The 140,141-nt window shown below is 51.9% G+C and overlaps 2 protein-coding genes across 18 annotated transcripts; one reads left to right on the top strand and one right to left on the bottom strand.

The window, feature by feature from the left end:
- Window positions 1–5,889: 5,889 nt before the first annotated feature.
- On the top strand, window positions 5,890–97,278 carry MYO18A (myosin XVIIIA). 15 transcript variants are annotated; one of them, XM_057501094.1, is made up of 46 exons: window positions 42,736–42,868; window positions 45,173–45,234; window positions 47,584–48,273; window positions 50,138–50,215; window positions 51,403–51,438; window positions 53,267–53,354; window positions 53,557–53,663; window positions 53,776–53,952; window positions 54,300–54,513; window positions 54,774–54,916; window positions 55,533–55,633; window positions 56,455–56,518; window positions 56,842–56,986; window positions 57,291–57,311; window positions 59,116–59,292; window positions 59,499–59,589; window positions 59,823–60,015; window positions 60,846–60,932; window positions 62,914–63,055; window positions 63,208–63,367; window positions 64,139–64,325; window positions 64,651–64,891; window positions 67,238–67,347; window positions 70,121–70,186; window positions 73,028–73,156; window positions 73,878–74,021; window positions 74,405–74,494; window positions 74,616–74,735; window positions 74,952–75,063; window positions 75,455–75,582; window positions 75,882–76,036; window positions 77,810–77,933; window positions 78,013–78,213; window positions 78,767–78,877; window positions 79,393–79,497; window positions 79,929–80,075; window positions 80,465–80,578; window positions 81,913–82,029; window positions 82,211–82,294; window positions 82,735–82,872; window positions 84,848–85,033; window positions 85,404–85,543; window positions 86,366–86,410; window positions 89,625–89,747; window positions 91,048–92,327; window positions 96,776–96,915. In XM_057501094.1, the coding sequence occupies exons 1-45, from the start codon at window positions 42,832–42,834 to the stop codon at window positions 92,321–92,323; spliced, it is 7,206 nt and encodes a 2,401-aa protein (XP_057357077.1). In that variant the 5' UTR covers window positions 42,736–42,831; the 3' UTR covers window positions 92,324–92,327; window positions 96,776–96,915. The 15 variants fall into 15 exon arrangements, with proteins under 15 accessions (XP_057357076.1, XP_057357083.1, XP_057357084.1 ...); XM_057501095.1 differs by lacking the exon at window positions 42,736–42,868 and adding an exon at window positions 43,445–43,584 and having other exon boundaries at window positions 45,175–45,234; XM_057501096.1 differs by lacking the exon at window positions 42,736–42,868 and adding an exon at window positions 43,475–43,568 and having other exon boundaries at window positions 45,175–45,234.
- A 12,204-nt stretch (window positions 97,279–109,482) lies between these two features.
- PIPOX (pipecolic acid and sarcosine oxidase) lies at window positions 109,483–121,049 on the bottom strand. Of its 3 annotated transcripts, none has more exons than XM_036889841.2 (8): window positions 120,859–121,048; window positions 119,511–119,659; window positions 113,349–113,562; window positions 112,896–113,078; window positions 112,238–112,390; window positions 111,677–111,835; window positions 111,013–111,088; window positions 109,483–110,727 (listed from the first exon to the last, which is right to left on the bottom strand). In XM_036889841.2, exons 1-8 carry the CDS (start codon window positions 120,970–120,972, stop codon window positions 110,597–110,599), a joined length of 1,179 nt encoding a protein of 392 aa, XP_036745736.2. In that variant the 5' UTR covers window positions 120,973–121,048; the 3' UTR covers window positions 109,483–110,596. The 3 variants fall into 3 exon arrangements, 2 of the variants coding, with proteins under 2 accessions (XP_036745736.2, XP_036745740.2); XR_008997224.1 differs by having other exon boundaries at window positions 110,714–110,727; window positions 111,013–111,117; window positions 120,859–121,049; XM_036889845.2 differs by lacking the exon at window positions 113,349–113,562 and having other exon boundaries at window positions 119,531–119,659; window positions 120,859–121,049.
- Window positions 121,050–140,141: the final 19,092 nt, after the last annotated feature.

Here is a 140,141-nt window from a genome sequence, read left to right on the forward strand (position 1 = left end):
GTGGATCCCCTTCTTATTGTGCAGCCAAAGGCCATGAAATTCTTGGAAGCACGGAAGGAGCCCCATTGCTAAATGTCGATCAGTACAAGAGGAGTAAGGCTGCAGGTTTGGACAGAGGCCAACACAAAAGCTGAGGCCATCCAGGGTTTGTTAAGAAGGGCCAGATTCTACACAATATCTAGCTCTTAAAATTTTTTGTTTGTGGTAAAATATGCATAACATAAAATGTACCATTTTAACCATTTTTAAGTGTACAATTCAGTGGCATTAAGTACATGAGCAATGTTGTACAACCATCACTACTACCCATTTCCAGAACTTTTAAAAAATCATCTCCAACAGAAGCTCTGTACCCATTAAACAATAACTCCCCATTTCTTCCTTCTCCTAGCCTCTGGTAACCTCCATTCTACTGTGTGTCTCTATGAATCTGCACACTCTAGGTACCTCATGTAAGTGGAATCATACAATATTTGTCCTTCTCAGTGACCGGTGTATGTGATGGGGAGTTGATAATGGGGGGAATCTAGTAACCACAATGTTGCTCATGTATTTGTATATTAATGATACCAAAATAAAAAATATATATATATTTGTCCTTCTGTGTCCGGCTTCTTTCATTTATCATCATGTCCTTGAGGTTCAATCATGTAGCGTGTGTCAGAATTTCCTTCCTTTCTATGGCTAAATATATTTCCTTGTCTAGAAATGCCACATTTTGTTCATCTATTCATCTGTCTATGGATGGATTCTTTTTATATTCTCACACTTGAAGTAAAGACAATCGTATATTTCTGATGACTTAAAATGTCATTTCAGAGACAACAGGACACTTTGTGCCTCCTGAAGAGAGAATACACCACCTATGAAGTGTTTCTGCCAAAATAAACGGACAAACAAACCACAACTCTGTTCCAGCTTCTAGATCTATCTACCAATTGATAGGGTGTACAGAGACCAGAGCATCATATTAAACTCCACCATGAGGATGCAATCAACAAAATATAGAGTGCGAAAAATCTATAAGATAAATGACCTAGTTTCTTCACAACTAAGTTGCAGGGGGAAAAAGGAAAGAGATGGAAGAAAAACCTATAGATTAAAAGATACTTAAAAGTTATGTCAACTGACTATGATGTGTAGATCTTGACTCAACCAAACAAGCAGTTTTTAAAAAAAGACACTTTATGGAGATAATTGGAAATTTGAACATCATTTGGTGATATTATGAAATTATTGTTAAAAAATTCTAGGCGTGACAATGGTATTGTAGTTTTTTTTTAAATAACCCTCATCTTTTAGATACACACTGAAATATTTTCAGAGGAAATGATATATCTGGGATTTGCTTCAATATTATACTGATAGGAGGGAGTATAGTTGAAATAAGATTTCCATGAATTGATAACTATTGAAATTATATAGTGAATATGTAGGGTTTGTTATATTATATATGCTGTTATATTTGTTTACTCTTGGATGTGTTTGAACTTTCTGAACATGAAGCTTTTTTATGTCATTTCATTGACATGCTCCTTTATTTTGGACTGGTCTTTGGCAGGTTCTCTCTTCTGAGAATTTAGCTTTTAAGTTTCCTAGAAAGCATTCTCCATCCAAGCTTCTATGCAAAGGAATAAAAGATCTTAATCTAATTAGTGCATTTTGAGGAACAATATTCAGGTGTGCTTTTGTTACCTGAATAGCACTTGCTATCAGGCAGGTTTACAATTCAGTGGGCTTTTTAAAAAGCTGGTTCGCTAATTTGCTCCCTTTTTTGGAGGGTCATATTGCGGTAGCTTACTAGGTGACAGGTATCATCTTACACATTTTACATTTGCCATTTCTTCTAAGCCTCCCAATAACTCTATGACTTACATATCACATCAGCCCCCATTTTACAGATAAGGAAGTAGAGGTTTGGAGAAATTAATAAAGGCTAATATTTGTTAACCACTTACTATGTATCAAGTACAGGCCTAATTGCTTTAGGTGAATTTGATTGTTTTATCCTCTCACACCCTCATGAGTCAGGCCCTTTATTATCCCCATTTTATGGATGAGGAAATCGAAGCTTAGAGAGGCTATGGAACTTGCTAGCAGCTGCTAGTGTCCTCTCAGGACAAGGGTCCTCTTGGGCTGTGTGGCCCCACAGCCCATGCACTTTGTACTCCACCCAGGGGAGAGTAGTTCACAACAAGTGTTCTCTGCTATTTATGAGCTATGTGGCCTTGGGCAAAGTATTTCATCTTCCTAGGCTTGGTGTCTAATCTGCAAACTGGGGAATAATAACAGCACCCCCCTAATAGGGTGATTGATTTGACTACATGAGACAATGCCTATCAAGGGGTTAGCATAGTGCCTGCCCAAAAGGTTCCATTGATTAAAGAGATTTTTATTATTACCAGGTTTCTCTCTGAGGAGACTTCTCCATTAGAGTCAGATTGTTAGGAGCTTAGGAATCCTCTGGAAAAACTGGCCTTTCCATAGTCATCTGGGCTATTTTATGTGGACGCTGCTCTGATGTTTTTCTGAGGGCTGAGAGAAGGTTTGCTTTAACTTTTACTTAGAGTCAGGCAAGGATTATTCTGACCTTTGGGAAGGAAGTAAAAGAGACTAAAAACCAACCTACCAGAGTCACTGTGGATGTTTCCCTGATATTTTAATCTCGCCTGGTCTCTGAAATTGGTTTCTGGTTCAGGCTAGAGATGTTCTTAAGAATACTCTGTGCCATCCCAAGAGTGCCCTAGATGTGGGCACACATAAATAAAACAGAGATTAATATGCCTATTCACTCACTGACATGCTGTAGGGAAGAGAACATGGGATTTGAGCCTTGGGGACTCAGTTTGAATCATGACTCTGCCATGTGCAGGCTGTGTGCAAGTCACAAACCTGTCTGTGCCTTAGTTTCCATGCTGCGAGTTGGTGAAGACATGATAATAAATCTTAACAATTGCAGAATGCTAACTCTGTGCCAAGCACTATTCTTTTTACATATTAACTCACTAAATTAAAAAAATATTAATAAACTTTATTTTTAAAGCAATTTTAGCTTCAGAGCAAAATTGAGCTTAAAGTACAGAGTTTCCATAAACCCTCGGCCCCCACATTTGCACAGCCTCCCCACCATCAACATCCCACAATCATACATTTGTTTAAATTAATGAACCTGCATTGACACATCAACAACACCCAAGGTCTATTGTTTACATTAGGGTTCATTCTCGGTGTTGTACATTCTACATGTTTGGACAAATGTGTGATGACATCATTGTAGTATCATACAGAGTAGTTTCAGGGGTGTAAAAATCCTCTGTGCTCTACCTACTCATCCCTCCCTTTCCCAGTCCTTAACAACCACTGATCTTTTTATTGTGTCCATATTTCTGCCTTTTCCAGAATGTCACAGAATTGGAATCATATAGCCTTTTCAGGTTGACTTCTTTCACAGTACTATGCATTTAAGTTTCCTTCATGTCTTTTCATTTCTTTTTATATTCCATTGTAGTTTATCCATTCAGCTGCTGAAGGGTATCTCATAAGTTTCAATAATTATGGGTAAAGCTGTTATAAACATCCACGTGCAGGTTTTATGTGGATATGTTTTCAATTTGTTTAGGTAAATAAGAGTGCAATCACTTTATCATATGGTAAGAGTATGTTTAGTTTTCTAAAAAGCTGCCAAACTGCCTTCCAAAGTGGCTGAACCATTTTGCATTCCTGCCAGCAATGAATGAGAGGGTTCCTGTTGCTCCACATCCCTGTCAGCATTTTGTGTTGTCAGTGTTCATTTTGGCCATTTTAATAGGTGGATAGTGGTATCTCATTGGTGTTTTAATATGCATTTCCCTATCACCTATGTTGTGGAGCAACTCTCCAAATGATTATTTGCCATCTGCATATCATCTGTGGTGAAGTGTCTGTTCACGTCTTTGGCCCATTTTTAAATTAGATTGTTGTTTTATTATTGTTGAGCTTTTAGAGTTCTTTATATTTTTGATAATGGTCCTTCATCAAATATGTCTTTTAGAAGTATTTCCTCCCAGTCTGTCGCTTGTCTTCTCATTCTCTTGACATTGTTTTCTGTAGAACAGAAGTTCTTCATTTTAATGAAGTCCAGTTTATCAACTCTCTTTCATGAATCTTGCCTTTGGTGTTATATGAAAAAATTATCATTATACCCAAGGTCATCTAGGTTTCTCCTATGTAATTTAGCAGTTTTATAGTGTTGTGTTTTACATTTAAGTCTATGATCCATTTTAACTTTTATGAAGGGTGTGACAGGTCTTTGTCTAGATTCATCTTCTTGCCTGCGATGTCCAGTTGTTTCAGCATCATGTTTTGAAAAGACTAAACTCATTTAATTTTCAAAATGAACTTTGAGGCAGGCGCTGTTATTATCCCATATTTCAGATAAAGAAATGAGGTATAGAGAGGTTTTGTAAATAACCCAGGCTAACTCGGCTAGTACTTGAAAGAACTGGGATTTGAACCCAGGCAACCTGACTCCAGAGTCCATGCACTCAATCCCTATCTATAAGAACAATTTCTCCCTCATAGGTTTGTTGTGAGGAATAGAGATGGTGTCTAGCACATCGTAGGTGATCAGGAAGCAGTAGTGATAGTTATTCTACTTAGCCTCCAAGGTTCCACTCAAATATCATGTCCTCAGGGCAGCTTTCTTTCACTGCTCCATCACAGCCCTATCTCGTCATCCAAGGGATGTCAGCGTAGTGAGCCCTACTGCAGTCACAGCTCGCTTTCACCTGCCCCAAGTGGGTTCTCCAGAGAGGCTCCATATCTGATTTCTCTGCATCCGGCAGAGCATCTACTGCTGCACTTGGCACTTAGCAAGCTCTCAGTAAACATTTGTTTAATTGAGTTTGGGTTGCATGCAATTCATTTATGTCCCAAAGGTACATTCTGGGTGTGGTCCATTTCTCAGGATCTCCCAGCTCTTACTCAACTCTCTGCTCCTGAGCCCCCTCGTTCGAGCCTTCCCTGGTCTATCAGGTTGGGCCACCTGTGCCTGGAGAAGTTCCTGGGTAGGCTGTCTTTGGAGACAGCTGCCCTCGTGTGCTACATCCTGTTTCCTGCACCACCCCACTGTTTCTTCCACACTCTGAACACTGCCTGTTGAAGTGCCCACTTCTTCCTCTCTCTCTCCAAACTCAGTACCTAGTGCCTATCTTGGAGGCCTGGTCTGTAAATGCCTGTGGCCTCTGCTGAGGAAGTCTAAAATCTCTCTTGCTGGGTAGAACAGCTCACTTGATACATTCAGGACATGGCAGACCCAGAGGCAGATTTCATTCTGAAGGGCTTCTGGAACGTGTTCATCTTGGCTGTTGGAATCCTTTAGGGAGCAAGTGCCACTGATGACTGTGCCCTGGTCCCTGGTACATGCATCGGGTAGCTCCACCTGAGACAGGGCTTTCTCAGACTAATTCTTGAGAAGTCTGTGTCCACCGTCGGGAGTACATTCTGCCAGTGCCACCTGGGACATAACAGGTAGTGCCTGCTTTGGATTGCGCCATCTAGTACCATCCAGAAGCGCCCTATGTCTGCTTCTGAGAGCCCCCTTGGGAAGACGTGGCCAGCAAGACTCAATGGCTTCCTCTGGACAGCACTGCCCTGGGCAGCACCCTCTTGGCACAGCCAGCAGAATCCAGTGCCCGCCTTGGGAAGAACCTGTTCTATACGTTCAGCATGCCCCTGGTGCCTGCCCTGGGCACGTCCAGCAGTCTCCGGCGCCCAGGGCAGACTGGACCTCCAGGCAGAGCCTCCGGACGCCGACAGAGGCGTCCCATCGCAGAGCCCAGCGCCCGCTTGGTCGGCGCTGGAGGCGCGTCCAGGCGCAGCCAGCAAGACAGGGCGTTTATCCCCGGAGCCTCCAGCAGGGAGCTCCCTTTCTGCTCGGCTCGCTCGGCTGCTGGGGGCGGCGCTGCGCTGCCCTGCGCCGCGCGGACTCCAGCCCGGAGCGGGCCGGGGCCGTTGGATGCCGCGTCTCTGTTTCTGCTGCCTGCCGGCCGGGCTCCGGCGGCCGGTGAGTGCGGGGCGGCGGTGGCGGCCTCTCGGTGACGAGCAGGACCCGGTGGGACAGCGGAGCGGGCTGGGACCGGGAAGGCGGGCGGGCGGCGGGGCCCGCCGGCTCCTCCTCCCCACCCCCGTCCCCTGGAAGCAGCGGCCCGGACCCCCGGCCCCGGTCCCTGGCTGCGCCGCCAAGCTGGGCGCCCGGGACTCGGGGCCGACCGGGAGGGGTGAGAAGGAGGGCCCCGGCCCATTTTGCCAGCTCCAGGGACGCGGGGAGGCAGGTCAGGATGGCCTTCAGTTTGGGGGGAATTTGGGGCTTGGGGGAGCCCAGGTGGCCCCGAGCTGCGGGGTGGAGGCTGCAGCCTCGGGTATAGGGGCTTCTCGGGGCCAGGCCCAGGCCCCCCGCGACAGACCGAGGCTCTGGGGAAGGCAACGGGGAAAGCGAGCACCTTTATCCCTCCCAGCGGCCTTCACCCTTTCATTGCCAGGCCCACAGCGGGCTCCTCTCGAAGGAGCAGCTGCTAGACAGCTGGCAAAACAATGGAAACCCCGCTTCCCCAGGCCCCCTCCCCTTAGGACAGAAGATGAGGGGCGGGTGAATGGTAGGCTTTGGGGATTAGGGCGTGCAGGCTGTCTCCTGTGTGGCTGGCTGCTCAACCTCACCTTTGCCTGCAAAGGGGTGGAGTGTGTGTGGGAAGGTCGGACAGACTACCCCAGGCCTCTGGGAGAGACTGCCCTGACGTCCCGCCCTGCTAACCTGTCATTCCAGTAGTCTCTCTAATGAGGAGAGGTGGTAAGGTTAGCTACCCCCACCCCATGTTGAGGGTGCTGCTCGGTACCCAGCCTGGTGGGGAGTGGGTCACATTCCTGGCTGAGATAAGGCCTTGGCAGACACACCACACACTGGGACTTTGTTGAGGGTGGGTGTGGGGGTGTCACCCCGTTGCAAGGCACATGTGTCTTGCTGATTAGTTGGAAAGGCTGCTGGCCAGAATGAGCTGAGGGAGGAGGGGGGAGGCAGCCAGTTTGTTTTTAGGCAGTACTCTTCTTGCCTGGTCACTTGGCCAGTGGGGCATGTGTTCAGCAATGTCCTCATGGTTTGTGTCTATGTAGGAAGGCCTGAGACCATGGTTTCTGGAAGGAGCTCTCCTGCCTAGGGCCTTCCTGCCCTCAGATGGCCCCCCAAATTCTGGAAGTGGATTCCCTCCCCCCCTCACCTTCCCAACAACTGGGGCTGGTTTGCGTGGGTTTGTCTGTCTTTTGGAGTGCCTGGCATGTCTGTGGCTGGAGGCCTTGTAAATCCCCCATGGAGAGTGAACTGTGTGAAGTGCATACCCACAGGAGAAATGCTGGATGGGAGGGAACATGGTCCTGGAGATTAAGAGCAAGGTCGCCTTAGCAAGAAGACATTGACTCTAGGGGTGCCAGCTTCCCTTCCATGCACTTCCCAGGTCTGGAGCCCTTTTCTCGTGCAGGTTGGTTTGCTGTTGGCAGTGGGCAGGACCTTGCCTAGTGTTCCCCACCCTTTTGGTTCAGGGGCTACTTTCTATTGGGGGATATTGAAAGTTGCTCTCCTGAGGTCTGTGGCTTCCTGACAGACCTTGCTGGCTCTTTGTCAATGGCTTGCCACCTCCTCAGCTTCCCCTCTGTACTTTTGTAATGAGGACTTTCCAGGAAACATCCTCCTGGTTGCTGGACATGACTGGTTATATATAGCTTCGGGTGGAGGTGTGCTTGCCCATTTAGAGTCGGGGACATTGGATTGGGGCCTCAATTTCCAGGAAGACAATGGGGGAAGCTATTGTGTTGTGTTAGGGGTTAGGGGAATGACAAGGGTCACTGGTGGGGGTGGAGGGTGAGGGTAGGATGGGTAGAATACCAGTGGTCACTTCCTTTGGGAGCTTTAACTTCAAACAGTTGATGACCTGGTGCCTGGCATCTTGGAATATCTAGTTTGTTTACTCCCTCTTGGCCTGGCTCAGGTGCCCGGGTGTGTGCCTGAGGGCTTCCTGTCATGCTCTGGGCTCTCCTCAAAAGCTCTCAAGTGGAGTGTACCCTTCCCGACTCCTTGACCTCAACTCCCAGGCAGTCTGGGCAACCAGCCTGCTGCCTGGAGCCCCTGTCACTGGTCCAGCTTGAGGCTGTTCTTTGAGGGGTGCATGTGCCTTTGGAAGTTGGGCCTGGAAACTCCAATGTCCCCCAAAAACAGGTACGTGAAGGTGGATTGGGTGGGGCAGAACTGGGGCTTGTGTGAAAGGGAGAATCCACCCTACTGGGGTGGAGCAGGGAGTTGTTGGAACTCAGGAAGCCTTGATCCGGACTTGGTGTGTCACAGGTCTCCAGGGTGGTGTGGCTGTTCTTGCTCCTTCCAACCTGAGGCCTGTCCCCAGACAGACCTCCCTCACTTGGCGTGGACACCCCAGACTGGAACCAGATCAGCCCTGTGAGCGGGGTCCTGGTGGCAGCCCTGGGCTCCAGGCCTTGTGCCAGGCCTATTCCTACGTGTGGTGGGTGAACATGAGGGGTCTGGCCTAATGTAATTTAAAGGTTTGGGGGAATGGGAGGGCACAGCCCACCCTGTGCTGTGGTTAACAGGTTCTCCCAGGGGTTGGAGCTTGATGGAGCTTTTAAGTTCTGCTGTGGGTCAGGCCCTGGGGAGCTTTAAGAATTGCTGACTGCACCATACCCCCCATCACCATTTTCTGGGTTAGCCTGAGTTAGAGTGTGGTGCAGTGGCAGGAGCTTGGATTGGGAGGGGTGAGAGTGGACCCAGAAAGCCTCCAGTCCTCCCCCACCTCAGTTTCCTGCTTTTTTTCTTGAGGTAGGAATTGTGTGGCTTGTAAATTATCCACATTCCCTTGACATTTTAAATAGCTTACAGTCAGGCAGCAGTTTAAATCGTGGACTGATGATTTTACAGGACCCAGGCCTCTTTTCTCTGCCAGGTACTTTATCGTGCTTTACAAGGGATTATTTTTATTATTTTCTGATAGTCAGAGAAGTTGGTTGATGGACTCAAGGTCACACAGCGAGTCAGAGGCAGAGCAGGATTAGAACCTGTAGTCTGAGCAGAATACCTCTCCTGCAAAGGCAGGGGCTTGGGGCCAAGTCTGAAATGTCAAGCCCATGAGATTTTATAGTTGAAACAGCTGAGGCCTAGAGAGGGGACAGGACCTGCTCAAGGTCACACAGAGGGTTGGGGGGGGCCCTCTGGGGGCGGTCAGTATTAGCTGAGCTTAGCGCGCAGCCGGCTGCCGCAGGCCCCGCGTGGGACCGCTGAGGTGCACTTGGAAGAGCAGCAGGGGACCTGTGCGGCTGCCGGCTCCTCTAGCGCTCTCCTTTCTCCCGGGGCCTGCGGGATTGCTGCGTTCCAGGGGAGACGGTATCGCAGCGCGAGGCGCCGCGGGGCTGCGGCTGCGCCGGGCCCACTGCCTGCAAGCGCTGAGGGCCGCCGTCCCCGCAGCGGCGGGCAGAGAGGGGAGCCGGGCGCCGGCGGGCGGCCGCCTGATGTCATGTGAGAAGCGTGCAGTCGGAGTGAGTGAGCACACCTGGAGCCAGATAAGCCCCGTGTGACCTGCAGTGAGTCACGGGGCGCTGCGGAGCTTAGCAGGACCTGCCGGAAGGAGGCTCGGCGGCAACGAGCGTCACCCCGCGCCGCCCGGCCTGCGGCGTCGGGCCGGGCCAGGTGCTGTGCGCGCCCCACCGGCCGCCCGAGCCATCCTCGGTGCGGCCCAGCGCCGGGGCAGAGGCCCCGGGGCTGTAGGAAACGGCCGCTCAGGGAGGTCACAGGCCAAGGGAGAGAGGCCGTCTCTCTTGGAAAAGTATTTCCTTTGTATTTATTTATGAGTGTGGCCTTGAGGCGGGGGTTGGGGGGGTGGTGGGGGTGAGGCTGACCGCTGACCCCTTTTAACTATCCACCCACAGCAGCCAAGTCCAGCGCCCTTGTCTTGGGATTCTAACGTTATAGTTTCCATTTCCTAGGGTTTTAACTTTGCCAGCTGCAGGGTGACCCATTTAAATCTGTCCCCGCTTAAAGCCACAAGACACCCGTGAGATCTGTTTTAACCAAGTCCCCACGTCACTGAAACTTTTTCAAGGCATGAGATGCAAACCCCATATGCAGCTTTAACACTAAGTGGATTGTTCACTACTTTGTCAAGCCTTTTCACTTTTTCTTTCTTTTTAATCTTTAAAATCACAAAAGTAGCATATGCCGGAAAAAGGTTTAATCCGTAGGAAGTCTGCTAGGTAGAAAGCTAAAGTGTTATCCTCTTTGTCCCTACTCCATGGAGAAAGCCACTGAAAATTTTGTGATGGATCTTGCCAGACTGCTTTTTAAAAGCTTATTATATAATATATATGTATAATATATATGTAATATATGTATTTATAGTTTAATACGTCACATAAATATAATTTTATATAAATGTAAAAAAAATGTTTTCTGTAGGAAATAAAAAACATGCAGAAAAATTACACATGATCCCACTATCTAAAACCTTTGGTCTTAAACACACACACACACACCAGATGAATATTCTCACTGTAAAAAATTAATATAGATAAAACCCAAGTCTGCTTTGACTCTTCTAAAATCCCTGTGTCTGCCCCATAGCATACATTTTTCTATGCATATGCACATATTGTACATAATGTGCATATGTATGTATACATATACACCAACACATATACATGGTTTTTAGAATTCTCAGAAAAACGATATACTATCTGGTAGCTTGCTTTTTTCACTTAACAGTATAGTATAGAATCTTTCCAGTTCAGTATATACAGATCTACCTCATTCTTTTTAATAACTGCCCAATTCTATAATTTAGCTATTCCCCTAGTGATGGACATTTATATTGACAGAATTTTACTAAGACAAATAATGCTGCAAAGATTAGCCATATTTATTGTGATATACCTATTCATGTCCTACACGTGGAATTGCCCCAAGAATATGTACTTGTGAAGATTTTCATAGATGCCACACATGCCCTCCTTATACCAAATTATACTCCCACCAAACGATGAGATGGTGAAATGCCCTGCTTCCCATTCTCTAACTGATGTTACTTATCTTGGTAGTTTTTGATGTTCATTTCTCCTAAATGAACATCAGTGTATCTCTGTTGTATTTCATATTCCTGTGAATATTACTGAGGCCGAATACCTGTTCATGTTTATTGGCCGTTTGTATTTCTGCATCTATGAATTGCCTTTCTTTGTCCTTGGCAGCAGCTGTATAGGGTCTCTGGATTCTAGCCAGTGTGATTCAGCCTGGCCATGTGCTTACTGGATTGCCTTCACTTCTGAGGGCTTTACTTTCCATGTACAAAGGTCCAGTCCAGCATTAAGATTTTAAATCTAGACTTATATTAGTCACACGTGCTGATAGTAAATTGTGTATTTTATTATTCTCTCTACTCCCATTTAGATGGCAAGAATGTGTCCTGCTACTTATTGGGTACCACTCTTGAGGGCTTACTCTGGACTAGGTGTTATTGGAAGAGCTGATATACATATTTCATTTAATTCTCATCCTTATGTAGTAGGTACTATTATTATTTCTATTTTACAAATGGAAAAACAGAGGCACAGAGACCTTAAGTGACTTGCCCAAGATTGCACAGCTGTTAACTCAGATTTGTCCACAGGCCTGTGAGCCTGTGACCTGTAATCTGAAGCCTAAGCGCTTTTGTCAGTTTTATGTATCTTTATATCCCTTGCATTTAGTAGATATGTATTTTTCTCAACATTTATTGTATCACAAAGCTCTGCAAACATTTAGAAAAGTTAGAATTTTACAGTGAACATCCCCTGCCTCCTAGATTTTACAATTAACATTTTAGTACCCTTGCTTTATCAGATACTTGTCCCTTCATCTATCCACTAAGCTGTACTATATTTTTGATGCGTCTAAATTGCAGACATCAGTATATTTTGCCCCAAATACTTTAGCATACATATCATTAACTAGAGTTCAGTATTTGTTCGCAGTTATTTTTTTCTTGTATTTCACACATGAAATGCACAAATCCTAGGTGCATTATTTGATGACTGTTGACAAACTGTATATCTGTCAACAAATGTATATACCCAAAACCCTATTAAGATATGTGAACAGAAAGTTCCTTCATGCCCTTTCTCAGGCAATCCCCACCTCCCAGAGGTAACCACTATTGTAATTTTTTTTCACCTTTGGTTAGTTTTGCCTGTACAGATCTTTTTCAATTTATGATGGGGTTATATCCTGATAAACCCACTGTAAATTGAAAGCATCTTAAGTCAAAATGCATTTAATACACCTGACCTACCAAACATCATAGCTTAACCTAGCCTACCTTCAGGGTCCTCAGAACACTCCCTGTACCCTACTGATGGGCAAAATCATCTAACACAAAGCCTATTTTATAATAAAGTGTTGAATATTTTGTGGAATTTATTGAATACTGTACTGAAAGTGAAAAACAGTGGCTGTATGGGTGTGGAATGATTGTTAAATGGGTCGGTTGTTGACCTTCATGATTGTATGAATGGGAGCTGCTGCTCCCGCCATTGCTCAGCATCACAAGAGAGTGTCATAGGCATGTTGCTGGACTGGAAACAGATCACAATGCATACATAGAAATACAGTTTCTACTGAGTGTGTATCTCTCACACCATCATAAAGTTGAAAAATCGTAAGTTAAAAAACCATCACAAGTTGGGGACCATCTTACTAGAACTTCACATAAATAGTAACATACCAATAGGTAGCCTTGTCAAAACCTTCTTTTACTGTTGCTTGGCATGATGTTTTTGAGATTCATCCCTGTTGTGCCTACCAGTAGTTCCTTCCTTTTTATTGCTGAGTAGCACCCCATTGTAGGAATATGTACATTATTTCTCCTGTTGATGAACTGATAGAGGCATATTTAAGTTGAATGGTTCTTGGCTTTATGTCTTAACATGATAAAGCAGCCAAGTGGACCTAGTCCATTGCACTTTGCTTTGATTTGGGGGATGGTAAGGTCACAATGATTTAGGTACATATCCTAATTAACATACACACCTTTCCTCCACTTCAAATTTGGCAAGGCCTCCTGGAGTAGGTGAGGAGAGAAAGGCAGAGAAGGAGGTCAGGAAAACTGTAGGCTTACCTTCACTGGAGAGGGTAAGAGGCCAAGGGGAGGCTGGGAGACCCTGCAGCCTGGAGTGGAGAGTGGAGAGTTGGTGATGTCATTGCTGCTGGAGACTTTAGACTTGAAGACAGGAGATGCTGGGAAGTCCAAGGTCTATAAGGAGGTAACAACAGCCAGGTCTCTGGCAAATTGGGCACCTTGGAGCAGCTGGACCTTCAGCTGCACTGCAGGTCTGACCCTGGGAGTGGGGGAGGCTGAGGTAGCTCCAGACATGTGGTGCAGGGAAGAACCACGGGCTGCAGCTGGCCTGACCATTGTGGGGATGACAGTAGGGAGGGGGTACTTTGTGAGCTCTGTGGATAACAGTGGCAGGACAGGGCTGATGTGGAAAGAGAGCTGAAATGGACTCAGTCTCCCAAGGCCCTGGGGTGGGAATGAGAGGGGTGACTTTGGCAGAAAGTTAACAACTAACCTGTGTCCACAGGAACTTAGATATTTGACATTTTAGAGCTAGAAGAGACCTAGATTGTCCAGTCCAACCTTGAGCAGTGACAGACTCAAGGTCCCCCAGCGATCTGTTGGCAGATCCAGGCCCAGATGGCAGGTTTCCAGCCAGTGCTGTCCCCTGGGCTGCTCCTGGAGCTGCAGTTCCTGCCTGTCACAATGACAGTGAGGGCCAAGCTTTTGTCAAGATAGGGACTTATAGAAATTACTTCTCAGAGGCCTTCCCAACCCAGAAATTCTAGAATTCTGCGGCCTGTTTCTGTTGATACTGCTCAGATTTCTAGCTCCCTGCAAAGAGCCAGGATTGGGTAAGGATTGCAGAGTGAAAATTGGAGACCAAAAAAGGTGTCTGAAGAGAGGATGCCTGCATCCGGCACTCCCTACCCCAAATGAGTCCTGGTTCAGCTGTCCACAGCTGCCCCTGGCTTTGCGCCTTATGGGCCCTAGATTTCCTGTCTTCCTACTCTTAGGTACTGTGCATGGAGCATTCAGAACCAAAAAGTTCAGAGGGAGCTTTGTTTTGCCAGCTAAAAACTGAGGTCAGAGCGGGAGAAGGGGTCCTTGCTAGGTTCACGGGGAACTAGTAACTGGGTCAGATTTCCCACTCTGAATTTGCTCTACAACTAAAGATTTAATAAGAACTGCACTGCCCTATAGGGTAGCCACCAACCACACAGGGCATTTGAATACTTGAAATGTGGTTAGTCTGAACTGAGATGTATTCTGAGTGTAACACACACACTGGATGTCAAAGACTTAATATGAAGGAGAGAAGGTAAAATATCTCAATATTTTTTATATAGAGTACATGTTGAGATGACAGTATTTTGGATACTTCTACATTAGACAAATTATATCATTAAAGTTCATTTCACCTGTTTTTACCTTTTTTAATGTGGTTGCTGGGAATTTTAAAATTACATATATGACTTGAATTACATTTGTTGTGGTTGGTGCTACTCTAGAAAGGATATGCTGATCTGTGAAGAACCATATGTGTCAGGGTGCTTGGTAAGGGTAAAGCAATTAGCCAGTACCCCGGGGTCTTTGGGAGTTCCTGGCTTTGTTGCCTTCCTAGACATTGCACCTGGGTTGGAGGTCTCTCTTGGTAGAATGGGGAGCCTAGAGACCCTGCTTGGTGGGGGGGGGGGTGAGGTGCACAGAGAGGAGAGGCCTCTCGAAGACCTTGCACGAGGTCAATGCTAGAAGGAGTAAGCTTGTACATCTGTGTCTGGAACTCTGAGGGGAAGTCTTCATAGAGAGAGAAAATATATTTAATTTCTAATTAGGTGATATGGCCTACTTCTACTTCTTGTTCCCTGCTGGTTAGAATAAGAAAGGCTCTGTCAACTCCACCCCCACCAGGTTTTTTCTCAGTTCTGCCCCCAGTCAGGTCTGCTCAGAGGTGGGAGTGGGCTGGCACCATCGGCACACATGCCCAGGAACTGAGATTTTTCTCTCAGGCTGCCACAACTCTCCTCCTAGTCCCAGGCTATATTTAGGTGCTGGTCTGAGGAAAAGGATATGAGTTTTTCAGGATCCTGTTTATCCAGCAGACCCCACCCCCACCTCACAGCTGTCTGTCCTCTGTTCAGGCTGGACCTTCCCCGTCCCTCCCTGTTCTCTTTAGACGCCAAGGCCCTAGAAAGAAAACAATATTTGCCATTGAATTTTGGCATTGCCACTTTTTCATTGTGAGACAACTAACATAATTTTCTGAGCCCTGTTTCCTCAATTTAAAGTAGAGATAATGATAGCTACCTTAGGTTCAAATGAGACAGTGTGTGTAAAGTGCCTGGCATGTGCCTGGCAAGTGGTAAACACAAAGTGTTGGTCCTTTGAGGTTTTCTGTCAGGCAGAGGCTGGGTTGCTGCTGTAGGGATAACAGGTTTAGGGAAGAACCCAGAGCATGTGATGTCTGTTGCATTAATGGGTATTGGCCCTGGGAAGGTGATGGTACACAGAATCCCTTAACTTATGTGTGTTTGAATCTTAAGTCAGCCCCAGGCTGGCTTGATGGCATCCTCTGGCCAAGAGGTCCAATCTCCAGGATGCCACCTCCAAGCTCCCCCTATCAGGGATTAAAGGAAACGACAGACTCTGAAGTCTGGGCTTTTACAGCTTTATTGAAACCTCAAGTTTCCTTAGTTGTAAAATGGGGGTGGTAATAGACCTACCCACAGCAGGTGCTGAGGATTAAGGCGAGTGGAGCAGCACCAGGTAAAGCGGAGCACCTGGTACATGGTGTGCTAGGCCTCAGAGCCGGTGGCTGTGCTGCTCAGTTGGCCTTGTCTGTACTGGAGACAGGAAGAGGTTCTGCTCAAATAACTCTCTCTCTCACTGTTTCTGTTTGCAGCAGCAAGGTGGGGTACCAAGGCCCTGTGCTAAGCAACCATAATCCTCTGGGGGTGCCACCCCTAAAAAGAGCACCCCCACCATGTTTAACCTAATGAAGAAAGACAAAGACAAAGATGGTGGGCGAAAGGAGAAAAAAGAGAAAAAGGAGAAGAAGGAGAGGATGTCAGCGGCGGAGCTGCGGAGCCTGGAGGAGATGGGCCTGCGCCGAGGCTTCTTCAACCTGAACCGCTCCTCCAAACGTGAATCCAAGACTCGCCTGGAAATCTCCAACCCCATCCCCATCAAGGTGGCCAGCGGCTCCGACCTGCACCTGACTGACATTGACTCCGACAGCAACAGGGGCAGTGTCATCCTGGACTCGGGCCACCTGAGCACAGCCAGCTCCAGCGATGACCTCAAGGGTGAGGAAGGCAGCTTCCGGGGCTCTGTGCTGCAGCGGGCGGCCAAGTTCGGCTCCCTGGCCAAGCAGAACTCACAGATGATTGTCAAACGCTTCTCCTTCTCCCAGCGCAGCCGTGATGAGAGCGCCTCAGAAACCTCCACGCCCTCAGAGCACTCCGCTGCCCCGTCCCCCCAGGTGGAGGTGAGGACGCTGGAGGGACAGCTGATACAGCATCCTGGCCCAGGCATCCCGCGACCAGGGCCCCTGGGCCGAGTCCCTGAGCTGGTGACCAAAAGGTTCCCGGCTGACCTGCGCTTGCCCCCTGTGGCACCCCCGCCCACCCCTGCCCTCCGGGAGCTGGAGCTGCAACGGCGGCCCACTGGAGACTTCGGCTTCTCCCTGCGGCGCACGACCATGCTGGATCAGGGCCCTGAGGGCCAGGGCTACCGGAGGGTGGTTCACTTCGCTGAACCCGGCGCGGGCACCAAGGACCTGGCCCTGGGGCTAGTGCCGGGCGATCGTCTGGTGGAGATTAATGGGCACAACGTGGAGAGCAAGTCCAGGGATGAGATTGTGGAGATGATCCGGCAGTCCGGGGACAGCGTGCGGCTCAAGGTGCAGCCCATCCCAGAGCTCAGTGAGCTGAGCCGGAGCTGGCTGCGGAGTGGTGAGGGACCCCGCAGGGAGCCAGCTGATGTGAGTATATCCCCGGCAGCTGGGGGTGAGCAGGGACAGGGAATGCCGGCTTCTCCTGCAAGTTGTACTTGGGTGGATAACTGGGTATCTGAGAGCTGCAGTCAGAGCCTAGTGACTGTGTCAGTGGAGAAGCCATCCTGGGTTCAGGGAAGCCTGCCTGGGAGGGGGTGATACATGGTGATACAAGCTTCATTTAGGGGTTTGGGCACCACGTTTTCTGAGCCCTAAATCAGGGCACGAAGGCTAACACATCCAATTCCAGATGTGAGAAACAGTCTGGACTACTTGTCCAGCCTGGTGTCTGGAGTAAAATAAAGGATTTCCATGCTATGTAGATGTTAGAGGTAAAAAAGAGACAAATTATTTCAAATCAGGGCTATGTTGTGGGGATGTGCAGCAGCTTTGGAAGCTCCTGGGTAGATGACCACAGGCCTCCTCTTGCCTCTGAGTGAGTAAGGAGTTGAATACCGGGTCAGGTTGCAGAGATAAGCAGGGGCCACCTCATGGAGGACCTTGTAAATCATAATAGGAGTTTAGGTTCTATCCCAGTGAAATGGGACCACTGTAAGGTTTAAAGCAGGGTAGTGACTGACTGGATCTGATTTATAGAGATCACTGGGCTTCAAGAGTCTTTATTATCTCTCCTGGAAGAAGAACAAGTCCTGGGAAAGCCACGGGGATCAAGCCTGCAGAGATAGTATGGCCTGACTGTCCCTGAGACCCCACTGTGGAAGGGGGTGACACAGGAGCAGAAGAGATTTAGATTAGATATATGAGCAGGTCTCTAGGGGGATGATGATCTCTAACCCCAGGGGTCTCTTGATAGGGTGGCCACATATCAGTTTGGAATGTTCTACCTGGAGATAGCACAGACGGACATTTGGCCCCTGGCCATCTTGCTCCCCCAGCTGTGAGTTTTTTACAACTGTCCAGATCTGGTACCTGCAGCTTGACTAGTGCACAGCCTAGTGAGGATCTTTCAGCAATTAATAACCTGCCAGATGCATCGAAGTCAGAAGTGGGAGGAAGTGCTAAGAAGCAGACAGAATGCCGGTCCTAGCTTTCTCCCCGGGGAGGGGAAGTGGATGCTCAGATGGCTGCTCAGCCTAGCCGCCTATCAGGCATGGAGGGCCTGGGAGCAGTAGGGGTCAAAGTCTGGCAGGAAGCAGTGGAGTTGGGTTCCAGACCTTCCTTTACCCTGGTGCTGGTAGGGGTCAGGCAGCTTTGCTAGTCAGGAAGGGGCAGTGAGTGGGAGGGAGCCTGTTGTGGAATCCAGGAAAGGAACTGGTCTCATTTATTCAAGAAACACATTGAGCACCTATATGTGTTAGCCAGCGGGCTAGACTGAGCTCAGGGAACCACAACTTAGAGGAGTGGTCTTTGTCTCAGAACCAAAGTCTGTACCATGTTGCTATGTCTGTCTGCTTTCTCCCAGGCTGACGCTGCTTTTAACAGATGGAATTTTCTTCTTAAAGAATGAATCCCCAGGGGGATTGTTGCCAGCTCCCTGCTGAACCACAGCACATGCCTCTCTGGGGCCTCGGGCCTGGCATCCCAGATGCTGCTTAGTTTTCTCTTTATAGCTTAGGGATCATCCTGGCATCTTATATTTCTCAGCCGCTCTACCTTCCCAAATAGCTGCCCCAGCCCTGGGGAAGTGGATGCTTTAGGTTTGGAGGCCTGGTGGAGTCCATGTTACAGCTGGAGTCCCTGAGATGCTGGCTTGCTCTAGCCCCCATGGGGCCAGTCCAGCTGGGGCCCAGAGGACTTCCTTCTCAGGCTGATGCCTGGGGGATCAGCAGGGGACAGTAGAAAGCCACACCCTCGGGAGTCTTCTAGAGCCATCTGATAGAACAATGAGAAGCGTAGGGCTGAGAGAAGCCCTGTATCTTTTCCCACCTGGGTAGGCAGGTGGTGGGGCTCATACCACAGCAGAGAGGGGCAGAGGGGGCCCAGCATTAGTTTCCTGGGACAGACACTGGAGCTGGCATGGGAGGGCTATAGCCTCCTCTGAGGCTCTCATCCTTCTGCTCCTCCTCTCCCCCCACTCCTCCTGCTCCTCCTCTTGGCAGCAGTTCTAATCCAGTTCCATGCCAAGAAGAGTCTTCCCTCCTCCAGGCTCCTGGGCGGGGGCCCTGACAACTCTAGCCCCACAGGGACAGCTCCTGGTGGCCACCCTGCCCATCAGGCCATCCGTCAACTGTGTCCACACGTTGCCTGTCCCCAGGGAGCTCCAAGTGAGCTGGCTAGCCATCTGTTTTCTCTCTGCACACAGATGGGGGCCAGGCCCTGTGGCTCCTCTCCATGGCCTGTTCAGAAGGCCCCAGGGAGGGACGGCCCCTTGGGGTTCCTTCTCACGTGGTGTGTGTCCAGAATGCTTGGCTCACACCTGCTTCACATGTCCCTGTGCCATTAGACAAGATTCCACTGGGAGTAGGAGTAAGACACGGTAGGACAGATGTGGGGCCTGATAGAAATCACTCGCAACCTGAGAGAAGCAGCTCTCCTTCCGCTCTCTGTTCTTGCACTTGCGCATCTGTTACACAGCATTTGTTGGGCACTTACTGTGTGCTAGACCCCAGGATCCAGCAGTGAGTGGCACATAAGCCCAGCCCCAGTGACCTCCTAGTCTAGTGGAAGGATAATCAGGTAGCAGACAGTGACAGTGACAGTCGAGAAGCTCAATGACGGGCATGTACTGGATCCTGGAGAGCACAGAAGTGGGGCAGGTCTGGGAGAGCTGACATGTGGATAGGAGATGAGTGTAGGGGAGGCAGAAAGAAGGGGTGACTGTAATAGACACATGCCAAGACCTAGAGATTGGAGAGAGAATGACACATTTGGGAAATGACTAGGGGACAGTGTGTGGGGAATGAGTATTGAGAAGCAGCAGGAGAGACAAGCTGGGGACAGGTCACAAAGGGCCCTGTGAGCCATGCTAGGGATGTGAACTTTAACCTGAGGACAATGAAGTGGTTTAATCAGGGAGTGACAGAAACATATTTTATAAAATCTCCTAGGCTGCTTGTGGGGAATGCTCTCAGATGGTAGCAAGGTAGCTATCCTAGTGAAATGAATGGAGGCCCGACCTTGGGCAGAAGCAGTGGATGTGCACGCAAGTATCGAATATGAGCAGCTGAGGTGGGCTTTATACTCTTGGTGGCCAACTGGTGAGGAGGGTGGGAGAGAAGAGGGGATGATCAAGTGTGACTGCCAGGTTTGGAGGAACATGCTAAGTTCTTTCCTTTGCTCTTCAAGGCAAGTGTTTGGGGACATTTGTTTTTGGACCAATTATTCTTAAATTTTCTAAAGGCAAAGAATTCCCTGAGTCTGGTTATGTGGGGATGTTGGTAAAGATGAGGATCTTAAAACCCCAGTTGGGTCAAAGTTCTCCAGTTCCATGAGTCTGGGTGGGAACGCCAATGCCCACTGGAAAGGGATAGAGGCCAGGTGGGAACTCGGGCCTGGGAGAAGAGGAGAGCCAGTCCCTTCTGTTTGTGTCTTCAGTGGGCCTCAGTGTATCGTAGGGGCCCAGTGGATTGTCTGGGAATGTAGGGTGTTTCTGCTGAGCTCAGAAAAGCCTACATGGCTAAATCCTGGCCAGTGTGGTTGTCCTCCTGCCACCAAGAGCCAGAGGAACTGGCCGGCCTAGGAACTCTACCCAGAAAACACTGCTTCCCTGAGGTTTGAGGATGGAGTGGGAGGGGAGCAGTGGGGATTTCAAGGAAGGCCTACCACCCACTCCCAGGCAAGTTCTAGGTTCCTGAGCCCTGTGGAGCTGTCAGGGATTTGCTGGCGATCTGTGCAGTTTCTTCTCCTGTTGGGTCTTGGGGTTTGTACTCAAAGACTGTGGGGCTGTGAGGTTCCTTAAGAGGTCATCATGTCCATCTGAAGTACCACCACACTCAGGAGAGTCTGGGAGGGGTCATGATGTAATGGAAAGAGCGTGGACTTTGGAGCCCAAAAGACCTGTGTTTGAGTTTTACTAAAGTTGCCAAACTTTTCTGAGCCTCAGTTTACTAATTTCCTTAAACATTTAGTGAAGTCCACTTAAGGATCAGGCACAGTCCAGTGAGAACTGGAGGATTAAGTAAATAAAATATAATCCTTCCTTAGGGAAGCATAGATCTAAAAGAAAGGCAGCCAAGCACTGTAACTACCTCACAGGAGTCTGTACAGGTGTACAGCGGGGCAGGAAGGAGGAAGGGGCCAGTTCCACTCTCGGAGAAGGGGTGGCCATTAGGAGAGCCCTCTTAGAGGAAGTGACCTTTGATCTTCACAAATGGGCCTTATTCTGCCTTCCCAGAATTTGAGAAGATTACATCAGAGAAGGTTGCACACCTAACTTACTCCATTTTCTCTGAGGAGAATAAGATTGGATCCAAAGGGAGACTTGTTTTTTTATTTGGTGTACTTTATGGGTCTTTAGTTGAGATAAACATGTTTATGTATTAGGTGAAATCACTTATGTAAACTTTGGCAGGTGGTGATTGCTTAGGAAGATCCGTCTTACTCTGCTCAGTCTCTAAGGCAATCCAGGGAAGGAAATTTTGCAGCCTCGTTAATGAATCCATCCCATGCTTGTTCTTGGTAAGGTTTTCCTTCCAGTGGGGACTCCTTGTTTTTGTCCAAACTCTTTTTCTCTTGCTCTGTCCTTAAAGACCGCTGAAGGGAGAGATGGGATGCTGGGTGCTCCCTAGCTTTTTCCAGTTTCACAGAGCCCAGCATGTCAGTCCTACCCATGTGGGTGTCAGTGGCCTTGCAGGAGGCTGGCCAGGCAGGGTTGCCTGCATCTGGGGGGAGGGCAGAGGCCCCCTCTGCTGCAGTGGAAGCCCTAGACCCCTGGGCCGGGACTGTATGGGCCTCATCAGCCTTGTCTCCAGGACCCCTGGGTGCTGTCAGGATTCCAAGGAGAGACTGGAAATCATACTGCTTGCAGGCTTGCCAGGCCAGCTGAGCAATGGGCTTTCCCAGGGGCTCAGGCAGTGGTGGACAGCTGGGTGCTGTCCAGGCTCAGGGTTCTAGAATGCTTCTGTTCCTAATACCACTCCTAGTGATCCTTGAAGGGTTTTTGTTGTTGTTGTTATTTTTGGGGTTTCGTTTTTTAGACAGGAAATTTTTACTTCATTTTGGGCCAAAGCTTCAGGCACTTCTGGCATCAGAGAGTCTCACCATGTAAGAGCCATGGCTGGGGGGCTCAGAGGAGAATCCAAACTGAGTTGTTTTGGTAATGAGGGACCAGAGGGTAGGTGTCAAGGGCATGGGACCTGGTAGGTAAAAGGTCTTTGGGAGCAGTTTGGGGGCTTACCTATCCTGGATCAGAGGGGCACTTGGGACCAGCAGCATGGAGTGGGGGACTAGGTCATTTCTGTTCTGGTAGCTCTCCCTTCCCTGTCCTCAGAGGAACCATTCTTCCCTCTTCCCCATGCAGTGCTGGTGACCTGCAGCCCCAGAGTGCCCTGGCCACCCAGCCTGTGGGTGGTGGGCACAGTGCCCAGGCCTCATTGAACTGGGTGTGGGTACATGTCATGGTCATTGGCTGGTTTTACAGGCGCAGCTTGGCGCCCTGGTGCATGGGCAGGGCCTTGACCGAGGTAGCCTGCCCTGGCCCACCCTGATACCCCTAGCCACCCTGCGCTTTGCTCCCTTCTAATCTCTCTTATTTACATTGAAATGGTTCTGGAAAATACCAAATATGCAAACACCCAGACTTGGGGTGGGTGAGGAGTGGGGTAAAGGGTGGGTGGGTGTGTGTGGCGGGTGGGAACACAAGTATTTTAAAAATGCTGCAAATCTCTACAGCGTTTCCCAGAAACCACAAGCATGCGTTCCTCCTGCCAGCAGGGCTCCCGCCACCCCACTACACTAAGCTGCTGGATTCTCCTCGCAGTAGCCCAGGGTGGAGAGCAGCGTCTCTGTGGGTGGGGGCCGGTGACCCAGTTGCAGAGGGGGCTCCCTTGCTGCCTGGCGCCTCCATTGTCGGTCCTGGGCAGTGGGTACGGCTGTGCCCCAGGCATCTAGTGGCACTCTGGGTGCTCACCATGCCAGGCAGGCTCTGTGAAGGAGCAGAGTCTTCATGGCCCCCACCTCCTGCTGTGCAGTTTGAAGGGGGCCCCAGGCAGCCCTAGAGCTCTGCATGTATTTGGCAGGGGCTTCTGTTCTGTTAAGTACAGGGGACAGTGTCAGCAAAGTATTTTTTCAGTTGTTGGCTCTAATTTGGCTGGGAAACTATTTCCTTAGACCTGGGTCACCACTCTGGCCCCTCCATCTCCCACCGTATGTTCCTTAGAATCAGAGCATAGCACCCTGCCCTGGCACGGCCCAGGCCAGCCAGGTAGGGAAGAAGGTAGGGTGTTTGTGCAGTATTCTGTATGGCATTTCCTATGTGGTACTTAATTGATCTGGTAAAGATTCAACTGAGCAGAAATGCCTGGAGGGGAGGGCATGAAAAATAACAGCAAGGATGAGGATCCTGCTAGCATTCAGTGTTCGTTAGGCTCTGTTCTAGATGTTTTACATATATTAACTCTTCTAATTTTCCCAACAACCCTTCGAGGTATGGATTATAATAATTTTCATTTCACAGATGAGGAAACCTGATTACAGAGAGTTTAAGGTGAAATAAGTTGCCTAAGGTTTCAAGGCTATTAAGTGACACGTCAGAATTTGAACTCGGGGCATCAGCTCCTCACTGGCAGCACGGTGGTGTGCTGTAAAGGTAGGGGAATGCGGTACCTGGATATCCTTATCAATCCATTGCCGGCCCAGGCCCAGGCCCAGGCCCTGCTCATTCCTGCTGCCCCTAGAAGCCTCGTCTCCAGAAGGGCAGGAAGCCAGGAGTGACTGGCCACTCCTGCTTTTGCTCCATGACAGTGAGGGACAGAGGCTGTGACCTTTGCTCTCAGTCTGTCCTGGGGTTGAGCCAGAGGAAGTGAGCCACACGGTAGCAGGTGGGATTCTGTCCTGTGGGAGCTGGGAGAGGAACTGGAGAGAGCAGCCAAGGGAAGCTTTGGGAAGAGAAGTGGCATCTGTCTTGGTGGTGTTGGGGTGTGATCCCTTTTTGCCCCTCACACATGTCCCCTGCTAGATCCCCTGTGGTGCCCCCTCACCTTCTTGGCCTTTACTGACCCCTGCAGCACTAGGTTGGCAGGATTCCCAGTGTCACCTCTGACCAAGAACAGGTCCTCTGTTGGGCAGAGGCTGAGCACTGTTGTTTTCTGGGGTGTACTGTAGGCAAAGAGGCGAGGCGCACAGCCTGGCAGAGGGCTTAGCAGGTAGTGGGTGTGCAATGCAGGGCTCTCACTGGCTCCCACTGTTGAGTCCCTGCTGTTCTTCTTGTCTGGAATCCTTTTCTCTGCCCACCCTCACGCACTCATACGTACTGTCCCCAGTTCGAGTGTCACTTCCTCAGGGAAGCCTTCCATGATTCTCTCCGACTGTGTCATGTCTGCACCCTGGCAGCACCCATTCTTCTCCTTCAGAGCATTCACTGAAGTTGTAACTAATTAGTTATCCTCTTAATATAATTCTCCAGTGCTAGAGCATTTCATAAGAGCAGTGGATATTTGTTGAAGAAGAGAAGATGGTTCTCTGGTCAGAACTGGTTTCCCATTCTCTCTATCTGGTTTTCCTTGTTTAGCTCGGTTTTGGTTCCAAGAACCCTCCCCCATAACTGGCCCTGGTGACTTGTCTTCAGGACGTTGCCACGTCCCGCCTCCACCCTCCGACTCTGTTTCTTGTGTGCCCAGCCACTTGGCATCTCCCACAGGAGTGGAGGAAAGGGGAGATGGGCTTTAGGCCTGCGGGCGCCTGGGGAAGGGGCTCTGAAAGGAGGCTCCTGGGGATGGCCTGCTTCCTGCCGTGCACTGGAACCTCAGGAGGGCACAAGACTTGGGTGGGAAGCAGATTCGGTGTCACATGGTTCACACAGTGTCCAGCCCAGGGTACCGTAGAGGAATGTGCCTGTCTTACTGGCTGCAGGTCTCTGAGGGGGTGGAATGTGGCCCGGCAGGGCTCACAGCTTCCCCTTCCCTTCTGCTGCGTTCCCTGGACTGCCTGTGTGCTGGAATGTCAGCAGGCTGGGAATTGTCACAGCAAGGATTTTCCCCAGTCAGGGCAACAGATTCCAGCTGGAGCCTGGGGACAGCTCCCACATGGGCAGGGGCTACCAGAGAGGGCGAGGGGAAATGCTAGGGCAGCCCCAGGGGCCCAGGCTCAGTCCCCATCCTCTCTAGGAGATGCAAGCCTGTCTCCCCTTTGGGCCGGGCCAGGGGGAATCTGGGCTTCTGGAGCTGTGAGGCCCAGGAGAGACAGTGGGAGGCCTTGGGAACCAGAGACTGCCTCAGTGAGGAGGGAACATGGCTGGCCGTATCCCACAGGCCTCACTTCCTCCAATGCTTACGTGAGTCAGGAAGGGGAGCCACCTCGGAATCCAACCTCAGGTGGGGCTCTGCCCGCCTGGCCTCAGTGCTCTGGCCTATGGGGGCCACCCAGCCTCAGCAGGAGGTAGCCCTGCTGAGCTTGTCACCCACATCTGCCCTCCACTCTGGGCCCCCAGTGCCTCCAGGGCCAGTTCCCTCTCAGTGACCTTTTCAACCCCTGTGCCCTTTGCCCCCTGATCTCAGTTCCGCCAACTCCTCCCTCGGTTCCCAGTTCTGTAGGGAGCTGACTCACTTCCTCCTTCCCTGCCCAGCTTCTCTCACTGGCGGGCCTGTGGCAGCAGGGTACCCACAGCGGGAGACTCCTCCCAGAGCACTTCCTGGGCTCTTTTCTCTGGCATGGGACTGAAGGTGCCCTGGCCTCTGGGGTTGGGTAGGGAGGGCACATGGCTCTGGGCTGAAGGGAAGGCCAGGTGTGAATGGCCTCCAGAGCATTGGGACAGTCAAGATGTCTTGTTGGACATCAGGAAGTTTTAAAGAGCCCCTGCTCCAAGTCACACTGTGGGTTTGGTTCCACGGAGGGAAAAGGCTGGAGATGCCGTCCCTGTGATCAGGGAGCCTGTGCTTTCCTGCAGCAGAAGACATCTGCCAAAAGGAGGTCTCAGCCAGGAGTGGCAGGGTGAGAGGCCCAGCAGTAACAGCACGGTCAGGGCTGTGACACCCAGTTTCCTGCGCAGCCCCATGTCATCATGGGAAAGCATCTGCAGATCCCTGTGAGGCCTTCCAGGGACATGGTAAAGAGAAGGGTCTGGGCTTCCCTCTGGGGGCCTGCATCCTGCCCCTGCCCCACCTCCCTCCTCTGTGGATTGGCTTGGTTGTGTGGTTGATTGCAGAAGCACTGGCTCCAGAACAGTGAAAGTTTTCCTCCCCAGGTGGGCTGGCATCTTCCATCTTGCCCTCCCTGGAACTGTCTAGGCTGTAGGAGCCTGTATGCCTGGCACTCCAGGCACTGAGGGCTCAGCCTGTGCTGGGCCTGGCACAGCCTTGCATCCTCGTGCACAGGCAGCCTAGGTTACCTAAAGGACATAGGCACAGGGTGATGTCTAGTCCCCACTCACTTGGTCATGTGTCAAGATCAAGCAGTGAGAAGGAAACTGGGCCTGCCGCCTAAGAAGCCTGGGGAACTGCTGTGAGCTATTTTCCTGGAATCAAGTGACCAGCAAACATCCTGATTCCCCTTAGCATATGGCTTTGCCCAGCAGAGCCTCCATTGCAGCCTGCACTGATCCTGACCAACTCTGGCCTCGGGACTTCTGGACAATGACAGGAGTTTCTTTAGGTGAGGTTGGGGGTGACAGGCAAGGATGGGGCCTAGGCTTAGAGAAGGTGAGAGGTTCTAGCCTGTCCATCCTGCCAAATGCCCTCACCCTACTGGGTGGGCGAGGAACCACCCACACAGGCGCATGGATGCCTGTCTGCATTCCTCTCCCAGGGCTTCTTTATCATTCCTTCTCCCACCTATCTTTTCTTGGCCCTGACCTGCAGCAGAACCCGGTGCTGTGACTGGACACTCTACTTGGAAATGGCTTGAGACACATGCATACACACACACACACACAGCAGAATCTAGATTGTCTGGGTCCTTTTCTCTCAGTCTCTTCCAAAGCGTTTCTGCCATCAGCTTCCAGGCCTGACCAGCCTCACCTTCTCTGTCCAGAGGAAGGCTCCAGGGGAGGGGAAGGGAGTTTTCTAGCTTTTATCAGGGCGCTGGATTCCCCACCCAGCCTCTGTGTCTCCCTTGGTCCACTGGTTTGGAGGCCTCCCTTCTGTGCCTCTGAAAGAGGGATCCAAGCTATAATGGGTACTGTAACCTGTCTCCCCACTTATTCTCTTCAAAGTCCCCAAACTGCAGCTCTTTTATTACTATAGAAACAGATGCTTGACAAATACAAAGTTGGATGGAAGGGATGGTTTTGGCCATAGGAACCGCTTCCAGCTCATTTTGGAGAGGAGGAGGAAGACAGCGTAGGCAGAAAGACTCCCAAATCGAGAGGTGCATGTGGTGTATCATTGTGCATATTGGGTATAGCGAGGACTCGGGGGCTGGACTGCTGGGTTTGAATCCTGACCCTGCTGCTTACTAGCTGGGCGACCTTGGGCAAGTTATTTAATTTCTCTGTGTCTCACTTTCCTCATTTGTAAAGTAAGAATAATAATGGCTCTTCCCTAGTTTTGAGGGTTAAATATATCAATACCTATAAATGACTCAGAATAGTGTTATCACTGTCATCATCAACCTGTCTCTGATGTGTTGGGAAGCACTAGGTGCCTGGGAGTGTGGTGGGCCAGCTGCCCACAGGAACGCCTCGGGCCTGTTAATGACTCGGCTCTGCCCTTCATGGGGAGGGCTTTACTTTTGCCCACAGGATGGTGCTTTTGCCCAGAAAGGCCTTCCATGTGGAGATAGGGAAATGAGGCCCAGACTGGCCCCAAGCTGACTCAGGGCCACACAGTGGCCTCAGTGTTCGCCCTAGAGTTTTGCCCTGGGTTTCCAATCTAGCCTGTAGTTGATGCCAGTTTTTGAAATGGTGCTGCTTTTCCTTGACTTCTTCCAGTCGAATTCTTGGCTGATGCCAACACCTTTGGAATACCAGGTATCTTTCTACTTATTTGTTTTTTGGTTGAACAAACTCTGCTTTTTTGTGGACTCTCCACAACTTATTTTGTTCCTGCACATCTGTCTTTCCTCTGATAGTGCATCTGCATTAGGGCTAAGCAGGAACTGAAGACGGAATAGAGGCACAGGACAGAGGCAGCTCTGACCTGCCAGTCCCCAGGCCTATTTTCTGCTCCTTCCATCACACCCACGAGCTGTCCCAGATGCTCCCATTTGGGTTTTCTAACTACTGTAGCAAAACCTTTCAAATTCAGTGCCTGTGAGGGAATGTGGTAGCGGTCAGATCCTTGCCCTATTCCCTAGTTTCCCTGCAGGCCCATGGCTAAGGGAGCTTGTTTGAGCCTCTCACATGGCGAGCCTGCCCTAGAGTCTTTTCTTCATCGTGCTACTCCTCCTCTTCCTGACCAGGTTCCTCCAGTTGGCAATGCAGGGAGGTGCCCAGTTGTGATCCCCACTGCCCCATGGCAGAACTCTTGGCATGCTGCTCAGGGTGAGGCTTCATTGGCCTTATTTGCCCTTGAAAGTTCAGGGTTCTGCTGGGACTTCTCTCCTGGGGAGCAGTGACGTCAGATAAGTCCAGCAGCGGGTGATGTAGGGAAGCCCTCAGGCCACTACATTCCAGATGTCTTAGTCATGCATGGTCCGAAGACTCTGCAGAAACAAGGAACGATTGTGTGGCACTGAGGGGCTTTTTCCCAGGCCTGGGATGCCCTGGGGTGGCGGATGGCTTCCATTCAGCCTTGCCTTTTCAGCCTCTCTGCATCTGGCTTCTGCTCCCAGGCTGGGTGTTAAATCATGGCTGCAGTCTCCTCCCCGACTTCTTTCTGAGGCCCAAGGGTCCAGGTAAGGCACGTGGGAACTGGAGTTTAAGCAGACTCTGGGGAAAGAGTAGTCAGGGCAACACCTGGGGGAGTTCTTGGCAAGGATGACCAGGACAAGTTGAAAGGGAGATCCTCAGACCAGACCTGTCCAGCAAGACATTCTGCAAAGATGGAAATGTTTTATAGTCTGTGCTTTCCAACTCGGTAGCCATCAGCCACATGTAGCTATTGAGCAATTGAAATGTGTCCAGTGTGACTGAGGAAGCAAATTCTAAATTTTATTTGATTTTAATTTCATCTGAAGTATTCCTACCATTTGAATTTAACTTCAACTTAAATAGCCACACCTGGCTAGTGGCTACCACATAGCGGCTCTAAACAGCTCTCAGAAAGAAGAAGTGGGCTGCTGTTTCTTGGAGGCTTGTCTCCTCTTATAGTCCCACTGGTGAGGCTGGGGATGGTGGCATTTTTTCTTCCTTCTCGGAAGGGAGACTTGTCCTTTCTGGCAATTTCTACACTTCACCAACTCTGGAATCCTGATGCCCCAGGGCCAGGAGGTCCCTGGCCATGTGCCACCACAACTGGGGCAGTGCTTCCCCACCTTGCCAAGCATGTTTTCTGCCCAGCTTTGTAATACACAGGTGCTCACATGCCCCAGTGGGTTTGCCCAGGGCTGTTAATGCGGAGGCGGTGGGTTGGTAGGAAAAGTAGAAGCTTTGCTTCTTCCTTCCTGCTTCTAGGGAGATGGGGTTTGAGCTTTATTTTTACTTTGAAGGGTTCTAGAAACAGGCCTGATAGGGGCCTCCAGAGATGAACACAAAGATCCCCAAACATCTATTGAATGTCCACTGTTTAGAGGAATCTGAGGTTTGGCCAACAGAATTGTCCTAACTTTGAGAGTAAGGATCAGAGGCTTCCAACTCTTATACCCAAGAAGACCTCACTGGTATTTTATTTAAATCAGTGTGGCTGACCCTTAAACTAGCTTTTTTTTTTCTTCTGTGGAAATAGAGAAGAGTTGTCGTTTATGTGAAAAAAGAGAACAATAGTTCATTATGTTTATTCTCTCATGTCTGCCAGAACGGGTGGGGATGGGAATATCGTGTATGTGGTACAGTTCGTAGACTTAGTAGTGACCCAGGTCTTGTTGGCATTTGGGGTAAGGGTGTGGAGGATTTTGGGAAACCATCTTCAAGGCTGGCCCTTGGCTTTGGGCTTTGTGGGAGCTTGGCCAAGCAGAGGCAGTTTGGAAATCCCCAGGGGCCATGAGGAAATCCCCAGCAGCTGAGTCCTCAAGGAGCAGCCTGCCCACTGGAGTCACCAGCCTGGTGGTCCTTGCAGACAGGATCTGACTTGGGGCGGCTCCTTGTTTTAGAGAGGGCAAGCCCAAGTGTCCCCGCTTGGGCTCTGTGCCCATGAGATCGTGTGGTGTCACCAGGCTCTGCTCAAACCTTAGGGTGCCGAGGAAGGAGCTGAGGGGTGTCAAGCCTTAAGTCTCAGTGACCACCTCTGCGGCAGTGATCTGGGGGTGCTGGCCACCCTGCGCCCACTGACCGTCCCGTATTGCTTGCCCCAGACCCTTTCCCACCACACAGGCTTCTGTTTATTCACGTATTCATTCATTCGTCATTTTATTACATCAATAAGCATTTACTGCATGCCTACTATATACAGAGACTGTTCTGGGCGTTGAGGATGAAGAAGCGATGAAAACAAAGTCAGCGCAGGGCGCATCCTTGCCGCGTTCCTCCAGGATAAAGCGAGAGGCCATCTTGCTGCTGCAGCCCCCTCCGCCGGGACTCCCGGGGGACGCCTCTTTGGGGGCGGGGCCGGGAGGCCAGGCCTGCGGAGGTGAAATCCCGCGTTCGCGGCGCCGGCGGCCTGGTGAGAAGGGGACGGCCGCCCTCTACAGGGCTTCTGCGGCGCTGCAGGGCGGGTGCACGCCGGGCTCCGGGCGCATGTGCCGGGCATGGCCCCACCCCTGACCCGCCCTTGCGCCGGCCGGCGGGCAGGTCCCGGAAGCACGGGCGCAGCGTGGTCCTGCGGCCCCGGTCCTATAGTCGCCGCAGCCCGGAGGGTGCGAGTGTTCGGTGCAGCCCTGGGCGAGCACCTTTGGCCGTCTCAGGTTTCCTCTCCGCCCTCTTCTCCCTTTCTGCGGCCATCCCTAAGCTTCTTAAAGGGGGGTATGTCCTCTTAGGCTTTGGGATCGACTGGTCATGGCTGTCCAGTAAAATTTACAAAAAAGTTTAGTACGTGGGAGAGTACCAGTCACTGCTAACACTGTTATTTAATGAAAGAGAAGACACTTGTTACACACACACTTTAAAAATAAAAGATAAGTCCCTCCCAAGCAAGGGAAGGCACAGGTGCTGAGGAGCCTCTCACCTGCCATCCACTCCTGGGAGCCCCCCCACCCCAGGAGACGGGCCTTTCCCTAGCCCTGAGACGGAGTGCTTGAAACTGAACTTCCCTAAATAAACATTTCTGTTAGTGACATTTCATACCATTGGAAATAAGTAATAATTCAAGCACTGTATGATTAAGTAACCATTTATGGAGACAGTATTTTTAGCCTTTTTTTAAAAAAAAGGAGTTTTGATTTAAAGAGGAGCTAGGGAGACAAATGGAGTCAGAGGAGCATTCCTTTGTTAAAAGTTAAATAGAACCTCAGGCTCTATGTTTTCCAAGCTATCTCCCTCTAAGCCAGCCTCCATCTGACATCCCTATTTTAGATAGTGGCTTTCACACTGTCCTCTTGAAATCTTGAAAGCTTGAAACCTTAGAGTCCTTGGTTCTTCTTCCCATCTCCCCTCCACCTTCTTGCCTATTTCCTCTTTTCCCCATCCACCTGCCAGAATCCTAGGGCAGACCCTCCTAGTCTTTCATCTGTCCATCACCTTGACTCTCTAATGGTCTTTCAGCTTCCAGCCTCCTTCGCTTCCCAGCATCATTCTGTTTGATCAGCATTCCTACAGCACAGGTTTAATCATGCCCCTTCACTATCTGGAAACTTGCTGTGATTCCCTTTGTGTGCCAGGCAAAGTGGAAGGAAAGGACTCTGGCAGAGTCAAAATGACCTGAGTCCTAACGCTGGCCCTGCCAATCACTGTCGTGATGGTGGACAAGTTATTAAAGCTCTGTAAGCCTGTTTCCCAGTCCACAACTCCCCTTTGCAACACTCACCTCCCAGGGGTTCGTGAGAAAAACGTGTAGCACTGTCCCTGACTCATGGCTATTGCTCCATATGTGCCTTCTCTCCCCTTAGACGGTTTACTGTGCTTTCAATTGCAAGCGACAGAGAGCCCAGCTCAACTGACTTAAAAAGAAGGAATGCATTGGCTCAAATATCTGAAACACCTGGGGCAGAACTGGCTATAGGCTCAGCCTTATCTGGAAACATAGACGCAGTGTGATCAGGACCCAGGCCTTTTTTGTCCCTCAGCTCCTCTTCCATGCTGGCTTGGTCCTCAGACAGTGGTGACAAAATGGCACAGCCCCAGGTTCAAGTCTTGTGGGAAAAGAAGTGTGGCTCTTTCAATAATCCCAAAGTTTCACTGTATGTCCTTAATACTGATTGGGTCACATGCCTTCCATGAACCAATCCATATAGCCTGGGGATATGAAACTCCCATTAGCTGGACTCAAATTGCATGCTGGGATGGGACCCCGGAGGAAAATTGGAGTGCTGTAATCAAAGGATGGAGGAATGGATGGGGGCAGCAGAAGTGCATTGTGTCCCCTGTGCCACACAGGCCTCCTGATCTGGGCCCCACCTACCTTTCCAGCTTTGTGTCTTGTCATTTACCTGTATGTGTTCTATACTTTGTCCAAATTTATTGTCCATGCTTCACGTTTCATGTTTTCCCACCTCCTTGTCTTTTCTTTATTCTATCTGTTCACCCTGGAATTCCCTTCTTCCTTCATCTCCACATTACAAACTTCCTTCTATCTGTCTTCCATGGCCCAGCCCCAAGCTATCTGTGAGCTGTCTGTCTAATTCCCCAACAGGAAAAGATCTCTGCCTCTGAACTTCCCTAAAACATTATCAATGTCCCTTTGGAGCACTGAGCAGATTCTAAACAATTATAATTATTTGGGTGCATTTATTATGTCGTCTGGTCTATGTGTGTGTTGAGGTCAGGAACAGTCAGCTTCATCTTGTTTCACTCACTCACTCAAGCATGGATCGTGCATTGTCTCTGAGCAGGGCCTGGTACGGGTAGATGCTGGGACACAGCGACAAACATACCATCTCTGCCCCAAGAAGCTCACAGCCTAGTGTGAAGAGACCAAAAAGAAGCAGGCATGTGCTTCCCCACAGTGTACATCTTGAGGTATTACACATCAGGGCTTAGTGGAATATGCAAATGCTTCCTTTACTCCCCAGAGCCTCTTGTCTAACTGCCCCCAGCTCTGCGCAGCCACTGCCTGACCCAGTGCCAGAACCAGAGCCAAGGGCCTTTCACTCTCCCCACGCCAACATAGGACAGCAGAGAAGGTGAAGGTGTTACTCTATCTGCCTATCCCTTTGTTCCCTATTCCATTCCACCCACCATATGACACATGTGCCTTTCAGATCCATTAGTTAAATCCAGTGGATATTTATTGAATACCTACTAAATGTCTAGGGCTGAGGAGTGGGATGGGATCTAAAAGCAGTAGAGAATGGTCCCTGTTCTCCAGCGAAAGAAGGCTTAAATATATGACACAAACAGATTGCCATTCAAAACATAGTTTATGCTGTGTAGTCGTGGCATGTACACATTTAACTTCAATGAACTCCACTATATAGTTGTGTAAGAAATTATATTACTGTAGTCTGAAATTGTAAACAGTGTATTTTGTGTACTTTTATTATATGCTGTATGTGACTATACATTATGCTTTTGTCAGATATAAGGAATAGAATATACAAACCATGTGTACTATATACTTGATGAGAAATTTAAGGGATTTTCAAAAGTAATTTTGACTATATTATGCCTTAGCCTTACATGCTGACTTTAGACTGTAACACAATGTGGTATGTGACTCCAAATTTCTAGCAGAGCCCCATATTGAGTATGGTCAAGAACCACCATATGTATGTGATGATATTTAGGTATATATGGTGAGTGCTGTGATTTTTAATAATTTAATCACTGTCTGTAATTTGCCAGGCCTAATGCCAGGTACATCACATGTACTATTTTTAAAAATTGTCACAACAACCTCATAAGGCAGGTATATTGTTATAGGGCAAAAGAGTGGAAACTCTAAGAGGTCAGTAACTTCCACTTAGGTCAGACAGCAAGCAAGAAGCCGAGCTGGGATTCAGACCCAGGCATGTCTGACTGTGAGCGCATGCTCTTTGCACCACATTACTGTGCCGGCCTTGGGCTTCAGGGAAGGCTTTGTAAAGGAGGTGGGACTCAAGGTGGGACCTAGGGAGATGGCAGGGTTGAGCAAGGTGCAGAGGAATTCATAGGTAAAGGCCCTGGTGGTGTGAGGGCAGGGAACCCTGGGAAGGCCTGCCTGAGAGGGTGAGAGTGAGGTGTGCTGGGGCGGGGAAGAAGGCAGGTAGAAAAACAGAGGTGATACGGGAGGAGGGGCCAGGTTACGGCCGTCCCTGGAGGCAGGCCATGGGGCCTGGGGGCGGTCTGGCCGGCTGTGGCAGTGCCTGCGTGGCCCCTTGGAGCTGTAGGTTAGGCTTACTGAAGACGCGGGCTGGGCCCCCAGACAGCACCAACCTTGGAGCAGCAGAGGGACCATGTGAGGCTGAGTGGGTTGCCAGGGCCTCTGGTTTCCTGTCTGAATGACAAAGGGAAATGAAACTGCTTTGTGATGAGCTCCATTAGTAACACAGATCATCTCAGAGACAGAAGTGACTGGATCTAGTCACCCGAATAGAGAAGAGGAGTGGGTGGATGTGTGGTTACTCGTAATTCACAGCAAGACCTTGCAGAAAAAGTGACACCACAGTCACCCAGAAGTCATCTTCCAGAGCACTGCTGAATGGCAGGTGGGCCTAAAAGGCCCTGGAGCAGCCAAATAGAGGACACCAAGTCTGCCTGAGAAATCCAGGCCCTTCCCTCTCAGGAGAGCCTGTAGGCTGACTGACATCCCACTGGTTCTGCTTGGGACTCTGTTCTGTTGGCCTTGATTATCTGGCTTTCTAGCCTTGGCAGAAATGGCATATTAGAAGGAAGCAAGACTGCTGGGGACAGGCATGCAGACAGGCAGAGCGACAGCCGATGGCCCGACAGGAGTAGGGGACAAAAGAATTAAAGAGCAGATGTACAGACACAAAGGGCATCTGGCCTTCCTAACATGGGCCTAGAGCAAGGTTTCAGGCTGACTGCAGTGCCTAGGTCGGGGCTGGTGCCCCTTGAGAGTGGCTTGGGGGTCGGTGGGGCAGAAGCCTGGCTGGGAAGCCACACTTGTCACCCTGGGGTGAGGTGCCCTTCAGCACAGGATGGAATGGATTGGGCTCAAGAGGGGAAGCTGAGTTGAGATGAGTTCAGAGTGTTTTCCTTCTGTCTATAAAATGTTTATTTTTATGATTGCAAATAGTAAAAGAATTTTAAAAACTACTTAAAATAGAAGATATTTTGTCCCTTTAAGGGGATAGGCCTCAGTTACCCAGAAACCTTTTTTATGATGCCTCTCTTTTCCCACTAATGAACACAGATAATAATAGTTCAAACTATTGAAAACTTCTTTTTTCTATAAGTTTATTAAAAACTCATGGCTGGACAGTGTTCTTAGAGTTTTGCAAGTGCTAATTCATTTAGCCCCAACTATTATTTTCCCATTTCGCTGGTGAATAAATTGAAGCACAGGATTAAATTGTACAGCTCACTACATGGAAGAACCAAGACTGAACCAGGTGGTCTGGCTCTGGAAAGTCTCACTCCTAACCATGGCACACCATGAATAATTCCTTTAAAGCAGTGGTTCCCAGAATCACCTAGAGGGCTGGTTGAAACACAGATATGGGGCAAGGCTCTATTTCCAGAGTTTCTGATTCAGCAGGACTGGGGGCCCCTAGAATCAGCGTTTCTAACTAGTTCCTAAGTGATGCGGATGCTGCTGGTTGGGGGACCACACTGTACAGCCAAAGCCCCCTCACTCACCAAGATTCCACCAATCTCACACTAATCTTGTAAAAGAGTCAGTGCAGGCACAGTCCTCATTCCCAGATGCAGGCCATTTGAGTTGCCTGCCTGTGATCACACAGCTAAATCATCCATCCATTCATTGACTCACTCATTGATTTAACAGATGGGCACCTCTGCACTAGGCCTTATGCTGGCCTTGGAGTTGAGAAGTCCTCAGCCTTGGCTGTATGTAAAAATCAGCTGTGGGAGCTTTTAAAAAATCCCAGTGCCTAGGCTTCCCTCCCAGAGCAATTAAATCAGAAACTGGGGGGAAGGAGTGGGATCTAGGCATCAGTATTTTTTAAGTCCCACAGGGGATTTCAATGTGCCGCTGAGGTTGATGACTAGTATGTCAAGAAGGCACTGGGGATATGAAGACCTGTGACATGGCCCATGCCCCAGAAGGGCCAGGCAATCTCCCAGGGAAGACACACCACTCCTTAGAGAGCCCCACGTCTTAATGGCCAGGTATGGCTGTGCTTGTACAGTGTGTGGTAGACAGGAGGCAGAGCTTGGCTTTGGTCCTCTGGGGCAGTGTTTGCCACCTTCTCCCAGAGAAAGTGGTACCGTTTACAGGAGCCCCTGGGCTCGGAGGACTGGCCAGGTGACAGGCCTCAGGTCTCCACCCTGCTCAGGTATTGCCAGAGACAGCTCTGCTCCCGGGCTTCTGAGCTCCACACCCTCAGTCCTCCCTTTTTTTTTCCTGGAGAACAAGGGAGAGGCAATGACTGTTTACTTTTATCTGCAGAGCTGACAGTTTCAGAAAAAGCTGCATTTGACTCCTTCTCATCTGCTCCCAGCGCCCATTTCAGCCTCCTGGGTCCCCAGCCCTGGTCTGGGTGTTTTGTGGTGCAAACTGAAGGGTGGGGGTCAGGGTTTCCCTTCAGGAGGAACACTGGTGTTTTACCAGCAGCCCTTGTTCATTGGCCAGACACCCACGATTTCCTCTGCCTGCAGGGCCCCCCCACCACACCTTGCCTGCCGCACCCTGCTCTGTGCCCAGGCAGTAGCTGGCTGTGTCCGGGAGAGGTATGTGCAGAGTGCAGGTTCCTCCACGCAGGTCCCCAGTGTAATTATTATATCAAAGCAGGTGGGCCTTGGACTGATCATGTAGGTCTCCTGCTCCTGCCAGACTTTACAGGCTGGTGGTGTGGCTGCTTTTGGGTGCAGTGTGCCGTTGCCCTGTGTGTTGTACTAGGTGTGACGCTAGTGGTTATCTTGGTCTCTGCTGCAGTAATCAGATGGCTGGGGTGAGCCTGTGATTTGTGTGCACTGTGACTGAGTGTTCATGCGTGATGAGGTGTGTGTGCATGTGTGTGTGTGTGTGTGTGTGTGTGTGTGCATGTACATAAACGTACATGTGCTTGTCTCAGACCTGGCCTGTGGGGCCGGGGGCTGCAGGTCTCAAATTCCTCTGCTATTTTTAGGGGCCATATCAGCTCAGCTGTCCAGCAGGCCGGGTGTGTGTCAGTAGGAAAGTCCTACCCTCCCTGTCCCTTGTCCTTGCCCCTAACCCTCAAACATACATGGCCCCCACCCCATGCCCTTACTCTAAGGGCCACCTCCTTTCCCATCCAGGCGCTGTGTCACCCTCGCCCCCCCAGCCTGCCTGGGCCCGCAGTCCTCCAGGCCCCTCACTGTGACTGGCTCCAGCCAGGGTTGGGCAGCTCCTGACGGGCGGGGCCTGGGAGAGGGAGGGGAATGGGGCGGGGCTGCAGCCCATGCTATTTTGAGCGGCTAACGGAGCAGCATTGGAGAGAAGACTCCTTGCTCTGGGCTGCTCCAGGCCAGGCCATGCGGGTGAGTGTCCCTCTGACCCCCCACCCCGGAAATGTCCCCGGCTCCTCGTGCTGTTTCCTCATTTAGGAAAGGAGGGGCCCTTTGTTATTTCCCCAGATGTGGCTGAAGTAGGTGGGGGGAGGGTGGGGCTGCCTTGGGGTTCCCTCTGAGCCTCCTGGTTGGGAGGGAGTTACCCAGCCACCCCCACCCCACCCCCACCCCGCAGCCTCAAGCCCCTTAGAGGCCAGGCGCAGGGCCTCCTGGCCTGTCTCCCCACTGTGGGAACTTTGGAGGGAGCACCATCTTGTAAACGTCAGTGGGACTGCATCGGCCTCCCCACAGGCCGTGACACGCCTTCCCCATGAGCACTCAGGCCTTCGCTCCTTGGAGCATTACTTCTGTCCAAAGCCTGGAACCCCAGCAACTCCCGGGAAGTCTTGTCCCCTGCTTTGTGTTGCCAGTGTTGCCCTCCACCCCCTTTCCTCCTGATGGACAAGAGGCTTGATTCTTGGAGTTGCCAGGGATTCCCCCCTTTCATTGTCCCCAAGAGTGGACTCAGCAGAGCCTCCTCCATTTCTGTGGATCCACACTTGGAAGGGGCACAGATGGCATCTTGGGGATGCCCTGACTGACTGTGGTCTCTTTTTAGTACAGATTATTCCAGAGGAGTAAGTTCTTTAAAAAAAGCAAGTGAGGAGATACATAGCTTCCTCCTAGTCCCCGCTGCTCCCTTGCGCCACCCCTCCCGGCCACCAAGGGTCAGGTCTTCAGTTGTGTCAGCAGTTGGCAGCGCGAGTGGGCTGGCCTGGTGTGGGGGTGTATCAGGAGCCTGAGATGTGCTCGTGAGCATTCCTGTCTCCCTGTGCCCAAGGATTTCCCCACCCAGCCTCCAAACTGGCACCAGCGCTGAGGTGTGTGTGGGCAGGCTGGGGGTGGAGCCGGAGAGACCCCCACCAGGAGAGGGATTGCTTCCTGGCCCAGCTTACTCCTCCCAACCCCAGGCCCCCGGTACTGGGTCACAGATTTGGGGCCATGCACGCTGAGGGCCAGGCAGTTGGCAGAGTGCCCTGGAGAGGAGCAGTGGGTATCCCCAGGGATGGGAGGCCTCCTGCAGGTCGGCCGTTGGAGGAGGAGCTCCTCTTTTGTGCAACTGCGGCAGCAGCAGGAAGCCGGTCCAACACACCTGCTTCCTCCAGACTGGCCTGCGTGGCCATGACCGCAGGGGCTTGGCTGCTTTCTGCTGTGCCCTGGGTGGGGGCAGGGCTGTCACTGGGGCTGGTCCAAAGGGCCAGAGCATCCCAGCAAGCTCTTCTCCCCTCCTCCGGCTGGCAGCGGGGCCTTCAGGCCACTTCCGGCAGATCTGCTGTTCCTCCCAAGCAGCTCCGTGTAAAGCTTCCTCGGGTCATAGGTGTGGGGGCAGGTCATCTCTGGAAACCCCTGCTCTCTACCCAGGCCATTGTTCTGGTGGATAATATTGTGGGAGGACCACAGTGCCAGGGAGCTAGGACATGGGGCAGGGCTTGCCTCATCCCTTCAAGTGGGCCTTGGAGCTTCTTGCTGAGGACAACTGGGTGTGAGCCCTAATTTGCCACTTGCTGCTATTTTGCAGCACTGGTGCCAGTTTTGAGGCTGAAGTGGGGAAGTCCTTGGGCACAGAGAGATACAAATGACTCGGACAAGTCATTTCTGAGCCACCTTTTGCTCATTAGTAAAGTAGGAATCACACTAGTATCTATTTCAGAGGGATGTTGTGAGGAGTGAATGAGAGACTGCATGTAAAGCATTCAGCACAGCACCCTTCATGTGTGCTCAGTGAAGTTAGCTCTGTACTGGTACTACTGTTATTTCTTCCCCATACCTTCCTCTTCCCCCGATCTTTAGATAGGTTGGTGCTAGGTTGGGACTGGTAAGGAGATTTGTCTGGGAGCCACCCCCTATGCCTCAGAATGGGAAGGGGAAGAGGGGTTGCCACGCTTCTTTGTTCAAATGAGAAGCCCAGTGTGGGCATGAGTGTTGGCAGAGGGGAGAGGTGCGGAGCTCCCCGGCCACAGGCGGTGGGATTGTTCTTCCTCTGGGCACTCTCTTTCTCAGGACCACCTGGTGTCCTTGGGGGGCTCAGACGTCTGGCACAGACACTTGGGCCTGGAGGCATTTGTTTGTCCAGGCTGGGCATTCCCCGCCTGCCACGTGGTTAGTGGGTGGAAGGTCTGGTGATCCCACATTCCCTCCTGAGAGGGGCACAGGGGATGATAAGCTGGGGGCCCGTGGTCCTTGCCGGAAATGCCGATGGTGAAACCAGCCTGGCCCAGTCCCCTGAATGCTGGAAATCTTCCCGGGCTGAGCATAGATGGGTCCCTCCACACATTCTTGGATTTCTCCTGTTTGAGAACAAATGCTTTTAGCTGTTATCTTCTCTGCTTTTTCTTCCTTTATTGACTATTTAGCCATCTTCCTAATAGAAATAAATAGTAAGTAACAAATATATAACAAAATAAGTACCAAGTGTCCCTGTTGTATCTAATTCACACAGTTTATAAGATTATTATGTCACTGTTTGCATACAACTTAGGTTCTAGTTTTTGATTGATGTTATTTGAGAAGGAGTTTTTCATGTGGTTCCATTGTCCACATATTTGTGAGTCTAAATGGCACCTTACAGGACATTGTGTGGAAGTACCACAGTGGACCTAACCCCTCCCTAACCCCAGGCTTTTGGGTTGTTTGCAATTTGAGCTGTTGTACACAGTGCATCTTTAAAGTCTTTGCAGGAGTTTGTGGGTTTTTTCTTCCTCTTTCTTTCTTTAAATCAGCTCATTGCTTATACATTCCTGAAGATGGGATGACTTAGGCCAGAGGATGATGCATTTTATGACTACTATTGCTCCACAAATAGCTACTAAACAATATGAGAGTGCCCCTGCCCTCCCCTCAACCCCAAGACATTGAGTTTACTATCTATTTGTTGCTAAGTGTAGAGAGTGTACCTAGGTGGCAAGTGTTATTCTCCATAGTTTACAGTTGAGGGAAGAGACGAGGTGAAAATAAGAGGTTCGCCAAAGATCTGTGTCGCAGCATGGCCAAACGTTTGAAGTACCCACCATGCGATGGGTACATAGAGCCCTGCCTGTGGGGAAATCACAGTCTGGGGTATGATACAGACACATGAGCAGCTCCCTAGCATCCATCCTTGTGGTGACCTCCAGTGCTGCCACTTGCTGGCTGTGGGGCCCTCAGCAAGGTGTATGCCCTCTGATTTCCTTACTGGAAAATGTGTTGGTAGGAGGGTTAAATGAGGAGACATTATGAAGTGACTGTTGCTGTGCCTGGCTCATAGTAAGTTTCTCTTGCTTTCTCTCAAGAGAAGAGGCCAGAAGTGCCAGTGACGGGGCAGATGGTCAGGGCCTCCAAGGGCGCCTGAGTCATGGTGGAGTCTGTCTTTGCACGTCCAGAGACTTGACTTGGGCACGTTGAGCACTAGTAAACACCACGCTCAGTCGGTGCTGTAGCTTGATCCAGACTTCTTGACCCTTGACCCTGACATGGCATAGTCACCAGAGCTGGCTACTAAGGATGACTCAGGCCCTCTGACCCTGCCTAACACAGCAGAAAAGGTGGGCCTCTTGGGAGCAGCAAAGGGACTTGGGTTCGAATCCCAGCTCTGTGACTTAATCTCTTTCTGAGTCATCTTCCTCATCTGAAAACTGAGAATAATAATTCCCATGTCATGAAACTGTTGTAAGATTTATATTTGAATATGTGTGTTAATACTTTTATAGGGCCCGTCTTACTGAAGGTGTTCTATATTCAGTAGTTAACAATGTTGGAAATGGCTAAAATCTCTAGGGAAGAGAGGCCTTAGCATCACGCTGCACAGAGCCATTCATTTCCAGCTCTGGCTGTGACCGTAGTGGAGACATTGCCACCATCTGTAGGGCTGAGTTCCTTACCTGTTCTGTATCAGATGAAGTCAAGTTATCCTTCATCCCAAGCAAATCTTAGTTAAAATCTAGTGAGAAGGAGAGAGGAGAAATATCCAGGCAGTTCTGCGCAAAAGCCACAGAGAGAATTTCTCTGGGGAGGACCCCACATTTGTGTTCAAAGTGCCGCTCCTAAACTGGCGGGAGGAGCAGGCCCTGGTGTGAGCGGCCCTGCGTCCTCACTGCCCAGGCGAATAGGCTCCACCCTGCACTGGTAGAAAAACTTGAATAGGAGTTCAAAGAACAAACGAGTTAATTAATTGAACAAAAAAGCTTCAAGTCTAGCTTATGAACTGGATAATAAAATAGAAAAGTTAACACAGGCAAATTATAATTTTAAAATTATCTAATTTTTCACGGTTAATTCACAATAAGCAGTAATAAAAATGAGCAAGTTCTTAAACTCCACTGAATGGATTCTTTGGATGAAGTGTCTCCCTGGGCTGAGGCTGCCTCTGCCTGTTTCTAAGCCTCGGACAGGACTGCTCTGCAGTTCGCAGGCCTCCCGCCCCTCTCAGATGATGGTGTGCCGCTGCAGAGCTGCTGCAGTTCTGGAGAAGCTTCCTCAAGGCCCTCCGAGGCCACAGGCCTGCAACCCCTGGTTCATAGACCCCCAGGGCGCCAGCCTGGAAAGGACTTTAGCCATCCCCTAATCTAGACTCAGCCATCCCCTAATTCTGCAGAGAGGCCCAGAGGGGTGAAATGGCTTATGCAGGAGCACACAGCTTCCAAGGGCAGAAAGGTCTACACTCTGTACCCCACCTTGCCTTCTCTTTCCTCTAACATTTTATTCCTCTCTTCTCTGACCTTTTGAGCTGTGTAATCATTCACTCCATCTTTCCTTTCCCCTGTTGCCCACAGTGTTTTTGTCCCAGCAGATCCTGACTTTTAGGAAGACTCCGAGTCCCTGAGGGACCCTGCCCCCCGTTTCTTCTCTGACCCAGGGTGCAGGCTATCTTCGGCACTATGGCCTTTTCATCAAGGTTCGCCTTCTGGGAGCAAAAGGAAAGTTGGATTTTGAAATCTTTATTCTTTTCTGATGTGCTTGGCATGGTGTGTCCTGCAAGAGACTGGCTTGTGATGGAGCTTTGGAAGCTAGAGCTGGATCGGGGCCTGTGTGTGTGGAGTGGGGGCTGGGGAGCAGGACCAAGGGGCCGGTGAGCTCCCTGTTCTGTCTGGATGGGCTCCTGCACTGAGCCATGCTCCTCCCCTGGGCTGCCTTCTGTCCCTCAGTGGCCCTCCAAGTTAACCCCTCCACACCCTTCCCACCTGCTGCTCCAGCTCCTCCCTGGGAATATGAGCTGCTGTGGAGGGACCACTGGGGATGGCTTTGGCTCTGTGGGCTCTGGAACTGGCCCTTCCGAGTCTAGGGTCTGTGGTGGGTAAGGGGAGAAGGAGGTAAGAGTTGGGAGCCAGGCTAGTAGGCCACCTGGGTCCCGAGGGTGTTTCAGGCTGCAGACCTGGGCGTGCCTTTGTGCTGTACACAGTCCCCAGCTGGGCCATGACCTATAACAGACAGAGCCCTTGGGGGCGGGGGGACAGTGAGTCAGCCTCAGGCTAAATCCAGAGCTGAGCTCAGAGCTGGGCCTAGTGTCCCAGACATTTCGGGGGGTAGCCAGTGCTACCCTCAATGCCTCAGCACTTGGGCAAGACGCCTGGGGTCCCAAGCTCAAGCCACCTGAAGGAGGACAGATTTGGAGCTGGTGAAGAACACGGAGTGTACTTGGAATCCGGGTCATCCCTGTGCCCTAACTAACAGCACTGCACGCAGGAATTAGTGTCTTTGTGGTTTGTGAGCACTAGCTGTTCTCTAACCTGTGTGCCCGGGAGCTAAAGCATGGTGTGGTCGCTGGGGGTGTTGGATGGGGTGGCGTGGGGGCGTTGGTTGGGGACAGCAGGCGCAAGCCTAGACTCTGCCACTCCTCTTCCTTCCCTTTCCACCAGCCCCTCCTTCCCTTTCTCTGCTCCATTCCCAATTTTTTAAGTAGTGGCAGCGTCCACTCTGATGAATAATTGCCATTTTTGTTCTGTCTGTGGCTTTGAAGCTTGAGCCCATTGAAAATAGCTCCACGCACAAGAAGCAACTTTAAAACCACCACAGCCATCGTGTCAGTGCCCCAGGCACTGAGAATTAGAGCTCAAAACAGCTGTGAGCCCTGATTACAAGTGGAGAGCCCCTGAGGTGGATAATTAACATGATTCTGGACCATTTTCTGAGGGTCTCTTCCTTTAGGGATCAAGGACTCCTTCCTGTGCTCCTACCCCATTGTGCCAGGAAGGAAAGGCCTTCTGAGGATAGGGGTGCTCACAGACCTGTCTTTTTCCCATGCTCCTAAATGGGGAGAAAAGAGACGAAATCCACTAGGGGTCTGAGCTTTTGGAGGGAGAGATGCTAGTGAGGGGGAGGGGTGGGCTCCTTCAGACTTGAGGCCTGGCCCCCAGAGTCTGTTCTGAGCCAGTCTCCAAATGCACAGAACTGTCAGAGCACCCACATTGTCCCTTTCTAGATTCGTGGTGGTGGCTGCTACTTCCCCAGCTCTGCTCCTTTCCTCTGACTCAGACCAGCTAGTTCCTGGGCTGAGCACAAGCCCCTGGCAGAGCAGCCAGAGCTCAGGCATCTTTCCTTCCTCCACACCCGCCCCTGACCTCCCTCGGCAGCAGCACGGCTGGCAGTCTTGTGGGTCTGAGGTTGGGAAAATATCTGGCCTCCTGAATCTCTGCCTCTGCCCCATTTCCTGCCTCCAGCCAGAGCTCAGCCATCTGGCTGGGAAGGCCCACAGGCTCTGGGCTGGGGGAAAATCATAGAGACCTAGAGGCAAGCCAGAGCCAGCCTGGTAGGGGCTGCTGTCCGCCCTGGCCCAGCAGCCCCCACACTGGGGTTATCCCCTCCTCCTTAGTCACTGGGTCAGGGGACTCTGTTTGGACCACTTCTTGCCTAAGTTGGGAATGACTGTTGAGTTTCGCATGAGTTGAATTATCTCTCTATCCACCCTGTGACTGAGGCCGTGATGTCACTCTTGTGGGTGGACCTCTTTAGACAGCCCAAGTGGGCCATGTAGCTGGTCACTGAGGGCAGGGCTACATGGCTTTCACCCCTGAGGAGCTTCTTCATTCTTGAGGTTGTCACAGAACAATCTTGCCCCCAGGATAGGCTATCTGTTGCTCATGTTTCTAGTCCCAGGACTCCTGAGCATGCAGGAACCCTACCTCCTAGGGAGAGATGGTGCCCTTTGGCAGTGTTTTCTTCTGCTTTCAGTGCTGAGTCTCCCCGCCCTGACCAGCCAGTGACTTCTTTGTCTGCTCCCCCAGGTTAAAGAGGAGGACAAAACTCTGCTGAAGCCTGGCCCTCCTGGCAAGGAGGAAGGGGCTGTAAGTGTTCCTCCAAGACCACTGAGTGTGTGTGTGGGGGGGATGTCCGCCAGCCCTGGCCTGGTGTGTGAGGCAGTTGCATGGAGCAGACAGGGGGCAGGCGTGGCAGGGTGCCCTTTCCTATGGGGTGGCTACAGGGAGTGCCGACGAAGAGGCAGAGAGCATGGCATGTGTGGAGGAGATGGGAAGGAATGCCGAGGCACTTTGGGGACCTCCCCGTAAGCCTGCTTTTTGGTCCCAACTTTAGTTCTGGTTTCCTGAACCCTTTGGTACTAGAGAGGCTTAGGTGGGCAAACTCTTAGGTCAGGGAGCACCAAATGAGAGCTCAGCTGTTGGGACTCTTCGTCCTGCTCTGAGTGGCACAAGACAAGGGCAGGAAGGATTTCACCACAGCTGCTGCTGTCTTTTTCTGAGACCTGTCAGCTGCTTGGTGTGGGTGATCTGGAGGCAGGCTCCGGCTGCCCAGTGCCCCCTGCTCTCATTCTGCCTTAGGATAGAGACTCTGAATAAAGCTGGACTCTTATGGCAAGAGAGGGAATATGCTTCCAGAACTGCCTGGTGTAGTTAGGAGAGGGCTGCTGTTGGCACAGGAGGCAGGTGTGCCCAAGGCCCCTGGGAGGAGCTGGGTCATAAAACAGATCATACTTCCCAGACACTGCCTGACCCAGCTCCCCCCACTTCCTTGGATGGGGAGATTTGGTTAGCCAGGCACGGTGGCTTCCACCTGATCTGTAAATAATCCTGCAAGACTAGCCTGCGGTTCACAGGGATGTGTTTGAGGTATGTGTGGGAGAGGCCTTGGAGTGTCCCAGAGATTTTATGAAAATTACACATAAAGTGCTTTGAAGAGCTCCTGACACATAATGAGCACTGTATAAGTGTTAGCAGTACCTGCCATCCCTGTGTCACCAGCATTGGCATCGTTTTCAGTGGGAGGATGGGAGGAAAGCCAGAAAGCCAGAAGAGAGAAGGGGAGGGAGCAGGACCCGGCAGCTGGGGCCGCTAGCCAGCTATGCAGTGCCCTGCCACGCCAGGGAGCACTCTGGGTTTAAGAGGTTGGGGAAGAAGCACCTTCCAGTCCTCCCCTCCCACTCCTGCACAGGGCCATCCTGCAGCTGAGGCCTGGACTGAGGTTACTTGGCTCAGCTTCACTCAGGACTTGGGGCAACCTCTCCACATGACAGCCAGCCCCTCACAGAGCCCAGTGCCCAGGTACCTAGACCCAAGGTCATCATTTTGGGGAACGAGAACTCCAGCACAGCTCGTTAATGGCAGGGCATTGCCTGAGCAGTAAGGAACCCCCAGGTTAACCTTGCTCACCCCCCAGGCAGTGTGGCTGGCTTTGCAGGAAACTGCTCCGCCACTAGCCAGCTTGGCCTTCCCAGTGGCAGTCCCTTGGGACCACAGACAGCTGCCACCAGTGTTAGGGGAAGGATGGGTGCACCAGGCAGAGTGTACCAGCGTCCTCCAGTCAGCTCCTAGGTGCTCAGAGGCTGAGAGGCTGTCTGAACCAGGGCCCCAGCTCTAGGGCAGAGTGGAGCTGCCAGCTCTTGGGTGCTTAACCCTTTGTGGGCCACAGCTTCCTCTGCTTTTTTGTGTGTGCCTCTGCTTCCTCCCATTATTCATCAGACACACTCTGGGAGCTAGGAGGTCTCCAGCCCATGAGAGGTTTGCAAGAGAAAAACTGCAAAGTGACTGTCAGGAAGCAGGCTGAGGTAGAAGCTTCCTGGGCCAGCACTGGGTTTCCACAGCCCTTGAGAGTACGGGAGAAAGGTGGACAGTGGCCGTGGACCAGAGGAGTGGGGAGAGGGGAGGCTTGGCATCTCTTGGGGCCAGGAGTTGCCTCTTGACTTTTGTTTCACTGGGATGGGCAGGCTCCATCTGAATGTCCAGAAAACAGGGTAATAGAAGGACCAGGAACCGCAAAGCTAGAGAGTTCCAGAGTTCAGCGTAGGCCTGGTGGTAGGACTGATGGCAGGAATTGGTTGTTTGACCTCCCCATGTTCCATCTCTGCTGTTCCGGCTGTGAGAGAGGGGCTCACCTGGGTCAGGGCTGCCCTGACATAGAGCCAGTAACCCCAGGGCACCTCATTGCCTCCAGACACTCTGTACTGGCATCTCATAGCCCCCGGCTAGGCTTGTGGAAGAGGAGTCAAAGGCTTGGGTGTAATTGTCCTATCTGGAATACCGATCAAGGGCTTCCTGCCCAGGCTCTCAGGGCCATGCAGTCTGGAATGGATGAACAGAAGGTGTGCCCCAGGGCTAGGCGTATGCTCACGCCTTTTACTGGGCAGGTGGGCAGGGATGCAGGGCTGATGCTAACGTCTCCTTGTGTTTGTGTGACTGTAGCTAGAGGGCAGCTCGAAGGACGGCAGTGGCCCATCTAGGAATCCTCAGCCTTCCTCCAGCCCAGTACCCTCAGAGACCTCCCAGAGAGCCAAGAGCCCCGTGCCCACACTTGCCATGAACGGGCTGGGGACTGCCCCAGCAGAAGGCCCAACCGAGGAGGCCCAGGGCCTGTCCCGGAAGAGGGTGGCGAATGCAGTGAGGAAGGTGGTAAGCAAGGTGCTCCCTGGCGAGGAGCCAGGGGGCGCCAGGGAGCCCCTGAGCAAAGGGGTCAGATCCCCTGAGTACCCACCTCGAGGCAAGAGGGGAGAAAAGACAGCCCCTGGGCCCAAGCCGCCTCCACCTCCACCTCCCGCTGCTCCACCGAAGCCTGAAATAAAGAAGGAGGCAGCCAAGGATGAGCTCTCTGTGGGCCTGCGGAGCCTCATGTCCCGGGGCAGAGGCAAGGACCACAAGCCCCGTGGCAGACAGTCCTCTGGGAAGGGGGAGAAACCCTCCAGCCTGGAGTCGGGCTCCTTGGGGAAACCAGGCTCCCCAGAGGTGGTGGGCTCCCCAGCCAAGCCTGAACCCCCAGAGAAGCAGTGTTCCCCAGTCCCACCAGAAGAGCTGGAGGACCCAGGCTCTGCTGGCCTGAAGTCGGACCTCACTGGATTGCAGCAGTGCAAGGAACCAGCCCCCGACGGGCAGCAGGAGGTACCTGAGTGTGTCACTAACCTCCCAGGCTCCTCACCACCCTTGCTTAAGGGCCAGGCACCCTCACAGCCGGCTTCCCCAAGCCTCCTCCACAAGCCCGCATGACTCAGAAGCTGGGCCCGGCCGTGCGCGGATAGCAGGGCTGCATGGCTTCCTTCACCGAACGCTGGAGCCTTCGGTGGCCTGTGCTCCGGGATGGGACCTGCTAACCAGCACACTGCTGTTCTTGGACGTTTTTTATGTGGGAGTCAGGACCTGGACCCCAGTGACATAGTGACAGCTTGAGGCTCTAGATCCCAAGTCAAGGATCAGTCTTAGCAGATCATTGCTAGAAAGAATTTCTGGAGTCGGGTGCCCTGTGTTCATATCCCCTGCTACTCACTCACAGCGGGGATCTCAGCAGTGTCCCATCTCTGAGCCTTCATTTGTCAAGCGGGCATAATGCAGGTCTACCATCCCTTCTTGGAAGTCCCTGGGGCCAGAAGTAGTTGGGAAATCAGTAATTTTTGAATTTCAGAATATTGTACAGTATGCGTAATGAGCAGCAACCTATAACCAAACACACTGATATTTCCACAGCAAAATCTATGTATGTTCATACTGTGAGGGGATAGGATATAAACAGGTTTTGCCACCAAAATAGTTGAGAAATCTTTCATTTGGGTGTTTTGGTGGGGGCGGGGGGAGGATTTAGGAATCGCAAATAAGGGATAGCACCTGCTTTGAAGGGTTGCCCTGCAGATTAGAAGGGTTTCAGGCAATACATGCTCCACGCTGGGGCCTGGGTGTGGAAGTGGCCCTAAGAGCGCTGACAGTGACGCTGACAATAGTACTTAGTACTTAGCCCCTCAGGCCTGGCAGCGGCTGGGAGCAGGACTCCGGAGGAGCCCTGTGTCTGGGTAGCAAGTAAACACAGTGGGCCCCCCTTTGGATCTGGGGCCCTGTCTGTCTACAAAGTGCCTCTGGGTGGGACAGGAGGCTGAGAGGCACAGGAAGGGCCAAGGACAGGGAGGGTCAGTCCAGCCCCTTCCCTCAGAAGCTTCCCCATTTTGTGGCCCTTCCTGAGGCTCCCTGGGCAATGTGGGGTGGGGTGGGGTTGGGGGTGCGTCAAGTTTCACCACTGCTCCTCTGCACTCATGCATGCTCCTCCTCGCTGGAAGGGGTGGGGGTCAGGGGAATGAGGGGGCAGGCACAGCCGGAAGGCCTATCCTGTCTCCCAGGCCCTAGAGACACCCCCTGACTGCTGCCTCCTGGGATTCGTAAGGCCCAGAGCCTGCCTTGCTCCCCCTTCCATTCTTCTGGGCTTTGCAGAACTGAGAGAGGAGCAGGCTGAAGCTTTGCCCACCATCCCTGGCCTGCTCTGAATCAGGGAAGTGACCTCTTGGCACACAGGACTTGGCAGGGGCATTTTGGCCCAGCCGGCCGGGTATGAGGCAAACTGTCCCTGAGAAGAACCTGTAAGTAGCCAGGGAGCATCATATGTCTGTTCCTGGGCTGGCTGCCCTCCCCTCTGGCTCTCTGTTCCCCCTCCTCTCACTAGGGTGAAATTGGGGGCTGAGACATGCCCTGACCTGGAGTTCAGCCACCTGTCACCTGGGCTTAGGGCAGGAGTCACAGGGGGTATGAGAAAACAGGGCCGTCCCAGTGCTGAAATGGGCAGGACGTTGGGAAGAAAATGCTCCCGAGCTCCTGGGCACCTGTTCTTTTTTTCTCATCTGATAGTTAAGAACCTCAAATTGATGCTTGGCTTGCCTCCCTGACCCTACTATACTTACCTACTGGTCCTGGTGGCTTCCTGGTGCAAGTTTAGCATGCTGTACTCCACTGTTCCCCAGGCTAGGACTAATAGTGGTTTAACCTCTAGGCGGAAGCTGACCCTGCGGTCCGGCTGAGTGCCACAGAGGAGGCCCACCGGCGGCTTGAGAGGATCTTCACAGCTTCTGTAATGCCACCTCTCGTGTATGGTTCCCCAGGCCCTGGCACTCCCCTCTCCTGAGGCTGGTGGCCAGACTGCATGTGTCTCTGGGGGGGGAGCACTGACTATGAAACGGTGGCTCCATGGTGGCCTGAGGGCCCTCACATGGGCTTCCCACTTGAAGAAATGGAGAAGGGCTCAGCAGAGAGTCTGAGCGCAGTGAGGCCTTGTTCCTCCAGGGAACCCAGAGCCCTGTGCCCGTGGAAGGGCAGCCCTTCCAGCTGAGAATCCAGCCCCTTTCTCTAGCCTCATTCTCTTGCCCTAGAGGAAGTGACTTGGTTGCAGGGCCTGGTGAGTGGAGAGGCAGGGAGCTGGGACTCTGTTTTGATGGCCTGACTCTTCAGACCCAGGTGGGACCTGTTAACTCCTTGCCCATTTCTAACAGGCAAGGTCCAACCTGGCTGACTCCCCTTCCTTTCCAGAAAGGCCTTTAAGTAACCAGGCAGAGACATAGAGATCAGGGCTGGCCACAGGGTCTGCCCACAGTCCCCTGGTTGTTGGGCAGTGGGCAGGCGCATCTGGATGTGGTGGTGTGCCCACCTGGGAGGGGTGCAGGGGTGCAGTGGGGTTTGACGAAGGGGCTGCTGGTAGTTTTGTTCTATGAGAGGCCCAAGGGTGGCAGCTCTGAAGGGAGCAGCACCCTTGGGTGTGAGTTTGGAGGCCAGGGACAGCTGCATGCTCAGGTCTGGTGGCTACAGGGGAGCCAGGCTGGGAAATGCCCTGGAGATGAGGCCAGAGGCTCCCAGGGGCTCAGACCTTGGGTGGAGTGAGGTAGTCTGGCCTGGCAGACACTCAGAAGAGGAGCCCTATTCAGAACGGTCTGGATGGCCAGCCCCAGAGAGAGCAGCCAGAGGCCGAGGGGCACACGCCTGCCCAGGCCACAGGCAGTGACTTACCAGAGCGTCTTCTCTGAGAAGTCTGATGGTAACAAGTGTCTCTTAACCAAGCTGGGTCTCCCTTTTTGGTCTGGCCTCTGCTTGACTGGGCATTGTTCAACTGCCCAGCCAGCTCCTCTGTCCTGGCGCTAAGCTCCTCTCACCTCCACCCCGCACCTCGGACAGCTGGAGAGTGCCCGAGTGCTTGCTGAAGGGGCATGCCAGTGGTCTGCTTGTCTTCACCCTCTTCTCTCTCTCTCCTTTGCTTGCTGCGAGTAGCTGGACCCTGAGGCTGCCTCTCCAGCCCACAGCCAGGTAGGGTGCTCCTGCCCCACTCAGGAGCCCTTGGCTTCCTCCGGTGACAGCCTGCCACCCCTGGCCTGCACCTGGGCCGGTGTCTGTGCTCGGGCCTCGTGCTGGAGTGTAAGGCCTCTTTCCCCTTCCGGCTCCCCACTGCTGTCTGGGGGGGATCTTGGGAAGAGGCAGTGCCAGGAGTTTGAGGTGGAACAGCTCTGTGTCAGGCCCTTGGGGAATGCCTAGACTCAGTGTCACCACTCCAGTTCAGCGTCCACAGCACATGGTTCTTAGCCACTGGAGCCCCAGGGCCTGGCTAGAGTTTTAGTTTCTATTGGTTTCAGTTCTGCTAACTGGGTAGAGAAAGCTGAGAAATCCCTTCCCCTCCCTGCCCCTGAAGCTGTGGCATTCTCTGTCTCCACCTGCTGGCCAACGTGGGAAGCCCATCTTCAGATTAACTAATGGAATGAGTTACAGGTCTTGACGCTTTGATGCTGCCTTCTTCATGGGTCTCAAAACAGCCTGACCCATAGAACATGTCCATTCAAGACAAAGTTTCACCTGTCTCACATTATTTAAAAAATATATGTATATTGTTATTTTGTATAAAGTTATGTTTCTTCAAATATAAAGAACCACCCTCTCTTTTTTAAAAATGTCTTCACTTAACAATTCAAAATGTTGACAGCCCCATGGGGATCCTCCTATTTGAAGCATAATGTCACTGCTCATGATTCCCAGAGTCCGGGGATGACCAGGGTAGTCTAGCTTTCTCACTCTGCAACTGGAAAGGGCAGTTTGCCGTGGAGAGGGAGCTGTCTGGAGTAGAACCCAGATCTCTTTGTCTCTCAGCTCCAAGAAATGGACAAAGAAAATACTTATTAAAATGTTTTTATCCTTTCTAATCCCTCACTTGGGGTTAGTATCAGAGTAGAGTCTGCACTTCAGCCTCAGGTCTCATGAGGGGGGAGATTAATTGTACCTCCCAGCTGGGGACCCTCGGACAGTGGGGGCTGGGGGCAGGCTAGCCTGAGGGCTGTGCCAGGCACAGAGGTGGCCATCCCCCGACCAGGGGCCCCTGGATGACCCTCCTGCCCTTTGGCCTACACACAACATAAAGAGCCTGATGGGCCATGGGAGCGGGGCCCCTCTCCTGTTTGCCCTGCTCCCCAGGGCACCATTTCTGCCCAGCTCATCTCTTTAAGGGTGTGCCAGGTTTGGCAGCCCCATACCCTGAAATTACCTGCAAATGCTTCTTTCTGATGATTGGTGACTACCTGGGGCCTCCGGGAGAGCATCCTCTGGAGGGGAAGGCAGGGCCGAGCCTAGGACTCAGGACCCACTTGTCATTTTGTACTACAAAGTCCTCGGAGACACTTCTGTCCTTAGGTCTTGAGGAGATGCCCTTTCCCAGCTTGGTGAAGGAGGACCTAGCAGTTGGATGAAGGGAGAAGCTGGGCATGCAGGTGGCCCAGGGTGAGAGGTGTGCGATCAGAATCCTGATCATACAGGGTCACAGGGAGGTGGGGAAGAGGGCAGCTAAGGCAGAGCCTGGGGTTTGCTCTCCTGGCGTCTGTTGTGTACTGGGCACACATTACCAGTGTCCTTGTCTTCCAGACCCTCAAGGCGAGCGTGCCTCCTAGCTCTGTGCCCTGGTCCTCAGGACTGCCGCTACCTCCTGGCTTCCCCACCTTTTTTGATGTCCCTGGTTCTACGTCTGCCACCCAGCTGTCCTCCCTTGCCCAATGACTCTTCTGGAAGCCCCTCCCCTCACATGACCCTCTCTCCCACTGTCCTTGTCTCTGTGTTCCAGAACAGGGTCTGACTATTCTTGCCCTCCCTCTGATAGGTGAAGACCGAGGAGCAGATTGCCACTGAGGAGGCCTGGTATGAGACAGAGAAGGTGTGGCTGGTCCATAAGGATGGCTTCTCACTGGGTGCGTCTGGGGAGGCCCAGCGTGCAGATGGCTGGGCCTCTCGGGTTTCGGGGCTGGGTGTACCTCCTGGTCTGGCTGAGGGCTGGGTGATGAGCCAGGAGAAGCTGGTGATACAGTGGGGAGGAGGCAGGATCACAAAGAGCCCAAAGAGGGAGGCAAAGGCTTCCCAGGCCCGTCTGACTCTCTTTCCCCTGCTCTGCAGGCACTCAGCTCAAATCTGAGGAACTTAGCTTGCCTGAGGGGAAGGTGCGTGTGAAACTAGACCATGATGGAACCATCCTGGACGTGGATGAGGATGATGTGGAAAAGGTTGGCAGGAGGCTTGTGGAGGGCAGGGACCAGGGACAGGCAGGCAGGCCCCTCTGCAGCATGGCCAACAGGTGCTGCCTCTTCAGTGCCCTCCTGCCTGTCCTTTCCCCAGGCCAACGCTCCCTCCTGTGACCGTCTGGAAGATCTGGCCTCGCTGGTGTACCTCAACGAGTCCAGCGTCCTGCACACGCTACGCCAGCGCTCTGGCGCCAGCCTGCTGCACACATATGCTGGCCCCAGCCTGCTGGTCCTCAGCCCCCGCGGGACCCCTGCTGTGTACTCGGAGAAGGTGCGGTGCCCCAGGCTGCCAGGCTGCCTCATAGACCGACGCGCGACCTCCCACCTTCCTGGCTTCGCCCCTTCCCCTCCGCTTCCCCCTGGGCTCCTGTCCACTCTCACAGCTGACCTGGGGAAGGAGTCATCTCAAGGAGTGGGGACAGAAGCCCTCCCCCTAACCGCTAGTGGAGGCCAGGGCTTGGCTAGTATCTGCATTTCCTTATGTGACCTTAGCGTCAGAATCCCTCAGCTCCCCTGGAGTGAAAGGCCCAGGAAGGAAGACGTGGCCCTTGTGGGTGAGGGTGTCTGAGTGGGACCAGCTAAGCGCCTCCGCTTCCCTCTGACCCTCTCCTGCCCAAGGTGATGCACATGTTCAAGGGCTGTCGGCGGGAAGACATGGCACCCCACATCTACGCCGTGGCCCAGGCCGCGTACCGGGCAATGCTGATGAGCCGTCAGGACCAGTCCATCATCCTCCTGGGCAGCAGTGGCAGTGGCAAGAGCACAAGCTGCCAGCACCTGGTGCAGTACTTGGCCACCATTGCAGGCAGCAGCGGGAACAAGGTCTTTTCTGGTGAGGCCGGGGGAACTGGGCTGGGGAGAACCTGTCGGGATGGAGGCCCCTCCTAGGTGCCAGCCTTTTTCTCCCTGCCCTCCCCTTGCCCTCAACTGCCCTCTATCCTCAGGCAGTTCTGGTCTAAGTAACTCCAAGCCTTCATGTGCTAGGGGAACAGGCATGGGCTGGCCTCTCATGCTGCCTGGGCCTCTGGAGCCCATGGCTGGGGGTGAGCTGTCCCTGGCTTTCCTGATGGCCCCTGGGCCTGTCATCTGCAGTGGAGAAGTGGCAGGCTCTGTATACCCTCCTGGAAGCCTTTGGGAACAGCCCCACCATCATGAATGGCAATGCCACCCGCTTCTCCCAGATCCTCTCCCTGGACTTTGACCAAGCTGGCCAGGTGGCCTCAGCCTCCATTCAGGTAAGGGGACACTCAGGGTAGTCAGAGGTTGGCCATCTGATTTCATGCCCCAGAAGTCAGGCTCTCTCCGGTGTCTGTTTTTCTGGGATCCTGCCCCCTCAACACGGACCCTGGCCCCAGGAGGGCTGGCCTGCTCTGCCCTGAGCCTTCACCATCCTGCCCGTCATGCCTCCTGCTCTCTCATCTCCTGGTTCAGCTCCCCCCACCCACTGGGGCTGGCCACACTCTACTGCTGAGGACCACAGCCCTGTGCTCAAGGGCTTCTCTTGGCTGATTTCACCCCGGGAGGCCTGGCTTGTCAGTAAAGTAAGGCCCAGCCAAGGCTGCTTCCCTTCCATGCTAAATGAAGTCCCTCACCGTAAAGTGTCCAGCTCCGCAAGAAGGCTGTGCCAGGGAGCTGGGCATGGCAGCAGGGCCCCTCTACAAGCTGGGCCTATCTTCCTCAGCCGACTCTGGTTTCTGCCTTGGGTTTGGCCCTGATGTGATCTGGTCTCTGGCTGAGCACCTTGAGAATAAGATGCAGCTGCTTGTTCCCCTGGGCTCGGTTCTTTCTGGTGCGGGGTGGGAAAAGCTTGACTGGCCTGCTGTTTCCCATGCCCTCCATGCTGTGCCACAGACGATGCTGCTGGAGAAGCTACGCGTGGCTCGACGCCCAGCCAGTGAAGCCACATTCAATGTCTTCTACTACCTGCTGGCCTGTGGGGATGGCTCCCTCAGGTGAGATGGGCCCGAGAGAACTGGGAGGGGGCTCTGGACTCCAGCCCCATCGATGGCTCCTAGACCTGGCCAGTCGATTGCATCCCTTAATGTTTTTTTATTGTGTACTTTCTGCATGGTAGGCTCAGAGCCGGGCCCTGGGGATGAGGAGCTGAATGAGCCATATCCTGGCCCGGGTGCAGGGGCCTGGTGATTTGCGAGGGGCACCATTGGCCCTTCAGTGTTCAGGCCTAGCTGGGAGCTAGGATCTCTGCTACCCAGGAAGCCAGGTCTGGAGAGGAAGGTACACTGAGATGCAGGTGGTCAGGGACCTGCCCGCTGTCACATAGCTGACATGGGGCTAGGCTGGCGTGTGACCACACCGGGACCAAAAGCATAAGCTTTTTTCGGCTTCCGCCAAGCTGGCCCTTCTGACGCCATGTTGGCTCCTCTGCCAGGCTCTTCCCGGTAGACCTTCAGACATGCTGTCTTTGTTCATTGGAAAAAGGTTGAATGACAAAGCAGAGCAGTCGGCCCCAGGGCTTCACCCTCCTTTCTCTTCCCATAAGGAGGGCATGTCTCTGTCTGGTGGACTTGCCCTTCAGGCAGGTTCCCTGCTCCCCTCAGCGGTCTGGCTGGACACCCACCAGGGTATCTCTGGTGACGTGTCCTAGGGAGGCTGGTGCTCTGACCGATGTCCAGGCCAATTAGGAGAGGTAGCAGCAGCTGGCCTGATGAACAGAGAACTAGGAGTCGAAGCTGAGTCTGTCCGTTTGCATCCTGGTAGGGAGATGTTGGCCTGGGGGCCATGCACTGTGCTGACACTTCATTTGTACCCCTAGGACAGAGCTCCACTTGAACCACCTGGCTGAGAACAGTGCATTTGGGATTGTGCCACTGGCCAAGGTGAGGAGCTTGGAGGGACTCGGTTGGCAGCCCTGGGCCCCAGGGGTAGGCCTAGCTGGGAGCTAGGATCTCTGCTACCCAGGAAGCCAGGTCTGGAGAGGAAGGTACACTGAGATGCAGGTGGTCAGGGACCTGCCCGCTGTCACATAGCTGACATGGGGCTTTGAATGTCCTGGAAGGCCCCACAGGAATGCAGGAGCCCAGCTCTAGCAGGGCGGCTCTGCCCTAGCCTTGCACTCCCTGAGGGCCCAGCAGCCCTGGGGTATGCCAGGAGGGGCAGCCCCTCTGAGATCTAGAGCCAGTGTGCCCATCTGTCCCTGCAGCTTGAAGAGAAGCAGAAGGCGGCTCAGCAGTTCAGTAAGCTACAGACAGCCATGAAGGTGCTGGGCATCTCCCCCGATGAACAGAAAGCCTGCTGGCTCATCCTGGCCGCCATCTACCACCTGGGGGCTGCCAGTGCCACTAAAGGTAACCTGCAGGGGTCCCAACAGCCTGGCTTGTTGGAGCGGGGGTTCCTGCCACTCCCAGCTCATCCTCACCCAGCACAGTCTCATCTGTTAGCACACTCCTCTTTTGCTTGTGCCTGAGCAGATCTCAAACACCTGGAGATCATCTGTGCCAGTGATGGCCTGAGGCCTAGGCTTAGATGGCAGTGAGCAGGGGCACTCTGAGGAGCTCAGGGCTCAGGGCTTTGGGGGCTGTGGGGAAGAGAAGGGCCCTAACTCAGGAGGGTTCCCTGGAATAACTCTTCTTCTTGTTCCCTTCCTGACAGAGGCCCCTGAGGAGCAAACGGGTAACTGCCCTTAGCCGCTCACTGGGGTGTAGGGCCACCTTGCCACGTCTTGGGGCTTGCCCTGGGCTCTCTCTAGGGGCTGGGCTTGTTCTGCCAAAATGGAGGGGACTGGCCTGGGAGAAGCCCCAGGACTGAGGGGAGAGAGGGCACCTGTTGGCTATGGGGCTTTGCGGAGTCCCAGGAATAGCTGCTTCTACCTGTTTTGTATCCAGATCCTGGAACGTCTCAGGATGCCCTCCAGGGGGCCTTAGGTGGGGTAGGGTGGGCTTCCTGGTGCTTCCCAAGGCCAGTTTTCCTGGAGTCGTCTTCTCTCTCCACTGGTTTGGGAGTAGGTGTCCCTTCCTCTTGCATGTGGAGGCCACTGGGGGGCAGCAGGCACCGTGGTAACGAATGGGCTGCAGCTTCAGCACTTGAGCTTGGGAGCTTGTGAATGGCTAGAGCTGGTCTGCCTTCCTCTGAGATTCCACTGATGCGCGGGCACTCCGAGCCCCTCTTCACCCCTTCCTCCTCCAGATTAGGGAAAGGGATGCTGCCTCTGCATAGCACCTTGGGCTTTGGCTTCATCTTCCTCTGGGATGAGAAGGGCGACAGGCTGCTCAGCTGGAGAAAGCACTGGGGGCGGGGGGGGTGGGGGGTAACAGACTTCTGGGAGTCAGGCCCCTTATGATCCCCGCAGTAGTGATCCTGCCAGAGAAGAAGCAGGTCCTGACTTAAAGAAATTGTCTGCAGATGTGTAAGTGTGCAGGCAGGTGGGTGTGGGGCCGTGTCTTGAGGTTCTTTCACTCTGAGGAGGTGACAAGCCCAGGTTTCCTATGACCCCTACTCAGCACTGACTGCAGACAGAGGTTCTGGGCGTGTCGGCTCATAGGCCTTGTTGAGCGGGACCTGTTGCCTCCTCAGGGCTTCCAGTATTTCTAGAGTGTGTGTGTGCCTGTGCGTGCATCGGTGTGTGTCTGTGTCTGTGTGGCAGAATGTCTTTGTAGACATTCTGTGCGATTATATCCATAAACATACTCCTTTGAGGTTGTGAGTGGGTGTGCATGTATGTGTTTGTGTTTCTGCATCTGAATGTGGTTGCGTCCTCTCGTCTGCTCATCCACCCACCCCCTACGGCCCCTTCCCCATGGCCGGCTCACTGATGACTGTTTGCTAACGTGCTGTTTTTCTTTGCATGCTGCATGCTGGTCCTTTGCCTTACAGAAGCTGCGGAAGGTAAAACCTCATTTCTTGTTAGATTTCCCTAATTGCCGTGATTAGACACTTGTTGGCTGAGCGTGTGTCTGCGTTGGCTGCTCCCTCACTCCTGCGGCCTTCTTGCCTCCCCCACTGTTGGACCATGGGTGGGTGTTTGAGGTCTCCCTGGCCGATATGTGGGAATGAGGTGGAGGGTCCTGATGCATCCACAGAAGAAGGGAGTCTCTTCGATATGTCTCACGATATGGCCCCCATGGGCACAGGTGGTCTTTGTGCTTATAATAGGTGGGTGGCTCATCCTCTGCTCTTCCCCAAGTCAGCACCTCTGGAGTCAAGCCCTCTAAAGGGATGTTTGCCGTGACTGGGTGCCCTCTTGTGGCAGCAGTGTGGAGTTACCTCCTCTTTCAGGACCTGCCCATTCTCTCCACTCCCAAGAAACCCAGGAAGCGCTGGCAGCGGCTGCCTATCCCTGCTTTGCCTGAAGCCCTTCTGGTGTCATCAGGGCTGGTTTTTTCTCCAGAAGATGCCCATTCCCCAGGCCGTGGCTGTAGGACTCAGAGGGCCTAAGGAGGAAGACCCAAGGTGCCAGATGCTTTTTTCTGCCTCCTAGCTGGGCGCAAGCAGTTTGCCCGCCATGAGTGGGCCCAGAAGGCCGCATACCTGTTGGGCTGCAGCCTGGAGGAACTCTCCTCAGCCATCTTCAAGCACCAGCACAAGGGTGGCACCCTGCAACGCTCTACCTCCTTCCGCCAGGGCCCCGACGAAAGCAGCCTGGGAGATGGCACAGGTTCCCTGAGCCCCTTGGCTGGAGGGGGGAGTGATTGGGAGGCCTTATCCAGGGCTCGCTGCCATCTCTGGAGTGGGGAGAGGGGAGACTGCTGGGGTGAATGGTGCTTCCATCAGGGGAGAGGCCGAACCCCAGGGCTCCATGCTGGCTTGGGCCTGCATAGGGAGGATTCCCAGGGAACAGGGGCTAATCTACTTGCCCCTCAGGCCCGAAGCTGAGTGCGCTGGAGTGCTTAGAGGGCATGGCATCTGGCCTCTACAGTGAGCTCTTCACCCTTCTCGTCTCCCTGGTGAACAGGTGAGTGCCAGGCAGGGCCCAGGAACTCTCAGTCTTCCTGGAGTTGGTGCCTCTGCGCCAGTGTGATTGCTGAGGTAGAGCCGTCCGCCGCCAGCAGAGGGCACAGGGGGGCCCATCCTCACTGGCGTTCTGGGCCCCTGGGCAGGGACGGGGCTGCCTGGACAGCAGAGCAGACCAGAGGGCCTGTCCAGTGTGCCGCCTGGCTGGCTCTGACCCAGGCTCTCCCCATGAAGGGCGCTCAAGTCCAGCCAGCACTCGCTGTGTTCTATGATGATCGTGGACACGCCAGGCTTCCAGAACCCAGAGCAGGGTGGGTCGGCCCGCGGGGCCTCCTTTGAGGAGCTGTGCCACAACTACGCCCAGGACCGCCTGCAGAGGCTCTTCCACGAGTGCACGTTTGTGCAAGAGTTGGAAAGATACAAGGAGGTAGCCCCTGACCTTGCCTCTGCCTGCCACCCCTCACCCTCAGCCTTGCCCTCTGGCCTTGGCACCTCAGGGAGGGCATCTGTGGATGAGGGAGGCACCACCTTCCTGCTGGTAGCTCCTTCCCAGCTTCTACTCTCCTGTCACTTGGGTCCCCCTGTGCCCTCTGGGAGAGGAGTTTTCCTGTCCCAGGCCACATTCTTACTTGCCGAGAGTTCACTCTCCAGGAAGCTGAAGATGCATGTAGGGTCCCTGGGAGGTCTTCCGTGCTCAAGGCACCCCCCAAGCCCTGGAATGGCCTCTGTGCAGTTCTGCCTCCCTGCGTGTTGGGCCCGGCCTGCCCTGTCTCCCCATCTCCTAATGTATTAAGATGGTGGTGATTATTCAGAGCCCATCCTTAAAAGGGTGTCCCACTTGGGACCAGATCGGGGAACCCTACCTCATGTGGAGGTGAGCTGAAAGAACTGGGAGGATATTCACCTTGGATGAGAGAAGACAGAGGAGGAAAAGGGGAGCTGTCTTCAAGCGTTTCAAGGATGATTGTGTGAATTTGAAAGTAGGCTTACTCTGCGTGGCCTAATCAACTGATGTGAATAAAAGGAATCTGTGGATTTAGCTCAGTATAAAAGGAGGCTGGGAGGACTTCGGCTGTCCCAAGACATGCAATGTGGTGCCTTGGGAGGTGGTGAGCATTTGTCAGTCAGGCTGCTGGGGGGGCGAGCCGCTGGGATGGGAGGTCGGCCTTGCTGACCCCAGTGTCTGCTTCTGGCCTACATGTAGGGCTGTGCCCCCAAATGGTCCTGTGCTCACACCCTCTCTACATTCCTTCCTAGGAGAACATTGAGCTGGTGTTTGATGACTTGGAGCCGGCCGTGGATGATTCTGTGGCCGCAGTGGACCAAGCCTCCCATCAGTCCCTGGTAGGAACTGCAGCGAGGCCCTGGGCTGGCCTTTTCTCCCCTGGCCCATTCCTCTCCCTGGGCAGAGCCCTCCCTGTGGAAGCTGCTCCCAGTGGTGCCACTGAAGGCTGGGGGGCATCCAGCAGTCAGGCCCAGATACCAAGCACTTCAGAGCTATGAGCCCTGCCCTTCAGCCGGTCTGGCCAGGAAGCTGGCACTTTCTTCTGCCCCGGGGCAGTGGACCCCCAGGCCCCAGTGTCTGAGCCGGGGGGAATGTGCTCTTCCTCTCTTTCCAGTGGAGGCATGGGCCCTGTCCTATACTGGCTGAACCTCCAGTGTGTCTGCCAGGACCCTCGTGTTTCCTCCTAGGAAGTGAGGGCCTGACTGGACTCAGATGATACTGTCATTCCCTCCCATTGCCCCCAAGAAAAGGACCCGGTGAGGCCTAGCCGAGAGGTGCAAGCAGGCAGCATTCCACCCAAGCCAGGCAGCAGCGCCCTGCTGTGAAACGCCCACCCAGGGGCTGTGTGGATGTGAACCCTTAACCCCTGTGGGCTGGTTTTGTCACCCTTTGGGCTAGTGTCTTGGGCACCTTGCTGCCTAGGGAATTGACCGGTCTGATGAGCACTCGGCATTTGGTGATTATCTTCAGTTAGGGGTGTTACATAAAGTGCTTCATTGGAAAACAGGCCTCTTTGCTAGGCTACTCATCTCTCTCTGCTCTGGGTCCTGCCTCCCTCTCCCTCTGCCTTGCGGGAATGCCCTGCTGGGCCAGCAAGGGGGTGGGGCCCCAGGGAGAGGGAGTGTGCCCTGGGACAAATGCCTAAAGTGCCCCGGTCCACGTCTCCCCAGGAAAGCTAGCTTCTCTTTTTCTGACACTGGGGCTCCTGTCGTGGCCTCCCTCAAGAGTCTTTGCCATGCCCAGGAGGTACGGAGAGGTCAGGCCACCTGGTTGAGGAGCAGCAGCGAGGCAGACAATGTATTTGGATGGGGCTTAGCCATTATACCCCTTCTCTGCTGGACCTTTGGTTGCCCATCAATCCCTGGCCACATTCTGCTGCTTCCTGACTCCACACTGACTCCCTTAGACAGCTGTGAGGAAGAGATGCAGGTAGCTGGGGTCAAAGAGAGGGGAAAATGGCACTTCTCTTACTTCTCTTGACCTCCAGCCCCTAAAGGCCAGCCCAGAATAGAGTGTGGGAGAGGTTCAGTCCTTCTTGCCTAAGGAAGACTTGGGAATCTTCAGACCTGAGGTGCCCACAGGCCTAGTTTCTTTGGCCTGCGTGGTGTCGTAGAAACCAGAATCCAGTATTTCCACCTTCTCTTGGAAGCCTGGAGCATTTATCGACACTAGACCAATGTTCTGCAGCTGAGTGGTTATTGTTCCCTTTAGATGGGGACGCCTGCTCTCTAGTCGCCCCTGCTCTGCCCGTTTTGGCTGTCACATCCACTCCATCGCCTGTCTTATGCTTTTGGCACTTGAGTTTACAGCCCTGCAGTGTTCCACCAGCAATGCCCTGAGCCTGTCTGCGTTCTCCCCTCTCAAGGGGACCAGGGTTGATCTCACAGCTATCACTTATTGAGAGCTTCCTTGCATTATGCTCGCCCACAGACTTTTCTCTCATTTAACCCTCCTAAGAGGTGATGCCCAGGGAATGAGGGCAATGTGGGGTTCCCCCAAGCCTCTTGTGACCTCTGAGAGGAAGAGGATGGAGGAGTCTCCAAAGCTGGCTTGGGTTTATAAGCCTTCAGTCTTTGGTGACTGTGGACATGAGTCCTAGGAATCAGATTCTGCTGTGGGCTCCCCTCTCTCATTTCTTTCTGGCCCCCTCTTTCTCTTTATTTGTTGCCTACCTGCTCCACAAGGTGTCAGCAGTAAGCAGCAGGTGCTGGCATGCAGGAATCTGTGTGTAACGTGTTTATAGTGTGCAGTTGGGGCCAAGGGCCAGCTCCCTTCCCACAGCTCCGTGCGACACAGTGGGGTTTGTCTGCTTCTCCATAGGTCCGCTCGCTGGCCCGCACGGACGAAGCAAGGGGTCTGCTGTGGCTGTTGGAAGAGGAGGCGCTGGTGCCAGGGGCCACGGAGGATGCCATCGTGGAACGCCTTTTCTCCTACTATGGCCCCCAGGAAGGTGACAAAAAAAGTAGGTGGCACCCCAGGAGGGCAGCTCCTCTGCTTCCTTTCCAGAGGACCCACCTGTATGGTCCAAGTGGCACTGCCTGGGCTTGCTTACTGAGGCCCCGGGCTTCCTTGGGCCTGTTCCCTGGTGATCTGAACCTTGCTTCCCCACGCCAGGCCAAAGCCCCCTCCTGCGCAGCAGCAAACCCCACCATTTCCTCCTGGGCCACAGCCATGGCACCAACTGGGTAGAGTACAGTGTGGCTGGCTGGCTGAGCTACACCAAGCAGAACCCCGCCACCCAGAATGCCCCGCGGCTCCTGCAGGACTCCCAGAAGTAAGAGCAGCACTTTCTCTGCCTGTGTCTTGTCCCCAGGGCTGTTTTGGGCTCCCTGGTCTCTGAGGCCTCCTCACCAGTAGGCAGGCTCCATTCCTGAGAGGCAACAGCCAAGGCCAGGTGACCTTGAGGGCAGGAGGGTGGTCTCCTGGAGTAGAGGTGAGAGAGACGTGGTGGGAGGGACCAATAATCTTAAATTTGAAGACCACCCCCACATTCTTCATAGAAGGCAGGAGCAGCCTTAGAAAACCCTCCATCATATTCCTGTCATCCATTCATTTAGTCAGTAGGTGATCACTGACCACCTACTTGGTGACAGAGCCTCTTCCAGGGACGTGGCAGGTAGCAGTGAATAAAACAAAAACCTGGGCCTAGGTAGAATTTACATTCTAAGGTGGGGGAGACAAAGAATGACCAGTAAATTTAATAAGTAGATTATATAGTATGTTAGAACCTGCTGAGCCCTAACCTGTCCTGCCACATTGGAAACCCCTTCCCCACCTTGGCCCTCCCTGGTGGTGGAACAGGATAGATGGCCCCGCTCTGTCCAATCCCCACCGACCTACCCCCCGCCCAGGGCTTCCACCCACCCTGGTTTTCTCTTTTAACTGTTTGAAGATTTCTCTGCCATTTCTTTGTGTGGGACAGGCAGTCCCAGCCCAGATAATCCAGGCCTGTGGCCACAGTGGTGTCCTAACAGCTAGAAGGAATGGCCTCCACTGCTCCATGAATGTGAATTCTTTTCCTCCTTTGCCTTCCTGCCTCTGGCAGAAAAATCATCAGCAACCTGTTCCTGGGCCGGGCAGGCAGCGCCACAGTGCTGTCAGGCTCCATTGCAGGCCTGGAGGGAGGGTCCCAGCTGGCACTGCGCCGGGCCACCAGCGTGCGGAAGACCTTCACCACGGGCATGGCAGCTGTCAAGAAGAAGTCACTGTGCATCCAGATTAAGCTACAGGTGGTGAGTGTGCCAGCCCAGGCCCTGGGGCCCTTCCTTGCCCCTGGCAGGTAGTGCCCTGGGCATCCTGGGCACACTCAGGTCACCTGGTGCCCACTCAGCATCCCACCTGACTTGGTTGCTCCTGGTGGGGTCCTCTTTGCTGCTGTCTGAGTGGCCATTCAGGCCTGGTGAGGGCAAAGTTGTCCAGGCTTATCATGTCCTGGCAGTGGTGGGACACCTGCCATCCTGTGAGGAGTGGATATGGATATGCTGGCACAGGTCCCTGCTCTCTGAGCACAGGCTGGGCCATCTGAATCCACTGAGGGTGTCCCTTCCCCTTTGGCAGGACGCCCTCATTGACACCATCAAGAAGTCAAAACTGCATTTCGTGCACTGCTTCCTGCCTGTGGCGGAGGGTTGGGCTGGGGAGCCCCGTTCTGCCTCCCGCCGAGTCAGCAGCAGCAGCGAGCTGGACCTGCCCTCGGGAGACCACTGCGAGGCTGGGCTCCTGCGGCTCGATGTGCCTCTGCTCCGTGCCCAGCTCCGTGGCTCCCGCCTGCTTGATGCCATGCGCATGTACCGCCAAGGTAGGGCCTCCTTCCCTCTCAACTCCTGCTTCTCTTTTCTGGAGCGGCCCCTGCCCCTCCCTCCTCCCAGTGGGACCCATGGGGCTAGAGGGGTGCTGTTCACTTCCCGGGACTAGTCCCAGATCTGTTTTCTGCTCTGTGGGGTCACTCATCTCGTCCTCCAACCCAGTCTGGTCCTTTCTCCTTTTCTTTCCACCCTGTCAGCTCCTCTCTTCTTCTTCTCCCTTCCCCACTCCAGTCCTCTTTGTCCCCTCCCCTCCCTGCCCCACATGCCCTGTCCCCCTCCCCTGGTTTGGATGGGTCAGCTCTGCCCACAGCAGCAGACCCATGCCCGCACAGAGCCATCTGCACAGGGGCAGCACCTACCTCCAAGAGCAGGCAGGTGGCTGGACCAGCCCTGCAATGAGAAATGAGGTACTTAAAATTCCCAAGAAAAGTCAGACAGACCCTTTTTACAGACCTATATGGAAGAGGGGACAGAAAGGGTGATGGTAATAGTACTAAAGGTCCTTAGAGCATTTACAGCCTGTCAGGCACTATTCTAAACTTGTCACACACATTAATGCATTTAATCCTGATGATAACCTCATGAGATGTAGGTACTAGTATTGTCCGCAGATGAGGAGAGTGAGGCTACAGAGAGAGTGAGTAGCTTGCCCAAGGTCATACAGCTCTTTAGCAGAGCAGGATTTGACCCAAATAGGGCAGCTTCCAAGTTCATGCCCCTGGAGTAGGGCTTTGTTTGCCTGAGAAGTTATGAATTGGTTTCTGCTCTTTTTCCCTTAGCTAGAAGAGCATGCAGGGTCCCACCCACAACCAGGTCCCCTTAAGCATCCCCTTGGCCACTGTCATTTTTCCTTAGCAGCCAAAGCCAGGAAAGGGCTCTCTGCCCTGCTCTAAATAAATCATTGATCTGTCCCCATGTCTTGATATGGAGTTGGTGTTTATTATTTCAAAACCAGATTGTTACCACTCTGAACCAAAATCAATGTGCTTTACTCAAACAAGCAGATCGATGAGGCCAGCAGCAGGTCCGCCTCCCCTCACCCAGCCCCCAGCCACCATCGATAGCACTGATGATTAATTAAGATGCCAGGCGTCCGGACCTGCTATCCCAGCCCATCAATTTAATTGCAATTCAGATACAATCAATAGCTCACTTTGTCTTGGCCCCACAGTGGCCCCCGCCTCCTGTTTCAATTATTGGGCACATGCATCAGCCTCATCTCCCAGCTGGAGGATTTCCCAGAGCTGGCTGGGCTGGTATAGCAGAGCAAGCCCCCAGCTGGCTGTCAGGAGCTGCTCTGCAGTCCACTTCTGCCTCCAGCTGCAGCCTTTGTGACCTTGAGCAAGCCAGTCGCTCCACCTCTCAAGCCTCAGTTTCCACATCCAGAAGATGAGTTGTATCTGATCTAAGACCCCCTGTCAGTTATAAATTCTGTGATTCTGTAGGAGTGGGTCTCTTGCTCCTGTATGGCGGGCTCTAGTGTCCTCAGCTGACTCGGGGTAACCTCCCACTGGTGACCGTCCTGACCTCGCCTTTGCCCTGACCTCACGCCCAGACAGTCAGGGTCTCTGTTAGAGGAACACTCCATAGGAAAAGAGAATTGCAAGTCTTTTTGGTCACCTGGCCTTGGGCTCAAGGTCAGGATGGGGGCAGGAAGGGAGAGCTTTCTGATACCCAGCTTCAGGGAATGAGGAAGGGAGCACCTCATTAAACACCCTCCACCTAAGCCACGCTGTGCTTTCTACTTATTTTCTCACTTAAGCCACGCAAGATAAGTAGTAGGTCCCCCATTTAAAGATGATGGAACCAAGGTTGAGCCAGAGGTTGAGCGACTTGTCCAAGGTCACATTGATACTGAGAGCCAGGCCCAGGATTCCACCCCGAAGCCCATGATCTTTTCCTCTCAGCTACTCTCTGATGTCCATTTTTTTTTTCCTTATTAAGTCCTCAGGACATTGTTAGATGTGGAGGCTAGAGAGCATCTTAGAGATCAGCCAGGCTTTTATCTCCATAGCATGACTTCCAGGCAGTCAGCCGTCCCATTTGCACACCTCACAGACAAGGAACTTGGTTCCTTCTAAAAGAACCTGCTCCCTTTTTAAAGCTTGCGGTCCACTGTGGGGCAGCCCTAATTGTCCTCTCAGCCTCCTATCTCTTACCCCTTCCTCCTTCCTCTGCTCTCCTTTCCTGGGCCCACCTCCACTGCAGACTCTCCTGCCCCCTCAGTTTCTTCCCCTTTGGGTGACTCCCTGTGAGCTGCCTGGACACCAGTGGCTTTTGGGTGTGCTGGGAGCAGGTGAGGCACTGGTGGGTCTGGCTCTGGGCTGCTCTCTGTCTAGGTTACCCCGACCACATGGTATTTTCTGAGTTCCGCCGCCGCTTCGATGTCCTGGCTCCTCACTTGACCAAGAAACACGGGCGCAACTACATCGTGGTAGATGAAAGGCGGGTAGGTCTGGGCCCTAGAGCCCCGTCAGACCTGCATCCCTCTGCTCAGACCCTTCTGAGCAGCTGCCCTTCCTTCCCTAGAGACAGCCCGGCTGGCCCTTGCTCAGGCTCCTGGTTTTGATGGACCAGGGTGAGGACGGGGGTGCATGGCAGCCAAGCTGTGGTGGTGGCGAAAAGGCAGCCCCGGGCATGGACTGTAGGAATTGGAGAAGAGCCACCCTTCTTGGAGGCCCAAGGTGGGGGCATCTGCTCTCTGGTGTGCCAGACAATCATCCAGGAGCCTCCCAGGGAGCAGATTAGAGCTAGTGTTTTCGATGTGTCCCCTAGTAGCGCCTATGCCCCCCACTGTGACTTCCACATCCGGCACTAGTTCCTGCAGCAAGAAGCTGCCACAGGGTGGAGGAAGCATCTCTCCTAGGAGGAAGACTGGTATAGCAAACCTCCCGGGAGCAGGGTGAGCCAAAGGCTCCTGGGGCCCTTGTCAGCCCATGTTGGTGAATTCAGGGCTGCAGAAGGGGACGTCTCCCTGCCATTCCAGGCTGTCCCCTTGACCTCCATTCCAGGCTCCCACTCACGGCTGCACCTAGCACCTTGTCATCACTGGAAACACTCTGCCTTGGGAATCTTAAATTGCAGCTCAGCCTTCTCCAACCACAGCTCCTACCTGTGCGTCTCACTCCTCTCTTCCTCTCAGGACACCTGCTCTTTGACTCCATCGAAACCTCTCATTTTCTCTTCTCTGACCATTCTCTTCTGACTCCACTTCCTCTTCCACTCAGTCTTGACACCATGATCCAATCCTCTGGTCACCTGGCCTTCATCACCCTCAGCTCTCCTGAGCCTCCCATAGCACCTGCCCTGCCTATCCCCACCCTGACGGGCTGGATTTTGGGCATCTGCACCCTTCAGTCTGGGGCTCCCAAGGTCTGTGGGAGAAAATTACACAAATGCATGGACTTGAACTCCTACAGGTTCATGGTCTCCAGCCTCAATCTGGGCTCTGGGAGTGGCCTGGCGAGTTTTCCCTGTGCTCCATTCTTAACCTGGCCCCTCTTCCACATTCCTTTCCTGCTATTCCATTCTCCATCTTTTTCCTCAAATCCTCCCCCACCTTCTAGGTCAGTTCTTGCCTCCAAACACTAATAAAATTAAGGCTCCAGCTTCCTCCCCTGCCTTCCTCCTCTGTACACTTCTCCTCAGGTGCCTCTTTCTTGCCAGTCCGCCCGTGCAGGTGGGAGAGGTGTCCCTCCCCTCGCCCAGTCCCCTCGTCCTGTGCCTTTGAACCATTCCCTTTGGTCTCCCCGGAGACCTACTCCATCAGTGGTAACTCTTCCCTCATCTGTTCTTCAGCGTCTCCTCCCTTGGCTCTTTTCTCTCAGTGGAGAAACATTCTGCAGACATCGCTCTTCTGAAGGAGCCTCCCACCAGGCTCTTTTGAAGGAGCTTCTCCCAGGCCGGGCTACTGTCTCTCTCTCCCCTTCCCTGTACCATAAGTATCTTCCTCCTGCCTCCCCACTCCTCCACCATTCATTCCTCCACCCACAGCAGCCTGGCGCCTGTCCCTGGGACTAGTCTTCCCATCTCCCCACACGCTCCCTGTTGCCAGAGCTAATGTGCATCTTTCTGAGCTTCTTAGCAACATGTGATTCCATTGACAACCCTGTTCTTTTTTAAAACACTTTCTGCTCATCTTCTTTTGCTGCCACTCCTGGTTTTTCCCTTGTCCTTCTGAGATTCCCTTCCTCCACTTGCCCCTGAAGTCAACATCACTCTCTTCTTTAAGGCTCACTCCTTGGCCCAGTGTGTTTTCCATCCTACAACCTCTTCCTGGGCTATTTACACCCATCGCTTCAATTATCATATGTATTGATGGCTGCCAAGTCAATACCCCCAGCCCAGGCCTCTCTCCTGAACCCCAGACGTGCATTTCTATCTAGCTGCTTTCTGGACTTCTCTACCTGTGCGCCTGATAGCACCACCAGCTCAGCATGTTCAAACCAAACTGATTGCATCTCCTCCCAAACGTACTCTTTCCCTGTATCCTCTGCCTTGCAGAATGGCACCGTGACCTACTGAGTTACAGAAGTCAGAAAAACCTCAGTGTCGCCCCTGGATTCCTCCCCACAGCGACCCCTCCCCCACACCCCACCAGGCTCTGTCTCCCTAATGGCTGTCTCCCCCCATCTTCCACCCCTCTTCCCTGTGGGTTAGGCTCCAGCCTTCCCTTCTGTGACCTACCACACTGGCTCCCTAAGGGGGTCCTCAACCATCCTCCCACCTAGTGCCGGTGGGACCTCTGGAAAATGCAGATCTAACCCTGCCCCACCCTGAGAGACACCCAGGGCCTCCATGGGCCTTGGCCACCACCCAGTCTCTAGTTGCCCCCAGTTGCTGCCTCCTTCACTCCAGTTCTGCTGAACTATTTGGAGTTCCTTCAGGGTGTTCTGTCTTGGGCTTCCCTGCCTTTGCTCATGCCTGTCCCTTTGCCCAGAATGCCCTTTCCCCTACTTTAGCCAATCCTTACTTGTATCTGAAGATTCAGCACAAGCCACGCATCCTCCAGGAGGCCTTCCACGGTCCCCTGTCTGACTTAGATGCTTCCTCCTCTATTCACTTGTCTTCCTCCCTGGCAAGACGGCTTATTCCTTTTGACTCTAACCCAGGGCACACTGGAAGCTTTAGATGAATAAATAATGGGCAATCTGATGGAGTACGCAGGAGGGCTGCGTGGGGATGGGGAGCCCCAGGGCTTCCTGACAGGCCTCTCTCTGCAGGCTGTGGAGGACCTGCTGGAGTCCTTGGACCTGGAGAAGAGCAGCTGCTGCATGGGCCTGAGCCGGGTGAGCTGTCCCTGCAGGAAGGCGCCCTGTCGCCCTGGCCCGATGGCAGGCCCTCTGCTCCTGCTCTCCCTGCTCGCCTTGCCCCATCTCACTTCAGGAGTCTCCTGAGAACCCTTCTGAGTCCTGCCCCCCCAACCCTTGGTCCCCTCACCCCCAGCCACTCGGGGGCTGTCCTTCCTCCCAAGCCGCCTTCAGGGCTGGGGGCCAGGAAGTTAGATATTCCAGCTGCAGCAAACTTGACCTTCTACCTTCTGAACAACTGGCTAGTCCAGTGCCGTGAACACCTCTGCAATGTCCAGAGGGAGCAGGTTGGAAGGTTGCCCTGAATCCTGGTGTGGGGAGTGGGGAACAAGAAGGGGCAAGCTGGACAAAGTGAGAAGGCAGCAGGCAGAGCGCCCCAGAGGGCACGGCCCCCTTGGGTGAGCCATGAAGGGCCAGCAGGGTCCCCAAAGAGCTCTGGGCATGGCGAGGCTGTGCTTCTACAACCTGCCCTCAGGCTGGATTCCTCATCTGAATGGAACGTGGTGTATAAAAGGCAGGCACACCCAGCCTGGGTGCCAGTCTGCCGCATAGTCCCACACCAGAGGCTCAGCTGATCATACGTCCCGTGGGGCAGGGAGCCCTGCACACCCTTCCCTCTCAAGACTGGGAGGCTTGACAGGCAGCATCCACGTATGTGCTCCAAGGTCTTCGGGGGGAGGAAGAGCAGTTGGGAGCCACAAAGAAGGTTCTGGACCTGACAGCTGTCTGCAGAAAGGGAAGGAATTCCAGGTCTCAGGGCCTTGTGGGGAGCGTGAGGTGGAAGGGGATGCTTTCAGAAAAGGCTTGAGTGTTCTTGTCTGCTCTGTTCTCTCTGTTCTGGATCTCTGAGTCACATTCTTGGTTTCTGCTACCCTTCCCCTCACCAGGAACCCCCTTCCTGTCCCCTCACCGTATCTGTGTCTCTGCTGTCCCTGGTTTTCCCTATTCCTTTTGGCCCTGGCAGCCCCTGCCAGCTGCCAGCTGGGCTTCCTCCCTGGGACGCCTGCAGTCAAAGGTTTCACTTCTGCCTCTCAGTCTCTCCCAGGTGGGCTCCTGCCTCTCCAGCAGGCTGAGCTGCTGCTTGCCAGCATTGGGGGTGACCCTCCCCGAGGCATGTCCTGGGCAGGAGTGGGCCGTACAGACTAGTCCTCATCCCGCTGCCATCTTGGGCCCTCTGCACATCACTGAGGCGGGTGAGCCCCAGGGCCCACTCATGCTCAGGGTGGAATTAGGGGCAGTCAGATGTTCTCTCAGGGTGAAATTAGGGGTAAAAGTCAGATGGCAGAGAAATTTCAGGGCTCTGGACTGTGGTTGACACTGGCTGGTGAGTGAGGATCCCTGTGTGTGTGTCACATTGCTTCAGAGGAGGGGGCATCTCCATATGAGCCCACAAGAACCTGGGGAGTCAAGTCCGGGGCTCGGGGGAGTCTGAGAGCCTCCTGTGTTACTTGAAAAATTTTTATGGATGGGTATGTTGGGGAAGAGATAGCCCTGAGCTTTCACCTCCTACTCAAAAGGACTCTTAACCCCACAAATGTACAGCTGTCCCAGAGAGGTTTGAGGCTCACTGCCCTAGTCTCTAGACTATTCTTTCTCTTCTCATTGTGTTTTGGGGCCATTCTCCATTGGCCCCTGACTCTGCCGTAGCCCAACAGCTGCGCATGGTGATCACTAGCATATGCATCCACTCTTGGGAGACCTGGACATTCTCCACCCCCTGGTGGAATCTCAGGCTCACACTCTGTGGGAAATCAAGGTTCAGGTAAGGCCCAAGACCCACAGGAGATCCTGGGTGATCAGCCTGCACGTGGGATTTGGGGAAATGTCACAGAGGACGGAACTGCCTTTTTCCCGAGCCAGCCTCAGGGGACCAGGTCTCTGTGCAGTCACCAGAGGCAAAGCTTTCTCAGCAGAAAGTCTAGGCCTGATTCCCACTTCTTCCCTGAAGGGAGGCCTGGGGGTATGGTGCCTATTGGTTCTGAGTGTTTCCTGTGGAGTTCACATCTTCTCTTTGCCCTATGAAAGGGAATTTTCTGGGCAAGGCAGAGATGGGCATAGCCCTCTTAATAGGGAAATTACCCAGCCAGCTCAGGACACCAGCAGGGGAGAGGAAAGGCTGGGTGTGGGGGCACTAGCTGGTTCCTCTCCAGCCTGCCCTCCAGCCCCCAAACCTGTATGACAGGTCCCTTGCCTGGGCCAACCCCCACCCACCCCACTGGCTTTTTCACGAGATGAAACCTGGGTGTGTGTAGGGGGGTGGGGCACATGAAAGAAGAGACTGTCTGAAATGAAACTGAGTAGGGAGGGGGCAGAGTTGGGTCCCCCCCACTACTTCCTGGACCTTTCCCTTCTCACACACACACCCCTCCATCTGCTTCACCTGATCCCGGGCAGCCAGGTGCCAAAGGCGGCTGGGCCCTGGGTGGGCTCTGGGCACAGGAGGCGTGGACAGTGATTTTGTCCTGGGGGAAGAAGCCGCCAGAGAGGCTGAGAGGGGCATTCTCTCCCATTTGACCAGTAGCTGCCTCATTTCCTTCTTGTCCCCGATATCGCCCCTTTGGCTTTCCTCTACTTTCACCCCTCTTTGAAGTCAGATTTCCTACCTTACTCCACCCCTTCAGAAACCTCCCTGGCCCCCAGCCCAGCCCTCCCTGCTCAGCCTTCCTGCTGTGGCCTCTTCTTGCTCCTTCCCTCCTCTCTTGGATACTTGGATTTTCAGGCTTTTCCTAAGCCAAGGCCGCCCTCCAGCACCTGCTGGTTTCCTCTGCTGGGCTGCCCCCGGCCCAGACTCTGGCCTTCACCCGGCCTGCTTCCCCACAGGTGTTCTTCCGGGCAGGCACGTTGGCACGGCTGGAGGAGCAGCGGGATGAGCAAACCAGCAGGAACCTAACCCTGTTCCAGGCAGCCTGCAGGGGCTATTTGGCCCGTCAGCACTTCAAGAAGAAAAAGGTGCTGCTCCGGGGATATCCCTGTCCCACTCCCCAGCCTAGACAGGCAGAGCTGAGCTCCTAGGGCGGGCTGGGGGACTCAAGGGAACAAACATGTCGGGGCAGGAGAGGCTGGTCTGGAGGCTCTGAGTTATTGTTATCTGGGGGAGAAGATGCAGAGACCTCCCCTGGGCACCATGCCTGGGCCCGGGTAGGCAGTGGACACTCCCTGGTGCCAGCAAGAGTGCTGGTGTGCCCAGCAGAGGGACCACGTGGCCTGGTAGGGCTGGGGGGCTGGAGGAAGCAGGGCCCAGGCAAAGGTGGGCTCTGGATCATAGGCTGCTCCATGAAGATTAAGGAGCTGTGTCAGCGACTCCTTTTCTTATTAGCAAGTCCATAAAACAGCGAGCACCGCCACCTCTTGTGTTTCAGCAAGATTAGGTTTTATAGCACATCTAGGCCAGGGTGCTAGAAATAATCAGGCAGCAAATAAAGCAGATGAAATTATTCCTAATGACAGTGGAGCAGTTAGTGCCCAGTGTGGTGCTCCCAGGGCCAGGCTCTCTGCCACCCACTCCCTGAGGGGTGGAGGGAGGCTGAGGGCAAGGGTGGCAGAGGGAGAGTTTGACTCAGGTCCGGTGGCCGGAGGAGCAGCCCAGCCACGGTGCTGGTGGGGGTGTGGATCCCAGCGTGGCTTGGGCCTGAGAGCCCTGCTCTGTGCCCCCGACCCCGCGCCCACCTAGATCCAGGACCTGGCCATTCGCTGCGTGCAGAAGAACATCAAGAAGAACAAAGGAGTGAAGGACTGGCCCTGGTGGAAGCTCTTCACCACCGTGCGACCCCTCGTCGAGGTACAGCTGTCCGAGGAGCAGATCCGGAGCAAAGACGTACGTAATGGCCCAGGCAGGGCCAAGGCACTGGGAGGGAAAGGACCATAGTTCATCCACATGGGCAGGGGTCTTGCCAGCTTGTGTTGGGCTTCCAAGTACTCCAAGTCCAGAGAGCTGGTATCCTTGAACTATGCCCATCAAACAGAAGGTATCCCCCTGGGGTGCTGGCTGAGCCCCCAAGGAGCCTCTTAGGATAAAAATCTCAGGCATCCTCAGCATATGAGGATGGGTCTAGATATAGGAGCCCCTCAGAGGTAGTGGCTTTCTGTTCCCTGTGTCCTGGCTTGAGCTTCACCAGCTTCACTCACCTGAGGGTGCAGCTCCCAGGCCCCACCTCTCACAGCGCCTCTGGCTCGCTTTGCCCTCCTCACTGGCCCTAGGAGGAGATCCAGCAGCTGCGGAGCAAGCTTGAGAAGGTGGAGAAGGAGCGGAATGAGTTGCGGCTCAGTAGTGACCGGCTGGAGACCCGGGTGAGTGACTCCCAGCACCCCGCAGGGTGGCCCATCACCCCAGAGTGCCCTTCTCCACCAGCGTTCCGGCTGAGTGAGGCCAGCATTTCGACTGGTGGCAACTCCCTCCCCGCCACTCCAGATCTCAGAGCTGACATCGGAGCTGACGGATGAACGTAACACAGGAGAGTCCGCCTCCCAGCTGCTGGACGCAGAGACAGCAGAGCGGCTCCGAGCCGAGAAGGAGATGAAGGAGCTGCAGGTGAGGGCCGGCTGGGGTGAAGATAGCCACGCCGGTGGCTGCCACACTCTAGCACCCAACTCCTCCACCCCTAAACAGGTGGTATCTTTGCCACTAGCCTAGCACCCTCCTCTATCCTGGGTAATGAGCATGTGACTGTGGTCTGGGTGGCTCAGGGGCATAGGTGGGACGGGGTGATAGGGTGGCACGGCATACCCCATGAGCCCTCTTCTGCAGACCCAGTATGATGCACTGAAGAAGCAAATGGAGGTAATGGAGATGGAAGTGATGGAAGCCCGTCTCATCAGGGCAGCTGAGATCAATGGGGAAGTGGATGACGATGATGCAGGTAGGTCTGAGGCTGGAAGAGCTCGGCTGTGGCCCCGGTGGCAGGCTCTGATGCCCACCCCTGGGTAGCCACTCGCCTTATCCAGACCTGTCTCCTATCGGGAGGGCCATTATAAGGCTGAAGTGAAATTAACAGATGAGAAAGTAGAGGTGCCAGTAAATGCAGGGGATTATCACTGAGGGCTGTAACTATGATAATGACAATGTCTGAGACCATGGTCTGGCAGCCTCTGGGGAGAAGACAGCACACACAGCCACGTCACTCTCTAGTCTTCTTCCCCAGTGGCTCCTTTGGCTTGGGAGGAAGCCATCCCTGTCCCCTCCTTCCCCTCTGCCTCTTCTCGGGGACTCTCAGCAGCTCAGTCCTGCCTTGTCTTCCCCCAACCCTGCAGGTGGTGAGTGGCGCCTGAAGTATGAGCGAGCTGTGCGGGAGGTGGACTTCACCAAGAAGCGGCTCCAGCAGGAGTTTGAGGACAAGCTGGAGGTGGAGCAGCAGAACAAGAGGCAGCTGGAGAGGAGGGTGAGTCTGGTGGAAGGAGCAGAGGACTGTGTCCGGGAGGGACTAGGAGGGGCTCCACGCCACCCAGTGAATGTCCCAAGGCTGGCGGGCCCTGGAGCAATAGAGAAGTACTGGTAGGTTAGCCTGTCTGTGCAGGGGACAACCAAGGACAAACTATAGTTCATAGTGCCTTAGGTTTCCTGGATGTCCTGACTGCTTCATCCCTGGGTCTCCGCCTCTCTCACCCACCCCCTCCTCACCTCCACCAAACTCCTGGGCCTCTCAATGGCTTCCAACCCTGCACCCGATCTTGGCCCCAGCTCGGGGATCTGCAGGCAGATAGTGACGAGAGCCAGCGGGCCCTGCAGCAGCTCAAGAAGAAGTGCCAGCGGCTGACGGCTGAGCTGCAGGACACGAAGCTGCACCTGGAGGGCCAGCAGGTCCGCAACCATGAGCTGGAGAAGAAGCAGAGGAGGTGCGTGGGCCCGCTGCCCTGGATGCGGAGGACTTCCTAGAGCAGCCCCGGGCAGGGCTCCCTGCCTCCTGCTCCAGGGAGGCAGGAAGGAAGGGCCTGAATGTGGCCAGGGACCTTGCCTGCATGGTCCCTTGTCCTAGCATGTAAACGGGTCTCCCTCCTGACCTCTGAGGGGCACTCAGCCGCATCCCCACTGAGGGCCTGCTCAGGCCTCCAGCTCTGGGACCCTCCCCGGCCCCCCTCCGCCCAGCATGTGCCTGTCACCCTGCCTTGGCCCGCAAGGACGGGAGCTACTCCACCTTGGCCCTGGCCCTTGCCTCCACCCAGCTCCCCATCTCTCCCTTGTCTCAGCAGCATGAACACACTCTCCCAACTAATGTCGTTAAACTACCGTGCCACTTCCATCTCATTATGGTAATGACACAGAGGAGGAGGTAGCCCTCAGAGGAGAAAATCCAATCTAAATTAATTTCCCTGGCTGGGGATGGGAATGGGATGCCTTTATTAGCAACACCGGGGAACCCACACACCCTGGGAACTGCAGGGTGTCCAGGGAGTGAGAATAGCACCCGTCTCCCTTCTGCAGGGGAAGATTCTCAGCAAAGGCACCAGTTGCCTTTGTGAAGGGGCAGCCCCACACCCACGACCTTGGGGTGAGAAGGGCTGAGCTGAGTCCCTGCAGCAACCCTGGGTTACCCTCAGTCTCCTGGGCTTACTACCGTTCTCCCAGCTGGGCTGCTGCTTTGCAGGGAGAGAGAGAAATAGGAAGATCTTAGATTTCTTCTGCCTGGCACCGTGACTCTGCTTCCCTGTTCTCATCTGCACCCCAGCCCTCCCTTTCACCTCAAGGTGGGCACCCTTAGTGGGACCCCCTGCCCAGCACCCCAGTGACAGTGCCAGCTTGGCCTACTTACCATCTTGCTGCACTCCCCGCTGGGCAACTTATTAGGTTTCAGCTGCCTGGGGATTTTTTTTTTTTACTTTTTTTTTTCTTTTTTGATGTTGGCTTGGGATGGGGAGAGCTGTTCACTTTTCAACAGGAACCCGATTAACTATTCAAGGAAGGTGTTAAGAGGAATTTCAGCAATTTGCTCTGTATGTAGAGTCATTGGGCAGGAAATGGAAGGCTGGGGAGTGGGGGAGTGAGGAAAGAGGCTCCTGACTGTGGACCGTGTGCCTGTTGGAGCATGCTGCCAGCTGGGCACAGTGGGACTGCTGGCTCCTAGCCCCGTGTGCAGTGTCCCTGTGGGGACTCAGGTACTGCCGGGGCAGGTGGGCCTGGTGCCCAGAGGTGGGGGCAGAAGGCCACATGCTCCATCTAGAGTTGCTGAGCTGAATAGTGGAAAGTGAGTTAGACAAGGCAGGATGTCCATTGCTACCCATTCTGATGCCCACTCTGCTCCCACCATGCTCCCTCATTCATTGATCTGCTGAGATGGAAAAGGTTGAGACTTAACCTCTGGGAAAAGTTCATCCACCTCTTCTCCGGGAAGCAGTCTTTGGGTCCCTCTTGGCCCCACCTGGTGAAAGAGCTCCTAGGACACACTCAGTGAAATGCCCCCATCCCAGACCAGGTTGCTCAGCAGGGCCTCAGTGGCCCGACCTGTAACCCCCGAATGTCACCTTACCACTGGCCCCAAGTTTGGGCTGCCCGAGTCCCCACACTCCTCATGCCCTGTCCACTTCTGTGGCTCTGCTTCTGGCAGCCTCAGGGGCCAGAGGCCCGGGCGCTTCCCTTACCTGAAGGAGCCACTTGGCCACGCTCCCTCACAGGTTTGACAGTGAGCTCTCCCAGGCGCATGAGGAGGCCCAACGGGAGAAGCTGCAGCGAGAGAAGCTGCAGCGGGAAAAGGACATGCTCCTTGCTGAGGCTTTCAGCCTGAAGCAGCAACTGGAGGTATGTGGGCTGCCCACCACCCCTTCTCCAGCCCTTCCCCTCCCAGCGAGGGCCAGCCTCACTTTCTCTTGTACTTCAGGAAAAAGACATGGACATCGCAGGATTCACCCAGAAGGTTGTCTCTCTGGAGGCTGAGCTCCAGGATATTTCTTCGCAAGAGTCCAAGGATGAGGCCTCTCTGGCCAGGGTCAGGAAACAGCTCCGGGACCTGGAGGCCAAGGTCAAGGATCAGGAAGAGGAGCTGGATGAGCAGGCGGGGACCATCCAGATGTTGGAGCAGGTACTGGAGGGCTTGGACAAGGGAGGCATCACCATCCCCACAGCTAACTCTGGGGTGTGGGCCAGAGGAGGGCAAGATCCCACATGCCTTCATTCATTCCTTTATTTACTCACAAAATGTGAGCACCAGATCTGTGCCAGCCACAGCATGAAAATAATCAGCTTTCATGCAGCTTTCCACAAGAACAAATCTTGATTGAGCAGTAGTGGTGAGGGGCTTAGGATGCATAGCAGCCGGCAGGCCATGAGCCCACCCAGCCTACCACTGAGCCCCCGTGTCAGTTCAGGGAGCTAGAACCTGGAGGCCAAATGGAAAAGCTGCAGGATTGTCCCCACCCCTGGCAGCCTTCTCTGGGCCTGTGCCAGACATCTAGTAAGGGAGTTCAGCTTCTCTGGAGGAGCCAGCTGCTGTAGGAGCAAGGTGGGGGCAAAGGTAACTGCTGGCAAAAAATGTTCTCTGCTCCTGAGCCTGGGAAGGGCTGCCCATTGGGGTGCAGAGGGGTCAGGGCATGACTGGGAAAGGAACCCAGTCCCTACCCCCTACCAACCTCTAGGCCAAGCTGCGTCTAGAGATGGAGATGGAGCGGACAAGACAGACCCACGCTAAGGAGATGGAGAGTCGGGATGAGGAGGTGGAGGAGGCCCGGCAGTCGTGTCAGAAGAAGGTAAAGCAATGGGTGCTTACCTGTCCAGTACAACCACTGTTCTCCCATCACCGCTTTAAGGGGTTTTCTGTTTCCCTGCCTTAGCCACACTGTCATCCCTTGCCATTCTGAACCAGGAATCTCTTCTCAGGATCCTAGCTGAGATGTGTGCTTTCAGGGTCTGTAGAGAAGCCCAGGCCCTTGAGGAACAAGTGTGCCCTGCTTTCTGTGCCAAACGGCAGCCCACCCTGTGTCCCTGTGCAGTCAGCTCTCCTGGCCCAGTGGGGCCTACCCGCCCTGGAACAAGGGCTCCTACTCTGGCTCTGGGCTGCTGTGGGTGGCCTGCCATCCTACTGCTCCCTGCCAGCCTGCTTTGAAACCCTAGGAACGTAACATTCAGGGTCTGACCCCTGTGGAGGTCACCCATGCTCAGCCTATCCCACTGTTTTCCCTGGATGGGGGGTCCAGAAGGGAAGGGAACTGGCTGGCATGGGACACCGAAGGGACTGATGGGCCTCTGTCCCCACGGTGCCCAGTTAAAACAAATGGAAGTGCAGCTCGAGGAAGAGTATGAGGACAAGCAGAAGGTGCTGCGTGAGAAGCGGGAGCTGGAGAGCAAGCTCACTGTGCTCAGTGACCAGGTGAGTGGGGACTGCTGCTGGGCCCTGGCCAACACCCGCCCAACAGGCCTTAGGGACAGGAATCTTGGGCCCAGAAAGCTGGGAATGGGGAGGGGTGCAGGCTCCATGCGGCCCACTGCCATCCCTTGTGGGATGGGAGTCATCACCACACACTGCGCACCAGGCGTCTCTCTCTCTCTCTCTCTCTCTCTCTTTGGGAGGGTCTTGTCTTCCCTTTCCTTTCCCTTTCTTCCCTCCCTCCCTTCTCCCCTCCCTCCCTTCCCCCCTTTTTCATCTAGCCGTGTTTCATTGACCCGCTTGATCCTGGTACTCCCACCGCCCTTGCTTGTTAGGGTGACTGAGAATGAGGGCAGAGGTGAGGAGTGGGCTTGGGGAAGGTAGGAGGGAGCCCTGTGGTGAAGCCCACACTCCGACTTTTGGTGTCCACCCAGGTGAACCAGCGGGACTTTGAGTCAGAGAAGCGGCTGCGGAAAGACCTGAAGCGCACCAAGGCCCTTCTGGCAGATGCCCAGATCATGCTGGACCACCTGAAGAACAATGCCCCCAGCAAGAGGGAGATAGCCCAGCTGAAGAACCAGGTATCTGCAGAGTGGAAGTCATCAGCTCCAGGGGCAGCTGAGCTGAGTTTTTTTCAGTTCTCTCTCTCCCTGCTGAGTTCTTGGGAGGGAAGGTGACAGAGAAGGGGAGAGAAGCCACTTGCAGCAACCAGACTCCCCAGGGTCTGTGCATGCTTTACAGCATGGCTGCCAAGCCCCAGGATGGTGTAAATGGGACCTGACCCCCACAGTCTCTGCCATGGGAGAGGCCTGTACATGGATAACACACCACAGTCCTGGGATACAAAGTGAACAGAGGAAGAGAAGGAGGGTGCTGGGGCTCCCTCTCCCCTGCAAGCACCCTGCACAGCCTCCTGCCCCCAGGGAGTGACTGACAGCTCCCTCGGGGTCCGGGGTGGCTCTGTATCCAGCTGGAGGAGTCTGAGTTCACCTGTGCAGCAGCTGTAAAAGCGAGGAAAGCAATGGAGGTGGAGATCGAGGACCTGCACCTGCAGATCGATGACATCGCCAAAGCCAAGGCTGTGGTGAGGATCTGGGCGTGCAGGGCCGGCCAGGAGAGCTGTGATGGTGGCTCTCTGCCCGCAGAGCAGGGCCCTTCCCCAGCCCGGCCCCTTCCTGCCTTTAGGCAGAAGAGCAGGCCTCCTCTCTTCTGCTTCCCCCCGCTCAGAGCATAGGCCCAGAGGGGGCGACGTGGAAGAGGCAGCTGGCAAGGACCCATCTCCCTGTTTTAACCACGGCCTGTGGGAGCTGGGCCACAGGCCCTGACACCATAAATAAAGGCAACTAATGTAGCCAAGGCATGTAAACCGGTGCCTAGAGATTCGTGGAAGCGCCAACAGGAGGATGGGATGGCTCTGTTGCCCCCCTCTTTCCCTGGCCAGCCCACTGTCGAGCCCAAGTGGCAGCTAATTAGAGCTCTTATTTAGTGCCTCCCTTTTCTTTCCCCACCTCCCCCATGGCCCATACACTGGCTGAGAAGTCGTTACTGGGCTGTGGCCACCAGCCCCTCCTCTGGCAGGGAATGGGGTGGGGGAGGAGGCTGGGCTTGGCTCTGGGCTCCCTGGCCCCCAGTTAGTCACTGACTGCAGAGAGATGCCAATCTCCTGGGCTTGATTTATCCCTGTGACATTTGTGCTCCTCAGCAGTTTTCAGGTGAGTAATTCAAATTCCTTAATTGTGTTAAAAAAGGCTGTTATAAAATTACCATTTTATTTAAATCTGAGTTAATAAATTTCTTGGCGGAGGCTTCCCCAGCTCCCCACAGCCCGGTAACAAGATGGATGGGGCAGAGAAGGAGCCAGCACAGTCGTTTTGGTTTGGAATTACAGGCTAATAGATTCATTCATTTCCGGAAGCTGCTGTTGGCTGTCTCTTCCCCTCCCCGGGAGTGGCCTGGCTGTGGGGGCTGGACAGCCAGGGAGCAGGCAGTCCCAGGGGAAATGAGAATCCAAGCTAGGAGGGCTTCGAAGATGTGAGTGGTCCTTCCCTGGGGCCTGAAGAGGGCAGAGTGCATGCAGGTTAGGGTCTAGGCTGCGTGTGCCAGGATGATGGGTAGTTTGTTCTGGGCAGACCTTTTCTGCCTTCTCAGTAGCCTCCGAAGAGCTGCCAGAAAACAGTTGTCACTTAGCCCAGGGTCTGCGTGTGCTGTGGAGACAGCCCCCTCCCTCAGCTCTCAGGCCCAGAGCAGGACAGCAGCGCCCTGAGCATCGCTGGGCCTGGAACCCACTCTAGTGGGTGGGCCACACTCCATCATCACCCCTCTCTCATTGGAGGTGGCATGGGGAGATGCAGACTTGCCACCTGGGGCCATCAGACACACCTGGCCTGATGCCCACTGATCTGTCTTCCTTTTGTCCAGCTGGAGGAGCAGCTGAGCCGCCTTCAACGTGAGAAGAATGAGATCCAGAGCCGGCTGGAAGAGGATCAGGAGGACATGAACGAGCTGATGAAGAAGCACAAGGCGGCCGTGGCTCAGGTACCCTGCCCAGGGATGCCCCACCACACCCACTACAGACACTGTCCTGGTCCTCCTCACAGGTCTTTGGCATGGCCACTCCCTTTGGGTGTGGCAGTGCTGGGTGCCCTGGTGCTGAGGAGTGGACGAGGTTGGGTTTGGTGTCTGGGGGATCCTGCTTCAGCACGCATTCCCTTCCCAGGCCTCCCGGGACCTGGCTCAGATGAATGATCTCCAAGCTCAGCTAGAAGAAGCCAACAAGGAGAAGCAAGAGCTGCAGGAGAAGGTGGGACCAGTGTCTCCCTTGATAGAAAAAGGGTGCAAGAGTCACTGTATGTGGGGACAAACCCCCCGAGCTCATAGGATAGCAAGTGCTGCTCTCAGTCACCACAAATGCATAGAGCAGCATCGGCACATGCAAGGAGCTAGGCTCAGAGCCATATCACCGTAGCAGACATTTGGCTCCAGCTGCCTCATTTCACATTTCTATTCCCTCTCTGGTCCTTAGCTTTCTCCTTTCTCTCCAAAGGGCAAAATCCATGCCAGTGCCGAACCAGGTGGAGAATGCCTCTGGCTCTGGGCCTCGGCCTTCCACCTACCCTGTGCATCCCTCCCTCCCTCCCTCCCTCCACCATTAGGTCACCATGATGATCTTGCCAACTCCAGACTCTGCCCCAGTGCTTCTGGACTCAGTCCTTTCTTCTCTTCCTGCCCTCCACCCCTTAGCTACAAGCCCTCCAGAGCCAAGTGGAGTTCCTGGAACAGTCCATGGTGGACAAGTCCCTGGTGAGCAGGCAGGAAGCTAAGATCCGGGAGCTGGAGACACGCCTGGAGTTTGAAAGGACCCAAGTGAAGAGGCTGGAGGTGGGTGCCCTTCTGGTCAGCAGCGAGTTGGCAGAACTGCCCCAGCAGCAGGAACCGCGCATGTGCAGCCGGGCTGGCCTGCCGCTCCTCAGAGGCCTCTGCCAACTGTCAGGCCAGCTAACAGGGCCGGTGCCTTTGGCCCCGCCCACCCGGCCTGCTCTCTGGGCACCACAGAGCCTGCCTGCTTTACATTCTGTTTCCGTGCTTGCTTTCTGCCAAGGGACCAGAGCAGCTTAGCTTTTTGTCTTCATATTTTCCTGCACCATTGCTCCCCCACCACAGTCCCCCTCACTCGCTCCCTGGCAGTGTCATAAATATGCAGTGGATGGCGCCACTTCTATGAGGGCTGAGGTCTGTTCCCTCATCTCACCACTCTCTCCCCCTCCCCTTTTTTATTTCCATTTTTCCTCACTTCTTCCAACCCTTCCCTCTCTGCTGCTTCTCCTCCTCTCTCCATTTTCCTCCTATTTTGCCCCATTCTTTTGTTTCCTTTTGCATTTCCCCCTCCGCAGACTTATTCCCCTTTCTTATCCTCCCTGTTTCTCCTTGGCTTCCCATCCCATTTCCCTCTGCCTATACTTTCTATCTTCTTTCTTTCAGCCCTTTTCCATTTCTGCTCACCTCCTTTCTTCTTTATCTTGCCCCTCCTTCCTTCCACGTAGAATTCCATACCCCAAAGTCAGTCCTTTCTGTTCAGTCTCCTGACCCAGCATGATCCAGCACCCCCTCCCCAGCCTAGCATGTAGGAAGAAAGAGGCAGGCAGAATTCTCTCTGGGTTCATACCCCTCTCGCCCTGTTTTTAAGTTCTTCTCCTTCCTGAGCTCATAGACATGGCAGGGGTGGGTGCTGAGGCACATCCCTGCCACCTCCCCTCTAGCCCTTCAGTCTGTGGAGCAGGCACTGGGGGAAGGATGAAAACAGGTGGCTCTGGGGCTGGCAGTGGGCATGCGAGGGCAGTAATACCCTTGACCTAGGAAGAGAATATGGCTGAATGTCCCAAGACAGGGTCACGGGAGAGCTAGGGAATTTAGAGGAGACATGACAGTTCCTCTTCAGCCCACCACAACCCTAGGATAGATGGTAATTTTGATCTCCATTTTATATACAGGAAGGGGTAAGTCGGTTGCCTAAGGTCACAAAGCTGTCCACGGTCAGAATAGGCTGTTGGTCTGGCCAGGGCAGACCTGTGCTCTTGTCTCCTTTTTTTGTGGGCCCAGCCCCTTTCCTCGGCTCTGTCTCTCAGTTTCCCTTCTGCCCAGAAAGGCAGTATTATGGTTTAGACATACAGAATGTTAAACACAGACAGCACTTAGAGATCATGTAACCTAGCACTGTTGCTTTAGAGACACAGAGGCTGTGTGGCTGAGACGTGGAGCCCCCATGGCCAGTCAGTGGTAGAACCAGGATAAAAAACAGAAGCAGGTCCTTCCTTTCACACTCTGCCTCAATCTCCATGTGTTTCTTGCTCCATATTCTATGGCCAGCAGGGAAAAATGTGTTCACGTTTCTGGGGGGAGAGAGATTCATCAGGCTGAGAGGGTTGGCTTTGTGCTTGGAATCTGATGACTGTTTAGTCTCCTCCTAACCCGGGAACTCTCAGTAAACCCATTTACCTCTGAGCACAGGACCGAGCTTCTGGGGGAAACTCTGCTGACTGTCAGTACGGAAGTGCAGGTGCTAGGCAGAACTTTCCTCCATCCTTGATAGTGTTGATGATGGGAACACCTTCCAGCTTCCGGAGCGCCTTCCCATGTATTACCTTATTCACTCCTTAAAAAGATCCCTGGGGAAATAATTGTTATTTTCCCATTTTACAGAAAGTCAAAGGAAGCCTCCTAGAGGGCTTTAGTTGCATGCCAACCTATTAGTGAGCTGTGGAGCCAGAGCTGGACCCCAGGCCTTCCAAACCCAGAGCTCTTCCACACCCCTCTCTCCACCTGGCTGATGGGCCCCTCTTCCCTCCTCCCTACCCAGAGCCTGGCCAGCCGGCTCAAGGAGAATATGGAGAAGCTAACCGAGGAGCGGGATCAGCGTGCTGCGGCTGAGAACCGGGAGAAGGAGCAGAATAAGAGGCTACAGCGGCAGCTGCGGGACACCAAGGAGGAGATGGGCGAGCTCGCCAGGAAGGAAGCTGAGGCGAGCCGCAAGAAGCATGAACTGGTACTGCGCTCCAACCCAAGGGGCCCCAAGCAGGCAGCCCTCTGAATGCAAAGTGCACACCTCACCCCTAGGCTGGTGGAGTGTAGACTGCAAAAGAAACCACAGTTTAGAGAATTGGAGGGAAGAACAGGTCAAGAGGATAGTCCAGGAAGCCCCAAAGGCAGGCCAGGGGGCCAAGGGTGGTACCAGAGTCTCCACCAGGCAAGGCTGGGCCCAACGGCCCAGCAACACCAGAGCAAGAAAGGCTCGGCAGGCTTGCAGCAGCCCCGTGTAGCTCCTGCCTAGCTGGGAGCTGAAGCAGGCTTTTCCTGGGGCAGCTGCATGAGAGATTAGCCCTCCTGTGAACCCGACTGTCTACTCTCCCTCCCAGGAGATGGATCTGGAGAGCCTGGGGGCTGCTAACCAGAGTCTGCAGGCTGATTTAAAACTGGCATTCAAGCGTATCGGGGACCTGCAGGCTGCCATTGAGGATGAGATGGAGAGCGATGAGAATGAGGACCTCATCAACAGGTGAGGGAGCAGGTAGGGCAGCTGCGGCCTGCACAGAGGCCCTCTTACCATCTCCCGACCTGGCCACCAGGGAGACCTTCTGCCGCCTCTGTCTCCCTGTCGCCGATCTAGCAGCCCACTTTCCCTTCACTGCCGGACCCCGGCCTGGAGCCTATCCTGCAGCAGCTGAGGGCAGGACAGGGGCTTCTGGGTGAGATGCCCTTCCCTCCACCTCCCTGTCCTTCCTCCCCAGGCCTCCCAGGGACCTGGCTCTCCAGCTCTGCCTGTTCAAGAAGAGTTATTCTCCCGTTTAGCTGCATTTCTAATGGCTCCTGCCCCACTCTGGGGAGAGCAGAGATTTAAGGGCCATGGTGCCTTGTTACCATGCCAGAGATTTTCTCTCATAAAACCTACCTAGGGAATGGTTTAGGGGAGAGAGAGAGATTTGTAGTCTTAGGCTGAGGAAGCAGTCAAAGGCAGATACACTAGCACTTTGGGGTGGGAGGGTCAGGCTATAGAGAAGCTCTCGAGTCTACCCTGGGCAGATTCCCCCCCGCACATCTGCCGCCCTCTCACCTGAGGGCTGGGGCCCTGTTGTGCAGGCAGGTCCTGGCCCATCCAGGAAGCCTGCTCCTTTAGAACAGGGCAAGGGTGACTGGGCAGCCCAGACCTCCCTCTGAGAACAGTGCTGTCACTCAACCCACTGGCTGGTCTCAGCCAGCCAGAGCCAGCTTTTGCTGAGGAAAAAAGGGGCTTCAGCTGAAGGGTCTACCTTGGTTTGCCCATTGATTTTTCTGTCTTCTTCTAGCTCCCTTGCCCACCACTTTTTTTTTCTGTTTCCAGTTTACAGGACATGGTGACAAAGTATCAGAAAAGAAAGAATAAACCGTGAGGATTGAGTGCACGTGCTCTCTGCCTCTCCTCCCGTGGTGTCTAACCACCCCTAACACTGGTCTCCCACCCAGGGCCCTGCTGCATGTAGCATGTGGACACACAGCTCTGGCACCTCTTCCAACTAGTCTCTCACACTAACACCACTGACTCTGTCCTGAGGGGAGGCAGGGCAACAAGCTGGGCCTGCATCAGAGGTGGACAGGCAGTGGGGTGCACTCCCCCAGGAAGGCTCGGTTTGGCCCTCATGCTGTTGGTGGTCAGAATGGGGGCTCCCTCAGAAAGGAGAGCTCAGCCTCATCCAGTGCTCCCCACCATCTGCCTTCCTGAGCTCTGGCCCTGTTCGCTCTCCCAAACCAAGTGCAGCCATCTCCTCAGTCTGTTTCTCTGGGAAAAGTCTGTTTGTGCTGGACTTGTTCACATCCTTGGGCTCCTCTAGATCCCGAGCCCCCTGAAAGAAAGGAGGTGCGTTTTGTTTTGAAAGGTCCTCCACCTTCCTTTGGCAGGCAGGATAGAAGATGAGGGACATCTAGCTGTTATTTATTTGGAGAAAGCGTTCAGACAGCTAATCATGGGCCACTCTGCCCCAGCAGGGAAAGGGCATGCAGCCAGATGTGTTTACTTTGCCCCCTGCGGGAACCTCTAAAGTGGGGGGGGCAGCTCTTTGTGCTGGTGCTGCCTGTCAGGTGGCAGAAAGCCCAGTGAATCCACCCTGTCCGCATCCTTCTCCCTGGCTGGGAGCCAGACTGCAGGTACTGATACGCCGGCCTAACAGCAGATCAGGGTGATCCTCTGTCAAGTTCGACAGGGCTGTTTTTTAGAGGTTGTCTTTTTTAGTGTGGCATTGGGTTTCCTCCCCCATCCTCTCTCGCCTGGCAGGCCTCCTCCCCTGGCCAGGATGGGCTGGCAGCAGCGCGAAGGACTCCGTGAGAGCTAATGATAAATGTAATAGTGTGTAACAGTGATAGAGGGCCGCTGGAGCCCGGTTGTCACACACAATTAATATCCCCTGCCGTTCTGTCTCCGTTTGTTTGTTCCCCTGAGATTCAGCTCCCAGTTAACTAATAGCACATGAGCCTAGACATAAATTGTATTTGACTCGAGGTTTAATTCCGACCATTTAAAATTTCAACTGCCCCCTGAGCCGGCCTGCCCATGCAGTTTGTTTACTGGCCTGCTTATTTAAGGAAAAGAACCCAAACATCGTCTACTTGCTTGAAACTGAAGGGAATGTCATGGCGGGCAGGCAGGCTGGCTTCCCAACCCATTCGCTGTTCTGAATGTAAGGAGGAAAATTCCTATTCTGAGCCCACAACCATCTGTCCCCTGCGTGTTCTAGCCCTGAGATCTTTGGGCTGTAGGAGCTTGGAGGGCTGATAAAATGCGCATTTAAGATCACATTCTAAACCATGGCCAGGTGTGCGCCCGCAATGCATGTGCCCCCCCCCCACACACACACATCCCAGCATGCATTCACACAGGCACACAGGGGCATGCAATTCTAGCTGGGTTTCCAGTGATGGCAGAGAGATGGTGTGGCTCCTTCCTCAGCAACTCTGGGCCCCAGCTCCGAGTTATTGAGCGAGTGTGCTAAGGCGGGCAGAAAAATAATGTTTCGATTTACTTAGAGATACAGTTGTTATTGCCATAACCTTAATGAAAGCAGTAAACAGCACAGTATTAAGGGAGATTTATACAGAAATGCTTTTAACATGTAGACATAGATTTTGTGATGCTTACAGCACCTCCTTTCTAAAGGCAATCAATATGGTTATGAATGGTGGTGATAAATTACAGGCTCTGAAGCTAGAAAGGGAGATTTTTTGCACGGATGTATAAATCAGGTGGTATTGGCGTTCCATGGGGCCTGTGCACCATAGTAAATCCACCAGGCTCGGACAGGCACAGGGCTCCCATTAGCAGTTTCAGGGCTGTCTGCTAAACTCCTGTTTACCCGGGGCATCAGCCAGCCTCGTCTTTGTTATAATTCTGCATTTGACGGAAGCCATAAAATATGCCTCTTTATTCCCCTCCCATGGGTTGTGCTCTCCTACAGTCCTCAGAACAGTCTGGTGGATTTCTTCTGTGTGTATGTGTGTGTGTGCACACATACATGCATGCATGCACACACACATGCCTGTGTGGCTATTTATTCAAGACCGTTATTCAGGAACAGGGCTGCTCCTTTTGACACAGATGAAAGGAAATTTGTATCAAGGAGAAATCCTAGCATATCTGTATCAGGTGAATGTGGTGAACAGACATTTTGCAGAATTCTAGAAGCATTCTCACTTAGAAGCTATCTCACCACTATTTTGTGATGGGTCATCATGATTCCAGCCTTGTAATTTGACTCCTTTGGGCTTTCCTGCAAATAGAGAGGGCTTGGACCAGCTTGGGCAGAAGCAGCACCAGGAGTGAGAGCAGGAAGCTGCCTGAGGGAGGGGCGAGGAGATTTGGAGACACATAGCCCTTGTCTGGGACTTTCTGGCTCACCTAGATCCCCAGGGTGCAGTTTGAATCCTAAAGCTGTTGCCTGCCTCTCCGGAAATGCTGGTGTGCCCTTTCTCTGTTTTTTAAGGACCAGAGAAGTCCCTTGACCTTTCAGTTTTTTAAGGGCTAGGAAAGTCGCAGGATGGGTCTGGGATATGGCCTAAAGTGCCCGGGTTGGCATTGCCATCAGCTAAGGATACTACAGGTCCAAGCTAACTTGAAGTCATGATGAAGCCCTGTGGCCAGCGGCCCAGCTTTTGCAGTGGAGGCATGGAAAATGGCAGCAGCTATAGCCACATTTTTGGGAATGTGCAGATAAGAAACAGCAGAGTAGGCCTCAGGGAGTACTGAAGGGCCTGGGACTCCTCTTTTTAACCAAGAGCTATGTAGCTGTAATTGATGAAGAGATGGTCTTCCTGTCATTCTCACTAGATTAGTTGGCTGAACAGCAAGCAGGCTGTCACAGAAAGTGGGAGGAGGTGCCTCCATGCTCCTTAGGGTCTCTTGGCAGCTGTCGCACAGTGTGGCCTGCTGAGGGTCCCTGTGAATGATGTGGTCCACCCAACCTCTCTTGTCCTTCCTGACTCACTGACTCACATGCCCTCCCCCATCTACCCCCACCCAAGACAAACCTGCTGCCCCTTCAGCGCCCCCTGCTGGGCAGCGGGTGATCACCTCTTCCCCCGACTTGCCTACCTTTCTGCTCCTCATCCCACAGTGAGGGGGACTCTGATGTGGACTCGGAGCTGGAGGACCGTGTCGACGGGGTCAAGTCGTGGTTGTCAAAAAACAAGGGACCTTCTAAGGCAGCTTCCGATGATGGCAGCTTGAAGAGTTCCAGGTGAGCATGTAGCCTTGGGCTGGGAGGAAAAGCCACCTTGTGCCCCAGGGATGGATGAGCAGTGCCTTCATCCCAAAGAGGGCAGGCCTTATGCCACCTGCGTCTCTTGCCTGACGTGTGTGAGGCGCTCAGGCGTGCCCCCAGCTTGTGGAACAAGCACAGGAAGCTCAGTTGCTTTTTAGTCAGGGTCCCAGAGCCCTTATTTTTCCCAGGTAATGGTTCCCTATGAGGCTCAGGACTTTGGTTTGCTGTAGGTTTAACTTCATCCCCACTTATTCATTCAACAAATGTTGGCTGAGCTACCTGATAGTTTGGTCCCTTGGAATCAAGACTGGAATGGAACACAGGGCAACTCTGGATCCCACAGTCCTGGATGGGTCTGGCCTGGGCCAGCTCTGGGTATCTGAAGTCTAATAGGAATACAGCAGAGAGGCACTGGTGTCCCTGAATCCCCTGTCACCACGACAGACCCATTTCTGTCTTTCTCTATCCATTCTCTCCTCCCTCCAAACTGTTCGCTGCATTCCCAGCCCCATGCTTCCCACTCACACCCATCCACTGGTGGGCCTTGCTCCCCCTCTGATCACACAGACAGCTACCCCTGGATACAAGGCTCCACCTTCTGCGTCTCTCACTGCTGACCAGCATGGCAGCAGGGAGGGGGAGCAGTCCTCTGAAGCTCCTGTGACCTCTTCCGTGCTGGCTCCCCATGCCCAGCTCCTCCCCATCTCAAAGCCTCCTGATCCCCCAGGACACAGCCTAGCACTACCCCACCCCCAGACAGCTGGTAGGCTGGGAAGGAAAAGTAACCCCTCTCCTTCTCCAGCTCCCCCGAGGCCCCCTCCCAAGTCCAGCCCCTCTCCACAAGCACCCAGTGGCCCCTGCTAATTGGCTTAATTTATTCAGCGAAACAACATTTTGTTATTGCAGATCATGCTGCCGGCCCCACCCCACTGCCGTTCACCGCGGGGTGGCATGAGGCTCCAGGTAGTTGACAATGAAATAAATTGAAGTAAACGTTTTAGAGGGAAAAGTGATGAAATAGAACAATGGTCTAATTTACATGACATTCTCCATGAAGCTATTTTCACTGACGCAAATTATTTTGCTTCATTTCCTCTGATGCTCTCACCGCCGCTTTGCCAGCGCTGCCGATCCCTCCTCCTTTCGCCCCCTTTCGCCTCCCTCCCCCTGTGTCTTTATTCTCCAGGTTTAATGCCTGTCCCTCTCTCTCCCTCTCTTCCTTGCTGCCCCTAATCCACGACGGGTCCCTCCTCCTCACGCCTCAAACCCCTCTCAGGACGGCCCTCAACACGCTGGGGAAGGAGGGCAAGGGGGTGGAGGAGCGGCCGGCCTCCTCGCTGAGCGCCCTGAGCTACCGAAAACGGCTCACCCTCAAGGACTCCATCGGGGGCGCCGGGGACGAGGATTCGCTCTTCAGCGCCCTGAGCGAGCGGGCCGCCTCCCCCGAGAGGCCCCCCCGGAAGGTGCCCCCGGGCCCCAGGGAGGAACCGGGCCAGGGCAGGAAGGCCGAGGAGCGGGAAGGGTGCGGCCCCGTCTTCTCCGAGGTCAGGGGCCGGGCCAGTCGGGGGCTGGAGAAGCGCTGGGGTTCGGACTTTGACCGGGCCTCGGCCGTCTCTGCGCCGGTCAGCCGGGCCTCCTCGGCCACCCGGCACGGCTCTGCTGAGGATGGGGTCCGCTCCTGCACGAGCTTCTCGCTCTCGGGTTCACCCAGTTCCCGCCGCAGTGCCTCCCGCCTGGACAGCCTGTCACGGACCCTCAGCCCCTCCTTGAGCCGGTCCTCGGGCCTGGGCCGGGAGAGCCCCGATTCCCGCCTGTCCCTGGGCCGGAGCTGCCTGGGTGAGTGGGACGATGGTGCCAGCGTGGCCTTGAGTGAGGCCCCCTCGCAGGACAGCCACCCGTCACTGGCCCGCAGTCTGTCGGTGCCTCCCCAGCCCCGTGTCTCGGCCTCTGCCCCGGGTGAGCCTCTCGGCTCCCGCGCCCGCCCTGGCAGCCGTCGCTCCTTCCTGGACCCAGACCTGGAGGCTGCCATCAATGAGGTCTTGAGCTACAAACCCGTCCCGTTCCAGCGGAGCAGCCTGGACCTCGACTCTGACGAAGATGACCGGAAGAGCATCCAGAGTACCCGGAGCGTCCAGCTGGACCTCCCAGAGCGAGCCACCAGCATCCGCCGCTCAGCCTCTGCTGCTGATGTCTCTCGGTCCCGCAGCCGCCGGAAGGGCCGGAGCAAGAGAAGGAGCAGCTCCAGCTCCAGCTCCAGCTCCAGCTCGGAAGACTCCTCAGAGCACAAGCGGCGGAAGAAGGGACGCTCTAGGAAGAGCAAGAAGTCCAAGTCGAGAAGAAGGAGACGAGAGACCGAGTCTGAATCTTCCTCGTCGACATCCAGTGGCTCCACCGTCTCGGGCCACAGCCGCTCGAGTGTGAAGAAGGGCCCAGCCACGGAAGGTGAGGAGGCTGGGCAGGTGCGCCGGCAGTCTCGGAAGGAGGAGAAGAAGCGCAAGAAAGAGGTGGACAGCCTGATGATGCGGTACCTGTATCGTCCCGAGAGCGACTAGTGCAGTAGGTGGCAGCTGGCGTGCAGTGCAGCATGGAGTGTGCCACTTGGTGTGAACTAACATGCTCCCACCCCGCCTGCCACAACCAAGGCCTCCCTGCTTTCCTCTCAGCCCGGCCTGGCCTCAGAGAGCCTCCTGGCTACCTCGCAGAGCAGGGGCCAGCTAAGCTGGTTAGTCCCTCTGAGCCCTGAGCCCTGTCTGCTGAACTTGCTGATGATGTCAGTCACATCTCCCTCCCACTTCTCAAAGGCCTTACCCTCAGCTGGAGTCCCTCCTAGATACCTGCTGCATTTAACTCACTTAATCCTCACACTAACCCCATTAACAAAGGTCTGATTAGCCCCATTTTATGGAAGAGGAAGCTGAGGCCCAGGAAGGTTAAATCACATGGCAAAGTCACACAGCTGGGCAGTGACATTACCAGGATCTGAATGGAGTCTATTCAACTTGCCCTTAACCAGTCTTCTACACAGCCCAAGGCAGAGCACACAGGCAGAATGTTTACTGTGTGTGCCTGGCAGCACCCATACGGGAGCTTTGGTCCATGGTCCCCACACGCTGGGCCCAGGAAAGGGCTCTAGCTGACCCCCACTCAGGTATGGCTTAGTAAGTACACCGGTGGCCATTGGCTGTTATGGGGCCTTTTGCTCAGCTCTCCCACTGCCCTGCAGTACACCTTCCTCCCTGGCACATACCTCAAGCCTAGGAGTGCAAGGCTCACGGGGCTCCAGCCCCCGCAGCACCACAGGCTACAGCAGACCCCGGGGTGCAGGCTCCCTCCCCACCCCTCCCAGCTGAAGCCCACACATGGGCGTCAACCTGTCTCAGCTCATCTTGCAAAGTTTCAGTGAATAGAAATTAGTAGCTGCTGAGTGACAGCTCCCTCCTGGCTCCCCTGCCTCCTGCAGCCCTCTCCCTGTGGGGAGGGAGATGTGGCAGTTAGGCCCTTGAAGCCCACACCCCCACCTTGGAAGAAAGGCAGAGACTGACTCACTGGAATCCCATTGTTGCCGCTTTTGCTGGTGGGTGGTGACATGTGGATCTGGTTATGTTTTCAGCATGGGAGCAAGCTTGCTGCTGCTCAGGGGGTACAGTCCCAAGTCCCAGGACGCAGCGGCCTGGGGCCCAGGCAGGCGTTGGTCCCCGCGGGAACTAACACACACCCGTTGCATGTATGTAGGTTTCTTGGGTAGTGGAGCAGCTAACACATACACTGACTCTGGCTGGGTTCTACCCAAAGGGGCCAGTTATGTTTTAGGAAATGCTGCAAGTGGAAGTGAATATTACCAGCAACTATTTGGAAACGGGGGATAGGATGGGGAGGTGGAACTTGAACCCAAACCAGGTTCACGACCAGCTCAGATTCCTCTGGCCCTGAGCTGCTCTGAAGCCAAGCGCTTGGGCTCAGCACTGCTCCGTCACTTCCCCCACGTGGCAGATGGTTGCAGGGGGCTCTGGGAAGAGGAGGAAACATCTCAGTTGCACCAGGGAGCCGTTGTCAGCTCCCCAGTGAGAAAAGACAGGAGTCATAATATTGTGTCTACCACTTCAGCCTTCCCCTCAGCAGCCCAGCTGAGTGCCCTGCTCCCCCAGCTGTGGGAGTTAGTTGAGGGCCGTGGGGGATGGGGTGCGGGAAAGCAGAGAGAGCCAGGTGCTTCTGAGAGCTGCATTACTACCTGAAGAAGGAGACAGGAGCCTAGCCAGGCCATCCCACACCGACTGGCAGTGGGTGAATTTCAGACCCAGTGTCCTCAGCCCATTGTCACCCTTAACCCCACAACTAGCAAGAACAAAAACACAGAAAGCCTGTTCCTTCCCTCAGCCACCAACACAGTTCCCCTTTGTCCACCAGGAAAACAGAAGTAGTCCTGAAATCCGACATGCCACCACCACCCAAAGAGATTTGGATTCGCTGGGTAGAGTGGGCACTGAGCCAGAAGCTAGCCAGCCAAAATGGAGCTGGCAAGAGAGGGGCCAGGGGAAGGGGGACCTACTGGACTCAACCCAAACTGCCTTTGGGTGGATAAACTCCCAAGAGTAGGGGAGGGAGTCGAGTTGTGGCTTAGCTTCCCATCTGGTGATGGGGATAGCAAGAATTCACAACAGGAACACATCCATAGCAAAAGCAAGGGGAGGGGCTTGCCACCCTGGGCTCACCCAGCAGGAATTAGCTTATGCACCAAATTGTTTGTGACAGTGTTGAGCAGGAGACAGTGGCTCACAAGGAGGAAAGCTTTTTAAACAATTTGGTTAGAATGTTCAAATTGCCAGCCCTGACTGTTGCCCTGGGGAGGGGGCTAGCTGTCTGCTGTTGGCTGTCTGACAGCTGCACAGTAGAGGCCACAAAGGAGACTGGCTAAAGAGTAGCCATGGTAGAAGCAGGCAGAGCTTGTGGCTCCACAGGGCAGGGGAGAGATGCAAAGCGTTGGCCCCCTCCCTGCTGTCACTGATCCAGGCGTCTGCCTGGCAGGCACAGGAATGTGGGAGTATCTGAGGAGGGCTACGAGAATGGAGAGACACCAGCAGTCCTGTCCTCAGGCTCCATTTGCATCTGAGTCCCAGTGCTGGCATCTGCCTCATGCCCACTGCTCACAAAACAACCCCATTGTCTTTCCACAAAGCCAGTCCACCCTTTGACTAGCGCAGACCTTAGCACTGAGTGCGCAGAAATTCTGTCTAAAAGTGAAAATAAAACCAGGTTCCCACTAATTTGGAAGTCAGACAACCCAAAAACTAAAATAACCCCAACTTTTTCTATGTTACATCATTGAGCTTTATAATTTTGTCCCTGAGACACCCCAGAGTCCTTAAGTGCCTTTGGCCCATCAAAGTAAGACTCGTTTTTGTTCAGTCTAGTTTGTATTAAATGTGTTTTGTGCTCTTCTGATTCCTTTAAAAATGGTAATTCATTCATGAGAAATATGATAACTATTAACCAGGCTGCCCCACTCCTGAGCCATTTTACATAATTGAACATGTATCTCCCAGGCTCTTCCTTCTTCTCAGGGAGAGAGAGCCTATCTTTACCCACCCCTGGGCTCTCACTCAAGCCAGTGGAGGGAAATTCAGGTTTGGTCTTGTTTTCTCCATCAATGGCAAGGTGGAGTCATCAAAAGACTTTGAGGTCTGAGAGTCCCAGGTCCAAATATACATAATGGCTGTGTGACCTTGGGTAAGGTGCTTCATCTCTCTGAACCAGCATCCTCAGGCTATTTCACAGGGTTATTGTGAAGAACAAGACAGCACATCCAGAGTGCCTCAGACTGTGTCTCATACACAGCAGGTACTACTCCACTGACCACATCTTTTCTTCACCACAGTTGGAAAAGTTAAGAATGTGATTATTTTCTTGCAGAACCTTTGGTTTGGGGATAGAAGAACTTTGAAAGGTCTGGTAAACAAGGGCTCTACATAGATTCTTTAATCAGAATTGTTAAGCAGCAGGATCACAGAATTCTTATTTATGCCTGTGGAAGCTCTCTAAGATCTGGAAGCAGGGCTGTCGCCCTGGGAGCACTGGGCAGGGACCCACAGAGCATGGGGTAGGGGTGGGGTCCCCCTGGGCTGCATTTTCTCCAAGAGTGGCTGAAATCATAGTGCACTTGACTGGGCAGAGGCAATGGAGGTGGGAGGGTCAGGAGAGGCAGCTCCAGGGCTTTGGGAAAGAAAGAAAAGAGGTGACTGGAGCTGAATGATGAGGCCCCACCCTGGCTTGGTGCCAGGAGCCTGCTCCGTCCAGGGGTCATGCTTCACATTGTGGTCGGGAGTCACTGGAGGCTCCCAGGGGCCTGATGGAAACTCTGTGGAGTTGAGTTTTGGTACCAACAATGGGATGACTGTGCTACCCAGAAGCAGGTCCTTCCAGCTTCTACATCCTGAGTCACCATTCCTTATGGTGAGCAGACAATGGCCTGGGCAAGGGCAGAAATCCTCACAGGCCTTAGGAAAACCTGCTTAGGAGAAAGGGTTAAGATCTGGGAGTATTCAGTGGGGAAAGCCCCTCCTTAGAATCTTAAGGAATAACTTTAACTGAGATGAGTTGTTCTCCAGCCCCCAAGTCAGTGTGGCCTATGGGTCCCCTGCATCAGAATCTTCTGGGGAGGAAATTGAAAATGCAGAATTCCTGGGTTCCACCGAAGGACTAGCAAATGAAAGTTTCCCGGGGGAGAACCCAGGAGTCTGTAGCTGATTCCTATGCACACTCAGGTCCGAGACCCACTGCTCTGCAGCATTGTTTTCCTCAGTTTCCAGAGCTTCTCAGAGTCAAGACGATGTCTTCCTTCCTTTTACTTTATCTTCTGGGAAAGCCAGAGACTGAATTTACTTCTCAATTTGTGGCTTGTAGAGAATGTTGTGACAGGACTTTGGGGGCTTCCCCAGGACCAAAGCCCGTGGTGCTGCTGAAGGTTAGGCGTGTCATTCCCCTGTGACCTTGTCCCTCTCTCCCCACAGCCCCACCAGCTACTGGAAGTCCCTTGCCCCTGACCGGTCAGATGATGAGCACGACCCTCTCGACAGCACCTCCAGGCCCCGATATTCCCACAACTATCTGAGTGACAGCGACACAGAAGCCAAGCTGACAGAGACCAACGCATAGCCCAGGGGAGTGGTCTGCACCTCTCCCACCTCACGGGCCACTACTGCCACGGGGCCTCTCCCGGGAAATGGCGGGGCACAGGTCTCTCCCATCTGACTGATGATCTGCATGGGAAACACCCAGCCCTCTGGGGTTGGGGGCTGTCCAGGCTGTAGGTGTCTGACATCTCCACGTGGAAGAGGTCGGGCAGAGAGGAGTTTCTGGAAAGAGAACATTGTGCTCCTCTGCCTCCAAAATGCCATAGTCTTGGCTTCTACTTTGGGCCACTGTGGGCAGTGGCAGGTGGCTTGGCACTGCATGTAGCCAGTACATTGACCTGCATCTCAGCCCCTTGCTCAGGGATGATGGACAGATTGCCTACTGGGACATTCTATGTTGCTGGGTCCATGGGGAGGAGTTGGGGGAAGGAACAGTAATTCCTTCCCCCCAGCTTGGGGTGAGGGCTTTCTCTTCTCAGTGCCTGCTGTCTTTTTACTTTTTAATTTAAATTCCCAACCTCTCCATCACAGCTGCATCCCTGAGAATGGGAGGGGGCTGTGGTGGCAGCTGGGGCCCCCGGGAAGGACTTGGGGAATCCCCGCTCCATCATCACTCTTCAGAGAGCAGTCCTTTCTCTGTGCAGCTGCGAGGCCAGTGAGCAGAGCTTCATCCAGTTTCTTAAGAGGCAGCATGGGGAGGGGCTCTCAGGTGGTTCTGGGTTTGGGTGAGCAAGCCTGCACAGACAGGGGTGCATATGTACTATCCGGAGCTTCCAGCCCCACCCCTCTTCGTCTCATCAGTTTGTTAAGTGCAATGACCTATTTAAGAGTAAACCCCTCCCACCTATCCCAGTTCAGGGCTTATCATCCAAGCACTGCCTCCCTCCTCCTGTCCACTGCCTGGACCAAAAGCTCAACTGGAGAGGGAAGGCCTTGGGTTGAGGGCTTGTGATCAGAAAAACTGAAGACGGAAGTTTTGGTCAGGACTAATGTATTAAGACATGCATCCTCACCCTGTGTCCTGAGCCTGAGTCATTTTTCTTCTTCCAGTCGCCCTGCCCCCACACACTCATCCAACATGACACCATGTGGCCTGACAGTCCAGTCCCGAACCCCACCCTAGAGGTCATCCCACTGACCCCACCAGACTTGAGGGCCCAAGGGTAGTGCCTGGTGCTGCTCCCATCTGCTGTTCCCTCTTCTCTCCTGCAGTGGGTTTATACTCAATGGGCTGTGCTCTCCCTGCCCTGTTCACCTGATGTGTGGAAATAAATGTCCTTTTCCTCCTGGCTCTGCCAGTTTTCCTGCCTGTTCCTTCAGGCTCAGGAAAAGTCCAGGGTGCTGATGGGGAGCAGAGTCAGGATTCTGGTGGGGACCTAAGAGGATCACCCTGGCCTCTGGCCTGCTCCATGTCAGACCAGTGCCACTCAGTGGGCGATAGCGGGTCATTTGGGGTAGGCAAAGGTACTGGGACGAGAAGACCAGAAGGAATACACAAACCCCTCCTTTTATTTTAAGAGCCTATGGATTGTAATTCAGGTTGGCAGAGTTGTCCAGGCCTCTCAACCCTTGGCATCCACTCGGGAAAGCTGAGGTCCCTCTGATGGTTAAATCTCACCAATTACAGAGATCCGATCTTCTCTAGTTTTTTTTCTTTTCTTTTTTTTTGGTGGGGGGGGCAGGGGGTGAGAGATGCAAGCCTTTTTTACTATAAACTTCTTAAAGTTTAATTTTAGTCATTCCAAAGATGACTTTTTGATCAAAATTTGGCAGAACTCTCTCTGGCCCCCAACCCCACTGGCCACAGGGCAGCCTGAATAGGCTGGGAGTCCTGGCTTCATGCCTCAGTCCACAGTTGGTCCCCTTACTGACATGAGGCAGCTAATGCAGAAGGGCAAGAAACAAATGACCCTCGTCCACCTTCTGGAATGTGACCAGTTATAATCCCTGCACACATAAAGTGCTTTCAGCTGGTCTGACGGGCCCCTCTGGCTTGCGTAGGTAGGCAGGAGAGGATATCGGCCCTGATGCCAAGACTCTGGTGATGTCAGCCACCCAGGAAAGGGAAGGAGGGAGAAAAGTCACCCCCAGAATGAGTGGGACAGAAGTGTAAAATGGGTCCATCATGAAAGAAAGAGAGTGCCCCTGTCTGCTTCCCCCTGGGTTGAATAGAAAAGGTAGTAAAAGTCAAGTTACTTCTTTTCTTAAAACTACTGGCTCCTCATGTTCAGTTTTCTCACATCCTTTACTCCTGCTTTCAAATAGCTTGGTGTGTTTTCTGTTTCTACCAGAACTAGTGTGACAAAGTCCTTCCTGTCGACAAGATCCCAGCTCTGTTCCCCCACACTGACTCAGGCATCTGGTTAACTGGAAAATCCAACATCAATTTCCAGTATCCTGGCCAGGCGCAGAGAGCTTTATGCAAGTCAGAAAACTTACGTTATTCATTTATTCACTCAGTCATCAAATATTTCTTAGCTGCCTGCTATGGCCTAGGCATTTTTCTAAGTGCTGGGGATGAATGAGGTCCCTTCCTTAGTAAAGTGGGTACTCTTGTGGAGTTGGACATACAGCATATGCACTGCACCTTGCTAATATGTGCAAGCTTTGGTTGAGTAGAAAGGAATAAATCAGTGTTTGGCCCCTAGGGGCTTGTGAATTAAGGCTAGGGCACTTCCTACATGGAAATAATTACATGAGACATAACAGAAGGACAAAGAAGTTGCTTTGGGCCTATTATGGGGGAGACTCATTGTGAGGAGGTAAAGAAGGACTGGGAAAGCTTCCAACAGGAGCTGGTGTTTTGAGCTGGGGCTTGAAGAAAGGATAGCACTTCCACAGGTAGATATTGCTGGGAAGAAAGATGAACCGAAGCAAAGGCCCGTTGTAGAAAGAGGTAGATGGTGGTAGGGAGCTCCACAGGCTGTCTGGGGAAGCCAGACATCACCTCATATGACCAACATCTCTTCAAGCTACAGTAAAGCCCCTCTGCTGGGTGTTGGACTCCAGGCTAAGAAGGAGACTATTCCCTTGGCACCAGCTCCCTGGGGGAGCCGTGGGGCCTGCAGGGCCATCAAAGCCCTTCTTCCTTCTGGGCGTGCTTTCAGAGCTCTAAACTCCTGCCCTCACCTGTACACCTGTGGTAGCCTATGGTCCCCAAAATATAAGTGCTTCTCCCCGAACAGGCAGCCAATCTCCCCCTGTGTCAGACTCAAAGCCGCCTTGCCTGGTCCGCCTCTCTAATCTCAGACCCTCAGGATTACTCTGACTCCTGAGAAGAGGCATGGGCGTGGACCAAATCCTTGTGAGGCTTCCCGTCGTGCCCAGTCTGTGCCCAGAGATGACGACAGCGTGCAGTGGCTCCTGAACCACCTCCTTGTGTCCTGTGTCCTCTCGGCAGATTATCCCAGTTGTCCTTTCCCCCATGCCCCACCCCCACGCCTGGTGGCACAGACACTTAGCGATTTGCTCCTTAATTGTCCCCCAGCTAGGCTGTGCAGATGTCGCTCTTTAATCTCTCCTGATAAATGAATCGCGCCTCTCCTTTAATCATATGTTCATATTCAAGCCAATTTGAATCAATTTGGCAGGGAGCTTGTTGCAAGAGATGCCATGACTGCTGCTTCTCCCCCCAGGGCCTCGGAGCCAGTATGCCTGCTGTCCCTACCCTCAGCAAAGAGCCCAGGAGGCCCATCCAGGGAAAGATCTCCTACCTGAATGGTGGGGACTTTTCAAAGCCAATCATTCATACCTGTCCTCTAAGCAAGCCCCTGTGGGACTAGAGGGAGATGGAGTCTCAAAGGCCTCAGAAGTGAAAGGGAGGGGGCCAGTTCACAGCATCCCTGAGTCTGAATAAAGGGCCCCTTATCATCCCTGGGAGAAAGCGCTGCCTTAAATCTAACTCTAACCCTTTCTATCCCCCCTTCATTTCCTCTGAGCTGGTTCTCAGGGGAGCCGAAACACTTCATCTTTTAGACAGCAACACATTCCTGACCATTCATGATCGTTTGTCCTTGCCTGCTGCTGACCACCACCCCAGCTCCTTTCGTCTTTCCCCAGATAGTATTCTTTTCTAAATCCTCCAGCCTGGTGGGGAGCCTGGGCCATGCTTGGTAAAGTACTAAGTTTTGCCGCCTTTGGGGAGGCTGCCTTTTCATTACAGTGGTGTCCACGTACCCTAGTAAAAACAAAACAAAACAGACAAAACCTGCTCAACTGAGCGCTTCTACCGCTAGCACTGAGGCCTCAAAGAAGGGACTTAAGCTCTTGAGCCTCAGTTTCTCCATCTGTAAAGCAAGGTGGTATTGCTGTCAAGAACCTTTTGGCTTCTAAGTTATGATGGGGCTGCCAGCATAACCTCTCACCTCCACCCCTTCATCATCCCGGGTGAGGAGCGGGAGAGACAGACTGGCTGGGGATGGTTCCATCCAGCAGCCTCGTTGTGCCCCCAGGTCCCCTTCCTTTCCTCTCCTTTTTCCTTGAGGGCTCTGCCAGTCGCTAGTGGGGAAACCGTGTATATTAGCATATTCATATTCATTTACTTTACCACGACCTCTGGCTTCGCCCCCCACCTGGAGGTTCTTCCCTCCCTTCCCGGAAGCCACGCCCCTTAAAAGGTTCTTAAACCGTTGTCCCCGCAGAGCACCTCCGCGCATTGCTCGTTAGGTTCCAGAGGCCTGGGGACAGCCCTCTCAGCTCAGCACCCGGACGCTACAGTTTCCCGCCCTTTGAAGGGCTCTTGGAAACCCTTGGCAGGAGCTGAGGTTAACCTAGCAACTGGGGGCTGAAGAGCGTCCTTCCAGACCTGTCAGCAGTGACTCGTGGGATGAGGAGGATGATAAAACCAGTACTGGTTCCCATTTGTTGAGCACTTATTATGTTCCCAGTGCTTATGTATTTTGCCTCCAAAATCTCATTTAACATTTATCACAACTCTGTGAAGTGTCCGTTGTCTCTGTAAGGAAACTGAGGCTCAGAGAGGTGATGTCCAAGTAGAATCATCGGCTTGGTTCCAGGAACTAGCCGGGCATCTATCTACAAGCTATCCTGGCCCTGTCAGAAGATGAAGGGAGAGACGAGAAGACCAAGAATCGTGATCCTCATCTCAAACAGCTGTGCGACTAGTATTCACCAAGGCCTGGCCTTAGGAAGGAAATACTTCTTGGCAATCTGGAGGGGAAGTGTCAACCTCACATTTGTGTTGCTCCTTGTAATTTTCAGAGCAACCTCCATACATCACACGTTTGTGTTTCACACACTCTGTGCCAACAATATAAATAACTGTTCCACATGGCCCAGAATGTGTATTTTTAGCTATGCCTCAGTCGTATTTCATTACAGTACAAGCAAACAATCCAGACCACTGTCTGGGACTTGATCTGAGAGGAATGATTTCCAGGGCAAAGCCATTTTGGAGTTAACAAGGATGCTAGATTTGTTTAGAAGGAATTTTACAGAGAAATTGAGTCTTCTGTAGTGTAAGCCACAGTGATGGGTCATATACATAAGGGTGATTCCCAAAAGGATGTGTGCTTTGCAGTTCAAGTCAGTGACATAAACCCTCAGCAGAATACTTAAATGTGCAGATAAAATTTACTTTAAAGATCAGAAGTCAGCTATGACAGTTTTGCAAAAAAAAAAAAAAAAAAAAATTAAAAAAGGATATTAAGTTTTAATACCAGCCAAGCAAATTATTTTTGAGGTGGTTTAAGAGTCAAAAAGTTCCCACATTTTAATAAATTTTTATGTTTCATGCCACATCTATGATCTGACTAGATTAGGAAAACAAGCAAACAGATTTGGGGAAGAAAGGATGCTGGGGAATTTGAAAATGGGAAAGTTTTCCAAAAAATGTTTTAAAAAGCCTTGATACCAGGAAGATGCAGCCAATAGCTTCAGAAACATTAGGTCTTTGAAAAACAGGTAACCAGGTAAATATAAAATTGTATGTGGTGAACTAGGCCTTATGGCTCATGTTTAATTCTGGGGACTGGCATCAGTTGTAGGCTGGCACCCTTGCTGAGGGCTGCCTTTGGCCCCTGTGGGCATACTGTCCTCTGGAGAGCACAGACAAGTACCCCTAGGGAGTGACACTGCCCTGGAAGGTTCTGCTAGAAGCACAGGCTTCATGACCTGCCTTTGAGGGTCCTGGAGCTTATGTGTGGGACCTGTTCTTTCTGGTGGACCACATACTGACCACATCCTGAGCTGGACAGGATTTAATAGTAGAAATGGAGCTTCTGCTCCCTGGGCCTGGCAAAATAAGATAGGGAACCAACTAAAAAATGAGTCCATCTTACACCTCTGTGAATAGGCTTTTAAAGGAACATGTACACCTAACAAAAGTACATGTAAAAACACAGAGAAGTAGATCAATATAAGAAGGGATCTCTGAAAATTAGCAGTAGTTTTATTTGGGGATGTGGGGTTATAGATGAAGTATCTGTACTTATAATAAGTTTTCATTTAATGTTTTCTAAAGAGGCTACAGATGTGAGTCTGCCAAACACTAAAGAAGGCCCCAAATTTTCATATTAGTGTGACTATAAGAGTAGCTTTTTTTCCTGGCATTTCATATATAGAAATAGTAGCTATGGAGAGTAAACCATGTGGTAAAGCTGCTTGGAAACTGCTTAGAACCCTTGCTCAGGGAAAGCCGTTTTTAAAACAGCAGGCACCTCTTGCCATGGCTGAGACTGAAGCTGAAAAAGGAACAGATGGGAGGGTGGAACTTGAACCGAGTATTTAGGGGAGAAGTGCGGTGGGAGAAGAGGCGAAGAAGAGCACCTAAGTGTGCGCGCCCATGCAGGTGAGGAGTTTAGCTGAGGAAGCTCCTGTTGGTGATGGAGTGGGCTGAGGAGAAGCCAAGAGTCAAGAAGGTCATCCAGGATATTTGCATCCTGGTTATATACCTTTTTTCTTCTTGTAAGATCTGTATGTGTGGAGATGGCTCAGTGTCCAGACATTGTGCCTGGCTGATGGATTTGTGCTTCTCCAACCAGACTACAGGAGGTTTAGTCCCTTAAAGAAAAAGTATTTTTATGTTTCAAAGTCAAATGACCAGTGAGTTCCCTGAGAAAATGGGAAGGTATAGATATTACAAAGGGAGGCCCGGGATTTCAGGCTTGCCGAAGTTCAGGGGGGAGCAAGTCCCCTGGGGCGTGGGGGTGATCCTCATCTCCCTCCCCACCCCCATTCCTTGCTCCCCAGTAGAAATCAGCTACAAATCTCAGCTTGTTGGGAACAGATGGCCTTGGCTGACGAATAAGCCACCGCAGGCTGCTCCACCTGTTCTCGGGCTGGAATAATCAGCTCCAGACAAACATCGGCGCTGAAATAACTCATGGCAGCGGGTGATGCGCAGGCACAGATTCCAAAAATCTCTTCAACAGGCCCCCTCCAATTCTCTCCCCTCCCCGGGCCCTAGAGGCCAACGGGGAAGTAATGGAGCGGAGAAGACGGATCGGGTCCCAAACTGAGCAGGATGCCCGAGCCGATGGAGGCGGGACGGAGTTGTGCGCGGGAAGGGGCGGGGCGGCGTGCGGGGCATTCACCGCGGCAGGGCGGGTGTTATTTCTAAAGAGCACATGCAGAACGTGGGAATGGTTGGTCCGTGTCAGGGATAAGTGTGACGAGATCCAACCAGTTGGGGATAGAAGAAAACTAAGGATTTAGGATTCATTTGGATTTGTTCAGTAAAGGAGTGAGATGCAAAATAGAACCAAACTACCAGCGAATCTCTCAGCAGCTCAGACCGTTCTGCCAGCAGCTGCTGGGGGTAGTGGGCGCCTGGGTTCCTGTATTTCTGTGTAGACTTGTGTTCAGCCTTCCTTCATTTCCTTGCTGAAGTCATGTGGGCTAATGTTCCCTGGCAGGGGTAGATGAGCCCACGGGGGGGAGTGACGGGGCAGGGAAGCAGTAGTGACCCGCAGTGAGGGGTGGGGTGCCTGCTGAGATGGGGGTCTGGCTCTCCTGTGGAGTCAGTCAGTCAGGAGAGGACAGGGATTGAGAGAGAAAAAGGAGGCTGAATGTTTGCCCTAGGTGCCTCAGGCAGGCAGCTCCCTTTGTCCAGGCACCTGGCCTGGTGCACAGGTCAAGGCAGGCGGCTGGGTCCCCAGAGGCCATGCTGGCTGGGGAAGGAGCCGGCAGACCCCCAGTTGCATCTCTAACTCCCAGATATCATTTCCCCCAGATGACCCCTGCACCCTGCCTGAGGCCCAGGGCATTGGAGGACAGGGCCCTCACCTATCATTTAGGGTCCCACAAACCTGTTCTTCTTGAAGCTGGTTGTGACCATGGAGTTGCCATGGTGGCGCCTGTTCTGCTGAGTGCCTGGTTCTCACCCTGCTGCATATTAGAAATATTCAGGGAGCTGTTCATGTTCTGTTTTGTATACAAAAAGTAAAAAGAACAGTATAATGAACTTCTTTATCCATCAAGCAGCTTCAACAATTAACAGGAAATCTTGTTTCACGTACACCCCCACCCACTTCCCCATTCCCTTTACTGGATTGTTTTGAAGCAAACCCCAGATATGATAGCACATTAAGAAATACTTTAGTATCTGTCCCTCTAAGAAAGTAAAATGACTCTTTTAAAAAGTGTAATCACACCTAAAAAAATTTATCAATAACTTCTTACTACCAAATGTCCAGACAATATAATTTATACATTAATAATTTAATAAATTATTAGTTTATTTTATATATTTATAAATACACATCTGTTTTTAAGTTATTTCTAGTCAGGATCCAAAGTTGAGGAGCTTTTTAAGAAATACTGTGCCTTCTCCCTCAGGGATTCCTATTTAATTGGCCTTGGGTGGGGCCCAAGCATCATATTTTTTAAAGCTCCCTAGGTAGTTTTAATGTGCAGCCAGTGTTGAGAAATGTTCCACCTTTCCCCCTACGAGCTTCCTGCCAACTCCTCCTCATCCAGGCTGTTAAATACCTCTCCCTGCCTCGGGCCAGTAGACCAGGCAGCTCCCAGAGCAGTGGGCACTAACACACCTACCTGGAGGAGTCGGCTGCCCATCTTCTCCAAGCTCCCCTTTCTAGGGGGGGGGGCTCCAGCTCTCTGTGGACACAGCATTCCTTTTCCCTACAAATTCACAAACCATGTGGGCCTGTTCCCCTCTTTCGCCCCTAATATGCCTGGTGCCTGTTCTTGCCTTACAAGCATAGCCAGTTTCTTTTTTTTTTGTCTTTTTCTGCATGAAAATAGCAAAATTCCTGTCTCAAGAAAAAGTGAGAACTTCCCTGACGGCTGTACTCACTTTGCTGCTCAAGGGGCTCAGCCCTGCACTGGAGCAGAGCGAGGGGCCTGCTGGGCGCTTGGCAGCAGATGTAAGGGAAACTGGGGATTGAGTGGGACTTGAACCCAGCGCATTTTGGGGAACCTAAGAAAGGTTTCTCTCCCCAAGATGTTGGTCCTGGGAGCATCGGCTGCTGCTTCTGTTCACTCCCCGACCCCTCCTCCACTCCGCCGGCCTTTTGGATTCCTTCCTGTGTCCCCCATTCCATGCCTCACTGAATGTTGGAGAAACAAATCTAGTCTAAAATAATGAGCAATCAACTCCCCTGATGCTTGGGGCAGGCTGGGCAGGGGCTTGTGGGGAAGGGGTAGGGAGCTGAATCATTTATAAAGCTTAATAAAGATGCAGATGAGCATGCTGACTAGGAGCCCCAGAGCTGGTCTTATTCATTATTCAAAGTTATGTAAATGCCACTGGATCCTGCGTGTTAGAATCCTGCCCCCTGTTCCTGCTGCTTCTCCCTGCCTGACAGATACAGCCCCCTTGTGCCTCCCCTTCTTCACCCCAGGTGCTTCTTCACCCTGCTGTCCACCCTTGCCCAGGTACCCATTTCAGAGTCATCCACAGGTTTGTGGGGGAGGCCATGGTCTTCAGGCAAACTTATATAGGCCCAATTAGATGGGCTTCTCATTTTTAAAGATTTCCAAGGAAAGAATACCATAAGAATACTTATATACATGTTTTAATAACGCACTAATCTACTCAGTGGGATGGATTTCCTGAGATCTAATTTAAATCCCTCTTGTTGCACTGGAATCCCACCATTGAAACAGAATATCCAATAACCAAATTCTCTTTAATCACTTTCTGAGAAGTAAAATGCAGGCGTCAAATCACTTCAGCCTACTGTCTCCAAACTAACTCATCCTTGTTGCCTCCTTTTGCCTTTTTAGACACCGGAACCTTCTCCCAAGTTACACTCACCCTTCTTAAGCTCTTAAGCCTGTTCTGGGATACCAAATTCTGGTGAGGGTTTAACTAATACTAACTACACTATATACCTCCTCTTTTTCACATCATGATTACTGATTTGTACCCCGCAATTGCCTAGGACTCAAATTCTTAGGACCAAAATTACTTTCCTCTGACACTCCTTTCTGTGTACTGATCTTTCCCTTTTTTCCCCATCACCCCCTCATTTTTCAGTTTGGTGAGGCTGAGAGATGAAGAATTGGGTCAGAGTCGCAATGGCATCGATTGCCTCTGCTTTCCCTTCTTTTCTGGACTGGCTCTCCTCCTCCCCACCCCCAATCTATTTTTAGCCTGCCTCTGTTTTCCTTAGTCTGGTTGGCAACCAAGCCAGCCTCTTTCTCTTGCAGCCCTTATCTCTCCTTTGCAGCCTGTGCAGACCCCAGCTGCCCTCCCAAAGGTCTCTTACTGCCTGGCCGACTTATTTGGATTTTCTTCCACTTTGTAGCTATATAGGGTCTCCCTGAACGGGATGCCTTGCCTCACTCCAGCAGAAGGGAAGCCAGAAGACAATGCTGGCAGGTCTGTTTGGGCAAATCCCGCAACGTGACTAAAACCCTCCAGTTGTCCTCCAACCCCTTCCACAATGGCTTTTCCTCTCCCCTATGCCCAGGGACTCTTTATTCCCTCCATCCCTTCTTCCCCTCTACGACCCCATCCCACCCTCAATGCGAAACGTTCAGGTCCTCCCATGTGAGCATTCCAGCCACTGCCTTTGGCTTTTGGGGTGTGCAACATCCCTGGAGGTCATTGCCTTCCTTCTCGGCCTGCACATGACTAGTCTCTTCTTACCAATTCTGGTTTCTCTCCACATTCCCTGACTCATCCTCCCACACCCTTCCTACCCCACATGCCCCTGTCCCCCACTTGCCCTCTGTTTCTAGGACACACTGACTCTCTTGTAAAGGGCCTCAGCCAGCTCCGGGCTTGTCAGCTCCCCCACTTGTCGTTTCTTGGCCTCCTCTAGACATTGGTCCCCTCCTTTAGCCGTCACCAGCAAGATGAATAAGGCTGGATATTTTGGAAGGGGAGCTGCAGCTGGCTGGGGGAGGAGGTGGCAGAGAAGCAGAGGCAGAGGAAACTGCGGGCAGCCATGATATGGGAGGGATATGTTCCCAGCATCCTTTCTCCCATCTTTGCCATCTTCAGAGCTGGCTGGATCTTCCACTGATCTTGTACTCATCTCTCTCTCAGAAACAACACTACACCTTGCTTTAGAATTTACCACATTCCCTTACACACATCCAGATATCTGCATGGCACATTGTCACCCTCCCGCAAGTTTGCTCCAGCACCCCCTCCTCAGTGAGTCCTGCCCTGACCACTGCCACAGCCCCTCCCCCAGCATTCTCTACTGTTCTCCTGCCGGTGTTTCTTCCCCAAGGCACTTGTCAGCCTCTACTGGATGAAATGTTTTACTTACATGTATTGTTTACATGTCTTCTCCTCACTGGACTATGTAAACACCACAAGAGCAGAGATTTTCATCTGTTCTGTTCACGGATGTATCCACAATGCGTAGCATGGTGCCTGGCACACAGGAGAAGCTCAAGAAATATTTGTGTATTGAATGAATAAGTGAGCTTATTTGATCCTTACATACCCCTGTAGAGTTAGTATTATTAGTCGATGCTTTTTTTTATTGGGGTAAAATGTACATAACATAAAATGTACCATTTTAGCTATTTTTAAGTGTACAGTCCAGTGGCATAAAATACATTCACTTAACCCTGTTTGTGTTTGTGCTGTGTTACACCATGACGTTGTCACCACCACCGTCTCCAGACGGCTTCATCGTCCCAAACTGGAACTGTGTCCATGAAACACTAACTCCTCATCTCCCCCTGCCCCTCACGTCAGCCCCTGGAATCGGCAGGGCTACTTCCTGTCTCTGTGAATTTGACTATTCTAAGGACCTCATATAAGTGGGATCCTACCATACTTGTACTTTTGAGTCTGGTTCATTTCACTGAGCATCGTGTCTTCAAGGTTCACCCACGGTGTAATATTGTCCCCACTTACAGATATGATTAGCCCCACTCTGCAGAGGCCGAGGTTCAGGGAACCACCTGAGAACCCGGAAAAAGCAGACGTGGACGGGGTTGGTGGGACTGGCTGGCTGCTATGATGATTCCCTGGAGAAATCAGTGCTGTTCCATGTGCCTAGGCCTCTAAGGCAGTTGAAGAGTAATTTCCTCTGTGTTGTATTTCCTTTGGGAATATTTTTAGTCTTATTCCCATTTCCCACTCTTTCCCCCAGGTGACTCCTAACATTTCCACCGCACTCAGCCCATTTCATTTCCACCCCACTCAGCCCGTTTTTCTCTCCCCAGAGCACTGCAGTTCCTATTCTCTCAGGTCAAACTGGTGTGCTCTGGAGCCTCCTGCTTGGATTTCATCTGAGTGCATTCTGCCTTGCTTGAGGCCCTGTTTACACCCCTCACCCCTCCACCCAGCCTGGGGTGCTTATGAGCCTGTTCCCTTCCAAAGCAATTAGTGCAAGGAGGCCAGCCGACTCGGTGCTAATGCCGTTTCATTAAGTGGGAGCAATCCTAATGATAATAAAATGGCACATTTAACATTCAAACATTGAGCAGGGTTTCTAAGCGAGTATGTCTCTTTCTTTCTGGTATAACAGCTCCATCTTCATAAGGACCTGACAATACACCCTAATGAGAGACTGGGGAACTGAGCTTCTTTACAGAAGCAGAGAGAGCATGAGAACCAGACAGAAAAATCCAGGGAAAGAGGGTGTAGTGCATCGAGGGGGTAAGAACCCCAAGGATTCTGTGGGATGGATTCTGTGGTGCTGATTAAGACAATTAGACTCTGCAAGAAACAAGGTTACATGGAAGATAAAGCCCACCACAGATTTTAATGCAATACAGCTATTTGTTTGTTTGTCAACACATTTCTTTCAACCAGTGTTTGTTGTGCACTCAAGATGATCCAGATTTCATGGGGCTTTGTAATGGAGGGTGGCTCCTCTTTTAGGAAAAAGAAGTCCAAGGGCAGCAGTGTTCTATCTATTATCTTGGTTACCTCCCCTGGGCAGATCTTGTCAAATCCAACCCAAGTTCATCAAATGTCACAGTGAAGAGAATTTTAACAACTGCCTTGGTCTCCTGAGCCAGTCCTTACACCCCCTCCTTATTGAGACATCCATCTCAAAGGTCCTCGCTACTCTGTGACTACAGAATATCTGATTGACCTTTTGGAAGCAAAAAAGTAGTAGGATTGGGGAACTGGCCAGGGAAAGAAGGTAGCTTCAATCATCTGGTGTGGACGACTCACAAGAGGCAGAAAAAAAGGACTACATCTCACAGCCACTTCCTTCAGCTGAGAAGTCTTTCCCTACCACACAGAAGGCTTTATTTCCAGCTCCTGTGCACGGAAGGGAGGCTGCTGGCCAGGGGTCAAAGGTGGGCTTTGCCCAGGCCAGGAAAGCGGCTGATCTGAAAAGGTGTCAGGTCATAGGATGGTGTTAATTTCATGCTTAATTCATACAGGATCTTCCCCACAACAGGGGCCAGCTTGAATCCATGTCCTGGGGAAGGAAGAGCAGGCTGTCGATTGCTCTCAGACACAGGGGCTGTGCTCTGGAAGTCCACAACAGTCCAGCTAGGGCTAAGTCTCCTCTTGGTCAAATCCCAAAGCCAGAAGTTGACTCCCACCCCGTTCCCCTTCCCTGACTGCCCCACCCCACCTCTTAAACACTCAGGATCTGGGCTTTGGCCCTTATCTGGCCTGCTGAAAGCACAGAGAACACCATTTTCCCTACTACTGAGGGAGGTTGGTGTTAAGGCACCCATCTCCCCCTGCTCAGACTCACCGGAGAATCCAGCACCAATGACAATGTTGTCATACTTCGGGTGTTGATCAAGAATGAAGTGCTCATCAGGGGTGTTCTAGAAAGAAACACTCACACCTGTGACCTCTGAGGATAGAACAAGGGGGTAGAATAACAGGCTCGTGGGGAAGGGGAAGAGGCTGAGGTTTTTTCCAGAAAGAACGGGAATGGGGCACAGGACTGCTTTCTGCATGCCAGCGCCCCCTCCGGGAATGCCATTCTTTCTCATTTGCCCATCTGCCTCTCTTCTCATACAGAGCTAGGAACACAGTAGGCACTCAGTTAATGTGTATAAACTAACTTTAGCCAAGATGCCTCAGGCCTGGGTGACATCTGTCTCATCTCTTTGTCCCTAAGGCCTGCTCAACTAGAACATCTTGCCAAAAAATCTTTTAGAGCTCTTCTGGGAAACATAGTGAAGGACTGCCAGGCAGAAGCCTAGTTTCCTAATGAAAAGGAGTATGAATAACCTCTAATGGGCCCTCTCTGGTGGAGGTGAAACTTCCCGCAGAAATGAGCTCATTTGTTGCAAGTCACATACTATGTCAGGGGTCAAATAGAGTTGGGCCAGAGCATCACAAGGCCAATCTCCTTCCCCTGGTCTCCAGGGTGTGAGAGGGCCAGGCCCGGCTGCCCACCCCCTTACCGTGTACATGCAGCGCTCCATAATGGCAGGCTCAGGCTCTAGGTCAGGTAAGTGATTGCGGACAAAGCGGCTCAGGATTTGGACGTCTTGGATGTCTGAGAATGCTGCTGGGCAGTCCCGCTCTTCAGGATCTGCACTGTTGCCGTGGTGATAGCAGACCTGGCTCCCAATCAGAGCAGTGTGAGCTGTGAGGGCCGGCCTCCCGCACACCCGCCCAGCCCAGGGGCACACTGCACACAGAATGCCCCCACCCATCGTCCCAGCCTGTCCCAGTCCTGACAGATGCTATTCGTTCCCCCGACCAACCCTATGTTTGCAGAGGAAGGGCTCCCTTTGCTGGCCTTCAGGACAGCTGGGGGTCTCAGGCTCCTGCTGCCCACGGAATTGTTTCACCCAATCCTGCTGTCATTTACATGTTCCCTTTTGTTAGGATGCACAAAAATCTCTAAGTCTCTGTCTCTTCTCAGCCCTACTTTCAAGGGAATCTGTAGAAGGAAAGTTAGAGTGCTGCCGCAGATCTGCATGGGCCCCTGCTGGCCTTCTCTAGGCCTTCCCGCTCACCTTCATCAGCCCTGGGTACTCTCCAGAGGGCAGCCCATAGATGTGGTAGGGAGTTAGGCTGAGGCCCAGGCCCAGGAGGCATGGAAAAGCCTGGGACACACCGTAGCTCCCGGGAACCTTTTCTTGCCAGTAACACACGTTGATCCGCAGGGTCTTGAAGCAGAGAGAGGAAGTGGGAGGTGAAGGGGGAAAGCCATGGACTCTATAAACAACATGAGCGGTTTTTTCTGGGGTCCTGTAGCCCTTTAGCACAAGCCCAGATGCCCTGCTTAACACATCCATCCCTGTTTCACCCAACCCTCATGTCATTTACATGTTACATTTTGTTAGGATGCCCAAAAATCTCTAAATCTGTCTCTTCTCCCATAAGTGCCCCAACCCTTCTTCTCTCTCTCCAGGAGTTAAAAATATCTCATATTCACTGAGTGCTTACTATTGGCCAAGCCATCTCCTAAGGGTTTTGTGTATATGGTCAAATTTAATTTTCCACCAGCCCATCACCATTTTACAGGTTGTAAGACTGAAGCTCATGAAGAGAACTAATTTGCCCAATGTCATCCACTAGCAAGTGGCAGATCCAGGACTCAAACTCAAATCCATTTGGCTTCAAGGTTTCTTCTCTTAAGCACCAACTCTCAGGCTTCCAGCACCCCTTTACCTGGAGAGGCAGTTCAATTCCCAGGGGATGGAGGAGCCGGTTGGTCCAAGGACCTGCTGTGATGATCAAGCTCTTGGCTTGGTAGCTCCTGGAGGTACTTTTCACCATAACTGGTAGCCCTGGTTTTATCTCCATTACCTTCTCTCCATCATGCACTAGGCCTCCTAGCTGTCGAATTGCATCCTGAAAGGGCAGGAGCAGAGGGTGCGAATTAGTTATATATGTGATTCACCCTGGGGGACAGAGTCCTTCACTTAGGGCAGAACAGATTCTAGACTTCCTCTCCCATGTTGACAAGGCCTAGCAGGGCATATAAAACTGCCCTGCCACAAGGTGGGGACTAAAGCCGGCAGGGTAAAGGCTCTCATCCAGCAGGGGACTGGGGAGCTGGCTGGCTGGGACCTAGGATGCCAGAGCAGTTGCTGCATTGCCCCTAATGCTGTACAAGGTCACCTGGAGGGCTCTGAGGGCCTTGTCTGCATACAGAACTCCTCCAGACTTGTCCAAGAGCCCCACTTCTCCCCTGGCCAACCGGATATTGGGGAAACGTAGCTTCAGTTCTTCAGATGGAAGACTCTGGTGTTCCACCCCCTGCCTAGATAAAGTAGCCTGGATTGTCTTTAATTCTGGATTGTCCTTCACTCCCAGCAGCAATAGTCCAGTCTGCCTGTTAAAAAAAAAAAATAGAACACCTGGGTGAGGGTGTGCAATAGGGTCCGAAGCCATTCTCTCATTCTTCAGCAAGAGTCCCAGCGCCAGGGCATCAAGGAGGGGCCTGGCCTCCAGTTCAAAGAACAGATAAAGTCATCTTGGTTCTGTGTTAGGGTCCCAGTATCATTGAGATGGTTTTCAGTCCATTCCCAAGTCTCCCCTGGACTCTCACTGTTGGTTTGCTGGTCCCTCTGTCTTCCCTCCTCAGGATTCATCCTGCCCTTTAAGGCAAAGACCCTAAGAGGATTTACTCTTTCATCTCCATACCTAGAAAGTGGTAGGATAAGAATTGGGTAAGATTTCTTCCCCTTCCTCGGGTCTCCTACCATCCCCCCTCATATTGATTTCTATTCTTTATCCTCTTTGCCCCCTACCTGCACCCTGCTGCTCCTTTTTCCTGACCTTTATCTTGTCTTATAATACTCTATGCCTTCTGTGTCTCTGTCTGTCTTTCAATGCCTTCTCAGAAGCTGCCCCTCTTTGTAGAAAGGGTCCTAAATTTGTTGATCTGGCTCTGGGTCCAGTCCATGTCCCTCTGTGACCCTGGATTCTCCTCTGTGACACATGCTTGTTGGACCATTGGGGGTTCCACACCAGGGTGGTACTGCCCCTCACCCAGGGGCATGTGGACATGGCATGGGCCATTTTTTTAGCTGTTGCAATGCCTGGGGATTGCCGCTCACATTTAGGGGGCAGGGACGAGGGATGCTAAGCCTGCAATGCTCAGAAGACCTCGCCCAAATGCTCATAGAACGCTCCTGCACCAATACCAATAGATGGTCTCTCAGGACTCTAGCAATTAATTCAGTGATGCTATGATTTTGTTTCTCCCTATACCTCCCTCTGTGCTTCTTACTCCCTGAGAGAGTAAAAGCTGTTTCTCTTTCATGCTGTCTGTCACAAGACACGAGAACTCCCTTTTTGTGGGAGCTGATGTAAACAATGGAAGGGTCACTTTGGCCCTTGGGACCATTTCTGTGGTCCCTCTTGCTTTCAGCACCGCAGTGACCAGCATCAGCCTCGTTCATCCCCCAGGTACTGTGTATAAAGCTCGTAATAGCCGATAATGGAGTCTCATGGATATTACACGCCTCCAAATCCCACATTATCTGGTCGGGGGGATTAAAGAGAAGATTGGGAGGGGGTAGGGACACAGCAGGCCCCGGGGCCGGTGTCAGTACACAGAGCTGCGCAGCGTGCCCAATCCATTTGCCATGGCCCCCGCCTACCCAGCATTCACCACTAGTGAGAAAGCTGTGAGTGCCTCCGTGCCTCCGCCTCTTCAGAGCTCAGCAGAGGGAGGATGCTACATAAATCCCCACTAGCCAGCACGCAGCCTTTTCCTGTGGCCCCCAAAAGGACTTCAGATTGGTTTTCAAGTAATGAAAACTTGCCTAGTAAACTTCTTGGTCAACAGGATAATTAAGAAGTCACCCAAATGTATGCTCTTGCACCCTTTTACACGATGGGGGTGTGACTGGGTATAACTCCGGGGAAGACCTGGCTTAACCCTCACCTCAACTGTCATGATGTCAGATGCCTGGCCCAGAAATTCCAGAGAACGTATTGTAACCCCTGCCTGAACAATACCAACTTTGGTCTCTTACATGCTCTGAGATTTAATTACTTTCCCTTCCTCCTTCCCTCCCTTCCTTCCTACCTTCCGTCCTTCCTTGAAATAAGGACTCCTCTTATATGGGGAAAATGAACCTATGCCAAGACAGCGGGCAAACCTGCTGAATTATGAAATGCTGAGTGATGTTCTAATTCCCAAGCCGACCCGTGGTGGATGAAGCAGGAGCTCCCATCCCTAGGAGTAATCAGTGAACTGATCCTGGCAGTGAATGCAATTGTGCCGATTGTAATCATTTTGCTCCAGTTCTCTGCCCCTGTGGCACTTATTTCTTAACCCAGATATTGATCTAACAGTGGGAAATTTTCCATCTGAATTTGTGATGCTGGACCCTCCCCTAGTCCGAAGATTCGTTGGGAAATTCTCATTTTCCGTGGATCACAGCTGAGCTATTTGGCCTGAGGGAAACCATGCACTGCTGGAGAAATGCCTTGGATTGGAGAGAGATTTTTGACCATTATGAGCAAATCAGAAATAAATGTAAAACACTGCCTGGAAATGTGAAGGCCTGTCATTATGGGAGATAGGTGAGAAGCTCCTGTGGGAAATGCTTAGAGAATTGGAAATCAGTCAATCAAAACCGGGATTGGAGAATGTGTCTTTTCCCCCCAGTATGAAGATGGATGACTTCCATGGGCAGATTGAAAATCATTTAGGTGCTTATTTTCTTAATGGCTTTTCCTAGATCCCAATAAACACACTGCTCATTTTGCATCAATTTCTCACCCCTGTGCGCTGGGCCTCCCTCTCCTCTTTTTCTGCTCAGGCCTAGGCTACAAAGTTTGGGGAGAAAGGTAAAAAGGGACAAAGGCATCACAGGAAAAAAAAAAAGTTTCCTCCCAAGGGTCTCATTGACTGCTCTAGGGCCCTACTGAAGCCTTGGACGGGATGGGTGACCAGGGACTTCCACCAGATGCTCTGACAGGACGGAGGCAGGAGGGGTGGGGGCCCTGGGAGGCACACACAGCTCTCCCTGCAGCAAGCGTCTCCCATCCCAGGCTCCAGCTTTCCCCTCTCTGGGTTCCAGCGCCTGTCAAGCCGGCTGTCAGTCACCTTGGGGAAGGGATTCAAACAGGGACTTGGGAATCTGCTGTCTTTGTGGCTTTGGGAGGCGCTCCTGGCGTTTCATCTTCTGCTCAGTGGGCCGAGGTGGAATTGGTTAACAAAGACTGCTCCAGGGAGGGGATGTGGCTGACAAGCTAGACACTTCACAGACACAGGAAGCAACAGCCGCGGAGGGGCCACCAGGTTCTGCCTGCAGCCATACTGCCTACGGCTGTGATCTCATCTGATACTGTCAGCTAAGCAGGGGCAGCGGGTCAAGAGCTAGATATTAGGACTCAAAGGGAGAATGCGGGACAGGAAAGAGATGGACCACGGAGCAGGGATTCACTATTGGGATTGGGATCAGCGTCCTGGCTGTACACATCACAAAAGATTCAGACCTTGTGATTTGACACGTGTCAATGTCTGTTCCCAGAATATATGCAAATATTCTGAGCCCACCCATGTTTAGTATGCCGCTGTCACAGGAAATGGCAGAACAGAATAAAAATAATTGGTCAGCCACCTTAACTACCCACCACTGAAGGTGTTTTTCTAAATCATCATCAAATAACACCAAGTAAATATATTCATATCGATCAGGTAGACTATGACATTGTGCTGGTTCTTCCAGAAGAACCTAGCAGAATAAGAACCACAAAGATGATGAATTGTTTAGAAAATCAGAATTAAGAACAAAAGCTTAAAGAATTGGGATGGGAAGTATCCGTTCTGTGTCCCTAAGTAAAAGAACCAAATAAATTAGTGTACCTGAGGAAATTCAATTAGCCATAAGAAAGGATTTATTAATAATAAAAGTAATAATAACATCTAGCATGCCATAGAACTTTAAAGATTTTCCAGGCACATTCACTTTGTTCTTCATTTTTCATAACTGGGATGTGAGGCATCAGAATGGTCTTTTAAGAGGGATTGTGAAAAAAAAAAAGAGAGGGATTGTGATATGTCCCTATCTGTAAATGTACATTAGCAGTACATTTTTACCTGAGATGATTTCAGTATGAATTTGTCTGGAGACAGAGGATAGAAAAGATACCTAGTCTGTGTTATCTTCTAAACCAGGGGCCAGTGAACTAAGACCCGGGGACCAAATCAGGTCTGCCACCGGTTTTTGTCCGTTGCACGAGCCAAGATGTTTTTTATATTTTTATAATTAAATATAACATATTACCATATATTTTATATTTTATATTTTTGTGTTTGATAAAACACAAAAGAAGAAGAATATTTTGTGAGATCAAAAGTATATATGATTTTAGTGTCCATAAATAAAGTTTTATTGGAACACAGCCATGCTGATTTGTTTACATAGTATCTGGCTGCTTTCACTGCCATGGCAGAGTTGAATAACTGGCAGGGTTGAATAGTTGCAACAGAGACCATATGTCCTGCAAAGCCTATACTTACGACAGGGCCATTTGTAGAAAAAGTTTGCCAAGCCCTGTTCTAGATTAAGAATAAGTAATTCTGTGATTTGCACGAATGGGTTAAGACCCTGACTACTCAGTAGCAACACTCTCATTTGTGGGGGGAATTAAATGAGTTAATGTGTATCCCGCCCTTTTAGAATGGCCTTATTTTCTCCTTATGAGCACTAAATATGTGATGATGATGATATGTCAGGTACTGCTCTAAGGCTTTTACATGCTTTCCTTTCAACAGCCCCATGAACGAGATGTTATTACCCCCACTTTATAGATGAGAAAACAGTCTTACAGAGGCTAAACAGCTTGCTCCAATCCACATAGCTAAATGGGTCAGAGCTGATATGTAAAGCAAGGCCTGCCTGGTTCCAAAGTCCTTCGAAATTCCTGTCCTCCTGCCAAAGAGGAGGATTGTGAGATTATGAGAATCTCCTACCCAAGGTTCCCTCTCCCTCTCTCCAGCAGCCGTTCCTTCCTCCATTTGCCCTTCTTCCTCACTTGCTCAATGGAGATAGAATACAGCTGACCCAAACTAGGTGGAAAGAACTGCCATTTAGTGAAAGGTGCTGGGCATTGTGCCAAATCTTTCATAGGAATCTTGTTTAATCGTCACAAAGCCCTGTGAAAAAAAAAAATGAAGCACAGAGAGGAACAGAAGCTTTTCCAAGGTCACACAGCTGGTAAGAGGTAGAGCACAAAGTCATATTCAAGCCTGTCTGACACCAGAATCATCTTCCCTTTGAAAGATTCCAGACACTCTCCTAACATCTCTTAGCTGCCTCCTTGTCTGCTGGAAAGAACTGTGCCCTGCAAGAAGATCACTGCAGCTTTTTTAGTACAAAGACGCTCAGCAGTATTCACAGATGGCTGACAGAGAGGGGTCCCTTTACCCGGGCCACCCCTCAGCAAGACATGCCCCTTTATTTGGGTGCTGGGTGCATTAGCTGCCTCTGGAATAAATCTGTAATTAGCTGCCCTAGCTGTATTTGCATAATGGATTTCACTTTGTTCTTAAGTTAATGGTGTTTTTGCAACAGAACAGTAACCTCTTGGTTCCTGGCCATTAAAATAACTGCCACCCTGTAGGGTAGAGCTGTGGTCTGGGAGGAAGTTCAGTTAAGAGCCACAGAAGATGGGAGGCGACGTGGGGGTGGGTAGCTAAAGTTCAGTTTGCACCACCAGTTGTCTGCCTTCTTCCCCATGAGTATTTGAAAGGTCAGTGAGGTGGGGGGCTTAAGTGTCAGAGAGAGCCATGGGAGCAACAGGAAAACAGCTCTGGCTCACTCCCTGGCAAGCAACGGGGCCTGAGGAGCCTCCTCGTTTTGTTCCTATGGAGGAGGTATTCAGAGAGAATGAAATGGATTTATAGGGGTTGCTCTGTGGGTGAGGACCGAGCATGAAGGGTTATGACACTAACAGGGATATAAAGGATCAAAACAGCAGCCTCTCCTCTGTTTCAATCCCTGCCCTGAAAGAGTCTCAGATGGCTCCATGGGGATGTAGAAACAAACTCTCGCTCTATGTTTCCGCTCACCGTTTCTTTTCAGCAGTTTTCCCACTACAACCTCTGCTAGCCTTGGACACATGGCCTGAACCCATTTCTGTAACTCAGAGCCTAGCAGGAGCCAGCTGAACCTGCGGGGTGATCATACAGACAGTGAGCAGAGTGCTTCCACGGCTCCGGCGCTTCCCTAGGCCCTGTGTCCCTCCATTGAGATTCAAGTGTTCATGGCACTGCCCCGTCTCATGGCCCCGTGATTCCAACAGTCCCCTCCCCAGAACCTGTGCAACTGGGTGCGCGCCTCATGCTCCAGCTGGGCCCACATCTGGTAGCACTCCTCCATCATCTGGGTGTAAAAGTCCTTGGAGTATGCCCTTCGGATTATCCGGCTCTGCCCGTGGGAGCTCCCCCGGGAGTGTGGCAGGAAAAACTGGAAGTGGAGGACGGGAGAGATGACCAAAGCTGTTATCCCGTCCCCCTCCCCAGCAGTTAGGCACTGGCTCATCATGTGCTGTCAACCAGCGCGCTTATTCTTCAAATATTTCCATACCTTACCCCTTTGTGGCCAAGTTACTGAGTTGGCTCTCAGGGCAAAGTTCTTCAGTAGCACTGACTCTGCTTCCTTTTGACTAACACCATTCACATCCCAAAGTTCCTGCCATCCTGCTACAAGCCCACCCCACTTAGAGAGAAGCAGAATGAGAAAGAACCCTTGAGATCATTCTAGTCTGACCCGTTTCATTTTATGGACAAGGAAACTGAGGCTATTTCTCTGCAGCTTCAGATCACTCAGGACAAAGGACCCACCTTGGGATTTAGCAAAAGATGGAGAGTTTCCCTGCAAGGGTAAGCCAAGTATCCCTCAGACTTTGAGAAAACTGATAGAGAAATGAAAAAGGTTTCTAACCAATCCAGCTCATTACCAAGACTACACCAAAACCAGCTTGGACAACCGTAGGCAGAATGGGAGGGTGGAAACCTTTGGACATAGACTGGGAGACCTGTCCTTGAAGGAGCCTGTAGATACACAGAGCCAAGCAGATGTGCAGTGGTCACTGCAGACTGCACTGCAGCGGGGGTCACCTTTTCTGTAGGAAAAATAATACCTAAGTCTTATTTCCTGTGTATCAAACAAGGAGGCTGCTGTTATCCTTAGGTGCCAGATAAAACAGAAACCTTTGCTGGGCTCCAGGGTGAGAGGCCAGGAATATGCAAGAAGAATCCTATCTCTTAGGCTGATAAGTCAGCCTTTGCCTCTAGGCAAAATTATCTTCACTTAAGGTTACCCAGTGCAGAACTGATTATTTTTCTGGGCTGGATCAAGTACTTTGGCACAGAAGAGAATAGGTGGCAAGACGGACAAGTACAGGGACACTTCTTGGTCAAGGGCAGGAACTGGGAGGCAGTAAGAGAAGATGTGCCTAGACACCCAATGTGGTCTTAGGGAAGGTGGAACTTTCTTTTCATTGTCATGAAGCACACCAGGTAGCTAAGCTACAAATTGCAGAGAATTTGGGACAATCAGCCCCTTTGGCTTCACCTCAGAGCCTGCTGACTCCAGACACCCTTCCCTAGGGGAGGAGATAGGGGACAGCCTGTAAAGTCAGGAGTGCAGAGGGGACACAGTACCTGCTCCAGCAGGATGACCTTCTTCCTGTGTTTGGCCAGGTGGTATGCAGTGAAGCAGCCCTGGATGCCTGCCCCAATCACGATGGCATCATAGACATCTGTCTGAGCAGCCATGATGCCCACTCAGCTCTACAGCCACGGAGCCCACATGCAAAGGCGAAGGCAAGCAAAGAAAGGCTCTGGGCAGAAGGAGGAGGAGTGGGGCAAAGTCCAGCCTGGCCAGCATTCCCACAATGCCCTGGGGCCTCATCCTTCTCCCCACTCCTCCCTCCCTGCAAAGCCTGGCACAGGGCTCAGCCCCTGCCTCTCCTGCAGAGCAGAGCTGGGTAGTCTGATTTGTGAGGTTCAGCCCAGCTCAGCTGCCAGCCTCACCCTTGTATCCCTCTAGCTTTCTATTCTTGGCTCAATTATTGTCATGCAAATGGATCCTTCCTATGCCCCCTTCCTGTCTCATTATGATCTTTGTCTTCGGACTTGGCCCTGGAATTTCAATGCCTTCTAGACCAAGCTGGGCACTGAGAATGCTGCCTCCCCCTGCTGGCTTCCCTCTCTTCGGCCTGATTTCCCTTGGAGATTCTAGAGGGCACAGCTAAGAACTTGGCACTCTGCCCAGTGTAAGGCCCACCTCCCTGGTGGGTGGTGAGGTCAGGGGGTAGATGCAGGGGCCAATTAACAGGGCAGTTTTGTGATTATGAAATTATTCTCAGCATGTTTTGCTTTCATTTTCTAAAAAGGAGAAGAAGAAATGATCGTGAACAAATGGAAAGGACACAGTGAGGGGAGGAGCCTTCTGCTGAAGCACAGACGGAACCAGGCACCAGCCCACAGCACAGAGGGGCTATATAGCGAGGGCTCCCTCTGTGCCAAGCAGTGTGCTAAATGAGTACTTTTACATGTATTCAGGACAGTGCCAGGATTTGTAGGGCCTGATTCTTATACAATTTGGAGGTCCTCTTTAAAAAAAGGAAAGGAAAAATTGTGAATACAAAATTAGGTGCTAGGACTGGGAACAGACTCTGCAATTAAGGAGCCCCAGGCGTGAAGTTCCATCAGCTTCCTGGTAAATCTACCTCTGTATGCATCATCCCATTTAATTCTCATGTGTGTAGGAGTAGGATTTAATATGCTACTTTGGGCAAATTAAAGATGGATCCAAATCCTTTGTCATTCCTCCCGTCAAAGGCTCTGTGACCACTTGACCAATAGAATATGGCAGAAGTGACACTAGGACACTTTCTGGCCCTGGCCTTAAGAGAACTGGCAGTTTCCTCTCCCTGTTTCATTAGAAGTCCAACAGCCCTGTGTGGGAGACCACATGGGGAGGCCCTGGGACTGCACGGAGGGCCAGACACAAGAGTGAAACCACCCTGGACCCCCAGCCCAGCCCAGCCACCAGCCAAACACCACCAAGTGACCCAGTGAATGCCGTGTGAAGCAGAAGCACCACCCAGCCAAGCCCCATCTTAATTACTAACCTACAAAATCATGAGATAGAATAAAGTGCTGGTTGTTTTTTAGTCACTAAGTTTTGGGGTAGTTTTTATACAGCCATAACTGAAATGCCACTTTATAGCCAAAACCACTGAGGCTTTCAGAGGTCCCTACTTGCCCAAAGACACACACCTGTTAAATACAGGTACCGAAAAATCTGAACCTAGATTTGTCTACTCTGGAACCTGTTTCCTTCACCACCGTGCTATCCCAGGAATTAGTCAGAACTTGTAATGATGATGCTGATTTGAATATTGTGCTGTTTGTCTCATGTCATACTGTGAATGGGAGAAAATAATGGATCTGGAAATCCATGCCCAGCCTTAGCACTGTGTCCTGCCCCCATTAAAAAATTCCCCAGAATTGCCTTGGCAACTAGCTCTCAGCCCAGCCCTTCTTTTCCTAGGAAAATAGGGGTCCAGAGAGGGGTGCCATATGATTGGCTTTTTCTTCTTCTGAAAAAAAAAATCACTCTAGAATCCAGAAATCATCTCCATTCCACCAACCCCTAACCCACATGGGATGAGATCACATCCACCTCACAACTGGACAGCTCCCTTATAACATGGCAGACATAACGGAGAAAATGTACTATTTAAATATGTAAAGGCTTGCTATAAATATGTAAGGCTGAACCCCGGATATCTCTTGATAAGATGTCAGGAGGTGAACAGTTTATATACAAGAAAAAGCAGACAATAAATCCTCACATGCAAATGTGCCCAGTCTCACCAGCAATGAAAGAAATGGGAATTAAGTAACTTCAAGGAATGATTATGTGCCTATAAGAACAGCAAAAATAAAGTGATAAAATTTGATGTCAGTGCTGTGGCATGGAGAGAGAGTAGGGTGCAACCCAGATGGTCAGGCCTTCTGGAGAAGGTGGGGGCAATGCGCGAGGACAAAGAAAGGGTTCAAACCTTTTGACCTAGAAGTGTGACTTGGGGAACTATAACCTAAGGAACTAGCCAAGGGGGAAAAAAAGACATTTGTATGAAGACATTCATAGCTGTGCTCTCATAATATATAAAAAAAAAATTGGAAACAATCCAGCCTCAGGGAATAACTGAACAAACTCTGGCATGCTGACACAATGGAATACTATGTAGCCATTGAAAATGACAAGCGTGAGGACTGTGGGCTATGCAGAAATGTGGACGGTTGTCTCTTAACATGGAGTTGAACTATACAGGTCCACTTATGTGCAAATGTTTTTCAATAAATACATTGGGAAATTTTTTGTGGATTGGCAACAATTTGAAAAATATTTTCTTTTCTCTAGTTTACTTTATTATAAGAATACATTGTATAATACATATAGCATACAAAATATGTGTTAATTGATTGTTTATCAGTAAGATTTCCGGTCAACAGTGGGCTACCAGTAGTTAGGTTTTAGAGGGAGTCAAGAGTTATGGGCAGATTTTTGGCTGTATGGGGGGGAATCAGCATCCCTAACCCCCATGTTGTTCCAGGATCAATTTTGTATGAAATCATCCTGAGAAAGACAAAGAGAACACAGACAGATACGCATGGATCACAGTCATGAGTTAAGTGTGTGTTACCAAAGATCCGAAAAGAATTTGGCAAGGTAATAATTGAGCTTAATGCTCATTAGTTTCCATTTTCTGTACAAACTGTGCTTCCGTCCACGATCTGTAAAAAGAGGAGACATCTCCTGGGGAAGCAGATGCTTCAGATCTCCTTGGTCACCGGTTCCAGGGCCTGGGGAAGTCCTTGCTTTGTTCTCTCAGTTCTCCCTGCTGCCCCCAACATTTCTTATTGTTCGTCCTCCAGGCAAGCTACAAAGCGGTTCTGTATCCCACCTCTCCTTTGTTTAATATCCCTTCAGGAATAAAATGACAATTCCATTTCCCCGTCCCTACTTCACAAGCCTGCCCTGGATTCCTAGACTCAAGTATTCTGCTCCTTGTTAGGAATTTCAAACAGCTCCTCTAAAAGCAGACACTGGCCATGGCCCAACCTTGAAATTAAAAGCATATCAACTTCTGAAGGCTTCCCCTCTACCTCAGGGTTGCCCGTCCTTGTGGCTGTCCTGACAGCAGCAGGCAAAGAGAAGCGATCCCCTCAAATTCCATTTTAACACCCATTCTCAGTCAGAAGACTATTAAAGGGAGAGCCAGCAGCCCTACACCTCGCTGCTGTGTCTCAGCAATTGCTGCTCTCTTCCTGGGGCAGAGCCACTGAGGATGTGAGGCAGAACTGCTCATCTGATGGCTTGATTGACACTTCGCAGATGGGGTGTGGGAGAGCCGAGCCAGGGAAGCAGCTAGCTGTACAGCTCCACAGAATGAGAGAGAGCCCGGAATAAATAAGAGAGACCTAGGAGTTGAATGGCAAGGGAGAGGCTTCTGTGCTCTTTTCTCTGCCCCTCTTTGCCAAGGAGTTGCAGCCCAGGGCAAGGAGGCAGGCAGGCAGACCAGGAAATGGCCCTTGAGGACCCATCCTGCCAGCTGCCAGGGGTATTTGGGGCCCTGAACATGCAGAGGCTGCCAGTGTGAGAACACCCTGAGCCAGCAGTAGAGCCGATCTGTACGTGATCTCCGCGTACAGGGTGGACGCAATGCATGTATGCGACTCCATCCCGGTCCTCCATTCCCTCCCTCTTTGCTCCCTTTGCCCCACGTCGCCCATCTGCCTTCACTCACCTAGACTCTTGCATTAACCTCACAACCAGTCTCCCCGCCCTGTCCTTGCCCTTCTTAATCTATCCTTCCGCGTTCCTGCCGGAGTCCTTTCTCTAAACGCCGAATCTGAACAGGTCATTCCCCTGCTGAAGATTCTTTCGTAGCTGCCCATTTCCTGTTAGCAGAAAATCATAACTCTTCAGCTAGACACACAAGGCAGTCCACGTTCTGGCCGCTGCCTGCTCTGGCAGCTCTGCAGTGTGTGGGTCCCTTCTCACTGGGCTCTTCAGGCCCTGGCAAGCCTGAGCTGAGAGACGTTCCAGCACTGGCTGTGGTGATGTCAAATTCCCGGACACCCCCGAGCCAGCCTGCATGGCCTCTCGACTGCCCTCCCTTCTCCTTCTATCTAGTTTCAATGATAACAATGAGCAAAGTGTATTGTAACTGTTTGCATGTCTGACTTCCCCCCAGGCTCCTTAAGGGAAGAGGTCTTCTTTTGATTTTAATTTTCCATAGACATATGGAACAACAATTAAAGGGTTCAAAAGAGAGCACTATAAAAAGGAAGTCTCCTTCCCACCCTATACATAGTCACTTCTATTGGGCTCACCACATGCAATACTGTTACTATTTTCTCTCCTATCCTCCCAGAGAGGGTGTGTGAGTGCACAAACATATTGAAATTGTATTTTCTTTTTTTTCTTTTTATCTCAGGAGTAGCATACTGTAGAGCACCTTGCTGTTTTTCCATGTCCTCTATCTTGGCTTCCACATGAGTCACATGGAGCTGGCACATCCTTCCTGATGGCGGCATAGCAACTCCATGTATGGAGGAGGTGTTCAGGACAGGGGAGGCAGGCATTCGTGTCTGCTGAATAGATGGTGGATTTCTCTGGCTGTCTCAGACACTCTAGACTCATGTGGCTCTAGCCATCTGGTATTGGGTGTTCAGGGAGGCCAGAGGTCCATTCTGGACTGGTCCGACAAGGTTTGCCAAAGGCCAACAGTGCCCTCTGTGAGCCCCACCTTCAGGACTGCAGGTGGTCGGGTGGAACACTCAGAGACCCTGGCTTCTGCTTCCTGCTCTGCTTTTGTGTTTGCATTTGTTAAATGGCAGATGTTAGGATCAACTCTGTTCCCTCAAGATATAAGAGTTCCATTGGTAGACAGTCTCCAGGGGAGACAGGAAAATAAGGAAAGTCCTGGCAATTGGGACTGAAACTTCTGAGAAACTATTAACACCATCATTTAGCCTGGGAAAGGGGATCCCTATGAAAGGTTTTCCCCAACCTCTCTGGGACAAGAGGAAATGCAGTAAAAATGAGAAAGGAGGAATTTTCATTGTTTTAAGGGAAGACTTCCCTGAAGATGAATACTGGAATCTTTTTCATCTTATCTCAAGAGTTTTCTATCCCAGCTCAACACAAATATGTGTGCATATTTGCACACCCATCAACTATGGTGCCATATGATACACCCAGGTGTTCATCAGTAGGTGTCTTTGCATGTATGTATATCTGCATGTATCTGTTTCCACCACAGAGCTTGTAGAGAAGGTCCCATTAAAGCTCAGCAGATGTTGGGGGCAATGACATTTCAAGCAGGAGGTGAGGGTGAGTCTGGAATGGAGATGACATTGATGCCTCTATCAGGAGCCTCTCCTCCCTTCTCTAAAGAAACTCCCTTCCATGTCTCTCCCAGGCTTCTTAGCCTGGATATCAGGACACTGGGGTGGAGAGGTGCCCGGAGGAGTGAGAATTGGGGGCAGGGAAAGTAATGTAAATTGCATGGACTGGGTTGGCTTGACAGGTGACAAATAGCAACCAAAATTCAGTAGCATGCTGAATTAACTCCAGGGATTGAACTCTCTAGTATTCTCGAGTTTTCAAGTAGAAATGGTCTTCCCCTCTCCTACTTCTGCAGCCTGACTACTGATGTTGTTTGTTAGGGAATGTAGACAGATAAGGAAATTCAGGTCCTCCCTGCACTGTACTGCCACCTGTAAGGTCATGAGAATCAGAGGAAAACGTGAGGGAAAGGCAGGAGGGGAGCAGAATTCTGAATAGCAACTCCTAAATCATGTTTGATCCCCATCTCCTGCTTGTTGCCTCCAGGCTGGCCCTCAAAGCCATCCCGGCCCATCTCCTGAGCCCAAGTGCCTGCAAGACTCATCTCTCTTACTCCATTTTCTACTAGTTCATATTCTTCAATTCTTTTTTCTGTTTCTGCCTTGGGCCTCCTTCCTTTCCTTGAGCTCAAGATCAAGAGAGAAAGAGAGGTTTGAGGGAAGACCTTTGTGGACAGATAATAGGGTACTAGAGTCTGGCTGGGGGAGTGGGGGGAAGGCCTAAGGCAGCAGAATCCCAGGCACCAAAGCCACAAAGCCTGCTTCTTAGTGGGAGGCTTAGCGTTCTTTTTCCTCACTGAGGTTTTTATGAAAAGTTTAAGCTTGCTGGGGCTGGAAAGTAGCTCTCAGCTGTATCCCTCCCTTCTCTCTCATCTGGCTGCTGGTTTAAATAGGACTTTCATGCTTGGAATTTATGGGCCTCTTGAATCTGTGGGCTAGTGTCTTTCATCAGTTCTGGAAAGCTCTCAGCCATTATTTCTTCTCAAATATTTGCCTCTGCCCTATTCTTTCCTCTCTTTCTGGGATGTTAATTAAACATATATTACTCCTCTACCTACTGTATCTCTTATCTTCTCCATCCCCTCACCTTTTTGTCTCTCCATGCTGCATTGTGAGTAATTTCTCACTATTATCTTCTACTTATTCTCTGTTCCACTGCATCTCAGCTGCTTTTAAATTAAAGAACTACTTTTAACTGCAGTTACTGGTTGTTGGGCTGTTTTATTTTAATTTCTATTTTTTTAAGCCTATTTTATCACTTTACATAATTTCTTATTCTCTGCAAATACCTTCAAGCTTGTCTTTTATTCTTTAACTACAGTAAGCATGGTTGTTTCCTGATCTATGTCTCATCATTTCAATGTGTGAAGTCTTTACAGCTGTTATTCATTTTGTCTCTTCTTTCCGGGATTCTTACTCATGGTGGCTTATTGTCTTATAGCCTTGACTATTTTTAAGCATGTTCTGGTAACTGTACTGAACAAATTATTATTTATTTTATATTTTTCCAAATATATAAAAATAATCTGAGTATGAAGGGGCCTTCCTCCTGAGAGGATTGTGTTTACTCTGCCAGGCATGGGGGGTACCATTGGCCTTTAGCTATCTAAACCAAGTTCCCAGTCTGAGGTCCCCTGCATCCCACAGGAACCCTCTGGGATCTCAGCCAGTGTATGGAGGGGAGGATGCCCTATAGGCTCCCCACCATGTGCAGGCACTGAGCTTGGGTCTCTAGGCCCCCTCAGTCTTCCAGGTGATCAAAATCAAAGATCACATCTGCTAGGATTGACATGATCTTTCAGGGAAAAGTGGCTTCTATGTTCTAGTTTTCTCTTCCATGTTGGTCTAATTCCTATTTTATCAAGTCTGCAGGGCTTCTAAGATATTTTTGAAATTTTATCTAGCATTTTCAGCTGTGTTTACTGGGATAGTTGGTCCAAATAACTCAGCCTTCCATTACCAGGCTTCCAAACTTGGTTGTAATCAGATTGCTAGCACCCAAAATACATCAGCCCTCCAACACATGTTCATTTATATTCCCCTGTCCCCTTCCTCCTCAGATACAAGGAGTAAAAAAAAAAAAGGCAATTGTCAATGAGAATGACCACCTCCCTCAGAGGGTAGCAAGAGTGGGGACCTCATAATAGCCACCAGGAGAACCATATTTAGAAGTGGACCCGCCAGTCTTTGGCAAAGGGCCAGTATACATGGGGCCCTAAAGCATCATCACGAATTGGAATAAGATGGAAGAGCATTTCGTTGACCAGATGCCTTTTAGCAAATAACTGTATTTGTTTAAAAGGAAGACTATTTTAATAAAATGCAGGTATAGACTGTGACCTCCAGGGTTAAATGCCTTCAGCTGAAAGTGGGTCTGGCTTACTGCGCAGCATTTGTTTTAAAGAATGGGGCACACAATTGCCCACCACAGCTGAACTGCTCAGAACAACAGAGAAACGTGGTCATCTGTTCATCTTTCCTCTTTTTTGCAGCACCTAACCTCTTTAATAGAGTGTTGAACAAACATTTAAAGAAAATCTGTTTTCTCTCTATAAGGATAGCAAGAAACTGGCAACATAAGTTGCCTCTGGGGAGTGAAGCTGGGCGGAATCTTGTTACATATAGAAAAAGGCTTGGAAAAAAGGCTGTACAGATAATTGCTGTCCTGAGGGGGCTCCAGGCATCATCAGCACCCTGCTTGCACTTAAGCTCCCAACCAGCCAGACACTGGCCTGGGTAGAATCGAAATCCACAGAAAGGCCAGAAAGCAGGGCAGCATCTGGAACTTTAGGAACTATAAAGGGCGTGGCTGTGGCTGCGGGGGCCCAAGCTGGGTCTCAGCTCACGGAGCAGGTTCTCATACAGAACCTTGAAAGGGTCCATGCTGAGTTCACAGCGGCACGGGGAGCATTCGCCAACTGCTCCCTGCTTCCTGCCTCATCCTTGGCAACCCATTCTCTCTCCATCTTTCTCTCCTTCTCTCTCTCTCTCCCCACTCCTTTCTCCACCTATCATACTCATCCACCTTTATTTTCTTGATGTTTAGAGGGGCAGAGGAAGGAAAGGCTTAGAAAAGACATTGGGAAGAGCCCAGCGGTGCTTGGAACAGACTAGCAGTGCTCCTTGCCCAGAATTCTTAAAGGAAAGGAGAAAGCCAAGGTTCATTAAATGGGCTGGGAGCTGCCTGGGGTCCATCCAGAAAGGTCTCTGGATACCCTGGGGGTCTGGACAACCCTGGTGCTTCTCATTGCTCCTTACTAACCCCTCCCCACAAGCTTATCAAAGGCTTCAGGGCACCCCTTTTATAGATATCTATTCAATCTTCATAGCAGCCCTGTGAAGTGGGCAGGGCAGGCATTTTTACCCCCATTTTGCAGATGATAGCTAGTGACACAGCCAATATTGCAACCCCCAGTCAGGATTTCAAGTGCCAAGCCTTTCTCCATGTCCATAGACAGGTCCAGTGCTCTCACTCCAGACCATCCTGAGTCCTGGGCTCAGTGCTTTTACGGAGAAGGGGTGAGAATGGGACCTATTCCTTATTGCAAATAACAGCATTCCCCACCCACACCCACCCCTGCAAAGTAAGAGAAGGAGCATGATCCCCAATGGGAAGAAATTCTAAAACAGCCCCTAGGGGCCTTTGGAGAAGCTGTCTTGATTTATTCCGGTCCCTACTGGTATTTGGTGCCACACATTTATAAACGTCAGTGCTGAAAATGAAGTTCCCACTGCCTGGCAGCCGCTGGTTGCTGCTGTTACTCACCAAGGGTTCAGATAAAGTGTCTCCCCCTCCTCTTGATTGATAGAGAGCTGAGAATAAAAGAAAAATAAAAGCCCCCTGGAGCATTGATAGAAGGGAGGGGGTAGCATCTCAGGAAGAGAAAGGGAGTGATCTAGAAAAGGCTGATATTGGCAGAACAGAGAGAGAGAGAAAGAGAGAGGGAGAGAGAGAGAGAGAGAGAGAGTGTGTGTGTGTGTGTGTGTGTGTGTGTGTAAAGGAGAGATCCAGTTTTAAGGCTATGTGGAAGAGAAATACTTTCTGCTTTTGTAGAAAGGAAAAGTGGTGAAACCCGTGGTTCGTTTCAGGGGCTCTGACACGAGATGAGGGAAGGAAAGGGGATGAGTGAGGTTGTTTTTGTGACCTCTAGGTTTCCATGCCACCTGCCTGAGCAAAATCTGCAATCTTCTGGGGTCTACCAGCCTTTGCTTCTGTACCAGAGGCAAAGGCTGGTAGAGACTTAGAACAAAGAGATCCTGGAAAAGAGTGGGAAAAAATGAAAGGCAAAAGGTTCCCAAAGAACCACACAACTACAAGGCGTTATCATTACTAAGGGAACAGGGGCTGAGCCTGGAGGCCCCCAGCTGCACAGGCACTGAGGCACACACTTCGGCAATAGTGCCTTTCCTTGCAGGCCTCCTAAATCCACGATGTTCTCTGTCTTTGAGAAATGCTGGCTGGGACAAACTCAAACAGCCCTGGCCCAGCACCTGAGGGACACAGTAGTTAACCAAGGTTGGGCTCAGTAGTCCCCAAAGCAGCAACCATTTAAAAGTCGTTTTTAATTTGATTTTTCGTACCTTTATCGTAAAACATACTAACCTAAATATTTTCCAAGTGACCACTGCTCTCTTCAAAGTCTCTCTCCTGAGAAGTGTTGCAGTTAATCCAGTGGCACTCAATGTGTGGCCCAAAGCGTCCTGGAGGGGGATATGTGGAGATGTCAGTGTTAGGCTGCAGGCATCAGGGGAAGGAGTGAGCCTGATGGACAAGCTCAGGCCTCACCAAAGGAGGCAAAGAGACCAACAGGTTCTGGTCTGACAACATTCCAGAGCCTCATCGGATAACCCTCCCAACTAGAGCCCTTCCCCCAAGCTAAAGGATTAGTGGTAACTTTCCAGTACCTGGCTAAAGGCCAATGAGAGACCCCCACGTACCCTAGACGAGCCAATCCTCACGCCAATGTACACCTTTGCTCTCCCTCCCCCTGCCTTCTTTAAAAACTTGCTGCCTGCCCTGCTGGGTGTGACTTCCCTGGCCTGTGTTTCAAACCACAGAACATCACCCCGGGGTGGCATTCAAATAAACTACCTGGCCCTTTGTTGCCTCTCTTCGCCTGCTTACTCCGGTCGAAATTTATTGAAATTTATCTTACAGTCAGGACCAGTTATAACCCAGCAATAAGCTGTCGTGTTCCTTCAGAGGGGGTTCCTTCCTTTCCCTTAACCTGTTTATCAGACCTGTTTTCCTGGCAACTTTTAGCCCTTTCCAAACACCAAATCCTCTGCCAAGCTGCTTTCTCAGAGTGGTTTGAAACCGCCCTTGGAGGACAAGCTTGCTTGATGAGGGGGTGGAAATACAATTATTAGTAAAAGGGAGAAATGCACAAAAGGGAGAAGAATCATTATATTAAAGTGTTGGGACTCTGGGTGGGTTATCTCTTCTCTTCGCTTTCCTTATGTGGGTAGAAATGCTTCTGTTGAAATAGTATGGAGTCAGAGAACAGACCAGTAGTTGCCACAGGGGAGGAGGTTGGGGGATGAGTGAAATAGGTAAAGGGGGAAAAACTAGTGAGAATGCTTGAGATCTTGATCTGGGTGATGGTGACATGAGTGTATACACATGTCAAAATTCATTGAGCTGTGCACTAAGATTTGTGCATTTGATTGTTTATACCTCAATAAAAGTAAGTGGTATAAAAAAAATGTGGTATATTCATACAATGGAATATTATTCAAGATTGTTTATACCTCAGTAAAAGTAAGTGTGGCATAAACAAAACGTGGTATATTCATACAATGGAATATTATCCCAGCCTTTAAAAGGAAGAAAATCCTGACATATGCTATAATATGGATTAATCTTAAAGACATTATGCCAAGTGAAATAAGCAGTCACAAAGGGATAAATACTGTAGGATTCCACTTACATGAGGTGCCTAGAGTGTTCAAGTTCATAGAGACAGGAAGCAGAATGGTGGATGCCGGGGGCTGAGGGAGGAGGAATGGGGAGTTAGTGTTCAGCAGGTACAGAGTTCCAGTTTGGAATGATGAAAAAGTTCTGGAGTGGATAGTAGAAACGGTTGCACAACAATGTGAATGTACTTAATGCCACTGAACTGTACACTTAAAAATGGTTAAAATGGTAAATTTTGTTATGTGAATTTTACCACACACAAAAAAATGTGCAGGTAACAAAATCAAATCTACCCTCAAAAGGTGAAGACTTGACATCACTGATGTTATTCAAAAGAATGTGCTGCAGGGAAAACCAAGTTCCAAAGAGAAGGGCCAGAATATTCTTTTCTCTGGATCAAAACCAGACGGCTGGGGTCAGGCAGGCAGCCTTCACTCCTGCTCTGAAACAGCTCCGGGAAGGGGGCCCCCTCTTCCAGGTCTTCTGTTCTCACATCTCTCATAATATCGTGCACCTGCCGCTGCTGTAACATTTCTGTCAGCCCTGGAATGTTCCACAGCACAGCCTGGGACTCCGTGACCTAGCCTGCTGGGGCTGACTGGCTCCCCTAGCAGTGTGAAAGAGGCTACAACAAGTCATGGCTCTGCTGGCTAGGAGGCTGCTGAGGTGGCTTTTTAATCCTTCAGCCGTGCCATCCTAGTGATTGCTTTTATTAGGAAATGTAATGAAAAAGACTATATGAAGCCCTGCCAGAAAAAAGAAAAAAGAAAAAAAAAAAAAGCTAATAAGATTTTGTACCAAGTGTGGTGAGAAAAGAAAAGGGGGGAAAAAGCACATTAGGAGTCAGATAATGAGATAAATGAAAGACCGCAGGGAAGATCATTTTTGCAGACTTGCTGGATGGTTGTAAAATTTTTAATTTGCTGAATTCTCTTTTTTCGTTGTCTGTGACTCTCCCCATCTCTTTAGCTGTCTTTCTGATGCTCTGGATCTTGTCTTTCTCTCTCTGCCTCTCCCTCTTCTTCTTGGTTTCTCTCCCTCTGTTTCAGTTCTTGCTTGCCAGTGTGTGTGTGTGTGTGTGTGCGCACACGTGTGCGTGTCCTTTCCCTGAGGCCAACCCCAGCCTCTCAAGACTTGGGTAAGAAGCTGGTACCTTGGGCAGAGAGGCCAAACCAGTCAGTAGGAGCAAGAGGACAGAGGACTGCCACGGCCACCACCCCACCCCACCTCCTAGGGAGCTGCTGTGACTCGGCGGAAGGGGAAGAAACAGGGAGAGATCAAGGGGAGAAGGAGGGGAAAAAATGGGACTAGGAAGGAAGGACAGGAGATCAAAGACCAGGGAAGTAAGGAGAAAGAGAAAGCCCCCGCTGCTCCCGCAAATCGATTCTCAGCAATGCCCGCCCTTCCGTCTGTGCTCTGAGCTGCTGAGCAGAATGCCACCTCCGTGGGATGCCCGGCCGGAGCAGAAGGGCTCTGGGGCACAGGGCAGGCACCAGGCCAGGCTGCTGGAGACCACTGGGCCTGCTTTTCCCTGCAGAGGGACCACCCCCTCACCCTTCTCACTATCAGGCTCTAAGGAGGTCCTCTCCAAAGTCTTGCTTCAGTACTTGCTTTAGCTGACACCTTCCTGCTCCAGACTTGGGAATTCTGAGGGGTTTCTTTGCTGCTCTGCATTAAGGCTGCAGCTGGAGGGATGGAGAGTGGACACCATGAATAGCTTCCCCATGGGGGGAGGGAGCATGTGAAAGTATAGGAATGAATGGCTCCGGATGGAGACACACCAACACTTATTGGGGAAATCCCTCTCGCTGCTCCATTCCTTGTTCCTTCCTCAGTGGAGACGTTTGCATCCCTCCCAGGGAAGGCATCTCTCTCCATGCTCTGAGTCAGGCAAAAGTGTGCTGCTAGTTACCTAGGGAATGGGCATTTCCTCTGCCAGCCACTGCAGAAGGTAAGAGCCATGCCATTCAGCGAGGCCAGTGGGAGTGGGAGGAAGTCAGAGTGGGTAGCAGAGTCTCACGGTGGGGCCCCAAGTCAGGCTGGGCAGAGGAGGAAGGGGACTAGGAAATAGGTGGGTTAGAACAGAGACAGGCCGTCCCAAGAGGGAAGATGGAATAGGTTCAAGGTCCATTGGGATGGGGTGGCTGCAACTTCATTATGGAGTAAAATAAGCCGGGCTCCAGGCACTGAGAAGCTGAGGATATTTACTTATTTAATCCTCACCACAAGCCTGTGAGGTCGGTTCTGTTGGTAACATCTCCATTTTACCCATGAGGAAACCGAGGCATGGTAAGAGGTTAATTGAATGAGTCAGGATTCCAATCTCCAGAGTCTGTGCTTTTAATCACTTCTCTCTACTTCTTCTCCAAAATATGAGAGAAGCTGGGCAAAGTATGGGAGGCTAGTGAGAGGGAGAATAGCACTGTGGTTCAGAACATGAACTTCTGGGCCAGATAGCCCAGCACTGACTAGCAGTGTGACCTTGGATAAGATCCTCAGAACTTAAGTCAGCCCTCAGAGCATCTTGAGGAGTGACTGAATACATGCAGCTTAAAACCCCTGCAGAGTGCCTGGCCCCTGAGCTCAGTCAGTGGCAGGTTTTAATGTCGTTACTCTCTGCCTCTATGTTTCCCAAGAGAGGACAGAGCATCTTCCAGCTCTTCACAGCTGGCAAGCCTCAACTTCCCACCTCTGCTCTCCCACCAGGAACACTGGAGATGGTCTCTCCTAAGGATCAACTTCTTAGGGGCACACAGTCCTGCCAACAGGCCCCAGAGAGCCCAGTACACACAGCACAACCCTTCACCCCAAAGGCCCCTTCCCCTGCTCTGACCTGGCAGCCCCAGCAGTTCCAGGCTGGGGGAGCACCCCACAGTACAGTGAGTGGCTCACTGAGTTATTTCAGGGAATGTGTGTCTCCACCCTCCTTCCCTGCCTCCTTCCCTCTCCTAGCCCCTGCTTTTCTCTTGATGGAGAAGGCACAAATTAGGCAGAAAGGAAAATGTTGACAGTTTCCAGCCCTCCCTTGCTGAGGATAAAGAGAAATACGTTAACGGTTGAAGCTTTAGAAGGATCAAACCGTTTGTGAGATGCTTCAAATGTATTATTCATCTCACCAATGAGATGCAATCTTGGGCTTTCTTTCACCCCATGAAGAGGAAACCTCAGCTACAGTGGAGATGCTGGGCTCCAGAGAGGAGGGGGTGCCTTCAGAACGCCATCTTTTCAATATTAAATCAGTAAGTTTGTCTTATATCCCTTTTGTTCATCCTGAAGCTTTCTAAATGGGGTTGAGTCAAATGCCTGAGAATCTAAAGGTGCAAAGTCTGCAGCTGAGACCCACAAGAATTGGGCAGTGATGAGCACTTGGAATCAAAGAGAAGAATGACCATGACACTTAGAGGAGGCAGGAGGCAGATACGTTGACCCTGGACAGTCCTCCACATTACCATGTGAACTCGAGGGATGTAACTCTCATGGGCTGGGGGAGCTCCAAGAGGAAGCATCTGTGGATAAAATTGTAATTTATCCAGAATATCTTGCCTGGCTTTAGTACACATGCATATCAACAGGAGCTCACGGGTGGAGAGAAGTATGGTTTAGTGGATTTGCATAATTCCTCACTGGTGGAGAGAAGTTCATCTCCCTATCAGTGGGTAAATTACCTGGGCAACAGAGGGCTTATCTGTACCTGAGAGGTGAGGAGGAGGGCTGGTTTTGTTTCTGCTGGAGCAGGAAAGAGAGAGAGTACGGACTGCAGCTTGTAAGCAATAAACGGATTTTAAACTTTATTTCTCCCTTTGACTGATTTCAGTTCTTAGAGGTATTTTGCCCTGGGATTTCCTCTCCCCAGACTTATAGCATCTCAGCTGTACTTCTATCTCTGCAGATGGTGGGGCTGTACTTAACTGTACATGGATGCCTGGAGAAAGGTCTGGATCCAGCCACAACCCTCCAGACTTGTGATGTGGACTGATGGAGGGCCCTGCCCCACCAGCCTGAGGTTCTGTGCTCATTCCTTGCTCCTCCTCAGTTTCCCTTTTGATGCCTAAGTTTCCTTCTGAGATCCTGCCAGCATCCCAGGGCTCTGAGTCCCCAGTGCAGATTTCCTAGACCACACATTGCTCCCTTCTTAAACCTCACCCAGCAAAGAAACCGCCCCAGCCTCCATGGTTTTGCCCTATTATCTCACTTACATTTGTACTAAACAAATCAGAAGTAGGGGTGCGGAGCAGGCCCTGCTGGTGGAATGAGAGACTGGAACAACCCAGAGAGAAGGAAATCAAAAAGCCTTAAAGTGTGCATTCCCTTTGACCCAGAAACTCCATTTCTCAGACACTGCACCAAGGAACCATTGTGTGCACAAGTGTGCACAGATGTACAAAAATGTCCATCCAACTTCGTTGATAGTAGAAAAATTTGCAAACATCTAAAACCACAATAATAAATGGTTGACTAAGTCTCAGCCTTCTGACGCAGTCATTTAAAATCAGATTCTGGAATACTGGTGGAAAGTAATATCAAACATTTTAATTCTAAAAACATCTCAAATAATAAAGATAAAGCAAGTTTCCCCCTTAATTCTCATCCAATTCCATTCCTCTCCTCAAAGGAACCATTATTAGCAGTTTATATGTTTCCTCTCAGACCTTTATTTTTGAAGACTCATATGTAATGTGAACAAGTAATAAATTCAGGTTATACAAGTTTGTAACTAGAGATGTGTGTGTCTATGCAAAGAGAAGAGGCTCCCTGGTTATATACTAAAATGTTAACAGTATTCAGCTCTAAATAGTAGAATTGTATGTGTTTTTTTTATTTCCTTCTGCAAGAATTATTGTATTTTCTGCATGAACAGAACAGAGAAACAATGCTATTTTTAAATATAGGTGAAACACAAGGAGCTGATGGAGACAGACTGTTCACCATGTACTCTTTTATGCCTTTTGAATTTTTCACCTCCAGCAGGGATTACCTATGCAGAAAATGAATAAAATGTTTCAAAATTTAATGTGGCAATAAAATAAAATGAGGGGGCTGGTGGAGAAGCCCTCCCAAGGACAGGAAGCCCCGATATTCTGGGATTCTGTAAAATCCTTCAAGCCATATTTATAGTTTCCAAATCTGCTCAGGATTCACTCCAATAGTGCTAGTCTCTTTCTGTCTCACCAGGCAAGGAATTAGGGCCTATAACCTGGAAGAAATGAGGTAGGGTCTAAAATAAACCAGGCTGCCAGCCAGAAATAACTTTGTAATAATTTACAGCATAGCAACAATAATGGCTCCAGTTGAGCCCGTTTTCATACTTTTTCAAAATACTTTTCTTCTCTCTTTGGTTCTCCAAATTTTCCTTGAGGCTACCTCCTGCTGTCAGGTTCCTGGGCAGGAAGGGATGGGGATGAAGACCTTTCTAAAGGGCCATTGTTTGAAGTTTGCCCTAAAGATCCACATTTGTCAGGGCTGGGTGTTGGGTCTGAGACAACAGAGCTCTCTCCTTCCCAGGGTCTGTCTCATCTGTCAGCACCCAGCTCCTGCCCCCATCTTTGACCCTCAGCTTCGTAACTTGTAAAATGAGGGTAGTCAGCCTTGCCCCACAGACTGGGTGTAAGATGTGGGTGATTATTAATAGATTGCATGGCAAGGGTACTGCCCAGTCAAAATAGAGGGGCCTCAACACTGCAGCACCTTCCAGGCATACACTGTTGGGGGGAGGATCTAGACAGCAGGATGGGGGTCTCTCTGAGGGCTGGGTTATTTATCAACTGGTGACATATATTTCCGATGGAGCATTTTATGAGAATCAAATGAGGCAATGTGTCTGTGTATGAGGACAGAGGCCGCCCCCCTTCTCATCCTAGAACTTGCTCCATAAAGTATTAATTTCCTCCCATGGAGAGCCCCCTTCCCAGAACCCCTCCTGGCCTACCAGTCGCCCCTTCCTCCTCTGGCTGCCCAATGCCTCTGTTGCCCATGCATCCTGGTATAACCATATGCTTGTTTCACTACACAGTCCAACCAGGCTGAGTTCCTTGAGGGCAACATTTGTCTCCAAATCACTTTTACATGTCACATGGTAGGTCCTCAGAAATTATTGCCAGATGAACAAATGAATGCCATTCATGGCTGCCTCTCACTCCTAGCCCAGTGGCTGCCCAAACACCAGAGCTCCCTGCCCGAACTCACTCCAGTCCCAGAGGAGGTGGGGGCAGAGAGATTCAGAGATACTGTGGTATGGGGAAAAGCGGGCTGAGCTGTGGTCCTGGCCACTGGAGACTTAACTGCTCTGAGCTCAGTTTCTTCACCTATCATCAGAACAGATCAGGGGTTGAAAACTCGGATGCCTAAAGAGGAAAATAACATAGAGAGGAAAGCAAAGAGTGAAGGTACTGTGGTTAGCGAGCAGGCATGTCTGTTGAACAGCACTGCCCTTCAGTGCCAGCTGGTCATTGCCAATTGATATGAGACTGTGAGCCAAAAGTGGCAAAATTTTCTGATTTTTCAAGAGAAGCCAGAAATCTAGATTTTTATGTGAGGTCTCCTGAACAGGTCAGATTCAAATCCATAGGCCATTTACAGCCTAGGAGCCACTAGTTTGTGATCTAAACATCAGCTGACCACTAGCCTCACACACACACACACAGAGCTGGCGGAGCCACACTGACCACTAGCCCCCCCCACACACGCCTGAGGAGAAGCAAACCAGCCACCTTCACGCGGCCCCAAATGAAGAAGCCCACCGGTGATACCGTCTCACCTAATAAATTCCTGTCAGAGAAGCTGTCAGGGCCTGGGAAATAAATAATGATATTTAACATTTTGTAATAACAACAATTAACCAGTAAATAATGTCCTTTAAACTGCAAACGCTGGAGTAAATTAATTCTTCTAATGAGCTGTCAGACACGGAAGAAAAAAGTACGCGTTCTCTTTGGTGCCACACGGCTGCCATGTGAGCAGCGGGGGAAGCTCACCTCCGCCCCGGGAGCTCATTACCAGCGCGCGGGCGGCGCGGGTTTCCCGGGGACTGGGCGCTCCCCGCCTGCAAGTCCGTGGGCGCCCTGCCGCCGCCTGCCCCCTCGCACCCGGCGCCCCAGGCCCGGCCGCGTGGTGCACCGTGCCCGCCAGGTGCGGATCGCACCGAGCAGCGCAGAGAGCATTTCAATTAGGGACGCCCCCTCCCTTTGCGTCCCTCGCCCGGCGGCGCTCAGCCTGGAGGTGGCTGGGGCCGGGAGCTGGGGAACGAGGCGGGGGAGAAGCCGGCGCGCATCCCTAGTCCTTGCTGCGTGACCTTGGACAGCTGTCCTGCCCTCTCTGGGTGGGGATGTCGTAAATGGAAATGTGAAGCTAATCAAAGCAGATGTGATTACTTCGGAGCTCTCGAGAAGCCTGTGACCATAAAAAGACACCTAAGTGTAAGGCAGCACTTTATGTACTGATTCGGAGTAATCTCCAAGATATATTGTCAGGTGACAGAAGCAAGGCACAGAACAGTGTGCAGGGTATGCTCCATCTTATGTATTAAAAATAGGACTAAAGAAAGAGAGTATGTGTCCCTATTCACTTATCTATGCTGAGGCAGGAACAAATCACCCTGCTCCCC

This window comes from Manis pentadactyla, chromosome 4, assembly GCF_030020395.1.
Source record: "Manis pentadactyla isolate mManPen7 chromosome 4, mManPen7.hap1, whole genome shotgun sequence".
Classification (NCBI taxonomy): Eukaryota; Metazoa; Chordata; class Mammalia; order Pholidota; family Manidae; genus Manis; species Manis pentadactyla.

Bases quoted from the DNA above. Each gene is read 5' to 3' on its own strand.
- PIPOX (XM_036889841.2), bottom strand. From the start codon at position 120,972: ATGGCTGCTCAGACAGATGTCTATGATGCCATCGTGATTGGGGCAGGC. The intron at 113,079-113,348 runs GTGACCTTGTAC...CTGCCCTTTCAG, and splicing joins AGGCCCTCAGAGCCCTCCAG to GATGCAATTCGACAGCTAGG. The intron at 111,836-112,237 runs GTGAGCGGGAAG...ATTGGGAGCCAG, and splicing joins AGTACCCAGGGCTGATGAAG to GTCTGCTATCACCACGGCAA.
- MYO18A (XM_057501093.1), top strand. From the start codon at position 16,096: ATGTTTAACCTAATGAAGAAAGACAAAGACAAAGATGGTGGGCGAAAG. The intron at 78,878-79,392 runs GTAAAGCAATGG...CACGGTGCCCAG, and splicing joins GGCAGTCGTGTCAGAAGAAG to TTAAAACAAATGGAAGTGCA. The intron at 82,295-82,734 runs GTGGGACCAGTG...TCCACCCCTTAG, and splicing joins AGCAAGAGCTGCAGGAGAAG to CTACAAGCCCTCCAGAGCCA.